The 139,338-nt window shown below is 51.8% G+C and overlaps 6 protein-coding genes across 12 annotated transcripts; 3 read left to right on the forward strand and 3 right to left on the reverse strand.

Moving 5' to 3' along the window:
* The first annotated feature begins 4,360 nt into the window (after positions 1–4,360).
* Psap (prosaposin) lies at positions 4,361–29,626 on the forward strand. Of its 5 annotated transcripts, none has more exons than XM_032888290.1 (15): positions 4,361–4,484; positions 18,530–18,663; positions 19,380–19,454; positions 20,404–20,529; positions 21,228–21,425; positions 21,600–21,743; positions 22,521–22,577; positions 24,024–24,032; positions 25,277–25,408; positions 26,578–26,673; positions 26,880–27,159; positions 27,250–27,407; positions 27,627–27,707; positions 27,888–27,995; positions 28,768–29,626. In XM_032888290.1, the coding sequence occupies exons 1-15, from the start codon at positions 4,445–4,447 to the stop codon at positions 28,801–28,803; spliced, it is 1,674 nt and encodes a 557-aa protein (XP_032744181.1). In that variant the 5' UTR covers positions 4,361–4,444; the 3' UTR covers positions 28,804–29,626. The 5 variants fall into 5 exon arrangements, with proteins under 5 accessions (XP_032744181.1, XP_032744183.1, XP_032744182.1 ...); XM_032888292.1 differs by having other exon boundaries at positions 26,581–26,673; XM_032888291.1 differs by having other exon boundaries at positions 24,027–24,032.
* A 141-nt stretch (positions 29,627–29,767) lies between these two features.
* On the reverse strand, positions 29,768–32,267 carry LOC116886925 (cadherin-23-like). 2 transcript variants are annotated; one of them, XM_032888404.1, is made up of 4 exons: positions 32,118–32,267; positions 31,877–31,999; positions 31,476–31,580; positions 29,768–30,717 (listed from the first exon to the last, which is right to left on the reverse strand). In XM_032888404.1, exons 1-4 carry the CDS (start codon positions 32,265–32,267, stop codon positions 30,391–30,393), a joined length of 705 nt encoding a protein of 234 aa, XP_032744295.1. In that variant the 3' UTR covers positions 29,768–30,390. The 2 variants fall into 2 exon arrangements, with proteins under 2 accessions (XP_032744295.1, XP_032744296.1); XM_032888405.1 differs by lacking the exon at positions 31,476–31,580.
* Positions 32,268–34,591: 2,324 nt separating this feature from the next.
* LOC116887658 (cadherin-23-like) lies at positions 34,592–48,263 on the reverse strand. Its single transcript, XM_032889258.1, has 14 exons — positions 48,233–48,263; positions 45,788–45,904; positions 44,103–44,327; positions 43,458–43,627; positions 43,085–43,222; positions 42,110–42,229; positions 41,394–41,571; positions 41,036–41,247; positions 39,512–39,703; positions 39,255–39,368; positions 38,284–38,413; positions 37,951–38,191; positions 37,702–37,863; positions 34,592–34,679 (listed from the first exon to the last, which is right to left on the reverse strand). The coding sequence occupies exons 1-13, from the start codon at positions 48,261–48,263 to the stop codon at positions 37,734–37,736; spliced, it is 1,998 nt and encodes a 665-aa protein (XP_032745149.1). The 3' UTR covers positions 34,592–34,679; positions 37,702–37,733.
* A 1,092-nt stretch (positions 48,264–49,355) lies between these two features.
* On the reverse strand, positions 49,356–51,646 carry LOC116887660 (cadherin-23-like). Its single transcript, XM_032889259.1, has 2 exons — positions 51,079–51,646; positions 49,356–49,843 (listed from the first exon to the last, which is right to left on the reverse strand). The coding sequence occupies exons 1-2, from the start codon at positions 51,518–51,520 to the stop codon at positions 49,356–49,358; spliced, it is 930 nt and encodes a 309-aa protein (XP_032745150.1). The 5' UTR covers positions 51,521–51,646.
* Positions 51,647–71,059: 19,413 nt separating this feature from the next.
* Vsir (V-set immunoregulatory receptor) lies at positions 71,060–93,164 on the forward strand. 2 transcript variants are annotated; one of them, XM_032888409.1, is made up of 7 exons: positions 71,060–71,251; positions 81,824–82,246; positions 82,786–82,842; positions 88,027–88,134; positions 91,158–91,185; positions 91,916–92,112; positions 92,273–93,164. In XM_032888409.1, exons 1-7 carry the CDS (start codon positions 71,170–71,172, stop codon positions 92,308–92,310), a joined length of 933 nt encoding a protein of 310 aa, XP_032744300.1. In that variant the 5' UTR covers positions 71,060–71,169; the 3' UTR covers positions 92,311–93,164. The 2 variants fall into 2 exon arrangements, with proteins under 2 accessions (XP_032744300.1, XP_032744299.1); XM_032888408.1 differs by having other exon boundaries at positions 91,919–92,112.
* Positions 93,165–122,967: 29,803 nt separating this feature from the next.
* C18H10orf105 (chromosome 18 C10orf105 homolog) lies at positions 122,968–126,559 on the forward strand. Its single transcript, XM_032888407.1, has 2 exons — positions 122,968–123,065; positions 125,452–126,559. Exon 2 carries the CDS (start codon positions 125,457–125,459, stop codon positions 125,841–125,843), a length of 387 nt encoding a protein of 128 aa, XP_032744298.1. The 5' UTR covers positions 122,968–123,065; positions 125,452–125,456; the 3' UTR covers positions 125,844–126,559.
* The last annotated feature ends 12,779 nt before the right edge of the window (positions 126,560–139,338 follow it).

A 139,338-nucleotide genomic window follows, 5' to 3' on the forward strand; every position in this document is an offset into this window, starting at 1 on the left:
AGGAGTTGCTTGCCCAGGGTTTGGTAGGATGACAAGTTCCAAGCTAGCCTGAACTACATAGGGAGACCGACCTATCTCAAACCCACAGACCAAAATCCAGCATTTCACAGAAAATACTACAGCATGGTCTCTCACTGTGAGGCTCTGGAGAGGCCACCTCTGTGGGCACCCTGGTTAGTCTGGGAGCGCTCGACTCTTAACAGAGAGCTTTGGGGCCCTGCTTTGCCTTGCAGGCTGGCTGCACACATCAGTCTTGCTATGTCTGCCTCTCCCCTGTAGACCATTTTTGTACATTGTTCTCACTAGCCCTAATTCCTTACCACCCCAGCACCCTTCGGCCATTGGGTCCCTTGCCTCTCATAGGGAGCCCTTTGTGAACACTTCCAATAAATGCTTCCCTGTGGTTTCTAGAATACTTTGACCAAGAAAAAGGCCTCAAGGACTTCACAGCTCTTAATGCCTATGCTCAGATCAAGAGAATTCTACATTCATTTACTTAACATTTCCAGGTTTAAATTTTCATTTTTTAATTATTGTGTATGTAGCACGGTGGGGAAAGGTTCATGCTATGTGTTTGGGGAGGTCAGAGGACAGTTTGATAGGGTCGGTCCACCACCACCTTCATGTGGTTTGGGGAACTGAGCTCTGGTTTGCTGGTATTGGTAAGCTATTACTCACTGAGTTGTCATATTGCTGTCCCTGTGGTTTTGTTTTGCCTTTTTTTTTTAAATTAAACTTAGAGAGAGAGAGAGAGAGAGAGAGAGAGAGAGAGAGAGAGAGAGAGAGAGAGAGAACGCTTAAATCCATGCTCCTCTGGAAGTCAGAACACAAGTTTTGAGAATTTTTTTTTCTTTCATCCCACTATTTGGGTCCCAAGAATTGAACTTAGGTTATCAAGCTTGGGGCAATCACTCATTAAGCCATTTCAAAACCTCTCCACCTCCTACCCTCCACTCTGAAATTACAAGGTCTTAACTCCCGCCTCTACCTCCCACGTACTACTGTGCTTAAAGACGGGCCACCATGATGTGTGGCTTTAAGAGCGATTTCACAGATGATTTAGGTACGCACTGATTTGGCAAAAAAAAAAAAAAAAATCATAACGATATACTTATTGTGTATGCAAACTGACATGTGAATTTTGACATGGTGTCTTCTGTATCCGAGGCTGGTCTCGAACTTGGTACGTGGCAGATGCTAATTGAACAGTCTGGCTGTCTTGCCTCTTTAGCTTGGAGCCATCGTGTTCTACAAGGGCACATCTCCCAGCTCTCTTCAGCCGCTCAGACATCCTGCTCAGCGCCCACTTCCCCACTTTGCTCCCCAGGGGAAGTGGGAACTGCTAGCAGGAACTGAAGAAGGAGAGTCTGAGGCCTGTGTGTCTATGAGGGGAGAGAGGGCTGCAAGAGTTTGGAATATGGCTGGGTTTCCCCTAAGTCAGGAGACTTGCTTCAGACAAGACTGTTGCCCAAGATGCTGCGTGATCTTTGATGATTGTCTCTTTTTCCCCAGGCCTTCCTTTTCCCATTGGTAAGAAGACAGTAGGGCCTGATAACCTCTAAGGGCTCGTGCCAATGTGCTGCAATGTGCTCATGTTGCCTGTGGGTTAGCTGGTACTGTTCTTGGGTGTGTGTGTCAGCCCCAGGGCCAGCTGCAGAGCACTGTGAGTGACTTTGCTGGGCCACTTGCCTTTCCTCACCTGGACTGGAATGTGTTCGGGAGGGTTGGGGAGGCAGAATCGAGGGTGAGGTGGATTCAGTGGGTTTCTCCAATTCTGGCTTACTTCCTCCTGTTCCCTTTTCTAGTGACTGTAACTTCCCCATCTTGTTCAGCTTTCGAAAAATTACATTTACCTATTATCTTATTGGTGAGTGTGTGTGTAGGCACATGCATCATGGTGGCAAGTGAGATCAGGAGATAACTTGTAGGAGTTGGTTTGCCTCATTTATCATGTGGGTACCAGGGATCGAACTTGTGTTTTCAGGCTTGGCAGCATGTGCCTTTATTCACTGAGCCACCTTGCCTGGCTCACCATTTAACAAAATGTGTAGACTACATTACTTATATACAACAATGGGTCTTATAACAACATCCCATGCTTATATAGACTGAATACATTTGATCATGGTCGCCCCCCCCCACTTACTTTGTCTTGTCCCCCTCGTGTTGAATGAATGGCTCTTCCCAGCCCCTCCTCCTTTCATGCCTTCGTGTGTACGTGACACACGGAGTTTCATGAAGAACATGGGTGAGCGTTAAGTTACAGGAGCATGGACACCTTCCCAGTGACTACTACTGAAGAAAATGTCTTCTGTCCCCAGCAGCTATTTCCCTAGAAAGGGTTGGACTCCTTCCTCTCTTAGGTTTTTGACTGAAGGGTCTCACGCTAGTTAGCGAAGGCTAACCTGAATTTATGACGATCTTATGATGATCCTAACATCAGCCTGGGGTCACAGCCTGAGACATCATGCTGCTTCCTCCTCCTCCTCTTCCTCCTCTCCTCCTTCTTCCTCCTTCACAGGATCTCAAAACTAGTAGCCCGGTTTGACCTGGAACTCTAGCTCTCCCTGCTTCAATCTCCCAAGTGCTGGGGTCACAGACAGCTTGGTAGTGATTTTTTGATTTTGAGACAGAGGCCCAACTGTGTAGCCCTGGCTGATCTAAAGCTTGCTTTGTAGTCCAGGGTGGTTTTGAACTCACAGAAATCTATCTGCCTTTGCCCCCCGAAAGCTGGGATTAAAGGCACATCCTTCCCAACCCAGCCTAATAATAATAATAATAATAATAATAATAATAATAATAATAATAATAATAATAATAATGTGTTTCATTGCTAGTTACATGTATGTGCCTGTGTGTGGGATGTGTACACCAGTGCAGGTGGACCAGGAGGCATCACATTTCTGGAGTCAGATTTGCAGGTGGTTGTGACAACCTCCCAATTAGTCCTCTGGAAGAGCATCAAGGGTTCTTAAGAGCTGAGAGATTCCTCCCACCACCCAGAACCTTTTTATAAAATGTTATTTTACTTTATTGTTGTTGTTGTTATTATTATTATTATTATTATTATTATTATTATTATTATTAGTAGTAGTAGTAGTAGTAGTAGTAGTAGTAGTAGTAGTAGTTTGAGACAGAGTCTTACTGTGTGGCTTAGGGGCCCTGGAGCTCCTCCTGCCTCAGCCTTCCCAGTGCTAGGACTCCAAGCACAGGCAAGTCTGCTTGTTTTTATCTTCCATTGGTCATGAGTCCGATATCTGTTCTTTCTCCAAGCAACACAAGATCCCTGAAAATACATTTTTATTGCTTTTTTTTTTACTGCTTTCACGATCAGACTTCCATTGCCCCTGCCTTCACTGACTCAGAGACCTCTCTGCAGTTCCTAAGATCACAAATAAATAAAGGCTTCTTTCTTTGCCGTTTGCTGAGTCTTCAGAAACTTCAGAAAGGTACGCTGTGGATTTGAATCTTGAGTGAAAGGATTTAGGCAAATCTGTAACCTGTTCGTTCTCATCTGTAAACACGGTAAGAGTCACAGTAAATGGGGGCTGGAGATGTCGTTCAGTTGGTAGAGTCCTTGCCTGCTTTCGTGAAGCCCTGGGTTTGGTTCCTAGAACCAAACAGAATATGTATGACGGCACAGGCAGGAGGATCAGGAGTTGGAAGTGAGGTCAGCCTGGGATACACTGACTCCTCAGCTACACAGCCAGTTGTAGGCCTCTTTGGGCTACACGAGACCCTGTCTCAAAAAACTGATCACCACTATACAAGGAAGGCTCAGGCAGAAGGCTTGCAGGTTCAGGGCCTTCCTGGGGAACTTGGTGATACTCTTTTTATAAAAATAAAGTAAGGAGTAGGCTGGGGGTGGGGGGAGAGGTGATGTGCAGCTCAGAGGTAGACACTTGGCTACCAAGTATTCTACCTCTGGGTTCAATACCAGAAACTGCAAACAAAATCACCCGCCCCCCGACATTCTCCGAGGGGTTGAAGCAGAAGGTTGTGAGAGTTCCAGGTCAGCTGGGCAACACTGAAATGTCAGCAAGCAAGGCGACAGTGACTCGGCATCTCAAAAACAAGACTTAAAAGATACTAGGGGGCACACAAGAAGCAGTTCAGGGCTTGGTACGGCCCTGGGCTAGATTCCTCACATTGCAAAGCGAAAGAGACCGTTCAGCGCCTGACCTTGATTGAAACACCAGATATGGCTTTCTTTTAGCACCACCCGCACCTCGCCCGCCACCTGGCCCAGCCAGAGAATTTCACCAAGTCCTCCTCGCACCCTCCCTCCCCGCAGGCGCGCTGCGCAGCGACGCTGAGTCAGGCTGCGCCCAGTTGGGCGGGGCCCGCGCCTGCGCACTGGCGTCTGCGGCGGGGTTGGGGCTAGATTTATATGCGCCTGGTCAGCTGACGATCTGCATTGCAGCCTGCGGAGTGAAGCGGCGCCATGTATGCTCTCGCTCTCCTCGCCAGCCTTCTGGTCACCGGTGAGCTTCAAAGGGTGCTTTGGTCTGAGAGAGAAGGACGCTGTTGCGTTCGCTGGATCCCAGGAACCCGGCAGTCCTCCCGCACCGGCCTCGCCCTCCGCTCGCTTCTCGGGGTGCGCTTGGCCTGGCCGCGCTGTGCGCAGGCGCAGATCGGGGCCGGTGCCTGAGGGGACCTGTGCGGGATTCTCTGAAAACCCGAGTGGGGACAACTGGGCGGGTGAGGGAGACGGCGTGTCCCGTGTGTGCAGGCCTTGTTTGTGCAAGGCCTTGCGGTTGACTACGCTTCTCCCTGGAATGGGGTTTGGGGGAGACGGGACTCGGTGACCTCTCCCGTCGCTGTGTTGTCCCTGTCCTGACGTAGGTGATAGACATGGCCTGGAGCCCCATCCTACAAGTCAGGTTGGCCCGTGACCTCTGCCCTAGACTGCACCGGTATAGGAGTTGCAGGAAGCGCTTGTGTGTCTGCCAGAACCGGGGGTGATCTTGGCATCTGTGTGAACTCAGCGTAGTGGGCCTTGGGGGCAGTTTTGTGCACTCCATTGCATGGGAACTCTAACCTTTTCTGTCTGACCTGGCAAAGCCATTGGCCAGCCTTTATTTTGTAGCAAGTGTTTATAAAATGATTCCGATAATTTTAGAAAGCACTGCGGGTTGCCGAGGCAGCGCCAGGGGACCCACTACATCACCTTGATTCTGGTTTGCTGTGGCGGGTCTGTCCTCATAAGTCTTCCCTTAGAGGGGCGCCTCTCAAGTTTGTTTTCAGGTCAAAGCCCACCAAAGGAAGTAGGCATCTTTAACTCTCAATTTCAGGGTCTGCTTATTTATAAGCCACTCAGTGTAGAAGGGGGCTCTCTCTAAGTCTGGCTAAGTACCCCTAAAGTGTTCTTAAACTCTTTTGTAGCCCATGCTAGCCTTGAACTTGCTACGCAGCTGGGAATGACCTTGAACTCCTGATCTTCTGCCTCCTAAGCGGGAGTTACAAGTGCTTAAAAGAAAAAGTTTTGATCCGGTTAGGGTAGTAAAACCTGTGATTTCAGCACTTGGAAGGCTGAGGAAGGAGGATCTTGAATTTGAGGTCAGCCTGGGTTACACAGAAAGAAAGCTCAAGGCTAGTCTGGACTATAGATTGAGATTCTGTTGCAAGAAAAATGAGAAGAAATGCACTTGGTCCTGCTAGTACTGTGTCATGCATAACTTGTGAGTTCTGACTCACCCACACCACCAAATCCAGACTTCTTTTTTTTTCTTTTTGGAGTGTGGGGCGTTGAACTTGGACCATAAATCCTAGTGTGGCAGATGAGCACTCTACCAAGTCACACTATAGCCCTTACCTGTTTCCTTTCGAAAAATTATTCCTAATGCATATGTAGTTCATTTGACCGGATTCTGGTTAACTGGGTCCCTTCTTCATTGAGTGCTTAGGTAGGTGGGAGGGTCCTATGATGGCCTTGGTCTAACTCCAGGCTCTTGGCTCCTTACGCCAAGGTCGCACTGATAACAGGAAGAAATGGTAGTTTGTCTTGACTCCACCATTGAGTTGTTGGTAAAGTGATGACTGTAGCCCACGTGTGCTCCCTGAGGCTGTCAGGGGTTATGGGCTCAAGGTGCCACTCAAACCCCAGAGAGTCCATAGCTTGCCTGCCTTTTATTGATGTTCTGGGTACTTAGAATGTTCCAGGTCCCATCCAGTCTTAACAGAGTCCTGGAGGTACAGACACTTGTTTTTGACTACTCTTCAGCCTTCCAGTTGGACTGCCTTTCCCACCCAGACGGAAAACAAAGGCATGCTAAAAGAATTAAAGGTCAATTTAACCTCTTCATAAGGAATGGGACAGGTGCCCGTTTCCAGGCCACACATGGTAGAAGAATGACTCGGATGGGTTTTTTGATCTGCAGAACACAAGTGCAGATGTGCGTGCCCCCTGCATCCAACACACACACAGAAACAAACTTATAAATATACTTATCTCCCCTGAAATCCTGTGCTGAGTGTTAATTTCATGCACACACTCTCCAGAGGCGGTGGCAGGCTAAGCCTGACCAGCACAGGGCATCATTTGTTGTCCGCAGGGCCAGCCCCCAACTCCACGGTGCATCTTGCCTGCTTGCAGGTAACAACTTTGCTCACCCAGTATCGGATCTTAGTGCAGTGCCAGGCCATGCAGTCGGGGGACTGCTCCAGTGGGAACAAGTGGGTCAGAGTTGACCAGCTGAGCATAGAGGTGGCATGGGGCAAATGCTCGCACCAAAGCTGAGGTGACCATGCTGTCTTTGAGGCCGTGGCTAACCTCTGACTAATGTCTGTGCGTTCTGAGGCAGTGTTCTCTGAGATGTTTTTGCACATGAGTTTGTAGCCTAGCTTGCTATAAGTAAGGAATAGCAACAGGAACCCCCAGTTTCACCTGCCAAGTTAATCCTGTTTAGCAAAGGTAGTGTGCTGGTTTTTTTTTTTTTTTTTTTTTTTTTTTAAAGACAGGTTCCTGCTTGTACCCCAGGCAGGCTGGCCTCTAACTTACCTTAGCCTTGAAGACAATCCTCCTGGTTTCACTCATGGGAGTGCTAGCATTACAGGCGTCAGCCATCGTTCCTATCTTCTGTTAGTTTTGTGTTTTGGCTGTCTGTGCAGTGTGGGGTATGCAGGCCAGAGGAGGCCATTAGGCCTACTCCATAATCCTTTTCTGTGTTCCCTTGGGATCATATCTCTCACTGAACCCAGGAGAGAGGCTGGTAGCCAGCAAGTCCCAGCCATCCTTCTACATCCCGCCCCCACAGTGCTGGCCAGGGTGTGGCCACTCCCTGTTTATGTGGGTGCTGGGCATCTGAACTCAGGCCCTGGGGCCTGTGCAGCAGAACCGAGCCATCTGCCCACCCTTCTTGTCAGGTTCTTGAAGTGTATTCGACAGGTGGTTTTGAAGTGTGTTGGATTTGAGTTAGATGGAATTGTCCAGGATAGAGGAGAACCTAACCCGTGTTTGTTTGTTTATGATGCTGTGAACTCAAAGGCCTTACATGTTCCTGGCAAGCACCCGAGGCTCTTAACTCCCATTTTCTCCTGTGAAACTGGATCATCCAGGCTCTTGGCAGGATCTGAAATGGACAGGAAGAGGAAGGGCAGGTTGTTACTCTATATAGGGTTGGGGATACTGCCTAATGACTGTTTCTGGGAAGTCCCTAAGGCCAAAGCCTGCCGCTTGGATAATGGCTGGCTGTTTTGCGAAGCAGGCTGTTGACAGGAATTCTGGAATACTGGCTTCTAGGCTCTAAGCCTTGTTTCCCAGCTGGCCACCAGGCAGGAAGTTAACAGATGTCCCACCTTGCCTGTTACTGGGGCTTGAACTCAGGGCTTCTTCTCACGAGCTAAGTAAGGAACAGCAATGGACTTCTGGATTTTCTGTACAAAGAACAGGCAAGAACACCAATTACATCGACCTGCTTGTTAGGTTTTGGTTTTGGTACCAGGCATTGAATTTAGGATTTTGTGTATACTAAGCTCTCCCATTGAGCCCCACCTCTAGCTCAGTCTTAATATTTATTTATTTATTTTTGAGACATGGTCCCAGTCACTATTGTTCTGGAACTCACTCTGTAGATCAGGCTGGTTATAAACTCCCAGAGATCCACCTGCCTCTGACTCCTGACTTCTGGGAATGAAGGTGAGTTTTATTGGGGGGGGGGCTCAAGGTCATCCTTGAACACAGATCCTCCTTTTTGGCCTGGATTACTTGCCGTACTACTTCAGTGCTGAGGCTATGGGTGTGTACTGTATCCCTGTCCCTAGTTTCAAATTACACTGTTTTATTTATTAATCTGTTTGATCGTAGTCCTGCAGATTGAAGCCAGGACCTTGAGAATGCTAAGTACTTTACTATGGACCTGGATTCCAGCAGCTTCCAGCTTTAAAATGTGGGTGCAGTTGGGCACAGTCTTGCAGGCTTTTAATCGAAGCACTTGGGAGGCATGGGTAGGTGAGTCTCTGAGTTTCAGGCCGGCGTGGTCTATGTAGAAGTCCAGGCCAGTCACTCTGCATAGAGAGACCCCTTTAATCCCAGCCTTCTGGAGCAGGGGCAGTTTCTTGAGTCCGTCCTGGTCTACATAGTAAAGATATATAGACCAAACCTGGGGGGTAGGTATAGTGGTTGGGTGGAGACCTCGGCAGTGTAAAAGCACTGCTTACTTCATTCATTGCCTTTTCCAAGCCCAGTGAGGGTTCAGACTAAAGTCCTATGGAGTCTAGGTTTTAAGACAGGGTTTGCCCTCTAGTCTTGGCTGGCCTGAAAGTCATTTGCACTCTTCCTGCCTCTGCCTTGTAAGTGGAGATTTGCAGGTGTGCAGAGCCACACTGAACTCTGAATCCAGGTTGGGTATGAAACAGTGGAGCAGAGCGGAATCTCATTGCCAACACTTCCTGCCAGGTACTTAACCTCCTGATTTCTTCATAAGTCACGGGTACGTTGGTACATTCTCACTTGCTGTCCTGAGAATTTCATCCATTATCTTGGCGAAGTACCGTTCCCTGTGCCACATCAATATTACCAGGTTCTCTGTTCTTGTCCCACCAGCAGAAGCACAGTGACCCTCTGCCCTTGGCTTGGTGATTTTCCCTGGCCTCTTTCATTTCAAAGGGTGCTGTAGATAAGCAATGAATTTAAATGACCTATTGATAATGTGTTTGTGGACATAATTACAGAGTTAGGAAAACAAGTTGTCAGCTAGCCACTAGGAAGTACCCTAGTTGAACCAGGTTTAACTACCAGGCTAGCCTTATGCCCCGTGGATCTCAACTGCTTTTAAGGTATCTAAACACTTGGATCTAATACCTGTTGTTATCAACTGGATCCTGGGGTTGGTCTGTTCAAGTCCCATGCCCTGCCTGATTCAGTGAACACTCCCTTTCTTCAGAATCTCACACACTGAGCTATACCCACAGACCCTCCAGAAATGGTGGCACAGGGCTGTTCTTGCTTCATGATTTTTTAGATGCAGAAAGGCGGTAGGAGAATTACAGTGAACCCCATGTACTCAGTGATCAGGTTGAGAAATTGGTTCTGAGAGTCGGTCTGCCAGTGACTCCTGCCTGGCCTGGGTGCTAACCGTGGACAACAGCGGCCCCTCAGCCCTGCTTGCTTGCTGTCTTTCTGATACCATCATTGAGAGCGCATCCACTCTGGCTGGCTTGTAGCTCACTGCGTTGCCCAGATTGCTCTGGAACCATTGGTAATCTTCCTGCGTCAACAGGAGTCACTCACACACTCCTCCTGCTCTCAATGCTTTTGATTTACAGAGGAGTTAGTTACAAAGACAGTATGGCCAGTCCCTGTAACCCCTCACCTAGCTAAATCTGTTTGTGTGCACTGCTTCCATTTTTGGCTTAAGCAACCTGGATTCATTCCTTCTAACTAAGGAGGCCGCTTGCTTCTTCCTGGAGGAGGAATCAGTTTGCTTTGTCATCACAGGATAGGCCGGCAGGGTGGGGCTTAGGGAAGACACTACTGACCAGATTGCAGACTTTGCAGGTTTTTACCAAATTACCCAGTAGTCTCATTTCCTGTTTTAGTATTCTTTTTTTTTTTTTCTTTTTTTCAGAGCTGGGGACCGAACCCAGGGCCTTGCGCTTGCTAGGCAAGCACTCTACCACTGAGCTAAATCCCCAACCCCCTGTTTTAGTATTCTTGTCTAGTTTTCATGTCACCTAGCTCTCTCTGTGTGTGTGTGTGTGTATGTGTGTGTGTGTGTCTGTCTGTCTGTCTGTCTGTCTGTGTGTAGTGGTCCTGGTGTTGATGTATTGGTAAGATGGCTCAGCATGTAAAAGTTCTTACCTCCAAGATTTGAGTCTGATATCACCCCAGGACTCACATAGTTGGGGGAGAGAACTGACTTGTAAATTTTCTGACCTCCACTTGCATGGACGCATGCCCACAGAGATTTTTATAAAAAGTGTGGGTGAGCTGAATCCTCCCTGGAGCATCGATGCGGGAACGCTGCTCTGAGCTAGCCCCACCTTGCCCCGAAGCCCTTGCAGCTTTGTCTTCCCCTGAGCTTAGTGGAAAGCCGCTCACTGTGTCTACAGCTTACACTGTCTATAGGCTCAGTCCCTGGGGCTCACAGGGTGAAAGGAAGAGAAACGATCCTCCCTCGGGTTGTCCTTTGACCTCCAATGCCTGCTGTAGTGAGAGTGTGTGCATGCACAAATAAATAAGAGACGTGATTAGGGGCGGGAGAGATATAGCCCAGTGGTTAGGAGCAAAGAGGACCAGAATTTGATGGCCAGTGTCTGCGTGGCCACTCACGGCTGGCTGTAGCTCTAGTTCCTGGGAAGTAGGTGCTGTTTCTTGGCCTCCACTGGCACTTCTCTGCTCACACAAACATATAAATAAAATACGTCTTTAAAAAATAGTGTCAGATCTCATTATCCTCGGAGCTTGGGATTGAGCTCAGGCTAGCAGAGTAGACTGAGACAGGGTGTTGTGTGGTTATGGCTGGCCTCGAACCAGTAGCAGCCTTACTCCCACTCTTCTAGTGTTGGAGTTAGAGCTGTTTGCCACCATACCTGGTCCGTCTGCTTCTCTGTCTTATTCTTCCTGCTCGTCCTGCTAGGCATTCAGTCACCTTACCACTGGGCTATATTCCCAGTTCTCTTATTTAAAGACAGGGTCTCAGTAAGTGTCAAAGGCTTGAGCCCTTGTCCTGTAGCCACGCAGGCCTTGAATTGGTTATCTTCCTGCCTCAGTCTGAATAGCTGAGATCATAGGCCAGTGTTCTCATGCTGGGCTCACCAAAGCTGTATTATCTGGATTAAATGTTCTGCTCTGAGGGTAACATTAAGACGTTCCTGGGAGTTGATGAATCCAGAGTGACTCTTTGGGCTGAGGTGAAATGCTAATTTTCATAGTCATTTGTGTTCAGGCCGGAGGGACGCCCCCTCCAGTGCCTGTGGGAGATAATTTTTCTGTAGGGTGTAGGACCCAGGAAGCGAGGTGAATCTGAAAAGGGAACCAGCATAATTTGGGGAAGTAATTTTCTCCACACTTCTAGAAATCAGCAGTTCTCTCTGGTTCTCAGTTTGGTTTCAGTGGGCGGTATGGGGGTGGGGGGGGCTTTGAGCAGACTGCAGTGATACATGAGAATGTCACCATGAACCCTGCCACTGTCCATGCTAGTGATAGAAAGAAACTAATTAGTTAAAGTTCCCGGGAAGGAGGAGAGGGTCCCTTTAGGACCCTTATGTGTAGAACTTAACTCAGGCTCCAGAGAGCTCTCGTTCTGTGGATGGATTGCTGCTGTCTGCATCACTCCTCTCGTCCCTCATGTGTGTGCATCAGCGATGCACACAGGTGGCTGTGTGTGGTTTGGGGGTGGGGGTGGAACCCAGTGTCTGTGCGTACTAGGCAAGCGCTTCACCACTGAGCCCTGTTTTCCTCCCCAAACCACTGGGCACAGCTGCTTCTGCGTTCAGTCGGTTAGACCACATGTCAGATGCTCCTGGAGAAGCAGTCGGTGTTATGAGGAGCCTACAGTATTCCTACCTCTCTTCCATTTCTCTGGGACCTGCTTTTGAGACTGTACCTTGAATAGCTTCTGGCCAGGGCCTGCAGCCAGAATATCTAGCCCTTTCCGAGGTGGCTCAAGTGCTTTCTACTCAAAGCAGGTTGGCTTAGTCCTCATGACAGCATGGGAGAGCCAAGCAACCAGCTTGAATGCGAGCCATTCTCGCAGCATGTTTTAGGTCAAGAGAGGACGGTTGAAACGTTAGGTTTCAGTTTTCAAACAAAGGAAGCCCAGAGTGACATTGTAGGTGGCACACTTGTGTCTGAGACCTTCACGGTGAGCAGCCCCACAACACAGATCAAGTTCAGATCTCAGCATTCCCCTCTTGGTGGGGTGTGTCGGGTGGGCCATCTTCAGAAGTGCCAGTGCCAGGGCTGTGTGGCTGGGTGTGCAGGGGTCCGTTCTGGTGGGCGGGGCTGACCGACTGAGTCTGTTTCTCAGCCTGCAACTTGCTGGCCCTGTCACGGAGCATTGGCGTGGGTGAGCAGCTCTCCTGAGGTTCCAGAGCCATGCCAAGGCTGTAGAACCATGCTGCTGTGTTCTGGCCCTTCCCTGTACTTTCTCACCCTGCTGGATCTTCCTTCAGGACTGGGCGTGCTCACGGCCAGGGCAGATTCAGTGTTATCTAAGTATATGGAAGTTCAGCTCATCACCTGATGTGTGGCCATTTGAAAAACATGCCTTGTCAGGACTTTTGTTTTGAGTTGGGCTCTTACAAAAGTCGGAACAGGCTGCACACAATTGAGGTTCTGTAAGCAGGACTCAGCAAGGAGACAAGTTGCAGTGCCAGTGAAGGCATCTGGAAGCCTGGCTGAGTGCAGAGACCGACACTGCTGTGTATCTATCCATTCCCCTGAGAAGTTTCTGCAAATGGGACTCAAGGCCACTCTGCCTCTCCTGTTTCTAGGCAACTCCGCTGTTGCCATGGTGATGCATTCCCCAGGCAGCAGATACAGTAGGCTGTGGAATGCCGTTGCTCAGGGAGGCTGAACATGTTCTCTTACTCCTTTGGTAATTAAATTCAATTTGTATTAGCACAGGTTACATAAAATTGTTAAAGGAGGAGGGCACAAGGATGCACGAGGACGGTCCAAGTTTAGTGGCTATTTGACGAATAGTGAGTGAGCAGGTGCATGCTCTAGACGGGTGGTGCCCTCAGTGGGGGCAAGCCTCATAAGATAAAGACTTGTGTGGAGATGTCGTGGTGAACAAACTGGTTGATTATGCATGCATATTATTAGTAGGATGTAGCTTCGACTGCAGAAACCAGGGATCTAGACTTAGAACTCCCGAAGTCGCATAAAATCGTCTAACATAGTCTCTCTGGAACCTGGTGGTCTAGAGACGCGGTCACACTTTGCATCCTTTCTTCCTTCTTATTTCAAGAGGGCTGATGAGCTTCCAGCCATTTCGTCTAAGTTTCACGTAAGATGATTAATGGCCTCTCATGAACAGACCCTGTTGCATAGACCCTACTGCAAAGTAGTCTTCTGTCCTGCCCTCGGGATGCTGGGAATGACTTGTCTTCTCTACAGAATAGTAGCTGTTGTAAGCAGTTGTAAGGCTTATTCTGATTTTAAAAGTGCCCCAGGAAAAACAGTTTTGTGCTGAAATGTAAATTCTAGAACATAAATTCTAGGATTCCCTTTGGGTTCCCACCCAGGCTCACAGTTTCCACTTGACCACGTAGATCTCAGAGCTCCCCAGGTACCAGAGGCCCTCATGCTTTTTGGTTTCGTGTCCACAGATGGTCTAGAGATGGTTCTTATTTTTGCAGATGATTGTGTGAGCAAGTTGTTAGTGTGCAGCCAGGCAGGGCGTTCGGTCCTGGTTGGTCTCAGCCTGCAGTCCTTATCCTTCCAGACAAGGAGAAGCTTCCGTGGTTTGGGGAAATGTCTGTACATGCAATGGCTTGCTGCACTGCAGTCCCCTGAGTAAGCACGAGGACCTAAGTTTGATCCCTAGAACCCGCAAGCCACCGACTGTGTCTAGTCTTAGCACGGAGGCAGAGACAAGTGGATCCTGGCTTTCTGGTCAGTCAAGGCAACAAGCTAAGACATGAGCCCCAGGCCCTAGTGAGAGAGAGGCCTTGTCTTACTCAAGATGAATGACTCCTGAGCAGTGACACACGTGATTGAACTTCACACATGCATGCACACTCGTGACATGCACACACGTGTGTATAAATAGGTTCCAGGAATGTTCCAAACATGGGAGTCGTCTGGTGTAGGGAGTTCCTCGAGGGTAATCAGCAGGTAGCTACTGCCCGGTGTTATGGTCACAATGGCAGTGTTTGTTTCTTGATGCCCCCTCCCCCCCATTCTGACTTGTGTGGAATTTGTTTAGCTCCTGGCAGGTGTCCTGGTCTCACTTCCCTTTCACTCTTGGGGATTGGGGTCCATGGCTAACAGTCACTGGGGTTGTTGGGTTGCAGTTGTTGGGTTACAGATCTCTGTGCTCCCGTGTCTGATAAAATACATGTCCAATTCTAGTCAGGAAAATGGGTCACCAGGGGGACCTGCTGCTGTCACAGCTGCAGATGACAGTGGCACTCACCGTGTGACTGATGTTTTACAGGTGTCAGGTAACGCTTGCAGATTCCTTGAAGCAGGTACTAGTAACACCTCATGTGCAGACTTAAGAGACTGAGGTCTCCAGGGCGTATGACTGGAAGTGAGTTCCACTCCGGTCAGGCTGGCATGGCATAGGGTGTCAGTTACAGTCCCCGAGAGATGAAGGGCTGGTGGTTGTGGTGAGCTCAGGCAGTTAAGTGTTTGTGTGTGATTAGATCATCTTGATTCTTCAGTCCTTTGACATCAGAAGGTGTGCACACACAAGCTTGGAAGAGCAGTGGCTCACTTAAGGCTGTTTGGATAGCAAGTGACAGAGCTAGAGTGGGAGGCAGGTCATGTCTCCTCTGTGTCACTAATTAGACATTGCTCAGTGGTGGTGATGGGTCTAAGTCTCAATCCTAAGCTTTAAGTCTTTCAAGATGGCTAAAGAGCGCCTGGACCACACAAAGTTCTGAGCAGTGCTAGCCTCCCAGGCTTCTGTTTTGTGTATGTGTGGGAGGGGTGGAGGGTGGTGGTGGGGTGTACATGCGCCATGGTGTGAGTGTGGGTGTTCTCCCGCCTTGTGAGTCCCAGGCATCTGACCCAGGCTGTCAGGCTTGGCAGTGTGCACACCTTAGACATTGATTCATTTTGTTTTGGAGACAGAATCTTGTTAAGAACCAGCTGGCTTCCATAATCCCCCTGCCTCAGTCTCCCAATTACTGGACTTTCAGGTCTAAACTCCTACACCTGACTTGTATGAATGAGTGTTTCTATGTATGACACTCATTCCACAGTGTGTAAGTTGTGAGAGTCCATTCTTTCCCCACACCCCACCCGTGATTCCTGGGGATTAAATTTAGGTCATCAGGCTTGGCAGTAAGCACCTCTTTGCCATCTTACCAGCTCTCTGGAGTGTTTTGAGTCTAGCTTCTGGGGCTGCTATGAAACCGCTCCTGGCAGCTATTTTTAATACTGTATAATTCTGTTGATACCTAGTTTTATGTTGGGTTATTTTGTTACTACGTTATTTGCCAGGACTGAGGATTGAACCTGGTTCCTACATGTGCTAGGCAAGTACTCTGTTTGCCACTGAGTTCTATCAACCTTCGTGAATAGCTTCTGTTTCGTTTGAGACAAGGTCTCACTGTGGTCCTGCCATTGCCTCCCAGTGCTGGGTGGGATTAAGGTTGTATCACCAAGCCCAGTCTTGGTTTTGAGTTTTTGAAACAAGGTTTTCTAGGAGTACTAGGCTAGTTTTGTACTTACTGCCCCAGGCTAGCCCCAGTAGTCCTTCCTCAGTCTTCAGTGCTGGGATTACAGGCTTGTGTCACCATTGTTATTTAGACAGGGTTTCATTCACTTGGTAGTCCTGGTTGGTCTGGGACCATGGTGTGTGTGAGTGAGTGTGTGTGTGTGTGTGTGTGTGTGTGTGTGTGTAGCGTGTTTATCCTTTGTTAGCCTCACAAGGGCTAGGAGTAAAGCTAAAGTCCGATATGGTGGCATACTTCTTCAGCTCAGCCTAAAGGAGGCTGAAGCAGGAGGATTTGAGTTTGAGGCCAGCCTGTGCTCTACATAGAGGCCTTGTCTCAGAAGACTGAAAGGGGAAGGGAGAACAACAGTGTCCACCCCACCCAGAAAACCGCTGCAGCCTGGCCTTTGGTTCCTGGGCCAGGCCCTTGAAGTGTAGAGTTTAACTTGTGTGCTGAGTGCTGTTCACATCTACAAGGACATGGAGAACAGCTGTTGAATCAGACCCCGCTAGGAGCTCAGGCAAACAGTCTAAGAACGTTCTTAGAGGTAGCTGGCCAACCGCTGGAGAAGGAGGTTAGTTTTAAGAATTGAATGTAGGAGGGGAGAATGGGGGCCAGAATGTGGCCTGGGAATATAACTCATCAAAAAGGGGTTTGGATTCATTTTTTGAAAAAGATTGTGTGTGTGTGTGTATGTGTGTGTGTGTGTGTGTGTGTGTGTGTGTGTGTGTATGTGTGTGTGTGTATGACTATGGGTGCCCATGGAGGTCAGAAGAGTTGGATCTTCCTGAAGTGAGTTAGAGGTATTCAAGTCTGCTGCAAGAACAGTGTGTGGTATCAGCTACTGAGCCATCTCTCCAGCCCTGGGTAATTATTTTATAGTTAGTGATAAATACCCCGGGGGTTGGATGTCAGTGCCTAGCAAGGCCACCCAGCTCTTTCCTTGGTATGTCCCTGGTTGGATTAAGGATGGTCCTCTGCTTTTAGTTAGTTGCACAGTGCTCTGGGGTCTAGGAACACGCAGAACAGCTCCATTCCTCTGTCTAGGCAGGGCAGCTTCCTCGCCTGTTTGAAAACCACCATGCGTGCCTCTGAGATCATTTCCCTGCTCTCCTATGGTGTGGATCCTGGCGCCTCAACTCGGACTGTCAGTCAGGCTTGCTGTCAAGCACCTTTATCCACGGACGCAGCCCCTTCCCCACATCTCTCTGCTTGTGAGATAAGAGGCTCACAGCTCAGACCACCACCCCGCCCCTACCCAGTGTATGGTTTATAGGCGTGCCACCACAACTCAGTGTTCCTATTTCGCTTTCTGAGGGGTGCTCTGCCATCTGGGTCTTCCCTTTTCTCCGCTGTAGCCTTAGGTCTTGTGGTTAAAGCGCAGATGTGAGCCTCTGTCTGTGCCCTCAGATCCCTAGCCACTGCTGGGATGTTGCCCATAGGGCGGCGGACATCTGTCTTAGGGACAGCTCACTGGCTAGTGTGCCGGGATTGAGTAAGATGCTGGGTCTGTATCCCGGTACTTTCAGACCTCAGTCACCAGGCCAAGCACATGGTTTCTGTGTCAAGTTCCTGGAAGGCAAAACAACCACAGGGTCTGCTGTGGCTCGGGCTTGTGAGAGCAGGCTATGTTCCCAGAGACCTGGTGGCTTGGTCATTATAGCACGTCCTTGGTGAACATGGAAGTAGGCGGTGTTAGCAGTCAGCGTGCTGCCTTCCTAGTCTGCTGGGGCTCGAGCCTGCTAGCCTCTGGGTCCTCATTTGCCTGACACTGGCCGCCATTTTCCCTCCCTGGCAGCACTGAGCCATGCATTTTGTGTTGGAACACGGCCCTGTAGCTCATTAGCTCTGAGGGACTTGGGGCCAAATGGCCCCACTATTCTTTTTCAGCCTGGTCGGCCTCTGGGAAGTTGAGCTTGAGAGCAAGATGCTTTTGTAAACTGGGATGTGCGTGTTGTGTGTGTGCTTGCACACGTACACATGTGCACATGTGGGTGTGCATGTTTGGTGGCCAGGAATGCTGGAGAAGATACAGGATGGGTGCTGATGTCTGAACAGGTGTGGCTGTCAGGCTTGTGAGCTGGGTCAGACTGCTGCGAGACCTTGAAGGAGCTCCAGCAACGGACATGTCATTCATTCCCTTAGTCTTTAGCAAGAGCCTGCTCATGGGTCCCTGTGCGGGGTACGTATTTGTGGGATGCAGGCGTGGACTCCCTGGGTATCCAAGGTGAGATAGTGTGACTGAGGGCCATAGGTTTTCCTGTTTGGTTGAAGCCATGTGCCTCTTGTTTCATCAGAGGTTGGTTGGTTCAGCGTCCTGATATCTGCCCGAGTTTGGTCCTCATGCTATCTCATCTTCCGTGTCTGATGAAATCCTGAGTAGCCCAGGCTGGTCTCAAACTCATCATCCCCTGCTTCAACCTCTTGAGTGCTAGGATTACTACAGTCAGATTTTGAGGACTCAAAACCTGACACTGTTTCTAAGAGCTACATAGGACACATGCCTCCTGTCAGTCCCACGACTAAGGACAGACTCTACCTTGCAGCCACTCTGTGATGCACTTTGCATTTCTTGGGCTAGTGAGGGCCCAGAGATGGCTCAGCCGGCAGGCAGAGCTAGTTCTTAACCTGCGTACTTATGTATTGGGCCTGTTGGAAAGGAGCCCCTTTTCATGTGCTTTTCTTTCTCCCTTAGCTCTGACCAGCCCTGTCCAGGACCCGAAGATCTGCTCTGGGGGCTCAGCAGTAGTGTGCAGAGATGTGAAGACGGCGGTGGACTGTAGGGCTGTGAAGCACTGCCAGCAGATGGTCTGGAGCAAGCCCACAGCAGTGAGTGCCAGCTCCATGCTGCCGGTTGCAGCCTCCCAGGGTCCACAGAGCTCTTTGTCCTGTTCTCCTTGGACACAGGACCTGCCCCCGACTGTGCTCAGCTTACTTTTCCCGCCCCATAGGCACCTTGTCTCTCGTGGCCTCACACTCCCTCCCCTGTGGGCCCTCAGAGTCTCATCTTCCTTGTCCTTCCCAGGCTGAGCACTGTCTGAGCCCTGAGAAGGCTGTCTGCCATTTTATTCCCAGCTGTGACCACACTGGGAAGATGTCTGCCTTTATGTTGATGGTGATGGATGGGACATGCTGTAGGGCTCTGAGGAGTGCAGGGAGATGGGTAGACTTCCCATGCATTCTTCTCTGTACCTCAGAGACTAAACAGAGAATGACAGGGCATTCTAGGACCCACGAGGGGGTTGCGGGGGAAGGGATGGCTTGAGTTTGCCTTGGTGGAGATTGGGTTCTGATAGTCCCAATTTTAGAAAGAGAAGAAAACTTGATTAAACATGGTCTAATTAATCACTCATTATCCTGTGGCCAAGACTATCTAATGTTTGCTTTCAGAAGGGGTTGAGTGTTGTTTTCTCAGTAAGTTTCCTGTGCATTGAGTGGGGGCCGCAGACTTCTGAGTCAGAAGCTGGGTAGTGATTAGAATAGCACCTGCGGGAGGCGGGGCCGGGGCAAAGCAGAACTTTCTCTGTCTCGCTCTTTCCTCTTAGAAATCCCTTCCTTGTGACATATGCAAAACAGTTGTCACCGAAGCTGGGAACTTGCTGAAAGATAATGCTACTGAGGTAAGAAGAGGGTGGGTGTGGGCTGTGATGGAGGCTGGGGGTCTCTGGTCCAGAGAGTAGTGTTGGCCGAGGGGTGGCACACACTGATGTCGGACTTACAGGACATACAGGCTTGGCGGTGCAAGTCTGTTTTGTTCATAAAGATTTCATTTTTTTTTTTTTTTGGTTCTTTTTTTTGGAGCTGGGGACTGAACCCAGGGCCTTGCGCTTCCTAGGCAAGCGCTCTACCACTGAGCTAAATCCCCAACCCCTCATTTTTAATTTTTAAAGATTTATATAAAATTCCTTTTTATGTGTATGAGTGTCTTGCCTGCATGTATACTTGTACCATCTGTGCGACTGGTGCTCAGGAAGCATAGAATTCCTTCCTCTTTTCCTACCTACTTTCCTCCCTCCCTCCTCCCCCCTCCCTCCCTCCCTCCCTCCCTCCTTCCTTTCTTCGAGGCAGGGTGTTTCTATCCCAGGCTGCCCTCAAACTCAGTTATGCCTGATTCTGCCTTCAGAGTGCTAGGATTAAGGCTCCAGCCCTGGCTGTTAACCAGAGTCTTGCTAGGTAGCCCAGGCCTTCCTTGAACTCGCTGCCTTTTTGGCCTTGGCCGTCCGAGTGCTGGAATTATGGGCCTGTGCCGCCACACCAGCTTACATACTGTCATCTGTGTGTATGCACTTGTGATGTGGGGTTTACTCATCCGTGTGTGGGCATGTGGAGGCTGAGGTTGACTCCTCCCTAAGCAGGGCCTTGCTGTTTCAGCTAGACCGACTGGCCAGCTACTGCTTTGGATCTGCCTGTTTTGATACACAAACTTAATTGCCCACCTCCCCCCAGCACTGGGGTTTGGGGTACACTTTGCCAGCCCTGGCTACTGTGTATATGGATGCTGAGGGTACAAACTTGGGCCTTCTTGATTGTTGCTGGAGTCACTTTTGCCTTGTGCGTGTCCTCTTGCAGGAGGAGATCCTCCATTACCTGGAGAAGACCTGTGCGTGGATTCATGACTCCAGCCTGTCAGCCTCTTGCAAGGAGGTGGTTGACTCTTACCTGCCGGTCATCCTGGACATGATTAAGGGGGAGATGGTAGGTGACTGGGCAAGGTCCTTTAAGGCACTTCTAGGGCCCAGACGGGAAGCTGTGCTTGTGTTCATGGCTTCAGGCTTCTCCTGTAGGTCTTCTTCGTAGGGCTCCTTGCACAGGCAGTGGGGCTAAGAGTGCCAAAGATGGGGCGGAGGGTTTGTGAGGAAGGTGTGCATGGGACCCCCAAAGCCTTCCGTGCCCCATGGAAGGACAGCTTGCTAGGAGGGGTGGTGGCGACAGATTCACATTGTGTTCTTCTGAAGGATAAATGGACTGGCCTTGGAGGGGGTACAGGAGCTTGAAGGACTGGGGACGTCTTCCGGGTCTCTGAGAAATGGGGAGTGGAGTCTCTTTGCCGAAATGGCCGTGCCAGGAAGCAGGTCGAGTGGGATAGAGTTGAGGTGGTCACAAGTGTGAGTCACAGTAGGAGATGAGGAGTTGTGAGCCGCATGGGAGATGAGTGCCTGAAATCAGGGGGGTGCATTAGGTTGTAGCTGTGCACTGGCCGTGACTCTTTACTCAGCTGACTGAGCAGCAGTGACATTGGGGCGCTGGGAGGCCTGCAGGTGACTGTCCTATTCTTCCTAGATACACCGAGTAGTGTAGCTTCTTTTTAATGGACACAGGGGAGGAGCTGACTGGATGGCGGCAGGCTGCTCTTGCCTGTGGGAAGGGCTCTCAGCCGTCTCCTTCCTTTCCAGAGCAACCCCGGGGAAGTGTGCTCTGCGCTCAACCTCTGCCAGTCCCTTCAGGAGTACTTGGCCGAGCAAAACCAGAGACAGCTGGAGTCCAACAAGATCCCGGAGGTGGACCTGGCCCGCGTGGTTGCCCCCTTCATGTCCAACATCCCTCTCCTGCTGTACCCTCAGGACCGTCCTCGCAGCCAGCCCCAGCCCAAGGTTAGCTGAAGGCGGGTGGGGTGGGGGTGAGTGTAGCAGAACCAGAGTGAGTTCAGGCAGCCGCTGAAGAGAGAGCCTGACTCTCAGGCACACCGAGCCTGTGCGGCTAGTGCTGTGGCCGCTCCCGAGGTGTGGCGGGCATTCTACCTGAGCTTGCTGCTGCTTTGCCTGCAGGCTAACGAGGACGTCTGCCAGGACTGTATGAAGTTGGTGACTGACATCCAGACTGCTGTGAGGACCAACTCCAGCTTTGTCCAGGGCTTGGTGGACCACGTCAAGGAGGATTGTGACCGCCTCGGGCCAGGCGTGTCTGACATAGTAAGCCTGGGTACCTCATGGTTTGGATAATGTTCTGAGCTGGGGTGGCAGCAGGTCATGACCTCCCAGTGGCTCTGAGGAAAGTGCATCAGGGTGCCCCTTTCCCTGGCTGCGTTCAGCGAGACCTAGATCTAGTTTTGGTTAGTTGAATCTGCAATGGAGGAAAATCACTTTGGTAAAGCTTTTTTTCCCCCCTCTGTCACCGTGTACACTAGAGACACCACTCACAGCACGTGTACGGCTGTCCGAGGACAACCGTGGGTCCTCGGGGATAAACCTCAGTTTGTCTGGATCCATGGCATCCCCTTTCCCTTAATGAAGGGCTGCGGTCTGTGAATGAGGCTCACTGTTGTCTCCCCAGGAAGTGGGTTGACCGATGAGCAGCTCGAGGGGCATTCAGCTCTGGTCTCAGAACTCCGTGCCCTGGGGGCCTGTGAATGGCTTTGGAAGATTCCTACCAGGGTTTTGCAACTATGTTCTCTATCTTGCTAATAATAATGGTCGCTCTGTGGCCTTGGGAGGTGTTTGGGCTGTCAGACACTGAGGACTGCTGGGTCTTTTGTTCTGACATTTCTACAATTTTATTTTTTTTCATAGGGGGTAGAATAACCAAATTGCTATATTATCTTAGAAAATCTTGCGGAGACACTTAGACCTATTCTGGGAACTTTCCTGTGTAGCCCAGGCTGGCCTCAGCCTCTAGTCATTGGGGTTATAGGCTCGTCCATGTCTGTCTGCAAGTCATCAGTGTGGTGAATTGAACCTTTCTCTCCGCAGTGCAAGAACTATGTTGACCAGTATTCTGAGGTCGCCGTCCAGATGATGATGCACATGGTAGGTGTTGAGGGCTTCTGCTCAGTGTCTGCATTGGATGACTCCATGCTCTGGGGTCCCCCTTTTCCACTTGACAGTCAGAGTAAACTCTGTTCAGCAAACTCCTCCTCATGATCCCAGCCCATTCTCCAACCACAAAGTCTTCCTTAGCTGCTCCTTAGCTGTGGTCCTGGACTGCCTGCGGTGGCTGTCCTGGTAGCCTGGGTCTGCTAGTCCGTGCATGCATGAGCTGGCTGTCAGATTGCTGAATTTTGGGATCTGTATAGGGGCAGCACCACTAAGCGGGTGGGAGATTTCAAAGGCAGTCTGTGTTCTGGGTCAGGAAGAAGGAGTCAGCTACTCGGTTCCCTAGCTCCTAAACTGGCATTTGATATTGTCCCGTGGTGGGGTGGGGCTCACTGCCTGTGCGAGGTGGGACACATGGAGCACAAGGGACAGCTAGAGTGTTGTCAGTGCCGGCAGAGCTGAGTGAGCGGGTGAGATGCCCGGTCTCCTGTCTCACGGACTGTCATGAGTCCTTACTCACACTTGAACCTGGGCCCTTTACTGACTGCTTCGTGTAAACCATCCAGCTGCTGGGCTAACCTGCTGCCCAAGCCGCCCATCTGGCCGGGTGGCTTGTTTGGGATCATTGCCCATGCCCCAAACATCTAAAGGCAGCTTGTAAAGACCTCCATGGTAAAGATGCCCTTTGATGTGAAGTGGCCTGGTAAGCTGCTTCCTTCAGGGTAACTATCGTTTCCATTATACTGGGGGAGGTGTTTTTAAAGCTTTTCTCTATCAAATTATTTGGGTTTTGAAAACAGACCAGTGAAATCATTTTATATGCCATCTGAGACAAATGCCTTTTTTATAAAAGGGGAAATACTTGCCTTTTCCCCTAAAAACATTGGTCTCATTTTCTAGTTTTTCCTGGTTGTGCCTGCCTGTACCCCCCAATGCTGGGATTAAACGACCACACCCAGCTGGTTATTACCCTTGCATGTGGCTACATATTAAGCCAAAATGTGGATAGAAGATATTTCATATGACCATTTTTATGACCTTTGTGACTGCCTTCGGGGTGACAGCATTCTTAGAGCCACCCTGTTTGTCACTTACGATAACTGAAGCTGGAATTCCCCAACCAAAGCCCGGCAGCTGTCCTGAGGCTGGAGTTTGCTCTGTGTAGCCCTTAGGAAGGCCAGAAAGCTCCGATCAGCTCTGGGTGTAGAGGCCCTTCACGAGGACAGTTTCCAGCAGCTACAGTGCATGCCTGTCCCTTCAGGGCTGGACTAGCTCTAGGCCCCATCCACATCTCACTGCCAGGCCAGGCTGTTGTCCTTAACTGAGATGACATCCCTGGGTCAGGTTAACTGCTTGATGGTTGTTTTAATTTCTCTTAACTGCTGTGTCCTTTCCTTTCTCTTATTGTCTCCTCCGATTTCCTGTTTTTTTGTTCAACAGCAGGATCAGGTATGTGACAGAATTCGCTTGTGGTAGTGGTCTGCTGCTTCTAGTTGTCGGCTCTTCCTCTTTTTTTTTTTTTTTTTGTTATTTTGTTTTTTGTTTTGTTTTTGCTTTTATTTTTTTATTTTTGGTCTGGTCTGGTGAGCTCTGACGGGTACCGGGAAGGGTCTCTCCATATGTCCTTTCCCTCAGGTTGAGCACTTCAGGTGTAGCTACCACATAGCACATCGCTTGTCACCAGGGTGGTGGTGGCGGGATCTTAGCTTCCTTGAGTGAAGGCCAGACCCCTGGCAGAACACCTTGTATCTCTCACAGTGCGTGGCATTGCATGACTTAGTGCTGTTCCCCTAACCCAGTGCTTCTGCATGAGCCAACTAGATGCAGACAGTGCCCTGGCCTACTGGACGGAGAGCCTTGTACATGGCCTCTCAGCTGTGGCTTCTACCTTTAGAGGATGGGCCTTGGGGCTCCTAGAGCCTCATGGATGGCATGCTGTGGGAATCAGTGTTCACACTGGCCGAGCCATTGCCCCTGCGGATCTGTTCTGAGTCCTGCATCCAGGCTCTCAGGCTTGAGTTCTAGATGCTGGGAGGCATTTGAATCTCACAGGGGCGGACTTAGATGGAAATGCCTGAATTTTCACTTATGCTGTGCTTCAGAGAGATAGGCCCCCTGAATCTTGGCACCCCCCCCCCCAAAAGAAAAAAAGGTTTTGTACCTTTATTCTCACTCTGACATCTATCTCCCAATCTTAAGATGCGTTAAAGACAGAGTTTAGGACATCTGCCCTCAGCTGTTCATGGTCTTGTTCTCAGCATCCCTGCTCCCGAGCTGGGTTCAGCTGAGGGCTGGCTGCAGTTGGTTCACACAGTACTCAGGTCTGTGGAAGGGGCTTGCTCTTGGCTTTCACAGTGAGATGGTCAGAAGAGGGGATCTGTGTGAAGCCCTCGTGATGAGGTGCCTCGTCAGCTCGGGTCCTGGGCTCTCACATGTGCTGTGTACAGTTGTGAACACAGAACATGACTTTAGGGAAAGCGGCCTTTCTTCCCCCTTAGTGTACCATTTTAAAACAGGGCTGTGTGTCCACGTGGTTTTGATTCTGACATGGTCACGTGGGCTTTCTGTGAGATCACAGGTCGTGTAGTCCCCATCCAGAGAGCTGACTTCTGACAGTGAGCCATGCTAGTCTGCTGCCCACAGGGTTTGAGGGCAGCACACAGGCTGTCTAACAGAGGCTGTGCTTTCCTCAGCAACCCAAGGAAATCTGTGTGATGGTTGGCTTCTGTGACGAGGTCAAGAGAGTGCCAATGAGGACTCTGGTCCCTGCCACTGAGGCCATCAAGAATATCCTCCCTGCCCTGGAGCTGACGGACCCCTCTGAGGTACCTTCTGTTGCTGTTCTCGGCTGACTGGAACTGATACCCTCCCCTTCCGCGTTGTCACGTCCTCTCTGGGCCCTGCCTGCCTTCGGAATGTATCTCAAGCTGAGACCTGGAGCAGTTCTGAGTGCCCATAATCTAGTTCCCAGCCCCATGCTTTTGGGGAACTCTTATTCTTCAACAGACCCTGCCAGCTCCAGGCTCCACATGTGCTTCCTGGGTCTTGTCTCTCAGAGCCACAGCACAGACTGGCGGCTCCCAGAACACATGCTGAGGCTGTGTACATATGCCTGTGTGGGTGTACATAGGCAGTACTGTGTCCTTAGAGCCTTCCTTGGCTAGGGTATACTACGTATTCCACAATGGATCTCCATTGAATGTACCTGGGTCAGGTAGTATTCTGGTATCCCTGTGTTCCTGGGATATAAGTGTCTGTTCAGGACCTGAAGCCTTCACACAAAGAAAGCTATGTGCATTCTTCTGGTTCAAGAACGCTCATGGTGTCTGGCCACCAGCTTTCTTCTGTTCCATCTCCTGGGCACACTGCTCTGGTTCTAGGACACCCGTGGCTTCTGGCCATCAGCCATCCTGTTCTGTCTCCCTTGTCCTCAATGCATAGCAGCATGAAAGGGTAAGGCTTCTGATGGAGTAAGAGAGTTCGTTCTCCCCGTGAACACCAGATGGGGAGAAGGCAGAGTCGTCAGGATTAGAGGTTCTGGTCTTTCTAAGACAGCAGAGACAGGAGACATAGGTATGGAGGTTTCCTCCAGAACCACATTGCTCGGGGTGGACTCCAAGCAATAGTTTCAGGTGGCAGTGAGATTTCAGGACTGAGTCCTCGAAAGGTAGATACACCGCCTGCCATCTACATGATCACAGGGTGGCAAAGTGAAATGCCCAGGGGACAGCTGTGTCAACACTTGATGCAGTATGGGACTAGGGTGGTTTTGGGTGTATAGGGACTGTAGAAGGTGAAGGAAAGGGGCGGGCTTCCCGCCATGTAGATCAGGGATTGCACCTTGGCACTGAGGAAGCTGCCCTCACCTTGCATTTACGAGGCAGTGGCGGTGGATGGAAGGCTCTTGGTCCTGTCCTTTTTGCTATTCTGTGATAAGAGCATGCCTGAGGGGTCAGGCCCCAGTCTTAAAACACTCTCATCTTGTCATTCACAGCAGGATGTGATCCAGGCCCAAAATGTGATTTTCTGCCAAGTTTGTCAGCTTGTGATGCGCAAGTTGTCTGAACTGATTATCAACAATGCCACTGAGGTATGCCACCTCCTTGTGTGGGGGAGGGGAGGCGTGCTCTGTACTGCAGTCAGAAGGTGCCCTGTGAGTCATCTCCTGGCAGATGCTCACCCCAGTACCCAGGAGGGAGGTCTCTAGGGGAGGGCTGTAGCACCTGAATCTTAACTAGCAGGTTTAGTATCTCCTCTTTCTGTCTAGCCCCATCTCATGAGCCTTCGCTGTTTTAGGAACTTCTAATTAAAGGTTTGAGTAAAGCCTGCTCCCTGCTCCCTGCTCCTGCTTCAACCAAGTGCCAGGAAGTGCTGGTAACATTCGGCCCCTCCCTGTTGGACGTCCTCATGCATGAGGTGAACCCGAACTTTCTGTGCGGTGTGATCAGCCTCTGTTCTGCCAGCCCGAATTTGGTGGGGACCCTTGAACAACCTGCAGCAGCCATTGTATCTGCACTGCCCAGAGAGCCTGCACCGCCAAAACAGCCCGAAGAGCCCAAGCAGTCTGCACTGCGCGGTAAGTCCAAGGCACGCCGTGCGAAGGAGGAGCCGCTGTTGGCTAAGAGGCACCTTGCCAGTGCTGAGCCCTTCGTCCTCTTTCCTGTAGCCCATGTGCCTCCTCAGAAGAACGGGGGGTTCTGCGAGGTGTGCAAGAAGCTGGTCATCTATTTGGAACATAACCTGGAGAAGAACAGCACCAAGGAGGAGATCCTGGCTGCACTTGAGAAGGGCTGCAGCTTCCTGCCAGACCCTTACCAGAAGCAGGTATGGGCATGACCGTTCACTGCTAATGTCCCAGTGTGCAGGGGGACCTCTGTGCTCTAGGCCTAGAGGCTGGGAGGCTGAGAGGCTCATGGAGCCGTGGAAGAAGGCCCTGGGGTAGTGATCAGCCTCTGGACCCTGGGCTCTGAAACATCAGGGTCTCTGATGGAATGTCCAGCTCCGTGGACAGCCAAGACTGACCCATGTCCCTTTCCTTGGCAGTGTGATGACTTTGTGGCTGAGTATGAGCCCTTACTGCTGGAAATCCTTGTGGAAGTGATGGATCCTTCCTTTGTGTGCTCGGTAAGCCCTGAGATGCCTGTGCCTTGTAGCTGCGTGGGTGTGGTCTAAGTGGGTGGAGTCTAGGTGGGTGGAGTGGGGCAGGGAGCTGAATGGGTGGCCTCTACCAGATGCTAAGAGTGCTTCAGTCTCAGATCTGAACGGGGCTTGGTATGTCAGCTCATTTCCCGTCTTGTCATACAGAAAATTGGAGTCTGCCCTTCTGCCTACAAGCTGCTGCTGGGAACCGAGAAGTGTGTCTGGGGCCCAGGCTACTGGTGTCAGAACATGGAGACTGCTGCCCGATGCAATGTGAGTGTCCTAGATGGCTTCTACAGAGTGGCTGGGCTCGCCTTATGCAAACAGAGTCACAGCTCTAACTGCTCTTGTCGGGGATGACACATGGGCATGTGTGACAACTTTAGGAGCTGGTTCTCTTCTCTCACCAGTGTTTGGTCCTGGGGACCGAGCTCAGAGTGTGAGGCTTGTGTGCTTCTTGTCCTTTGAGCCATCTCAGTGTCCCCTAGTATTTTCTCACTCATCAGCTTCATGCACAGCCACTAGGAATCGCATCAAACCTGTAGGGCCCATGGCCCCTGCCTCTGAACAAGTCCCCACGGGTCCCAGGGGATACTTCCTGGCCGAGGCTTAGCTCAAGCCTTAAGCCCTGATTCTGAGCAGCCCTAGAGGCCAGGCCTGCTTTCCCTAATGGGGTGTTGGCCTTGGCCTCTGGCGCAGAAAGCTTTGTCATTCCTTCTCATGCTGGCTGGACTGCACATCGTGGCCCATGTTTAGCATGGGGGCCCGAGGCTGCCCCTCTTGAGCTTTTCCTAGTTGGCTTTATTGCCACTGGGTAAGATTTTTCAGTCAAGCAGCGGGATCTGGGGGTCAGTGATTCTGGACCAGGGTTTTAAGATATCTCAAAGCTCAGAGCCACAGGTCCTGTTTTGATAGTATTCTAGGTTCTTAGCATCCGTGGCTTCAGTAAAACCAGGTCACTTCTTTGGACTGATGCTGACAAGGAGTGAACCATGAATGTCTGTCTTGTATGGCCTAACTAACCTGTCTCCTTTTCTCCTCCCAGGCTGTCGATCATTGCAAACGCCATGTGTGGAACTAGCTTTCCAGCTTGCAGAAGTCACCTACTTGTGGGTCTAGGGTAATGAACACATAGATCTATTTGACTTAATAAGTAGGAGCCCCCTTTTGTCTTCCCCCATCTCCTCTCCCTTACTATAGCATTTCTGTCACGTAAGAGGCGCTGACAGCCACTTCCGTGTCCCATTTCTGCTCCAAGGATGAGGACACCTTGGGCTTCAGCTCCCCGGCTGCCCTTTTCACCCACCTGCTGGAGGGGGGTGGTGAGCCAGAGGGCAGGAGCATGTGCTGAGCCCTTTCTCGGTGTGTAGGGGATCATGGCCATCTCCTAGTGTGAGGGAGCTGCGCAACTTCCTGTGGTACCAAGGAGTTTAATTTGGATGCTTAGAAGCACAGAGTGATCAGGCCTTTAGAGTGTGGGATGGCCATTGCCCCCGCACAGAGACTTGAGAAGCACCTGCTGCAGGTGGCTTGCTTGGGACGTTGCCGTCCCTGGTCAGCCTTCATTCTGCTTTCCCGTCTTCCCATCTGCCTTGTTGGGGATCTGTGGGGTAGGGTGGGGAGGGGGAACTTCTGAATGTAACTTGCCTGTGCCGTGTGACAGTCGTGGGCCTGATCTTTTGTTCGTGAGGCCCATAAATGGGGTCTCTGCCTGGCTGTTTGGGGTCCCATACGCCTTTCCTACCCGTAGCTCTTGTTGAACTGCTTGTTCACCTCATGGGTGTAAGAATCGTGGATCGTTCTGGTGAGGAGACAGCCAGCAGGATGGGCATGTGCAGTTGAATGGAGCTAGATTTTGTTTTGCACTAAAGTTTCTGTGACTTAATAAAATTCTGTTAACCAGATCTGGGCTTGTGTTTCTTTGACACCTCAGTCAGAAGAGAATGGGTTCTGGGCCTACCCCCCGCTTCAGCTCCTAGCAGCCTCTCCTGACCAAGAGGTTCCCTCCCTCCCCCAGAACCTTCATATGTCACCAAGGCAGTGTATTGCTGGTTCCATGTGAGTTGCTTTTCTTTTTAAACAGAGCATTCCAGAAACTTTGACTGAGTATCAGTTAAACAGAACCTGGAGGAAATCTTGAGGGGATAACTTAATTTAGAAAAGGGATACACACAAACACTCTATATTCAAAACCCAGGGGACATCAGTCATGTCAACTGGGCACCTCAAGACGATGAGGGGAGATGGGATGGACGCTTGGTTGCCTCATCCACGTGTGTGTGCAGGGGCAGGGAGCCGCCCGGATGTCCAGAGGCAGAAGTACAGTGGGGCTTGAACTGAGGCGGGGTGGGTCAGCTGGGTTGTCAGTTCTGTGCTGGACCCCTGTTCCTTGGAGGCATCGGGAAGAGCCGAGCTGGTCTTCAGTCTCTGGGGCTTCCCCAGCGCTCGTCCTTGCCTTGTCCTTAGACACTTAGCATTTTTAAAGTTTTCTTAAAAAAATAACCAATTTTATGAAGGTAGAGATCAGATGCTGAATCAGTTTCTGGCAGGATGCAATTCTGAGCAACTGTGCAGGCTGCCAGGGCCAGCCCAGGGTCACTCACAAAGGCTGCTGCACTGGGCGAAGGGCCAGCCATGGCCCTGCTTCAGCAGCAAGCCTTGCTGTCCGTCACAGTTCCGTGATTTCCAGGGGGCTCTCCATGATGACGTCTCGAAGCTTATGCAGAGGGGTGGACTTGGCCGACTCAGTGCGGGCATTGCGTTCAAAGGCAGTGGCTTCAGAGGCTGTCAGAGTCTCCAGTGATCGGTCCAGCCCCTTCTGGTCGTCCTCAGGCAAGCTGTTGAGATCAGTGGCCAGCAGTGTGCCCGTGCTACCGTGAACTATGTGGATTCCATCTGGCCCCTTGAGCTCCGTGGGTGGCTTGTGTCGGAAACGGAGGCTGCCCTGGCCTGGGCTGTGGTCGCCAGGCTCCTCCTCCAGGTCAGTGTGGATCAGCTGCAAAAAGAGGGACACCATCATGACTGAAACTACAGTGAGCTGAGGGCTATGCCTGGGATGTGAGCATGAGCAGGTCACCCCAGAACCACACTGGCTGTGATCCGCCGTGATCTAACAGGCCGGCCGGCCTTCTCAGATTGGATTTTAAAGGTTCACCGCCTGTCCTCAAGCACATGGGTATCAGTCTGGACACCACTGTGGTATCTATGTGGGTCTGTGACCAAGCTGACAGGAAAGCATGACTAGGTAGAATCTCTCTCGAGAAGTAGGAGGAGCACTTCCTGCTGCAGGCTTTCTGTCCCCTTCATAGCATACGCCGGGGTGGAAATGGGCATTTTGGGGAAGCCAGTAGTGTAACTCAATCTCTAGTGGCTGGAACAGTAGCCCAGGATAGGCAGGCCTGCCTGGCCCTCCTGACCTGTTTCTTAAAGTAAAGGCCCCTTAGAAGGTGGTTTGGGGTTAAGAACCACTGCTTTGAGGCCACCTCATTTCTAGGAAAGACCCCACAGGATCCAGACATCACAACCTCCTTTCTGACTTCCTGGAGCAGCTCTTGGGTTTGGCTGCTAGGATATCGAGAGAAGAGCAGACAACTCCCAGTAATGAGAGAGAGAGAGAGAGAGAGAGAGAGAGAGAGAGAGAGAGAGAGAGAGAGAGAGAGAGAGAGAGAGAGAGAGAAGAATATGAATGAACACACATCCCCAGGAATGGGGCACACCACACAAGTTTTCCCGCTCCCGAGGCTACCTCACTACCTCGGAGATGGAGGAATGGCAGGAGGAGGCTTTTTGTACCATCCGTTGTGCAAAGAGTTTTTTGAGCCGTAGGTAATCCTCCAGGACCACCTTCAGCAGCGAGCCCTGAGGGAGGGAGAAGGTTAACTCCCCACTTAGGCTGGTGCCTGCCCTGCCCCTTACATGCCCATGGCAGTCACGGTGGTGCAGGTGTCTGGTCCTAATGCAGAGAATGGGAAAAGCCTGGAAACCGAAGGCCTAGATCTAAAGACACCACAGGTTCCCGAGCCTGATAACCCTAGTGCCCAGACTCCTTCAGTCCTGAAAGAAGTCAGGTCCAGATAAACCAGCTCCTTACATCTTTGAGTAGGGATCAAATTCAGACAGGGCCTGGGTACTGGACCCAGCAGGACAGGGCTCACCTTAATAGGTCCTTCTCGAATGATCTGACCCAGCTTGGCTATGTTGTCATACTCCTGGATGGCTGCCCGCAGGTATCTGTCATCTTCGGGTTTGACTGCCACGGGCTCACGTCCAAAAGTTCCCTGGGGGAGAGGGGGCATTGGCTGGAGCAGAGAGGTTGACAATCATAGGCAGACGGGGTAGGGAACCACCCTCCAAAGCCCTGAGCTTGGCCACAGGCTGCTTGCTACCCTGGCTCACATGGGTGCGGGTGGGGCTGTTCCACAGGTCTGCGATCTCACTCAGGTTCTCAGGGAGGTCATCCTCGTGTTCAGCCTGTGCAGCCAGCTCCAGGTTCCGGCAGAAGGGGTCCAGCCACACAGGGTTGGCTCTGCAGTTGGGGAATGGCATAGGGTAGCCAAGAGGCCTTCATAGCCTTGCCTCTAACACTGCCCATTCCCTTGGCCCACCATAGTGCCTTCGGCAGGTCTACACAGGAATGCTGCCGTGGTACTTATGGCTACATCCTTCTGTCCTTCTGTAGGATCCTGTTAGAGCTAGGACTGCGTGCCAACCTGGGTCAGCTTTCTCAGGGAGGCATCAGCCCCTCCCTATGCTCCCTTGTAAGGGGGACCTGGACAACATTTCTGAGAGTGCAGAGAAGTGAAAAGACCACTAGGGGGAGCCCACATTCCATGTTTCAGCCAGTGTGGGGGCTGCTACAAGATACTTCTCACTAGCTGGGTCCTTCAGGGATCTCCAAAGGGGATCTGCAGACTTGAGTCCACGCACCCATCGAAGGAGTATTTGTTGGTATTGGGCATGTCCATGATGTCAATGAAGCCACGGTTCCCTGCAGGGAAAGAATTTGAGTGAGGAGGAAAAGGGTAGAGCCAAGGGGAGGACCAGGCTGCCTTACCCTGATCCCCACCAGCCTTCACTCACCAGTAGAACCAGCTACAATGGCCTTTAGCTTTCTCTTGTGTCTGGAGAGAGAGGGAAGGAGGAAGAGGGAGTGGGGAGGGAAAGAGTGTCAGTCAGCTCCACAGTGAAAGCTGACCTGTTATATCTGGTCCTTGGCCCTGCCTGCCTTGGTGCCCACTGTCCAGGGGACGTCGGCTATGCTGGTTCAGGCTGGAGGTGGGGACACTCACATGGTCCTGTAGTACCAGTTCATGAGGACAAAGAGCATGGCAGCCAAGAAGAGAAGGATGGCCAGGACAATGATGGCCATCTGTGGAGATAGCAGGCCGGCCATTAGCAGGTTGGTCCAGGGACACAACTCAGACAGCCGGGACTGACCCAAGAAGCGTACCTGCAGGGCAGACATGTCGTCCGGCAGCTGGACAGAGATGGCAGGCTGCACGTCCAGTACATTGTAGTTCCGGAAGAGGTTCCGAAGTTGTTCCTTGTTCTCATCAATCATCTGGATGACCCTGTACAGGGGCCACAGGCTCTGCTCTACCTTAGCCAGCCACTCCCTTCAGGAGCCACCCTCCATCCCAGGGCAGTGTGTTCTGCCCCCACATGAGCCCAAACGCTCACATGCTGCTCTGAAGCCCAGCAAGAGCAAAGCCACCTAGCTGGGAGAGCATGGTATCTTACAGGGCCCCCAGGTCTGCATCCAGGGTTCTCATGGACCCCAAACAAATGGACAGTTTCGTAGACATGGAGAATGTGGTGGTTTGAATAGGAATGGTCCCATGGGTTTGAATCCTTGGTCACCAGGGAGCAGCACTAGTAGGAGGTGTGGCTTTGTTGGAGGAAGTGTGTCTCTGGGGGATAGGCATTAAGGGTTCAGATGCTCAAGCCAAACCCAGAGTTTCAGTCTCTCTTCCTGCTGCCTATAGATCACCATGTCTGCCTGGGGTCACTGTGTCTGCCTGGATGCTGCCATGCTCCCACTATGATGATAATGGACTGAACCTCTGAACTGCAAGCCAGCTCCAATTAAATGTCCTCTATGAGAGTTGCTGTGGCCATGGTGTCTTCACAGAAATAGAAGCCTGACCAGTCTGTGAGGCCTGGAGGGATGATGTTCCTGCTACCTGGCTGTATTCTTCCCCAGCTCTGACCATGCAGTGAGGCTGATGGTAAAGTCTGGGCCTCCTTTGCGAGTTCCTCTTTCCATAACAGGTAGTCCACACATGACCCTCCCCCCACCTACCTGTCCACATCCAGGATGCGGTTCGTGTCGCGGTTGACCACGTGGATGAGCAGCTCTGTCTGTGCAAAGTTCACTCTTCCTTTCGTATCCACATGGAACTGGGCAGAAGGGAGTTGTGGGTGTGAAGGTGCGTGGCTGGCTGGGGATGAGACAGTACTGGCAGGCATCGTGCAGGAGCCCATCCCGAGCATCTGATGAGAACGATCCCTCCTGGATCTCCCTGACTTGGCCGCTAACTCCCACCCAGGGCTCACTCACTGTCAGCCTTTTTTACAGACAAGGGAAGGGAGGTCCACAGACCTGGGGCCGTCCCTCAAAGCCATGTGGCTATGACGTGACTAAGGAGGGGTCTCGTCTGTGCCATCTTCCCATCGCCCCAGTCCAAGGGCCCCAGGACACCTGCACGTCATCAGTGTTGACGATGGCGCCTGTGATGTTGGACAGCAGGCGAATGAACTCCTCCTCAAAGCCACGCACACGGTCTGGGATCTCGTTGATGACTATCTTAACGCGCTGGTCATCCCTCAGGATGTAGATGCCAATGATGGCCGTATCGTTGTGACCGGCCAGGTCTCGGGCCACGATGTCTACCACAAAGTAGCCAGGGCTGTAGGCCATGAAGAGGTCAAAGGTACGCAGGATGCCGTCCACACTCCCTGTCAAAGAGTCCAGGGGTGCATAGCTCAGAGGCCTCACACACTGGTGAGAAATCCTGCACCCACCACATCCTTGGGGGAAGTCATGGTTCTTTATGTACACGCACCCTAAGTGCTGGGATTATGAGCATAGGCTATCATGCCTGGCTGAAGTCTCCTGACTTGAATGGTTGCTCCAGCTTTATGTAAACACTGCACTTTATTTTTTTTTAATTTTTATTATTTATTTAATGTATATGAGTACACTGTAGCTGTCTTCAAATACACCAGAAGAGGGCATTGGATCCCTTTACAAATGATTGTGAGCCACCATGTGGTTGCTGGGATTTGAACTCAGGACTTCTGGAAGAACAGTCAGTGCTCTTAACCACCAAGCCATCTCTCCAACCCCAACACTGCATTTTAAATAGCTTCAGGCTCTCCTGCCTGAAGATGATGAGGGTGTGATGACTATTTCTGAGCTCTATAGGGTCTTTCCCATGCACTAGACCAGTGCTTCTCAACCTTCCAATGCTGTCTGTCACCCTTTAATACAGTTCCTCATGTTGAGGCGAACCCCAACCATGAAATTATTTCCGTCACTACTTCAAAACTGTAATTTTGCACTGTTATGAATCATAATGTAGATATCTGATATGCAGGTGATCTTAGGTGACCCCTATGAAAGGATCACTTGACCCCCAAGTGGGTTACAACCCACAGGTTGAGGAAGGCTGCTTGTAGACAATGAGTATTTCAGAACTCCATAAATACAACAGAGAGATGACTAGAGATGGCACAGGCTAGACCGGTGGTTCTCAGCCCATGGGTCACGACCCCTTTGGGAGGGGTCAAATTACCCCTTACAGGGGTCACCTAAGCATTGGAAATCACAGATGTTAAATCACGGTTCTTAACAGTAGCAGGATGACAGTTATGAAGTAGCAATGGCAATTTTACGGTTGAGGGCCACCACATCTGGGGAACTGTATTCAAAGAGTTGCAGCATTAGGAAGATTGAGAGCCACTGGCCTAAAATAGACAAGACCTGGGTTCAAAACCTGCCACTCTGCAACCCATGTGGTGAGTTCCACAGCTTCTCTGCAGTTGGTTTATTAAAGTAAGAGCAGTGGGGGCCGGGGTCGTAGCTTGGTGGCAGGGCGGCTTACACACCATGCCCAAGCCCTGGGTTTGGTTCCTAGCATCACATTTGAAAAAGCACAGTCAGGAGGTCTGGCTATCCGACTCAAGCAGGGGCGTCTGAACTTAATCCGGAAGGACAAGGCAGGCATCTCGGGAAAGAAGAAGGTTGGGCTGGCGTTAAGGAAGTGAAGGCGGATGGGTGGGTGACCTGGGGGGGAGCCTGTCTGAATACAGAACCAACACAGATGGTGGGAGGGGGATGTGAGGCCAGAAGCAAGGACCAGAAGGAAGGTGTGGGAGCCTTGGATATCAGGCCAAGACCTGGATGTCAAGACGGCGCATCCCATGTCAGATGGGGAGTAGTAGACACTTCATGGGCTCTGCCCCTGAGCGTCTTGCTCACTCACACAGAGGAAAACTCAAGCAGTGTGTGCACGACGGCTTGAATGCCAGCTCCCCAGTGCCTTGGCAAATGCGCCACACACAAGAGGACGGGCACAGATGTGGGAAGAGACAGGGAGGGGGGGATGACAGGGGGGGGTGGATGACAGGGGAGGGGGGTGGATGAAAGGGAGAGGGGTGGATGACAGGAGAGGGGGTGGATGCAGGGGGAGGGGGTGGATGACAGGGGAGGGGTGGATGACAGGGGAGAGGGGTGGATGACAGGGAGAGGGGTGGATGACAGGGGGAGGGTGGATGACAGGGGAGGGGTGGATGACAGGGGGGAGGGGTGGATGACAGGGGAGGGGTGGATGACAGGGGGAGGGGTGGATGACAGGGGAGGTGGATGACAGGGGGAGGGTGGGTGACAGGGAGGGGGGGTGGATGACAGGGGAGGGGTGGATGACAGGGAGAGGGGTGGATGACAGGGGGAGGGTGGATGACAGGGGGAGGGGTGGATGACAGGGGAGGGTGGATGACAGGGGGAGGGGTGGATGACAGGGGGAGGGGTGGATGCAGGGGAGGGGTGGATGACAGGGGAGGGTGGATGACAGGGGGAGGGGTGGATGACAGGGGAGGGGTGGATGACGGGGAGGGGTGGATGACAGGGAGAGGGGTGGATGACAGGGGGAGGGGTGGATGACAGGGAGGGGGGTGGATGACAGGGGTGGGGTGGATGACAGGGGGGGGTGGATGACAGGGGAGAGGGGGGAAACAAAGAGGCCTGGGCTGCAACTCGGTTGACAGAGGCCTTGTCCAGAATGCATGGTGCTCCGGGCTCCATTCCCAGCACCGGATAAACTCGGTGTAACAGCGTACGAGGGTGATCCCAGCACTCAGGAGGCGGAGGCAGGAGAACTGGGCACGCAAGATCCTTTTTCTTAACCGAGACAGGGTCACCCTAGATGGCCTTGGTTGTCCTGGAACTCAAAATGTAGACCAGGCTGGCCTCAAAGTCACGAACATCTGTCTGCCTCTGCCACCTGAGTGCCGGGGATTAAAGGCTTGCACTGCCATGCATGGCTGCGGATCGTTCTTGACTACAGAGAGCTTGAAGGTAGGCTACATGAACCCTGCTGTTTAACAAAATCAGTAAATCAAGGCCAGGGAGATGACTCAGTGGGTGGAGGCGCTCGCCACCAAGCCCGATGACCTGCTATTGATCTCTGGGGATTCACACAGTGAAGGGGAGAAACCAGTGGCTCCAAGTTGTCTCCTGAAACCTCTACACACGTTGTGTGGGTGTGCACTTCCCTCCTTTAAATGAATAAAAATGCATCCCCCCCCACACATAGAAGAACAAGCGTGTGTATAGAGGGAAATGAGGTGGTAAAGAATGAATAGAAGAGCAGAAACTGCACGGGTGAACAGAAGGGCTGACATGGATGGCCACCCAGGTCCTGCGCTCACACAGACTCCATCCCCGGACTGAAGTCCATGCAGTAACAGGGCCTCCTACCCATGGTGAAGACCTGACCCACATCCTCGGAGTCATTGGCCAGGGCCCGGAAGTAGTGGATAGCCAGAATGCCATAGAAGACCAGGCTGTTGTTGCCGATGTCCGCGTCCAGGGCCAGCACCTGGATCAACTCCGAGCCTACCTTGGCGTCGGTGGCCACTCCTGTGGGAACAGGCAGGCCACATAAATGTCAGGGAAGCAGCCACCCATGCCCTCAGGCCCTGGCTGGTCCCTGCACCTGCGGTATACTCAGCCTTGGTGAAGCGTGGCGGTTGGTCATTGATGTCCTCCAGCACAACGCGCACCTCCTGCAGGGTGAGATCGGTCAGCAGATCGAGGGCTGGGGAGGGTCCTCGGGGAGGGGTCCAGCTGCGATTGCTGGACGCCTTGACAATGAAGGAGAAGATGGCTTCCGTCTCCCGATCCAGGTCTCTAAGCACTAGCAGGCGTCCGTCAGGTTGAAGGTGGAAATTCTTGTCCTCGTTACCAGCTGAGGGCAGACAGGGCACAGGGTGAGTGCATGGCCACCCAGGGTCCTTCTCAAACCCAGGGCCGGTGGGGCACTGGCTCTGTGGACCCCACCTGCAATGAAGTAGTACACAATGGCATTGGGACCTTCATCTGCGTCCACCGCGCCTGTCACGTTGCCCACAAGGGTGCCTCGGGGGGAGTGTTCAGGCACCGTTAGCAGTTGGTACTGAGGGCTTCCCTTCTGTAAGAGAGGAGGTTGTTACAGGAGGTCCAAGCTTCAGCCCTGGCCAGAGGACCTTTGGTACCTACCCTGTGGGCGTGAGGCCTCTATCACCCAGAGAGCAAGCAGGACCATTGTAAGCTCCATGAGATCAGGGCTTAACCTTCTCTGATGTCTCCCCAGTATCTGAATGCATGTTCCTTCAGTGTCTGAACACTTATGTGCATGCACACAACCTCTATGAGATATCATTTATATATGTGTGCGCATGTATGTATATACATACATATACATATGTATACATATATGTGTATATATGTGTGTATGTATAATATACATATACGTATGTATACATGTGTGTATATATGTGTATGTATAATATACACACATACATATGTGTACATATGTGTTTATATGTGTGTATGTATAGATATACATATACACAATATACATGTGTATATATATATGTATATATACATACATATACATATGTGTGTGTGGATATATATGTATGGGGGCCACAACAGGGCCCTTCAGTCCCGCTATCCTTTGGGCTGAGTCTTGGCTCAAGACTCTGGAGCCAATTTTTAACCTCCAGAGCCAATTTATACGCTGTGTATGTACACACATATATGAACATGACTATATGCACACTCTATGTGCACACGTAGATTCTGGGCACTTTTGTCTGGTTTTTGGATCACTTGAGTGATACCTTGCAATAGTCCCATCTTTGAACGCCACAGCTGCCTGTGGGGAGTACAGTGCATGCTAACCCAACGTGTACCAGGGCAGAATATGTGGACTTGAGGTGGGAAGGCCCTGTGGGGATGTCACTGGTACAGGGGATGAGTGAGCTCACAGGAGGCCTCACAAAGAGGGGCTCATTGTCATCGATGTCCTCCAGGGCCACCTGCAATGGCTGCATCGTCTCGTATGGCACTGGCTGGCCCAGGTCGCTGGCCACCAAGATGAGCTAGAAATGAAGGAGCCCAGTCAGAGCAGAAAGATGGGGTTGGGTTGGTTTAGGGCCCTAGGGAAGCCCAATGGAACAAGTCCCCCAGAGGCAGTCTAGCAGAAATCCACATAGCCCACCTCCTCCCAGGCCTGCCCCCTTACACTGTACACTGCCTGCTTCTCACGGTCCAGGCGCTGCGCTGTCTGGATGAGGCCACTAATTGGGTCGATGGTGAAGTACTCCCAGTCACGGTTGCCTGTTGACTTCAGGAAGCTGTAGCGTACTGCCCCGTTGAGGCCTTCATCCTTGTCTGTAGCATAGACTTCATACACATTGGAACGTAGCGGGATCTCCTGGGGGAGTCATGGGGAGGGGACATGTGGGCATGGAAACTCCCAGAGCCAGGCTCTGATGAGCTCTTGCCTCAGCCAAGGCCCTCTCTTCTCCAAGCCTCAAGTAACTGCATTCCCTTGAGTTTGGTGTAGGACCCGGCAGAAGCCCAACTGTAGTCACACCCCAGCCCTGCCCTAAACACCCCCATCCGCTCCTCCCAACAAGAACATGCTCCTTGACTGTCAGAAACCTCAGCTCATCCAAAGCCTTCACTGTTTTCTCGTTATTCACGAGTAGAAGCCCAAGTGGCAGTGATAAAAGCAGGGTGACAGATAATTGTTTTATAAATGCTGGCTTTTCAGGAGACACAGATCTCCCCAAATACAGAAGGAGAGGGTCGTTGAAGGGAAAACTTAGCAAATGCAGTCTTTGGTGTGGAAAAGAATTAGATTGTAATTAATTTATGTCCCAATCCCTTTCACAGAAAAAGATTTGAAGCAGTTGACAAGAATACGTGAGTTGTAACAAGACTGAATAAGTTAAAAAGTTGGGGTACGGTTGGTACAAAATGGAAGCTTGAAGGCAAAGTACGTGTCCTAAGTCTCTGCAGGGTTGGGCCACTGTGAGCTCCCTGGTGGGCAAAGCAAAAAGGGCTGATGGATCACTGCAGTGTGACACCAGGCCTAGTGTTTCCGAGAGCTTAGTCTTGGGATCGTTCTCTTCTACAGGACCCCAAAAAGGAGACAGAATAAGAAGATGGTCCCAGCATGGCTGTTCTGAGCTGTGAGGCCTACTTGAGTTTATGAAGCAAAGGACAAGCTAGAGATATCCCAACTATTCCAAGGACACCGGGGCCAGGAAGAGCAGAAGACAGAGCATTTGCCCCCAACTGGATGGCCAAGGGAGCAAAGAATGAGACACTGAGCCAATCATTTTGGCATCACAGGGCTAGCAGACAGACGGAAGGGCCCTGTGTCTATTTTGCACTATGTCTGAGGGGAAGTGAGTGGCAGAGGACCAGATACTCCTTGTCTACGAGCAAGAGATGCTGTCTATGCTATTGTTAGCCCGCTCTCAAGAGGAAAACAAGAAGAGTTGCTTGCTCATGACCATTTGGCCGAAAGAGCTACACTTGAACCCAGATCTTTTCCTAGACTACAGACTTTCTAGACTGCCCACAGGATGAGTGAGTGCACAAGATCTTTCCCAGGTGGCACTGGGCAAGTCTGGCCTCAGTGTTCACATTCTTGCAATGGGCCTTCTACTCTGTCAGGCAGTGAATGCAGGCTGAGGCAGCAGAGTGGATGTGGGAACCACGCGTAGGTGGGCAGTGGGCCCAGGATCAGGGCTACCTCTTTGATGTGCAGAATGGTGCCATTGGGCGGGCGCACGAAGACGGGGCGGTTGTCATTGACATCGATGACTTCCACTAGGAGCATTGTGGTGCCCCAGAGTGGGGGCTCCCCACCATCTGTAGCCACTACAGTCAGGTTGAACCTCTCATAGGACTGTAGCGGCCGCTGCGTGGTCACCAGGCCCGAGTCCATGTCCACAGAGAAAGCCTCTGGCAGTGGGAGAGAACAAGTGAATGCCCTGGCTAAGGCAGCCTTCCGGTCCCCTCCTTCTCCTCCTCCCCTTGGGTGGGAGACATTGCAGCCTGCCCCTCCCCATCCTCTAAGCCCTCCTGGGCTGCCAAGGAAAGTCACATACCCATTCCGGGACCCTCGAGAGAGTAGGTCAGCTGGCCATTAGAGCCCTCGTCCTGGTCAGTGGCCAGCATGGTGATGACTGAGGTACCTGCTGGCTCATTCTCATACACACTCGTGCTGAACTGTGGCTTGGAGAACTGAGGCCGACAGTCATTGACATCAAGTACTCGGATCACCACCTGGGGAGATTGTAAGAGCCGAAAGGGGCTCCCTTAGGAAACCCCGCCCCATAGGGATAAGGTGGGGTAGAGGAGGGACAGGGTACCACTCCAGGTGAAAGGTCCTGTCATTTAACTAGTAAACTGATTTATGTTTTGAGACAGGGTCTTTCTGGACTACTCTAGAACTCTCTATGTAGACCAGGTTGGCCTTGAACTCACAGAGATCCTGTCTTTCCAGTGGCAGGATTTAAGGCATGTGCCATCACACCCATTTGCATTGTTTATTTTTTGAGACAGGGTCTTAGGCTGGGGGTGGGGCTAAGTTGATAGAGTGCTGGTCTCTGTAGCTGTCATGAATGAGGCTCTGGCTTGGTCTTCATCACTTCATATATGAGGCATGGTTGTACATGTTATAAAATCCTAGCACTTGGGAGGTAGAGGCAGGAGGATCAGGAGTTCAAGGTCTCCCTTAGCTACAAAAAGTTGAAGTGACCCTGGGATACTGGCACTGCAGCATGTCCAAGGCTGAGTTCTGGGCCCAGGTTGGTACCCTCACCTGCACCGAGTTCTCGCGACGGTTACTGGCCACATCGCCAGGGTTGTCTTTGGCCAAAGCAGTTAGGATGTAGTGATCCTTCTTCTCTCGGTCCAGAGAGGACAGCACATAGATGTCACCCTAGTTGGAGGAGGAAGGTTTCAGGGGATTCACCAAATTAACGTGTTTACTGAGCATCTACTATGGACAGAGTCTGTCTTAACGCTCCCAAGAGGAGCAGCAGTCTCTATGGCGTCTCCCTTCTGAGGAGTGACTAGCCCAGGCTCAAGCCAACTGCCTGACCAGGTGCTGGCATAGAGTATGTATTCGGGTAACAGTCACCGTAATGCCAGGCACCATGCCTGAAGGCTTGCAGGAGTAAAACCTCCTGGAGGGAAGTATGCAGTGGGGCACGGAGGGCAAAAACCCCAGTTCCAGGCACTGCAGAAGGCTCTGTTGACACTCCTGTCTGTCACAAAGCTGTCTCCTCACAGCAGCTTCTGGATTAACAAGCACAAACCTGAGTCACCAGCCTATCTTTCCCTCTGAATTTTTACTCTCACGAAAGGCTGAGACCTATGGGGACTTGTGGGTCCTACCCTTTGGGGTACCGTTCCTCGTTCCACATTGACTATAGGACTATGTATACAGCAGGTGCTCAAACACCACACCCAATTCCCACAGTGCTCCTCGGCTCTTACAACAGTCTCAAGAAGCAGTCCCCTGAACTTGTTTTGGAGCATGTCACCAAAGGGCCAGTTCCTAAAGCTGGTGGCCACACTTTCTTCAATCTGTGGGTCATTGTCTTTACAACCCCTGGGACTCTGAGGAGAGTTTAGCTTACTTAGCTAAAGAAGCCCGAACTCCACAGATGTGACAGAACCCAGAAACGGAGACACCTGGGATGTTTTGGGTGGTGTTTCAAACCAGGGCCCTCCCACTCCTTGAGTCAGGCTCTCCCACTCCGGGGGTCAGGCCCTCCCACTGTTGACTTACAGTGTTGGGGTTGATGGCAAATTTGCCCTCTCCATCCACCAGGCTGTACTCGATGAGAGCGAAGTTGCCTGAGTCAGCATCCGTAGCTGTAACCCTCAGGATGACCGTGTCCACAGCTACATCCTCAAAAACAGCCTCCTGGAGAGGGGGACAAAGGGTGGGGGACAAAGAAGAGGAGAGAGAAGACAGGGTCACCCTGGAGCCTATGCCCTGCCCAGGAATTCACCAGTGCAGCGAGGCCCCAGGACAACAAGCTACTCCTGTGGTTGGCATTCCAGGGGGGCTCAAGGGGGAGCAAGTGGGAGTGGAAGGCACACCAAAGACCCCAAGGAATTGGTACAGGTCCTGTCCCCGTGTTGGTCTGTCCACCTACCTGGTAGGAGAGCTGATCAAAGATGGGGTTGTTGTCATTAATGTCTACAATTTCCAGGTAGACAGGGATCTCAGCTGCCCGGGGTGGGGACCCATTGTCTGAGGCCCTCACGGTGAAGTTAAGCCAGTGCACCTCCTCGTAGTCCACCGTACAGTTGGCGATGACCTTCCCTGAGACACAGAGGCGCCCAAGGCTGAGTTGCGGCCACTCTCATCCTGGGCTCTCTGAGGAGGGGCGCTTTACCGGGAACGTGAGTAGGTAGCATACTGTCCATGACAGGACAGAGGCTGAGGAGGGACTGCCTGCCATCAGTTGTCCTCCTCAATGAAGGGAAGGGGTAAGAAGCTTCCTCTGCTTCTTATGAATATTAATGACCCCAAGGCATTCTGGGACACCTATGACCCTGCTCCCATGGGGATGTGCTCACAGGAGTTTAGGTGGTAGAAATGATGGTGGAGTCTGCTAAGTTCCCAACAGACATCTGCGGGCTTCTATCCCAGCCAGGACTAGAAAATTCTATCCTCCGCTGGGAGCATCGGAAATGACTGGCATGTCAACCATCTTGAATCACGCACAGGGCAGGGGTGGGGGGGGTGCATCCCAACTAGATGTTGGTAAGGATGTATGTGGAGATCTGCCACGTACCTGCTGAAGAGTCTTCGAGCTGGACATAGCCTGGGGGTATGAGGTCCAGCAAGGTGTAGGTGATCAGCCCGTTGAGGCCCTTGTCGGGATCAACGGCAGCCACAGCAATGAGCGTTGTGCCTGGGGTGGCCCCCTCCAGGACCCGCTCTGTGTAGTAGGTGATTCCAAAGGGCTTGAACTGCGGTGTGTTGTCATTGACATCCAGGATGTTGACTGTGAGCTTGGCTGGGGTGTGGGTGGGAGTTAATACCAGAGATGGACCCCAGTGTCCCACCCCAATGCCTATTGCACTAGTTCTTGATGGAGCCTGAGAGCCCAGGGGTTCCAAGCTCAGAGGACAGCAATACCTCACACTATTTTATTTTATGCGTGTGTGATGTTCATGTTCATGAGTGTGTGCACGTGTGTGTGTGTGTGTGTGTGTGTGTGTGTGTGTGTGTGTGTGCCTGTGTGGGGAGGGTAGAGGTCAACCTCAATCGATTTTCCTCAGCTCTGTCATTTGCCTGAAGTCACCAAGTAGGCTAAACTGACTGGTCACAAAAATCCGGAGATCTGCCTGTCTCCGCCTCCCCAGTCCTGGGGTTACTGGTGTTACTGTGCCTGGAATTTTTATGTGAGTTCTTAGGATCAAGCTCAGATCCTCATGCCTGCAAGACAAGCACTTTACTGACTGAGCTATCTCCCCCCCCACTGAGAATCTGTCCCAACTCTGAGACTGTAACCTGTGAGCTTTCCCTCTGATCTGATCATTGCTCTTCTGTAAGAGGCGAGACTTGTATTCTACCAATGGGCTGGGTGACTCTGTCGGAACCCTCGGTCCTTGGGGGGACACAGTTTCCTGACAGTCTTGGAGAGCTAGGGATGAGGGTGGCTTCACACCATTTCTTTGATCCAGCCTTCTCTATCCCCTAGGAGTGGTCCCCTCAGCATAAGCAGCCTGGGCCTGTGACCTTAAAATCTCAGGTCATGAGAGAGAAAAACAAGTATGCACTTCCCCCTGAAAACCTTGGGCTTTGGGCTGGGAAGCTAAGCAGCCAGGCCCAACAACTGTCCTTGTCTTACGTCAATAGCCACTTGAGAATACTCCATCTCTATACTCTCTCCTCTACCTGCTCTGCCTAGGCTTCCCAATCCAGTCCATAATATCCTAGAAGATATGGTGCTTGCCCTTCTCTATCATGAGCCTGGGCCACTGTGGTCCATGCACCTTGAGTTCCCTTCTTTGCTCTTGGCTTCCTGTCCCAACCCCAGGGTTTCCTATTGGATAATTATGGGGGGGGGGGAGAGCAGTTCCTGTCTCTGGTTCTGGCCACACCCTGGGTCCTGTCATTATTCTCTGTCACCCTGCCTCCTACTGGTCCCCTCTCAGTTCTAATTTTCCTCCCTCTTCGGAGTCTAAGGGTCAGAGTCTAAGGGTGCAGGGCCTACACATTTAGTCCACAGTCGCTGTCTTCAGACACACCAGAAGAGGGCATCCTATTACAGATGGTTGTGAGCCACCATGTGGTTGCTGGGAATTGAACTCAGGACCTCTGGAAGACCAGCCAGCGCTCCTAACCTCTGAGCCATCTCCCTAGCTCGGCTGTCACTTCTCTAAGGTGGGTCAGGCTTGTAGTAACTCTTAGCCCACCCAGCCCTTGAATGGCTCTGAGTGACCAAGAAGAGACACCATCAGGGAGTCTTACCGTTTGGCACACTGACAGAACGCTCTGGGAGGTCGCTGGCATTGTCGATTACTGAGAGCGTGACCTCATAGGTAGCAACCAGCTCGCGGTTCAGAGGGGACTTCACTATCACAGATCCTATGGGTGAGACCAAATCGGATTCAGACAGAGAGTAACCCTCTGGAATCTGGGCTCCTGCTGTTTCCTATCCCCACCCTGACAGCACTAGTCCTTGATGGAGCCTGAGATTTGAGGTTGGGATGGCTTATAGCCACAAATATAAGGTGGAACCCATCTCTCTGTCCTTCAGCCAAGGCTGGTGACCTTGGGCAAACTGTCAATCTTGTTCCCTGGGTTACAAAAAGGTGGGACTTATAACAACATTTCAGGGGCTCCAGGGAATCAGAAAAATTAAATGAGATTCCATCAGTGGAGCATTTATAACTTTGCCTGGCAGATACAGAGTGCTGTGTGATTTTAAAAGAAAATAAAAACAACAGCATGCTTGCATTCCACAACAGTGTGAACTTTCTCAGTACTACTGAAGAATACACTAAGAAAATGGCTGAGTTGAGCCAGGCCCAGAAGCACAGATCTTCTTCGGCTGTGGAGGCTGAGGCGGGAGGCTAGTAAGTTTGAAGCCAGCCTGGGCTACAAAGTAAGACCTTATCACAAAAAGTAAACCAAACTGAGCATGGTAGTAAAACACAGGACTGGAGAGGACTCTGCGGTTAAGAGCACTGCTCTTCCTTCAGTTTTATACCCAGCACATGCATACACGCGGTGGCTCATAACCATCTGTAACTCCAGTTCCAGGGGATTAAGCATGCTCTTCTGGCTGCCTTGGGTACTGTGTGCACACGGTACACAGACATACATGCAAACAAAACACCAGTACAATCAAATAAAAATAAAGACAAAAACAAATCGAGAAAATAAGTCATTAATTTTTAAAAATGTGACGCAGGAGGGTGATGAGTCCAAGACAACTTAAGTGACACTCTGTCTTAAAATAAAAAATAAATTTAGAGATGGGCTGGGAATACAGTGTGGTAATGGGACCCTGGGCTAGCATACATAGAGAAAGCCTTGCCAATACCCAGTACTAGAAATTAAGATGACATATTTAAGTTCTATGTCACAGTTTTACAAATGCTTATATCTAGGAAGATCTCATGGCAGTTGGAACCTTCTGAGGGGCAGACCCTGGAGGGACACTCTGGAGACCCAAGGTGTGGCCCTTCATCCTGACCAAGCAGGGTGTGGCATGGTTGTAGGACAGAAATATCCATCTATGTTGGACACAACAGTGTCCTTCTCTTCCCTGGTAACTCCCTGAGTCCTTGGCCGCTCCATAAACCAGAGAGGAAGTCTCTGGAAGTTGGAGTTGTGCCGGGCAGACCTACTGGCCAATCTGCTGGAGCCATTCTTCTTTCTGCCTGTGTGGTTCCTCATGGTATCCCCTTCATTGGCCCTCAACCAAGACCTCCTTCTCCCTCTTAGGTACCAGAGTCTTAGGAAATCCTTCCCCCTGGCAGAGCCCCTGCTGGGTTGCTGTCCTCCACAGGTCCCCAGCCATGGGTGGTCACTTACCCTGAGTGGCCGCCTCCTCCTCCTCTTCCTACTCTCGCTCCCCGTCCACCGGGCTGGGGAGCGAGGTTGGGGAGAGGGCAGCTGCGTTCAGTCTGCAAAGGCTGGGCAAGGCCTGAGCTGGCCCCCAGGGCAGGAAGGGTGGGGTGTGAGGCATGGAGGGAGGCAATGGGGTGAAGCAGAGAGGAGATGAGGTGTGGAGTGACAGAACAGAGCTCAAACCTGCGGGCCTGCCAGCCGTGAGGGAGAAAGAGAGGGTTAACATTGGTTAGTTCAGGGTGCAGCGAGGAGGGACAGGGTGGGACATTCATGGGTGGGGAGGTGGCTGTAGGACTCAGAGCTGGCCGGGGTAAGAGGGAGAAGGGGATGAGAACCCAGTTGCAATGGAGAGGGTTGGAGGATCTGGGAAAAAGGGGTAGGAAAACTGAGCAAGGGACCTGAGGGCCATGAGGAAGGTGAACAGAGTAGACACTGGAAAGAAAAACAGAGAGAAAGAGAGAAAAGAATCAGTAGGGAGGCAGCAGGGTAGCAAAGAAAGTTGGGGAGCCTCACTATCCAGGGAAGCAGGGCTGGGTAGCTCCCTGATGGTCCTGAGTATAGCTGGGACCCTCTTGGAGCTGGCCTAGGCTAGCACACAATTCTACCAGCTTCTCCCAGGGCTCATAGGCTATCTTTCTCTTGGGTCACAGATATGGGTGAGATTAATCCTACTCGGGCTCACTGCATGCTATGACTATTGGCATCCACCCCCTACTCCTTCATTCCTCTCCACTCTGGCAGAGCGCTCTCGTGGCATGCGTGTGCTGAGACTGAAGAGAGAGCTCAGTTGTGGAGTACTGGCTCGGCATGCAGGAGGCTCTGAGTTTGACCCCGCACCTCCACCCCCAGCTCTCTGTACAACAGGCATAATGGCGTGTGCCTGAAATCCCATCACTTGGGAGGCAGAGGGCCTTGGGAGGCTCAGAAGTTCAAGGGCCCTTTTGGCTGTGTTACAAGTTTGGGGCCAGGCTGGGCTGTGAGAGTCTGCATCTTAAAGATAAATAAGTCTTCCTGGGGACCATCTACTCCCTACAGTTATGTAAATGCCACTGTGGTGTGTATCCGGTTCCTGTTTCCCCACATTCCAGCCAGCACTTAGTCTGAACACATCCCTCCCTCCCAGGGCTGTGTGCCCAGCCAACAGCTCACTGATGCCATGGTGTGTGCCCGACACTTTTTACCCTCTATTTTTCTAGGTCCTGGGATCTAAATTGTACCCCGTGTTTGACTACTGTCTGCTGGGGACTCTGGTCAAGACTCTACAGTCATACAAGAATCCCACTGTCCCCACACTGTCCAGACAACAGAACATTGCTGTCTACTGTCGTCTGTGGAGCACCCCCACTGCCTCAGTCCATTTCTCTCAATTGTAATCACGTTTAGTCGCTGTCACGCTAACTTTTAAGACACTCTGTGGAAGACTCATGCACCTCCCTGACTCCTCAGAGGACCAAACCATTTAACTGCTGGACAAACAGCTAAGTGCCAAAATTACAGTCAGTGGGATAAACTGTGAGAGATAAAATAGTGGTTCTGCTTTTATGATGGTGGAAGAAGATTATAAGGACACAGATATAATTTACAGGAAGTTTAAATGCCAAGATGCACGATCAAAGGTGTTTCGCCAAGTGTCCTTTGGAAATGTATATGATAACGAGGTATTGTTGTTTTCCGTTCAAATTATAAACATCGAAACTCTGCGATGCCAGATGCCAGTGTGACTGTGACCGCTTCCACCACACTGCAGGTAAAGGAGCCAGGGAGAGCAGAGCAGCTTGTCAGGGGATGTGGATGGCAGGGGTGAGGGCCTGGCTGCAGAGGAACAAGGAAGGGAAGCAGGATGGAGACATCCGTAGAGGAAAAGACCACAAGAATACAAAGGGAGTGGCAGAGAAAGAGGAAGAAGGAGGGGAGGGTGGGGAGGAGAGAGGGAAGAGGGGGCAAGGACTCTGGGTTCGGGCTAGGAGAGGGTGGCAGCCACCTTCGTACCTGTATTGATATTCACAGCAAAGGCATCTTCCTGGTCAGGCACCAGGCGGTCGGTGTCGTCCTTGGCCACGATGCTAAGGATGTGATACTCCAGTTTGGGGTTGAGGTCGAGGTCGATGGCAGTGACGTTAGCAATGACAGTGCCTGGCTCTGTGGATTCCAGCACGCTCACTGTCTGGATAGGGTTGAGGAACTCGGGGCGGGAGTCATTGATGTCATCGATTAGGATGGTGACGGTGGCTGTGCCCGACAAGGGAACAGTGCCCCGGTCGGTGGCCACCACCGTCAGCCTGTAGGATTCCTGCTCTTCTCTGTCGATGGTGGCATTGCCAACACGGATGACTCCTGTGACTGGATGGATGAAGAAGCGGTCCTGAGCCCCGGCTTCTATTCGGTAGACCAGCTCCCCATTGAGGCCACTGTCCTCATCAGTGGCTGTGACCTGAAGGACTGAGAATCCTGTGGGAAGCAGGAATAAGGGAATGGGTGAGTATCTAGGCCTCTTCTAGAAAGATCTATCAGGACCGTCTCTTCATTGTGTGTGGTATATGTGCACCTCTGTGTGTGCAGATACACATGCCCATGCACACAGGGGCCAGAGAGGATGCCAGGCATCTTCTTTTATCCACTTTTGCCTTGTTTCTTAGAGACAGGGTCTCTCAGTGATCTTCCTGTCTCTGTCCCCCATGACATACGCACAGCCACACCAGCATTGTTTGTGGGTATGAGATTTGAACTCAGACCCCTGGAGCCATCTCTCACAGCCCAAAACCCTTTGTTGATGGTGTGAAAGAGACCTCTCCTCACCACAGTCTTGCCAGCCATCACCAGAGTGGCAACCTTGTGTTTCAGAATATTCTAACTCTTCTAGGCAACCTTTAGAATAAAACTGACCCGTCTCCCTCTGTAATATTGGATTATTAAGGAGAATGATTTTGAATCTACGGTAATTTAAAAAACAGTCAGGCTTAGATGGACAACACCACGTAATCCCACTTGCAATACCAGCACTCGAGAGGCTGAGGCAGGAGGACTACTGTGAGTTCAAGAGCCGCTTAGGCTACGTATTGAGTTTGAAGTTAGCCTGGGCTACATTTGAGGATATCCTGGGCTACAGTTTTGAGAACCCATCTCTAAGTAACAACAGTGATAATAAGTAGATGCCCCTCATAGGATGGTGTGGTGGTTTGTGTATGCTTGGCCCAGGGAGTGAGTGGCAATATGAGGAGGTGTGGCCTTGTTGGAGTAGGTGTGTTACTGTGGGTGTGGGCTTTAAGTCCCTCCGCCTAGCTGCCTGGAAGCCAGTCTTCTCCTGTTTGTCTTTGGAACAAGATGTAGAACTCTCAGCTCCTCCTGCCCCATGCCTGCCTGGATGCTGCCATGATCCCGCCTTGATGATAATGGACTGAACCTCTGAACCTGTGAGCCAGCCCCCATTAAATGTTGTCCTTTAGAAGAGCTGCCTTGGTCCTGGTGTCTGTTCACAGCAATGGAAACCTAGGACAGATGGAATGGACTCCATCATTACAGCACACCAAGGTTCTGAGAAAGAACGCCCAGTCTTTCGATGCTCTCTTCCTCAGTCCTCACTTTCTTGAAGAGAATTGTGTCCATCTGAGCCCCTCACCCCCGCCCTCTACCTGTCAGCTCCTGGTGGTGCAGCAGCAGTCGGGTCTGGGCCTGACCCTCGTTACCTGGTGGGCAGTTCTCCAGCAGGTGGACAGTGTAAGCAGGAGGACTGAAGGTGGGCCAGTTGTCATTGTCATCTAGGATAGTGATGAACAGGTGGGCCGTGCCATTGAGTTGTCCCACGTCCTCAGCCAACAGCAGCAACTCCAGGAATGGGGGCGAGAAGGCCTCCCGGTCGATGACGACCCCAGACCTCACAGTCACCACGCCTGGCACCCGGTGCCGCCAGCCAGGGAGATGAACAGGGAGAGGGATACGGTTAGCAAATGGAACAAGAGCCACCATAGCAGAGACAGGGAGGAAAGACACCCCATTTCCTGACAGCTCAGTTACCCCACAATCCAGAACACCCATGTTTGCCATGGTTGTCCCTCCGTGGTGGCTTCTGCAAGTCTCAGGGGTCCTGTCTGCTGAGAGTGACCAGAGCAGAGGACTGACCTGCTCCATGGGGGACACGCTTGCTAGGTGTCCCTGTTACCAGACTGGCCTCCTGTCCTGACCAAATTGCTTTGATGTGGCTGCTGAGGAGCTGCTGGGTCTGGTATGAGGACAGGAACATTACTTTTTTCTGGCTGATCGGGGAGTGTTTCTGGCCAGAACACAGGACATGCAGGGAGAGGATGGGGGCTGTTTGCTTGGGCTAAGAGTCTATGCAGCAAGACTCCTGCTTCTACCCTTCTTCGGGGGTCCTCCCATTGAGCCTCTGGGGGCCTAATCCAGTTACAATGTGGGCTGTGGGCTACGATCAGTGGAGGAACCCTGGAACAGTGGTTCTCAACCTTCCTAAATGTTGCAACCTAGTACAGATGCTCATGTTGTGATGACTCCCCCCACCATAAAATGACTTTCATTGCTGTTTCATAACTGTAATTTTGCTGTAGCTACAAATCATGATGCAAATATCTGATATGGCAGGATATCTGATATATGACCTCCATGAAAAGGTCAATTGCCCCCCAAAGGGGTCTCGACCCACAGGTTGAGAAGCACTGCTGTAGACTCAAGCCTGGACCAGCCCCACCATGGAGTTGGCTTGTAAGCTGCTGCATAGCCCTCACCCGTGCTGTTGTCAATAACAAACAGGTCGCTGTGGGTGCCCAGGAGTTGATACGTGACTACAGCGTACACATCTTCATCAGCATCCAGGGCCAGGATAGGTCCATTGAGCACGGTGAGAGGTGTCCCTGAGCCAGAGGAGAGGAGTCACCACGGGCCAGCCTGGTCCCCGCCCTCCCACCTCCCTGTCTGGTCCCCATGACCATGGCTGAGGATGAATGAGAGGGAAGGAGGGGAGGTGGGCAGGGAGCAGGTACAGAGGCCCTGGGGTGGGCCTGCGGCAGCCTTGGCAGACTGAACGCAGATGCCTGGGAGCGGCCTCAAAGCTCTGCTGGGGAGAAAAGACAAAGGCGGTGAGCAAGCCCCTCTGGCCTGCCTGGAGCTATGCCTGCTTCCCAGCAGCCTTTGAGGCTGGCCACTCCACTGGAGGATCTAGGGGGCTCCCTGGTATCCCTTCCATGTGTGTCTTGTCTGTCCTTACGCATGTAGACATTGCTCTATTGTAAGATCTGACCGTACATGGCTGTATCTACACTTGCCTATGTGTGTGGGCCTCTGAGAACGCATGGTAGTGATTGCATGCACACAGGTCCATTCAAGTTTAGGATGCTCCAGCTGTGCCCTTGTCTGTGTGTCTGTCTCTGTTGGCAAGTGCACTTGCCAGTGCAGGAAGAATATCATAGGGCCACACACATGCCTACATGTGTCTGTGCACACATGTAACTCCCACACAACTGCCTTGACGTGACAGTGGACCGGTGAATGCACCGATGTGCACACCAGCAGATTTCAAAGTCAAATCCACACAGAGGTGACACCCACCCAGGGACAGTACTTTCTGGGCTTATCTCTTAATGAGTCAACAATCAACATCTGGGCACTCTGGGCAGGGGTGGAGAAGGGTGTGAGGACCTCCTACAGGCATCACAGGGAGGCAAGGTTAATTAGTGTGGAGGGGCAATGGCTAGGTTGACTAACCGGGATCCTTGGTCCCCCTTCTAATGGCAGATTCCAGGATTTCTACCTTACGGGGCTGAGGGGCAGGGAAGATGGGTTCATCTTTGTCCTGGGCACTCTTTTTACCTTGAATTCCTCTCTTAAGGTTACAGTGGGGCTGCTTTCAGACCATCCCGGGTGATCAATATCAATGACTACTCTTATCTCTCCTGAACAGACCTGTGGCCTCTGCAGCAGCCCCAGCCCCCGAGCCTGGGAGCTGCACCCTCCCGTGTACCTGCTGGTTTCTATGTCCAGCTAAGCCACTAGGCACACAGCACATCCCCGACACCTGAGGCCCTGGTGCGTCTGCCCGTGTAACAGGAGCACCTACCAGCAGGAGAGTTCTCCATCACCTCGGCCTGGTACGTGCCCTCAGTGAAGAGGGGGTGGTTGTCATTTTCATCAGCCAGAGAGACCAGCAGTAAGTCAAAATCCTGTGGTAGGCAGAAGAGCGAGAAGGCTCTATGCTGTGCTCTCGAAGGGGACCATGCTCAGAGATGGGGCGTTGAAAGCAGGGATCGAGAGGTCCAGTGCCATCTCTGCTGGCTGCTCACTGGGTGATCTTTGCAAGATACCATCCCCAGGCTGGCCTCTCTCCACCTTCCTCTCTGACCAACAAGAATCTTAATTCTTTTATGGGAATGGGCTAGTGTGCGTCTCTCACGCACGTACTTAGTTGTACCACACTGCCGATGGATGGAGGATTTTAGATTGGAAGGTGAGTCCCGGCTTTCAGACCTGCATGTTTGATTGATGTTAACCCAAGTTCACCCATGCTCTCATACAAAGCTGCAGCTCAGACCATGTGTCCTCCTGGGGCCCCTGAATATGACTCTGCCTTACTCGGATGAGGACAGAGATAGTAACCTTTGCTTCAAAGCCCTGGACAGTACCACATCAGACAAGTGACTCATTGTATTTAGGGAAACGAAAGGAACAGGAATATTTTATCACTTTGCCAGCGGACTCTCCTGACCCCGAGGTCCACTTGTTCACTGTCCCAACCAAATCCCTCACCACAGCTGATACAATTGCCACCAGTGCCACAGAAATTGTGAACGTAGCAGCTCAACACTTCCGTGAAATTTACAGAAGTTACAGTAGGGTTCGTATAAGCAAGGGCTCCCCGTGCGGAGAACAACAAACTCCAGTACATTCTGATCGAACAGAGATGCAAAAATTCTCAACAAAATACTTGTGAGCCTAAGAAAGAGATCAGCACAATCAAGTTGGTTTCATTTCAGAGATGGTGGAGTGGTTCAATATACACCAACCAACAAATGCAACATAAATGCACCCAGAGCCAGAAATCGCACGGTCATCGAAACAGATAAGGACCTGACAAGATCGGCATCCCTTCGCAATAAAATCGAGCACTTCATCAAGAATATGAGGGGCTCACAAGGGACTGCAGGCGGAGGCAGGGTGGTTTTTCCTTCATTGGTATAGCCACTGAGAAGTTGCTTGTGTTTGTACAGAGTCCAGATGGGGAAACTGAGGTATTGAGAAAGCAGTGGGCCAACAGAGCCACTTAGCAGGTCGGGAGCAGCTCTGAGGTAACAGGCACAGGATCCTAGCCCGACACCAGGAGCAGTAAGAACAGACCAACTCCAACGGGAAAGGGACGGCCACGCAGCACCCACTCACTGCCTTTTAGTAAGGAGCATCTGCGTTTGACATTCGAAGGACGCTGTAGTTCTCCCTCCCACTTCAGGACCTCCAAGTGCGGGTCTGAGTCCTATGTGTGCACACAGGTCTGTGGTCTGGTGAAGAAAGTCATCTGGCATCCAGTGGGTGTTGGCCCTGGGCCAGGCTCAAGGGAGGCTGAGGAGAAAATGCTCAAGCACACACACCCTGAACAGGAGGACTGCACTTGCTAAGGCAGATGTGTGCTTCTAAGCCTGTGGCAGGCTACCACCTGTTCACCAGAGGAAGTGTGTGCATGCATGCGTGCGTGCGTGCATGCGTGTGTATGTGTATGTGCACACATGCTCGAGTGCCCATTCTCACTCTTACAACTCTCTCACACACACACTTACCTCCCTCCCCTCTTACCCTTCCCACCCACCCTCAGTCTCTTCAGCCTCACCTTCCTGGCTATGCGTGGGTTCTCTGGGTTGTCCTTTACAGAAACGGTCAGCCTGTATTCTGGGATGCGCTCTCGGTCCAGGGGCCGGTTGACAGTGACGATCCCTGTCTGGGATGTGCCTGGCTGGTTAGATGGGCAGGCACTCCCCATCCCACACACCCCAGGTACCCATGCTCTGACCACAGTTCCTGGGCAGCTGGAAGTACCTTCCCCTAAGTACCTAAGAGATATGGGTCAGAGGAGGGCACCAGGATCTTTCCGAGGTGACGGTAAGTCAGTGACAGCCAAGTTCTGGGCAAACCAAAGGAAGGGGCCTTAGAAGACCGACCGTGGTGTCAACAGTCCATAGACACTCCAAGAGGCCAGGAGAGACATTCAGGTGCACTTAAGTATGTATGGCTCAAGCCACCTTACAGTTCAGGGTCCATGTGTGCCCAGAAGAAGGCTTGGGGAGTGGGTTAAGGAGTGGATACCAGAACACAGCTGCTCAGCAAAACCGAAGGGGGCTAACTGACTTGGGACTGGGTTCCTGCACTGAGCACCACAATCCCCATCGGCAGCACTGGATCGGGGCAACGGTGCTAATAACTGCACCCATACCCAAATGACTGGTTTACCAGCGAAGCCAACTCAATTGTTTCTAACCCCTCCCTCTGTTGTTTAATTAAGGCAGATGGAGTTCTGCTGGCCAGAATTTCCACAGCCTGTCTGGCTCTAGGAGTTGACTTATTTGGAGCAGATTTGTCATTATACTTGGTGGTTTTCCTTTTTATAAGGACAGAGACTCTTATGGCACGGACTGACTTCAAACTATGAAGCCATGAGGACCCTGAACTCCTAGTCTTTCTGCTATCTCTCAAGGGCTGGGGTTATAGGATACAACCCTGCCTCCAGTTTACGCTTGTGTCTTTTAATTCGGGATTTGTAGGAATTCCAGGCTAGCTGTGAACTCAGCCATTCAGTCTTGCAAAGGCTGGCCAGGAGTTGGGTGTGTGCTACCACTCATGGACTCTGATCAACTTTAGAACTGCTGCTGCTTACGATCTGGGGTCCAGTTTCTTCTCTGCCACAAAGAAGTCCCTGTCCCAGTCTAGGACCCGGAGCTCCTCAGTGAGCCTCCAGTAGGAAATGCTGGGAACCCTGGGCAGATCTAACCTACCGTGGCATTGATGAAGAAGGCCCGCTCCCGGTTGCCAGCGGTGATGTTGAAGGTGAGCAGGGCGTTGCAGCCACTGTCAGCGTCGCTGGCCAGGACGTGGGCGACGAAGCTGGAGACGGGGCTGTTCTCACTGATGGTGACGTTCATGGGAAGATTCAACAGCACCGGGTCATTGTCATTGATGTCCAGCACTCGGATTCCCACCAGCATCTGGGGGAGGGAGAGCCGGGGGTGGATGTGACTGAGGAGGGGGACAGAGACAGAGCATAGATAGCAAAGACATTGAGAGAGGTTGTGGAAAAAGAGGACGATGAAGAGCGAAAAGAAGTCAAGAGGAAGGGGAGGGGAGTGACAGGTCGGAATCAGAGGTAGAGGTCGGAGGGAGAGACGGCCCCTTGAGGGGGTATTATGAGGAGAGTACCTGGAGAGCCAAGATTCCCCAAGGCTAAGTTCAGGAGGCACCTTTGGTTTCTCTGGGCTGAGAGACAGTGTTCACAGGTGTTGTGTGCACATCGAGGGATGCCCCGGAGCTAGGCCAGACTCACCGTGGAGCTGAGTGGCGGCACCCCCCTGTCTCGGGCACAGATGGTCAGATTGTAGAAGGCGATGGTCTCCCGATCCAGTTCTACATCCTTCCGGACCCTCAGCACACCCTCCACAGGAGAGATCACAAACTCCCCTGGAAGCCACCAGAACAGGTCTGAGTTAGCTGGTGGTGACTGAGAGCTCCCTCACCCGAGCCAGCCTTCCTCATGATATCCAGAGCAGCTGAGGCATGCGTCATCCTGGGCCCTTAATGGCATGAAGGGCGAGTGGCAGTTCCTGACCAGTCAGCCTCCCTTGTGGTCTCGAGTTGCCAGAGGATGATGCAGGTGTGTTGTGTTGTGTTACAAAGTAGGGGTGGGATAGCCTTGTTTCTGTCTGTTTTGGGGTAGAGTTTCATGTAGTCTAGGCTGACCCTGCATTCCTTACCCTTGGGCCTCCACGTCCCAAGTGTTGGGATTCCAGCACTATGCGGTTGTCCCTGGTTTACAGGCCACTCTTCCTGACCGTTTGTGGTCAGAAACTTACTAATGAAGGGATTAGGCACTTTGGAAAGTGTGTTCGAGACAGGTAGAAAAAGAGCTCAAGGTATCTGAGGGCCAAAGCAACCGTGGGGCCATGTCACAGCAGAGCGTCACGTGGCTGTCTATGCTGGCTGGCACCACTACAACCTAAGGAGAGCACTGTGGCCTGGTGTCCTTTGCTTTCTGAAAGCAACGTTATCAGCCTAGCATAGCTGGCTGCCTGCCTCTCCTTACAAGCTCACATTTCCTTTCGGGATGTGCTTTCCTTCCCTGATGGAACTTCCTCCTGCGGGGTAGGGACATGGCTGAGCACGAGAAGGAGGAGAAAGCGATGGTGCCACCATCGTAAGATGAGGACTAGAGTTTGGATCCCCAGAAACCCATGTAAAGGCCGGAACATCGTGTCCTCCCACCTGTTACTCTGGGGACACTCAGAAGACAGAGACAGATGATCAAGCTGGCTAGCCTATCAGCGAGTTCTGGGGACCCTGCCTCTATGAGTAAGACGGAGGAAGGTGAGGATGATTCCTGAGATTAACTGCAGGCCTCTAAGTGCATGTACAGGTGTGCACCCATGCACCCATTCACGCATGCACACACCCGTGCACAATGGAGAGGGGAAACCCCTCCCAACTGCTTTGTCTTATCTCTGAATTCTTCCTCTGGTAGAGATAAAAACCTGGAATCCTTGGGCAGACTAGATCTCAGCCAGCTGTCTCTAGGCTCCTCCGCGGGCATCGCTGGTAAATGTGACAGCCCAGGTAGGAAGTCTTGTGAGCAAAGACAGTGCCTTAGGGCCACCTCCGCCCTATGGGAGGGCCACTCCTGTGAGTACCCCGCAGTGGGTTAGCAGGATGAGAGAATCTGGTTGGGATCTGTGTGGAGGCCCAGCTAGAACATAGGGTGCGATCTTCTAGACCTGTGGTAATCTGATTTCTTTCCCCTGTGGCTCAGATCTCCTCTGGACCCTGCTGAGGGCTAACACAAATCTAACTCTGACACAAGTGCCAGTGTTTAAAGTAAGCACCTCAGGGTCACACACTCTGGTCTACCGAACATGAAGCTAGGATCCGGAGAGCAGAAGTCTCTGGGCTTCCAGTGTGTTAATGACAGAACGAAGTTTGAATCCCCAGGTGTTCAGAGACTTTCTAGTGCTGACGATGAAGAAGTGAGTGGGGGGGGGAAGAGAGAGAGAGAGAGAGAGAGAGAGAGAGAGAGAGAGAGAGAGAGAGAGAGAGAGAGATATGAAGGGAGCCGCAGGGGCTGGGGCTCTGGCGAGAAAGTTATCCTCATCTCTTCCCCTTTTCCTTGAGACAGGCTCTTGAGACATTCTCTCGAGCTACAGCCCAGGTTGGCCTAGAATTTTGGGGCAATCCTCCTGCCTCAGCCTCCTAAGTGTTGGGATACAAGTGATAACTTTTCTGTTCCTCTTGGTACTTGGGGCCTAGGCCCAGAGCGAGGCACACAGCACAGAAGCTTGGCAAAGATAGAGGCCCAGGCACCCTGGTGGCTTCTGTTGTCTGTCTCACATCCCAGGACACTAACTTGGGTACCCAGCTTTGGCCGCAACAGCTCCATGCCCACCCGCAGCTGGGACTTCCCACCAGCTCTTCCGCTCCCAGGCTCCCTGAGCACCTGGGCCCCTCCCTGCTTCGGGGTAAGGAAGTTGTAGAGGCAGGATTTCCTGCGCCCTCCGCTCCAAGGCTTCCAGAGCATGGGGATTCCCTTTCTTGGGGTTTCCCAGTCTTGTGGACACCCTGCTATGTGCTGGCAAATGGCTCCTCTCCACAAGCAATCCCAGGGACCAGGATGACCTGATTACAGTGGAAGGCTTATGGGAGCAGGCTTGGAGTGGTGGTGGGACCCTGGTGAGACCTGCCCCCACATTTACATATTAGTTACTTCAGTCATTTCCCCTGGCCAGAACTCTTGATACCCCCACCCCCATCCCCTACACTTAGAGACAGGTGAGCCTTCAGCCCAGTTGTGTCTGGCCTACAGCTGGATTCCTCCCAAGCCTTGCCTTGATTGTCCCATCTGTAAAATGGGCTCACAGGCAGGAATTCCCTTGGGTCAGGCTGGTCATAAACTAACTCTTGAAATGGGAAGGACATCCTATAAGAAGCTCAGATTTCCTCTAGGGGACCGAGAGCATGCAGAGAAGACATAGAGCTGGGAAGGGATCTCAGAATGGCTTAGCCAGAATGGGGTAGCTGGGAGGTCCTGAGAAGGAGGCGAGATTGGTGGGGATGGCGTGTTTCCCTGGCTTTCCTTTTCCCTCAGGAGTTGCTAGGGATGGCAGGTGCAAGGGTCCTGAGGTCTGAGCATCCGCCGTAGGCTTAAGGGGTTGCAGGAAGACTGTCTGGTGGGGATTTGAAGAAGAGAATGAGGCTGAAGAGATGATTTTTGGTCTGGCTGTGACAGACAAAAGGAGTCAGCATTTACTGAGTAAGGCAGCACCTCGGGGGCTTTGAGCATGGAAGAGACGTGACTTGACTGAGGTTTTATTGAGTTCGCTGCAGTTCCTGTGCTCGGGGCCTTTCGGATGAGGGACAGGAGGTCCCGGGAGAGCACAGCACAAACACGAGCTAGAGACTGTGTAGGTGACTGGGCCGGGGAGCAGGCCCTGCAGGCTCAGGCTGCTGTGACCTTTGTGCTGAGTGGCCTGGGTGTATCCCTTTATCTGCTGATAAGAAACCGGCTTGAGGTAGAGCCGGGATGAATCGAGGGGTGGGGCTGGGGTAGGAGTGAGAGAGAGTGTCAAGCTGAGTCAAGCCACCGTGCTCCAAGAACCATGGGCCCACCTCCCTCAGTAAGACCGAGGGCGGCACCATCGCTTTCTCCTCCTCTTGCTCAAGCTCACACCAGGCACAGGGCCTTTTTTCCCTACCAGGCTTGGACCCAGGACCTTGGTGCTTGCTGTTCTTCCTGGGTAACCTTCCCTGCCTGCTCATCTGGCTTGGGTCTCTTCCGCATCCCTTGGCCAGCACATAGTAGGTCCTCATGAGTAGTCACAGGATGATCAGTTAGAAAGCAGGATATTTTACAAATATTTGATGTATGCTATGCCTTGGTTCTTAGAAAATGGGGAGGCCCGGCACCCCAGAGTCCATGTGGGTGACCAGTGCTCCCACAGTCTGCTACTTCCCTATTGCAGTCTATTGAATCCCCCCACCCCACCCCACCCCACCCAGCTCGTGGGAGACTTTTGGTTGATTCTCTAAGTCCTTGAAACTCTGGCTCTAGCTGACGAAGTGTCTTGAGAGTGTGTTTTCTAGCCTCCAGCCTCTGAGCTAGGCCGGCAGCCATGTAGACTGTGTAGGCTTTTCGGGTTTTAAAGACAGCACCTCCCCGTGTAGCCTTGGCTGGCCTTGAACTCATAGAGACCCCACCTGCCTCTACCCTGAGTGCTGCAATTAAAGGCAATGGCCACCATGTCCCGCTGTGTAGGCTTTTGTTGGTGAGCACTGAGGCGCTCAGAGGAGCTCAGTGCTCCCCAAATGTGTACCCTAGGTTCTGGGGTCTTGGGGGTACAGGTAGTGGGGATGCTTGCTTTCCTTCAGCTGAAGATTTTCCCAAGTCCAAGATGGGTGCTTCCTGCCTATACCTAGAGAGAGCTATGGCCCTGTAAAGCCACCAGCCTATGTCCCAGATGTCACGGTGATAATAAAGGCATGTAGGATTGAGGCCCATCGAGGACAAGGTCACACCGTGGTGGATAGATTGAGTGAAGACCTCCCTCATCCCTGTCCTGAGCAGGTGAAGAGAGGTCCCCAGGCCATGCCCACCACAATGCCAGCAGAGGCCCCACTTACCCAGTGGGTCTCCATCCACAACACTGTACTCCACCTGCCCATTGGGACCAGAGTCCCGGTCATGGGCCAGGAATGTCCACACTCTGGGCCCTGGTTGGCCCTCAGTGACATCGAATGGTCCTTCATAGTCCCGAGGGAAAGTGGGCACATTGTCATTGATGTCATTCACGTTCACGAGCACCTGAGAAGTGAACAGTTTAGCCAGGATTGGCCCCAGATGCCTGGAGACACTCAGCCATTGCACCTTGTACTGGGTCTGGTGCTGGCACCAGGGGCTAAAGGGAACGCACAATGTCACGGGCAGGGGGGGGGGAGGGCATTTAACACCCTTGTGTTTGTGTGCTTTGGTATGTTTGTCTCTGTGTGTAGTTGTGTGTGTCTCTCTATGTGTGTCTCTGTGTGTATATGCAGTTGTATGTATATGTGTGTCTGTGTATGCAGTTGTGTGTGTCTATGTGTGTATGTGTGTTTAGTTGTGTGTATATGTGTCTCTGTGTGTTTCTGTTGTTGTGTGTGTATGTGTGTCTATGTGTATGTGTCTATATGTGTGTGTACTTGGTGCTGGGAATTGAACTTATGACCTTGCACATGAAGGTCACTTTACCACTGACCTTCACCCCATCTTTCCTCCTTCTCCCCACTTTGACACAGGTCTTCCTATATAGCTGAGCTGGTCTTGAACCTCTAATCCCCCCCTATCTCTACTTTCTGTGTGCCTTTATGGGCATAACTGACTAACAATACCACCATGGGTTAACTCATCCTTATATTCTGGTCATCCCATGTGGTCCCGTGTGCTGCTCCCATATCCTGAACTGTAGCTTTTACTCATGAGGAAACAGAAGTTCAGGGAGGTTAAGTGATTTGTCTAGAGTCACATAGCCAGGAAATGAAAGAGCTGGGATCTGAATCACTGCTAATTTGACCAGAAGGCATGCTTTTCCCATGAAAGGGAAGAAGGCAGGGGTTTTCACTCATCTGCTAGACACAGTCATAGAGAAGTTCAGCGACTACCTCAAAGTAACACAGCAAGTCTGGATGAGCTGCTGAGATAAACAGGAGCCCTTGCCTGCAGGCATTTCCTCCCAACGGGAGTTTCCCTTTCCCTTTCCCTTCCATCAGGGAGCCTCCTGGGTACTCTTTGTTCTCCTTCACCGCCACATTGCGGTTGTATTCCACTTACTGTGGTAGTAGAGGTGAGGCGGTGGGACAAGATAGGACACTGGTCCGTGGCAGTGACAATCAGGGTGTAGCGGCCATGACTGATCTCATAGTCTAGCTCCTTGGCAGCAGTAATGACACCCTGGGGACACAGAAAGTCCAAGGGGAGAGGATGATGATGTAACTCTATGGTTATACAAAATAAGGTTCTGACATCCTAGCCACAATTGCTGTGTCTATGCCCATGACAGACATCACTAATCAATCATAGCACCACTGAAGGCAGATAGGTCTTATCCATGAAAGCTTTCTGCCCCATCTCCCCCTGTCACTGGGCACTCCAGTTTCCTTCTAGGCTCTATGTTTGCTCCTTATGCCCTATGATATCACAAAGCTTCCCACCAAGCCCTGAAGAGGGGTTACCCCCTCCCTGCCCCTAGCTGCTGACCGTGCGCCTGTTGATTCGGAAGGTATTGATGATATTGCCTGCGACAATGGCATAGGTAACAGTGCCATTCGGGCCCTCATCCAGGTCCAGCGCCTGGACAGTGATGAGGCTGGTGTTGACTGTGTCCGGGCCTTCGTCCAGCACCACCTCATAATGTGGCTGCTGGAACACAGGAGCATTGTCATTCTCGTCCACGATAGTCACGTACACGTGGGTGGTGGCCTGGAGAGAAGAACATGGTCAGATGCCTTGGTCAGGAGGCCAGTAGGATCAAGGTGGATCCAGCTTGCTGTTTAACCAGAAGGTTAAACTCATTTAGTGTGATCCAATGCAGAATCCCATATAGAGAAGAAAAGAGGCAAGAATGGGTTGGGGAGGATGTCATAGGCTCGTAAGAAAACATGCAGAGGCTTTATTAAAATCAAGCCAGGTAACTCTTTAGGGCCAGGTTGGCACATGTATTACCATTTCTGTCTATACTCATGGCAGACATCGTCAATCAATCATAACACTGAAGACATCACCAATCAATCATAACACTGCTGAGGTTAGATACAAGCTTGAAATCTTTGTCAGCACAGTGACCCAATGATTAAAACTGGCATAAAGAGCTAGCCATGGTGCCAAAAAACCCCTATAATTCCAATACTTGGGAGGCAGAGGCAGGAGGATTGCTATCCACTCAAAGCCACTTTAGCCTACATAGTAAGACTGAGGCCAGTCACAATTACATAGTGAGACACAGTTTCAAAGATTAACTCCGCAAACCCTCCAGGCACATGGGATGGACCCCAGTAGGTTCCCCAACTCTGAGCATTTCCTGAGATCTTTCTGATAAGTTCACAAGAGGCAAGAACACGAAGTCCATAGCCCAACATATAAATAAAAAAGCAAAACACATTTATAGTACTAAAAAGAGGTAGGACATCAGGCTTGGGTGACTTCATGGTTAGAATCTGTTGACCTCTGAAAATTCAAATCTCTAGGACTTGACTTTACTGTAAGAAGTTTCTGTGTTCTGTGATTGACTATCTCTAGCTGAGACTTGGACCGTCAGACCATGAGTCATACTCAGCCAATCAGAACTCAGGAACATTTTGCCATGGCTGTCTGGCTCTACACAACCGTGTGTATGTGCATGTGTGTGTGTGTGTGTATGTGTGTGTGTATGTGTGTGTGTGTATGTGCATGTGTGTGTGCGTGTAAAGACAGCCTCCCCGTGTGCTGGTGTTCCTTGTTTTGCTCCTGTGGCCCATGCTGCCTGCGACCCTTGCTGTCTGCCTTCCAGAGTTGGTCAGTGGGGGTTCCTGGCAGAAGACCCCTCCATTCCTCACCACAGCCCTGTTCTGGTTCAAGGTCTTCTACTGGGGCCTCTCCGAACTCTAGCTCTTTCTGGGATCCAATGTGTCCCCTCCTTTGCGATGGCTAATACTGACCTTTGTCTTAGCTGAGTTTCTGTTGCTGCAATTAAACAACGCGGGGAGGAAAGGGTTACATTTGGCTTACATTTCCCCATCACAATCATGGAGGGAAGTTAGGGCAGGAGCTCAAGTGTGGTCATACATTTTTCTGAACACACTTCTTGCCTTTGAAGAGACTGAACTATTTTTTAAAGATTTTTTTTTATATGAGTACACTGTAGAAGAGACACACCAGAAGAAGGCATCAGATCCCATTACAGATGCTTGTGAGCCACCATGTGGTGGCTGGGAGCTGAACTCAGGACCTCTGGAAGAGCAGCCAGTACTCTTGACCTCTGTGTCATCTCACCAGCCCAAGACTTGAACTTTTGCTGGATCTTACAGCAAGTTAATAATATGCTTTGAGATCATTTAAGACTACATAGTTAGCCTTCTGCCCTCAGCTTAAGTTTGACCTACCTTTAGGAGAACAGCACAAACCAGTCTTCGTATGCCTTGGATTTCCCCCATGCAACCAGCCTTTCAACCTAAGCTAATGCACAGTTTCAATCTTAAGTTATATTCTCTTCCATGCCCCTGACGTGTGTGTGTGTGTGTGTGTGTGTGTGTGTGTGTGTGTGTGTGTGTGTGTGTGTGTGTTGTGGTAATTATTTGCTGAAAGCAGCCAACAGGTTAAAAGCAACTTTAAGCAACCAATACCCCACACATGTTGGAAGTCACATTTGTGTGGCTTGAGTGCTGTTCTGGGTCTCTTGAGTAATGTTTTCCCTCATAAAGCTCTATTAGAGAATCCATCATTTTTATATCATGATTTCTGTGTTCTTTAACAAATACAGAGCAAAGCCTTTGTTAGGGAGAGAGATACAGAGAAAGACACAGATCTCTCTGACTCTGTCTGTCTGCCTGCCTGCCTGCCTGCCTGCCTGCCTGCCTGTCTGTCTGTCTGTCTGTCTGTCTGTCTCTCTCTCTCTCTCTCTCTCTCTCTCTCACACACACACACACACACACACACACACACACACACATACACACACACACAGACAGAGACACAGAGAGTCAGACAAAGACAGAGCAGGTAATTACAGGCAGACAAAACACACAGGCATAATGGACAGGCAACAGGGACTGACCAGACAGACAAAAGAACCAACAACCACAACTACAAACAGACAAAAAACACAGAGAAGGGCTGGAGAGTTGGCTCAGTGGTTAAGAGCACTGACTGCTCTTCCAGAGGTCCTGAGTTCAATTCCCAGCAACCACATGGTGGCTCACAACCATCTGTAATGGAATCTGATGCCCTCTTCTGGTGTGTCTGAAGATAGCTACAGTGTACTCATATACATTAAACAAACATTTTAAGAAAGCACACAGAGAGAAAGTGGAAAATTCAAACTTGAGCTCTTTCTTGGTCATCTACTTCAAGAGCAAGATTCTTTCTCATCCCTTAATGCGAGATAGACACATTTGGATAGATATTCCTTCTGTGATGTCTTTAGTGTGTAACCCGTGCATTCGATCAGGAACCCAGAGTCAGGAACTGAAGCAGAGACCATGGCGGAACGCTGCTTACTGGCTTGATCAGTTTAGTTTCTTACACAGCGCAGACCCACCTACCGAGGAATGGTTCACCCACGGTGGGCTGGGCTCTTCCACCGTGATCAGTCATGGAGAAAAGGCCCCACAGACGTGCCACAGGCAATCCCTCAACTGAAGAGCCTCTTCCCAGAAGACTCTAGCTTGTGTCAAGCTGACAGGACAATTGTCAACTTGAAAGGGTCTAGAATCATCGAGGAGACAAGCTTCTGGTGTGTGTGTGAGAGTTTCCAAGCTGGGTTGAGATGGGAGAGCCCACACTACTGCGAGCCAGGCCAGTCCATGAGTTGCCCCCTCCCCCCTCCCTCTTCCCCCTCCCCCTTCCCCCCTCCTCCTCTCTGATTCTAGACTATGGATACAATATGACCAGCTGCCTTATTTCCTAGTGTCACAACATAACAATAACATACATAGAATAATAATAAAAACATTTTAAACACACCCTAGGCCCCTGCACGCATTTCCCGCTGCCTTAATCACTATTTAATCTCTTCCTTGCCATGAAGGGCTGAGTGTAAGCCAAAACAAACCCTTCCACCTTAAGTTCCTCATGTCAGACATTCTGTTACAGCGACAAGGACCGTCACTAACATCCCTCTTCCTCATGCATCATGATGGCTGCGTCTGCTGGTCTCTAGGCGCTTGGTTAGCCCCCTCTGAAGAGTTCCTCCATTAAACTTTCGAGTCAAGCCTTTTCTTCATATGGCACACCGCTCCTGCAGGGACCCTGGTCAAAGCAAGCCACTTGCTCTGGTTTGAATAGGAAACGTCTCCACAGGTTCGTACGTGGAAGGCTGTGTCCTCTGTTGAGCATGCACTTCTGAAGGTGATAGAATCTTTGGGAAGTGGGGCCAAGCTGGAAGGAGAGGGTTGTGTGTGTGTGTGGGGGGGGGCCCTGGATGATTATACCCGGTGCCCAGTCCATCCCTCTCTTGAGCTTGCTGCCCACTATGAGATGGGGAACCTACAACACATCTTCCTACCTCCATGATGTTCTGCTCAAGTGTGTGGGGGCCAAGCAACCACAGACAGAGCTTCTAAAACAGTAAGCAAGACACACTATTCTCCTTTAAGTTGTTCTCTCAGGTGGGGTGTGTGTGTGTGCGTGTGTGCGTGTGTGTGCACGCACGCACACATATACATGTTTCAAGAGTGTGTGGAGGGCAGAAGTCCCCAGTAATTATCTTAATTATATTTTAGCACTGAAGCAAAATATCAATTTATTTCACGAATTGGACCATGGATTCTGAACACTCTAAGCACATACCCTGCTATGGAGCTATGTCATCGGTCCCAAGAAACTTTTATTTTATTTCACATTTACAGGGGCCAGCAAGATGGCTCAGCAGATAAGGGCACTTGCTGTTAAGCTCTACTGACCCAGGTTCAATCCCTGGCATCCGCACGGTAGAAAAAGAACCAAGTCCTACAAGTTGTCCTCTTATCTCCATACATGCATTATGGTATGTGTGTTACTCTCCATATATATATCATATATGTAGAGAGATGGCTCAGTGGTTAAGAACACTGACTGCTCTTACAAAGGTCCTGAGTTCAATTCCTAGTAACCGCATGGTAGCTCTCGAAACCATCTATAATGGGATCCGATGCCCTCTTCTGGTGTGTCTGAAGACAGCTGCAGTGTACTTGTGTAAATAAATAAAATAAATAAATCTTTAAAAAAATTTAGAACACTTTGTTCTTAGTTCTGTTTGTCCCCGAAGCTAGCTTCACAGTGATGGAGACATGGAAAGACTTTAGACTTAAGAAGGGGGTCACTGCCCCGAGGAGGTGATGACTCTTAGGATAATAAATAGCTCTGTGTCTTGGGGACAGGGTCTTTGAAGACTGTTTCCAAAGTAGGCGGGGCCAGTAGCCTTGAGACTAGCCTGTGTAGCTTTGGGCAGTGGCAGTGTCATAGCCAAAGATGTTTATCTGAGAAGTAGCCTGTGTGACATTAAGTTGGCACTTCCTCTCTGGGCATTTACTGCGTGCGAATAACGGACCTGCCTTGACCTTGATATTCTTCCTAGTGCAGATGGTCTGGGGCTGTCTTACTGTTGGTAGCCCTGTGGACTGAACCCCACTGCTAAACACAAACTACTTGGATCTTAGAGTCCCTAAGGAGTCTTTAACGAGGCAGCAAAGATGGGGAAGGGGAACAGCGAGATGGCTCAATCGCTCTAAGCACTTGTCACCAAGCCTCACGACCTGACATCAATCCCTGGGTGGAAAGAGAAAAAACAACTTCTGCTATTGTCTTCTGTCCTTCAGGAGCTTGGCATGCAAGAACCTGCATCCGTATAAATACACACGCAGAGTAAATAAATAAATGTGTGTAAAGGATAGTAATCATTTGCTAACATTTCTCACTGGGGTGGAGAAACGCCTCACACTGAGGCTGAAATAGACCGGACACTAGAACAGCTTTCCCGTCCCTTCAAAATCTCTCCCATGCCCTCTGCAGTTCAGGTGGGTTTTTTATTTCTCTTCCTAATACATGGCACTATGTGACACCATAATGCTCACCAGGGAAGGCCTCACGCTCTCCTTGTGTTCTGCACGGTCGTGATTACAGTTATGAACGTTTGCCTCCCCCCACTTCAGCTTGAACCTTACCCTGCCCCAGTCTTTTCAGCCATTACTAAGAGACAAGAACAGGCTGGAGAACAGCCTTCTCATGGCCACTGTCCCATACCCCTTGACAGTCCCTGGAAGAGAGTCTGACACCACTCAGGCTGCTGGGGCTGGAGGGTGGGGGACTTGAACAGGATTGCCCCCTGCTGTGTCTTGTTCTGTGTCCCTTTCTGATTTCTTTGGCTTCTGAGCTGAGGAGGAAGTTGGACCCCCGTTGCCTGCCCTGATTTTCAGGAGGGTTTGAGGTTTGCTAGGCCAGGCCCACAGCTTGGGCAATGCCTGTGTCTTCCTGTGGTGCAACCCAAGGATGCTCAGTGCTGGGGGCAGGGGCTGTCAGGGGAGGAAGGGGCAGTGTGGGGGAGGTGTTCCGCTCTCTCCTGGAAGGGCCCTACTTCAGCTCTGCGGAGGATGGCTGGGGTGGGAAGAGGGTCTAGTGTCAACCTCATCTCTACTCATCTCTAGTGTCTTGGCTGCCCTCTGGCAAAATAGAATATTCGTTCTATGACCAAGAAGGACCCAACGCTGTCTCACCAGATGGGGTCCCAAGGTCAGGTTCACACTCAGGGACCTGACTTAGGTTTTGGCAGCTTCTGGGGATCTCATGCCAGGGCGTTTGCTAGCTTTAGGCTTATACCAAGCCTGCAGAAGGTCACTGAACAATAACAGGATACACTATCCTCCTTCTGAGGTAGCCTTCCTTACCTAGTAGCCTGAGTGGGCAGGCCCATAGAGCCTGTGAGGGGCCATCCACATCATCCACAATTTGTAGCTACCATTTGCCCATCCCAACCCCACCCCCAGCCTAATCCCTGACACTGTACTTGGTCTGTCCTCTGTCCTATAGCCAGGAGCCACTAAGAGTTCAACATTCTTGCTCCTCAACACAGTCACCCCTGCATTGGTCACCTCGGCCACTCTATCCAGACAGGGCTTACTCTCAGGTCTGTCCCTCAGGTGACAGTGCAGTTGACAGCCTTTTTACCTTCATCTTGTATAAGGGACTTGAACATAAGGGAGCCAGGGAGGCTGGGCCTGGTGGGACAGCTTTACAATCTCAGATACTTGAGAGGCCAGTGGTAGAAAGGCTGTGATAAATTCAAGACGCTCCTGGAAAACTTTCCCAGAAGTTAAGAGAAACAAAGAAAGAAACAAAGAAGCCAAGGAACAAAGGAAGATGGTGATACATTTTAGGAGCAGTGCAATTGTCTAGCTCGGATGAAGCTCCAGAACCAATGCCTAGCCTTAAAACAGAGTGAAAAAGAGAATTATTGAGGGTTGGGATCCTCCCCAACCCTGCCCCCACCCCTGTTGGCAGCCCAGAATGTATGTATCCCTGTGTCTGACTCAACTCTGGAGAAGCTGGGCATGATGGTGCCCACCTGTACTCCCAGCATTCAGGAAGCAGAGGCAGAAGAATTAGAAGTTCAAGATTACACGATTACACACACACACACACACACACACACACACACACACACACACACACACACACACACACACACACAGAGTGGTGGGAGACCATGGTCCTAAAAACCAGGTAGGTTTGGGAGAGCAGAAGAACTCAGGTAAGGAATTAACTGGCTGCTACCTCAGATCAGGTCTTGAAGGAAGCACTGACAGAAAGGGGTGGAGGAGGGGCTCCAAGTTCAGGCCAGGAAGGAACAGAGAGGAGCGAGCTCTAAGTGATCACGAGTACATGGATGACTGTAGAGATACCATGAGGGCCAGGAGGACAGCATGAGAATGAGTCTGTAGAGGGGCCATGAAGGTGCACTCTTGCAATCCTAGCATGCATTAGGCTGAGGTAGAAGAATCTTGAGGCCAGCCTGAGCTACATGGCAGCATCCTGTCTCAAAAAGCTAACATATTAAAAACCACAAACAAAACCCCACCCAAACAAAACAACACAAACCACGCAAAAACAAAACTCCAGGTAAGTTAAAAACAAAAGACCAACAAGACGGAATCAAAGGAACCCATGAAGAACTGCACAGCCGTGGGTAAAGCCCTGGGGGAGAGACGCTGAGAGGATCCTATGGGGCACACCAACAGATGCAGAAGTGCGTCCTGAGGTTGGGAAGTTCTGGGCTTGTGCATCCTCTGCCCGTGTTTCAGGTGTGTTGGCTGGTGGGTGTGATTGTGCCAGGGTGTATCAGCTGCAGGGCACACAGGCGCAGAATGGGCTAAACTCCCTCCCAATTGCTAAACTCCTTGCAGACATCAGATTACCCATTTACCCTGGGCTGCTAGAGCAGAGATCCAAAGTTCCTGCCTCCAGACTAGAAGAACTGCAAGGCAAACTGGGTAAGACTTGGATCCACTCTTCAGTATGCATGGCCATCATGATCTCAAAAAAGCACCGAGACTTATAGAGAGGGAAGTGGCTGGTTGGACACTAGCCACTTGTATCTGCAACTCCAGCCCTTCCCCACCCCCATCCCCGGGCCCTGGAGACGCTGTACCGCCCGCCGCCCCTCGGGGGCGCTGCTGGGCGGGGAGCTCGCTCAGCCACCCGCCTCGCAGTGGGCTCAGCATTCACTTTAGCAAGCGGTGTGTACAGCCGGCTGTCTCCCTGGGCTCTCGGAGCCCCGCTTGCTCCACGCGCGCCCCAGCAGTCTGTGTCTGCTCTTGCCCGGCTCGACGGCGACATGGGTGTCCCCACGGTCCCAGAGGCCAGTAGTCTGCGCTGGGGAACCCTGCTCCTCACTATTTTTCTGGCTGCATCCAGAGGTAAGATCCACAGGCGGTGGGATGCTAGGGAGAGCGCCAGGGAGTACAGCCCGGTAGGGTAGGGGGGGACTCAGGCAGGATGGGAGTGCCCTGAAATCCCCTCAGTCTGCGGTAACCTTCCACCCTACCGCTGCTCCGCTGGGACAGCCCAGCAGGGTGCAGTGGTGTCTCCATCCTACAACAGGCACATCTGTAATTGCTAACAGCTGCCAAAACAGCAGGCAAGGGTGTCCCTTGGGGACTGCCTGCCAGACGCTTCCCTGACCAGAGAGCCCAGAGCAGGGGTCATGAAGAGCTTCTGCAAGGCAGGAGAGGGACAGCATGAGAATCACCCTGGTCCTACGGCGGTGGCTGACTGGATTTTGACACCCGGGCATCTCCCTGCCTTTAGGCACCAGAGTCTGAGAGCACTTAGGGGGTGTGGTGCTGTGACCCAGTATCCTATCCCTTTTGACACTCATGGGTAAGTCTTGATGGACACTCCTATATCTGAGCATGTTTGTCACCTGCTCTGTACTGAAAGTCTGATGGCCCATTTGAGTGATCAGTGGCTTCCTGTCATTTAACCAGACTGCAGCTGAGTAGCCAATATGGATCAATAGGAACGTCACGGGACACTCCCTGGGCCCAGCAACCAGTTCTTGCTAGGGGCTTGGATAACCTCCACAGCACAGACACAGAAGCCCCACACAGGAAGATGTCACTTCCAAAGTCCAGACTCACAATCATATTGTCCCTGGACACAGCAGTTCCCCAGAGCTCAGTCCTTGTTTTGTGGGGCAGAAGACCTCAAAGAAAAAGGAGATACCCTAATAGTTATCCAAACATAGACAGGTGTGCCCCCTGACACTGCCTGCCTGACACTACCTTGCTCAGAACCCAGGGCGCAGGTAGCTTCTGCAAGGCAGGAGAGGAAGGGTCCAGGGACAGGGTCAGTCATGGAGGGAGTGGCCTCTGAGACGGAGGGCTCTGATGGAGCCAATGGCTGCCTCAGAAAAGAGGGAAGAGGGTTGAGGGAATGAAAGGGAGGAGAGACAGGGAACTCCTAATCAGCACTGGGAGGCTGGCCTGGACGTCTGATAAGAAGGAACGCACCCACACCCTACTGTCAGAACAACTGAAGCCCAGGCCTGCTTTTCCTTAGCACTGAAGGGAGAACCTGAGGCAGGGATGGGGTGGGGATACAGGTGGGGGGTGTCTCCCTGACAACACCAAGGCTCCCCTCAGGGCAGCAGACGGTAGGAAGGCCGGTATGGTATCTACCCCAAGCTACTCTCCTTCTCCCCAGTGACTCCACGAGGCCCCCTTTCTTACCTCTTCCCTACCCTTACTAGAATGGGTTGCTTTCTGGTCAGCAGCCTCAGTTTGGGAAACCAAGACCTAGAGCTTCAGAGCAGCTTACAGAACGTCCCCCAGCAGAGGAGCTTCGAATCCCATCCTACTGTCTCTGTACCCAGGAGATTGTACGACCCATTGTGTTTCCCTACTCAAACTGCTTGGTGAGCTGGAGGCCAGCTCCCTTCAGCTCAGGGAGACAATTAGGGATCCAGGAGGCTTTCAGGAAAGAAACCGAGGAACCTTTTAGCCTGGAGCTGCTCTGACCTCAGCACTGGCTATACTGTAAGTCATAACTCACTGCTTCCTTCTCTTTCCTGAATCAGACCTGGTCAGGAGGTCTGGGGGCTGAAAACCACTCCCCGCCCCCATCTGCGTTAGGACTGGGGTGATTTGGAAAGAACTGTGTTTGGGACAGGGTGAGATGTGGATCTGGGGGACTTCAAACAGCTTAGGAGGCACTTGGGGTGCAGGGAACACACTCCTTTCCCGTCCTGACATGGGCTGATGGGGGGAGGGGTTACCTTTGGAACCAGACCCCAAGGGGTGCAGAACCTCTTCCCCACAAGTGTCCCTAAGATTTGAGGAAGTTACCACCCTACCTGTCCTTAGTCTGACCCAGGAGCCCCATTCACGATGGAGGGCTGGTGTCCCAGAGAGGGGCGGCTATCTTCTTCCCCTTCACGGTAAACAAGCCTGCAAGGCCCTATTGAGTAAACTCAGTGCTGTAAGTCTGAAGCGGTAGTGGTCAGCTCTTAGGAAATCCCTAAGCCCTGCCCAGTAGGCCGAAGCTAGGGATGCCCAGAGGCCAGAAACAAGGAGGGCGGGGCTGGGAGGCTTCAAGGCAGCACTTCCCTGCTGTAGATCTAGGGAAGGGGAACCAAAGGGAAGCTAAAGGACTCGCCTCTTCTGTTCAGGATCTTAGGCCTAAACAGGAAAAACAGAGGGTTTGCATGCAGGGCCCCTGTGGCCTAGTGGTACTGGCAGAGCGTTGTGTATTTAACTTGAGGTCCTTGTTCAAAGGCAACTAATGCCTAGGACTAGTCTGGCCTTGCCAGAAATTAGTCCTGGCTTCTCATACCTATGGATTCTTTTAAAAAGTCTGGTTGGTCCATGGCCTTCCTGGTGTTTAAGCAAGGAATCTGGTGAATATCTGCATTCCCGGGCTTCCTCCACTCCAGCTCAACTGTTTCCTAGTTAGACCTGGATTCAGATCTTAGCTGTGATCTGGGCGAGCTTCTTAGCATCCTTGGTCAAGCCTCCATCTGTAATGTAGGGTGGCCATCTGTCTCCCCTTAGACACGGCTGTGTGCAGCTGATGGGCAAGACTTCCAGGGCCTGGTCCTTGTGGTGCTGGTAGTGTGTCATCTCCTGGTTTCTGGGGACTCCATGTTAGTGGCTTTCCATCTGAGCCTTTGCTGCCTACAGAGCCCTGATGAGTCCCCGGGACTTAGAAGCCACGAGAAATACCTCCAGGAATGAATTTTCCAGAGTCATAGCATCCGAAGGATACCCAGGCTGGTTCTAGCTACCCTTTCGGACTGAGAGTCTGAAATGGCCACAGGGGTGCCTAGAGGTTCTCCTTCTAAGTCTCCTTTGCAAGAGGCCATCACAGCCAGCCTGGCCTAGGGTGTGCTTGTTCGTGGGAGGTCCCTCAGATCCCATTTCTGTACTCGGACTAGTTATTGTTGACCACCTCCAGAGGGAAGCCAGGGATGAGATATGCTCCCAACCAGTCATTTGCTAATGGACTTGCTGCGTTCTGCTATTAAACAAGCCCTCCCTGTAGCTTTTGTGTACAGGGACTCAGCTTCCAAGGGGTCAGCTACTCCCTCATCATGGGGCTCCAAGCACACACTTCCCCCAGCTGAGCCGTGAGCAGGCTGAGTGAAGAGGTTGCAGCTAACTGTTGCTCTCTGGGAGGAGGAGGAGGAAGAAGAGGAAGAAGAGGAGAAGGGAGGAGGGGGAGGGGGAGCAGAAGGAAGAGGAGGAGGGTAATTCCCCGTACAGCATTCTGGGCTCATTTGCTCATCACCCTTACGTGGTATCTGCCAAATATCTACCTACTTATTTTTCCTTTAAATGTATACTTTTCTCTAAATTTTGTTAAAAGGAAATTTTAAGTCTGTGTCACAAGTGGAAAATTAGTGTCACTGGCCGTAAATAGAACATATAAAAGAACACCGTTGGCAAGCCAAATAAAGGAATTAAATGTTAGCTGGAAACTTAGCCCAGGCAAGGCTCATCGTGTAAAACCCGTTGCCGTCTCTTACAGAAATGAATGAAATAAAAATAAAAAGGGACATTTTGAAGACAGTGTCATCAACTAGGACTTTCTTTTTGACATAACCAGAGCTGGGGGAACACGGAAATGGGAACAACCACCTCTCTTTATGATTCAATGTTATTTAATGTAAAATCAAAAGCAAAACTACTTGAGTTAGTACAGCTGCCAGGCAAACTGAGCCCTCATTGGTTAGGTCAGCTGTCCATCTGTGGAAGGAGGTGGAGCTAGTCTCTGGTTACCTCTAGTCTCTGGAGAAAGCATCTGCTTCCCCCAGGCCTGGGTTTAAATTTTGTTCACAACTTATTCTCTGTGAGACGCTAGGCAGCTTTCTTATGTTCTTTGGCATCATAACCCAAGCACCTATTTCAGGGGCTTGGGAATTAATTAAATAAACAAGCCCATGTGTGTGTGTGTTAAGAACATTCCCACCAAGTGAGCCCCTTGCATGGATGCACTCAAATCTTAGGAAGTCTCCCTGGTCTGACCCCTGGGGACCCGTTTGTGGTGGCAATGGGGTTGGGTTCTCTTCATAGAGATCTTGAGTCTCAGTTAGAATCCTCCAGGGGAGCCTCTCCCAGCCAAGGCCCTGGCACACTGCCCAGGCCCTCCCCAAGAGGTACAGTGGCTAAGGGCTCTACTGGATGCCTGCTGGTTTCCCAAGACGCTGGAAGTGTGGCTTCCTCCCATAGAGCCCTGCTTCCCCTTCCCACCCTCCTTGGTCTATATGAATGGACACTTCCTGCTGGGGCAGGGATCAATAAACACATCTGAGATACCCTTTGTCCTCCCTAGCCCTGAAGCCTCCACACAGACCTGCTGGCTTCAGCCTGCAACCTTCACCCTGGGGGCACTTCCTCTGGGATTTGATTGGACCCTGCCTCTGTTTTCCCTCTGTATCTTACATCTTGATAAAGCTATAGGCCAGCTTTTCCCTTCTAGCACCTGGAGAGCATCCTAGGAAGTGGGGCTTGCGAGCTGGGCCCAGGTCCCATGCCTAGAAGGCCAGAGACCCATCTTCCTCTCTCTTTCATTAAGAGTGGGGCCAGTAAAGGCAGACAGTCAAATAATTGTTTACTTGGCAAGCTAGCAGCCAGCCAGACCTCAGCTGTCTGGGTGGGGCCTTCCTGGCCTAACCAATCAAGCTCGGACCCACCCCCAAAAACTGGGGTGTTGCCTTGGTGACTGTGGGTAAAGCTAGCATGTCTGTCAAGGAAAACAATACTAAAGCCCTCCACACCCACACACGTACCCCTCCCCCTCCCCCCATGCCCATAGCACCTGATGTGTGGCAAAAAGTGACTGTTTCAAAAACAAGACCAGAGAGGATGCCAAGTAAGAGTTCCTTTGAAACTTTGCCCAGAAGTTGTACCCTACCTGTGGCCTGCACCCTGACTGGATGATGCCCTCAGGGAGCTCTGAGCTCCATAGCCTCTGCCAGGAGCTAAATATCTGTGGAGTGAAAGAGTGTTTTGGTTTGGGTTTTAGGAGCAGAAAAGATAGGTGCTCTCTGCGTAGGGGTCAGCTCAGGGTCAACTCCTCTCCTAAGAGCTGAAAGATGAAATGTTAGCTCCGCCCCCTAGGGGAGCAGGGCTGGAGGGAGAGCTCTTCCTGTCTGCCTGCTGGTTGGAAGTGTGGGTCTCCACTCAGCTACGGGGTAGGTGGTGGGTGTGGGTGGGGATGTGACCTCAACCAAGTCACTATTTCTCCAGTCAGTTTTATCTTTAAAATGAGGATGAGGCATAGCATGGCACATCCACCTATAATCCCAGTGCTGGTGTCTCAGAAGCAGAAGGATCACAAATTCAAGACCAGCCTGGGTTTCAGCCCTGGGGCACTTCCTCTGGGTTTTAAACCAGTCGGAGTTTCACAGCAAAAGGCTCAAAAACAAAAACCAATCAACCCCTAAGACCCAATGCCAAATAAGAAACCTCGCAAAAGTAGTAGTAGTAGTAGTAGTAGTAGTAGTAGTAGTAGTAGTAGTAATAATAATTATAATTTAAAAACAAAAGTATATGGAATGGGGGATTATACTCACATCAGGATAAAGTGCCTAACATCTCAGGAATGAATACGAGGGGCCTGGATAGATGACTTGGAGTTAAGAGCACTTGTTGCTTTTCCAGAGGACCCGGTGTCCTCCATGTCAGATGGCTCACAACTGTCTGTATTCCAGCCCCAGGAGATCTCGGGCCTCTGTGGGCCCCTGCATTCACATACCTGAGCATGGAGCTCAAGGGCTTCAGGACATGGGGCTCTCTTAACTGCAGACAAAGAGTAAAACAGTCCAGAGAAAATGTCATCTGCGTAGGTTTGTGTAGTTCAGGTCCAGCGTAGGAGGGCCCGGGGCTTAGGACGGAGTTATGACAGTTCCCAGAGCTGGGATTTTCCTAGCTCCCAGCTTCCCCCCAGCAGGTGTAGGGTGGTCCTACTCAGTGGCAAGTCAGGCCAGGTGGAAGCAGGGGACCTGTGCTCTTCACTGGGACATGCTCTGGCCAGGACTTGCCGTGCTTTCCTGTCCCATGTAAACTTGGCTACCCTAGAGCCAGGTGCCTTCCTCCCCACCCACTTTCCTGGCCTCCTGGACAATAACCCAGGTGGCCTAAGAGATCAGCAGCTGACAATGGTCTACACCCTCCCGCCAAGTAATTATAATTCCAGCCAGGCTGCATGCTGCCCAACACTGTGTGTGTGTGTGTGTGTGTGTGTGTGTGTGTGTGTGTTCTGCATGCCTGTGTGCCTGCCCTAGAGTGTCTTCCCAGGGACAGGCTGCTCTGAGCTTCAGCCATAACGGATGCTCCTGGCCCTCCTGTTCCCCTTGAGGACAAACCTGGTGCCTTTCCTGCCCACTCTAGGCCTCTGAGCCTAAACTCTGACATTCCAACCCTACCCTGATCCAATCCAAGGACAGCTTCCCCTTCCCTCTAACCCAGGAAGGGAAGTGAGTGTGGGCAGTTGGAATGGAGTCACACCCCCAGCCACACCCCTTCTCCTGCTCTCTCTGAACCCTGCTCTCTTCCATGGTCCCTTGCCAGTGAAATGGGACTGGATCCCTTCCCCCAGCTCCCCTGCAGACCTGAGCTTGAAACACTATTGCTTGGGTTCTGAGGGCTCTCAGCTTGGCACCCCCCCAACCCCCCAGTTCAGGAGACACTCATGCTACAAGTGAGTCCTACCCCGTTCCTGCCTTTGACTGTAAGCATCTCGGTCCCTTGTCCTGTCGCCCTTACCCACAGCAGGCCTGTAGCCCTGGCCTCTGCGTTGCCTGCCCTCCTGACAGCCCCCAGGGCCTGTGTGCTGGGCAAATGCTGAGGGAACTAAATTTGGCTGCAAGGGCTCTCAGGCAGGGGCTACTGAACAGAGGACAGGGGGCTGGGAGAGCTGCCGAATGGCTGCAGGGAGAGGGCAGGGATATTGCTACTCTTTGTGGGTTGGTTCCTTTTGTGGATGTCTGGGAAGCCCCTTTCTTTCCCTGGTAGCCCCCTCCTGTCTCTGGCGGAGCCATAGTTTAGTGACCACACCCAGTCCATACAGGTCCGTAAGGCAACCTTCAGGCTGGTGTGGACAAAGCCAGCTACTTGCTGTCTCCAAGAGAAACTGGGAGTCAAGCTTTCCTGCATCAAATCCCTGCTTTAAAATTATTTTACGTGTATGGAAGTTTTGCCAGAGTACATGTCTGTGCACCGTGTGCAAACCTCATGTCTGAGGAGGCCAGAGGCGGGGCATCTCGGATCCCTTGGAACCGGAGTTAGAGACAGCTGTGAGCCACCACATGGGTGCTGGGAATTCAACCCAGGTCCTCTGGAAGAGCAGCCAGTGCTTTTAATCATTGAGCCAACTCTCCCGAGTCACAAATCCATACTATTTCGAGTCAGCAACCCCCACAAAACAAAGGAAAAACCCTACATTAAGGGTTAGATGCAAGATCTAAAGGTTAGAGGGACTCTGGGGGCTTCCAGCTCGGCAATGGTACACATGCCTGGGTTGAAGTCAGACTCCCGTGGTCCCTTGCTGTAGGATGGTGAACAAGCAAACTGCTTTACTCTGTCTATGGACGTGGTCAACCCTGCTCTCTCTGGCTGTCAGATGCACCACATACGCCTGGGCATCCTTGCATCTCACGGTTTTCTGGGAAGCCTGTTTTTCTTGAGGTTACTATGGTTCAGGTCCGGACTCCAGACCCACTGCCATTCAGCCAAACCATTTTCCCTTCCTGGGCCTGTCACTGCCTGAAAAGGAGATCATATCTCACCAAAGATGGTCTGAAATCTCCGCTCACCTCGGTAACAACATTCCAGAAATCTCTTTTGTATGTAAGCAGAGCTGGGGGGGCTGGCTCTGGAATGTCTGTCTTCCTCACTTTGTAGGCTTAAAACTCCGCTCCTCTGGGCATTCTTTGGGGCCAGTGGTCCCCTTCCTACTCTACCTTAGACACTCGAGCCCTCTAGCACTAGATCATCAGCCTTTACTAGTCATTCGTATTTCTGTGACAAAGAGTTTGAAGCTAGCTTCTTCATTCCACTGGATTTGGGTGTTTCTTGAATTGCAGAGAGAATACTTTTAGGACAGTTGTGTGGAGAATTTCTGCCCTGGCTGTAACACCCACTGGCCTCTGTTGATGTTTTTATTTTTGTCTTTGAATGAGTCTGAGGCGAGGTTCCGCCTAGTGACTCAGTGTCACTGGACTCCAGTGCTGCCTACTCCAACTCCAAAAGCCCCAGCAGGCTGCTGCTCTTTCTGCTGGACCATCAGGGCTGTAGGGGTTCCTGGCCTGCCCCAAGGGTCCTGGTTCCGAGGGCAGGGAGAAAGCATCAGAGGAGGGGGTCCAGGTCCTCTGGATGGAGCAGTCAAGAGTGCATGGACAATACACGTAGGGTATGTGTGTGTGTGCGTGGGTAGGTGGGTGCGTGTGCGTGTGCGTGTGCGTGTGCGTGTGTGAGACGCACACATGCAGAGTCATGCGTATGGAAGTCAGAGGACAACCTCAGCTGTCATTGTTCGACTTTTAAAATATTTATGTATTTGTCTTATGTGTGGGTGCATGTACATGTTTAATTCATGGCATATGTGCAGAGGCAAACTTGTAGGAATTGGTTCTCTCCTTCCATCATGTGGATTGGACTGAAGCCATTAGGCCTGGTGGCATGTGCCCCGCTTACGTTTTCAGACAGGGTTTCATTCGGGTGGCAGGTGTCCTGTCTACCTTTTCAGACAGGGTGATGGTTTGTACGTGCTTGGCCCAGAGAGTGGCCCTGTTGGAACAGGTGTGTCACTGTGGGTGTGGGCTTTAAGACACTCACCCTAGCTGTCTGAAAATCAGTCTTCTGCTAGCAGCCTTCAGATGAAGATGTAGGACTCTCAGCTCTCCCTGCACCATGCCTGCCTGGATGCTGCCATGCTCCTGCCTTGATGATAATGGACTGAACCTCTGAACCTGTCAGCCAGCCCCAGTTAAATGTTGTCCTAGTAAGAGTTGGCTTGGTCATGGTGTCTGACAAACAGGGTCTCTCATTCGTTTGGAATTTCGCCAAGTCTATCTAGCTGGCCAGCGTGTTCTAGGCCTCTATCTGCTTCTCCCTCACAACTCACCGTTTCTGGACTTACAGGCCTGACCTAACATGCCCAGAATTTTACCTGGGTTCTAGGGACCCAAACTTGGGTCCTCACGGTTTTGAGGCAAGCATCTTTCTGACTGAGCCGTGACCCCAACCCTCCATTTGTTATCTCTCTTTCTATTCTAAACCTTTCCCGTTCCTGTCAGACCTCCTGTAGCCCCTGCAATGTAAGTGAAAGTCAAAGCCATGCTGAGATGTGGTGACCAGAGCCTTGGGTATTCCCACCTTTTCTGCCCTCCCACCCTGTGCTGCTGTGAATGTCTTTCTTCTTACTGGGGAGAAAACAGGTTCCCACGGTTAGAGGAACGGGTGTCCAGCTCATATCCCAGTCTGGGAATATGGCTCAGCTGGCAGAGTGTTTCTTCAGCAGGCACAGAGCCCTGGGTGTGAGACTCCATGCCTTTTAAACTGGGTCGATGACCCATGTTGATAGTCTCAGCTCTTGAGGGGTAGGGAAGGGAGATTGGTTCAGCTACATGGTATGTTTGGGGCTAACTATCAGGTTAAGTAGTAGAGGAGTGGGAACTGAGATTATGGTGGACAAGAGGGTTTCTTTACCTCCTTAGGGCAGAGGACTGCATTCGGGTGGGCAGCAGGTGCGGGGAACGCGAGGACCTGTCATGCATTCCTCATCCCTGTCCCTCATAGGCTTTGACTTTCCTACCTTCATGCCTAAGTTGAAATGCTAGCTTTGAAATTCTCATTCAAAGTCCAAAGACCCAGAGGGATCATGCCCATCCCTAGAAGGGCATTTTTTCTCCTCCCAGGTCTCTGAAAACTGGGCATGGGTTTGCCTCAGCCCACAGGGTCTTTAATGCAGGCTTCAGCTGGTTCACTGGCTGTCAGGCTGAGGTAGGGTACCAGGCACTGGCCCTCCCCATGCAGGCGTTCGATTAGTGCTCAACGAAGAAGTGATGGAAGAAGGCACTGCCTGGATGAGGAGTGGGGGTGGGTAGAAGGTGCTGGCACTCCTCAGAAGCAAGGCCAAAGACTGAGGCCTTCTATTCTCCTCGTATCTCCATGTGCAGGACAGAGTCGCCCAGTGTGGGGACCATTGCCTGCAGTGGAGCTGGATGCATGCTGTACTTGGGAGAAGGTTGCGTGTTGGCTGGCCAGTCTTGTTTGGCTTCCCTCCCACATGGGAGTCCTGGAGGCTCCTCGTATGTGGGTCGAGATGGAATGTTTACTAAGCAAGAGGCCACAGCGCAGGAGATCAGCTGGCTTGCCCAGGGTCTGGCTTGCCAGGGAGAGGCTGAAGTCAAGCTTTCTCATCCTGAGGGTAGCGAGGAGTGGCACTCACTCAGGCAGGTGACCGGGGTTCTCCTCTCTCTTGAGCAGGTCTGGTAGCAGCCATCAAGGTCACCACTCCATATTCTCTGTATGTGTGTCCCGAGGGGCAGAATGTCACCCTCACCTGCAGGATTCTGGACTCCGTATCCAAAGGGCACGATGCGAACTTCTTAAAGACGTGGTTCCTCAGCTCTCGAGGCGAGGTTCAAGTGTGCAAAGAACACAGGCCCATACGTAACTTCATATCACACCATCAACACCACAGAAGTCACCCGGCAGTCAATGCCAGCCATGACCAGCCCCAGAAACATGGGCTGGAGATAGCTTATGACAACCACGGTAACTTCTCTATCACCCTGCACAATGTGACCCTAAGCGACAGCGGCCTCTACTGCTGTCTGGTGATAGAAGTCAAACACCACCACCCAGAACGGCGGCTCTACGGGTACATGGAGCTGCAGGTACAGACAGGTGAGCTATTCTGCACAGACAGCCATGGATGGGAGTCCGGGCAGGTGGGTGGGTGGGTGTGGGGAGGCCGGGCAGGTGGGTGGGTGGGTGGGTGGGTGGGTGTGGGGAGGCATCTGCAATCTGCCACATGACTATGTAGTTTTGTGTAAGTTTTGTGCATGGGTGTGGGCATGTGATGATCTTGTGTGTATATCTCTATTTGTGACAGAGTGACCTTTTTTCATGTAAGAGGGTGTGTGTATCTGAACCTAGAGTGTTAACTAATGCTCATGAGAAAATGCATCAGGGGACTGAATGTGTCCTGAGTTTCAGTTGATCGTGGCCAAATGGCTGTGAGGCAAGTGTGCATGTCTGTCTGTCTGTCCCTTTGAGAATGTAAGACACACGTGCACGTGTATAGACTCCCCTGGGCGAGCGCTGCCATACAGGTATTAGCATGCATTCCTATGACGGAAGAGAGAGAAGTCACTAGCCTGGACTAACCCCTGCATCGTCAGGGGCCTCACGCTCACCTAACAGACCTCTCTTTGTTCCTACAGGCAAAGGCTCAGCATCTACATGCACAGCGTACCCGCCTAATGAGCAGGACAGTGACAGTAAGGACTCTCACTTCAGATCCCCATCCCCTCTCTGCTGCTTCACTCTCCTGTCCCTTCTTAACTGTGGCCCCAGAAGCCTCTGCTCCCTTCACTGCTCACTCTGTGAAGCAGGCGTCACCAGCCACAGTCTACAGAGGGGGTGCATATTCACTGCTCAGTGGTACGGCAGGGACTGGATGGTAGCCTTCCTGGCTCCGTTCATCTCCCCTGCTTGTGGGAGGGAACTGGGCAGACAGAGCAGAGAGTGACTGTCAGCCCTTGTGCTGGCCCAGAGTTAGAGGGCTTTACTCTCAGAAGGCTGAAGTCCTTTTTTTGAGAATGCCCTGTGGCATATAGAGTAGACCAGAGGATATGTCTTACAGTGCCCCACACGTCTATGAAAAGAGGGCTGTGGCTCATAGGTTTGTCAGGCATCCAGTGTAAGCCAGAGCTCTTGCTTAAGCCCTGGAGAGGCAGAAGAAAAATCGTGATCCTGACCTTGAGTTTAGACAAACATGAGGGTTTGAGCCAGAATGCAGACAACTGAGCTACAGCCTCGACTCAAGCCCCAACTCAATGACTAAGGTGACCTTCTATTCAAACTACTTGTATTTTCAAAACAACCGACTGCCCCACCATTACTTGTTGAATTGAATGAGAGCCACTGCAGTGTGGGGGTGAGGCCTTTGGTTCAATACCCTGCTGGGTACAAGGCATGGGCACACTCACTTCCCCATAGCACCTTCACTCTGAGCAATCATCCCAGTCTTCCTCCTACTGCTCCTGCTGCTGCTGCTGCTGCTGCTGCTCCTTCTTCTTCTTCTTCTTCTTCTTCTTCTTCTTCTTCTTCTTCTTCTTCTTCTTCTTCTTCTTCTTCTTCTTCTTCTCCTCCTTCTCCTCCTCCTTCTTCTTCTTCTTCCTCCTCTTCTTCCTCTCCCTCTCTTCCCCCTCCTCCTCCTTCTCCTTCTCCTCCTCCTCCTCCTTCTTCCTCTTCCTCCTCCCCCAACTCCCCCTCCCCCCTCCTCCTCCTCCCCTTCCTCTTCCTCTTCCTCCTCCTCCTCTTCCTCCTCCTCCTCCTCTTCCTCCTCCTCCTAGAATTTGTCTTTGCAAACCGCTGCTTCTGCTACTGCCTGCATGTCATGGGCAGGGAAATGAGGCTCAGGGAGAGCCTGTCTAGCCTGGAACTTGCCATGTAGACCAGGCTAGCCTCAGATTTGCAGCAGCCCTCCTGCCTCTGCCTCCCAACTTCTAGGATCCCAGTTATGAACCACCACATCCAGCTTCAGCAGAACCTTTTGAAAAGAAGCCATATGCTTTCAGTCTTGAGGACAGAGACAAGATGGTAGAGTGTTCAGGCTGAGGAGGTTGGGGACTTTTCTGCTCCTGAGACTAAGGGTGGGGCAGAAGCCTTGAACTTGACCTCCAAGGTGAATAGTCTTTCTTCTCCATGTACCTCTGTCCTTGGGTTTTGATGTTTAAATTCTCACCAATTCTTGGAGCTGGGAAATCTCTTTCTGGTTCCTGTTTCCTTGAGCTATTGTGCAGCAAACTGGCTTGTTGAGGTCCAAGAGAACATGCCTGCTTGAGGGCAGTGGATAGCTCTGATGCGATGACCTCTGATATTCCCTTCCATATTCCTGGCTCTAGTAGAATAATATTAAAAATATTGTATATTTCTAATATATATTAGATGTTATAAATATCTAATATATATATATTCCAGTAGTCTAGACACTAGGCAGGCATATATATATTTATATATATATACACATATGTATATGTATGTATACATATATATGATGTATTTTTACATATGTGTGCTATATTCTAGGGTGTACTTTTGGGAGAATCTAGGTAGTTCTGTTACTTTCTGCATCACTTCTCCATTGAGAAATGAGAATAACTATGTCCCTTTAACAGGGAAGCAAGTACTACCTAAGCCCATGCCCCAGGGATAAGAAACATGCTGTGTCTCAGGCCTAGGAAGCTGGGGAACAAAATAGCAAGAAGAGGTGAAGACTGTGGTGAACCCTCGGCCACCAGTCTGCCAGAACAGTGCCAGCACCTTGGAGGCATGGTTTCTATTTCCTCCCGAGGTCCATGAGGCCTGAGGTCTCAGGGCAACTCATCCACTCCTGCGCCAAGGCAGGATGAGGACTGAGAGCAGACATGGAGGGGTTTCTTAACGTATTTAGCAGTGGCCATCCATGCTAAACAGGCCTCATGGCCAGCTGCTGAGAACTATTCTACCCGCTCATTAACTTTGGAAGGTCCCAACCTCGACTCTGTCTCATACACGCATGCTCAACCCCAGCATTCCCTGGGGCTGTTAATGACGCTTCCAGCTAAGATCTGTGGGTTCTCCTTTTCCGATCCCAGTCTGAGTGGCTAGATGTTATTCTAGGGAAGGTTAGCTACATTAAACGAGGTAAAAGTCCAAGTGGGTTTCAGGTAAGAGGCCGTGTAGCTAAGGATAGCTAAGGGAAGGAGGCTGCCAAAGGTGTGGGCTGGCATTGCCAATCATTGCCCCTGAGATCAGGACAGGACCGTGCAGCCGGGCTCTGTACCCCTCCTACCCCTAATGTGGCAGGATATGCCAGACCCTTTCCTTAGACTCTTTGCACACACCCACAGGGTAGCTGGCAGGCCCTGGTCATAGACTGAGCAAACTGAGGCTTCTCCGCCTGCCTGCTCTGAAAGGGCGCTTGCCATGGGGTGGTTTGGGCAACTGCTTAAACCAGTGCCTCATCACCTTCCCATGAAGAGCCTGGCTCTAGATGGAAACTAAGCTTTCTCTGTAAATGGGTGCCTCCTTGGAATAAGGGGAACTGAAGTCAGACTGGCTTTAGAAAGGTTTCCTAAGCCTCTGAGGGCAGACGGGCCCACGGATATTCCTCCAGAGCTTGTCCTACCATAGCCTGGACAGTAACTGCAGCTGTAAGGAAACAGGCTCTGTGAGTGAAAGCAAACAGGCCATAGAGGGCAGGATTGCCACTTGCAGACCAGAGGGTTGGGCAGGGAGGCTCTGGCCAAAGCCCTAAGTCAGCTTGTGAACACCTGCCTAACCGTACCACACGTTGCTTAGTAACCACGGGATGGGAGACAAGTGCTTCGCAGCCAACTTCTCGGATTGCCCGCAGTGAGGTCCTAGGATGGAATTTAGCCACACTGAACAGTGTGAATTACGGGATGTTCTTCCTTTCAATATCCCACATTCAGGCACAGCCACATTAAAACCTGCAGGGAATCTGCTTTACTGTGGATTGCAACCTCCTGTGCCATCCGCCCAGCGATCGGTACCGTTTCCGTACCAATGGGTACTTCTCAAATGCTTGCCCAGGGTCTGCTCGGTTCCACGTAGCTCACTGTGAGCCTATTTATGTGTCCAGATTGCTTAGCGCACAGTGCGATAAAAATGGCCTTTGTTCCCAAGTAAAGTGCACAGGCAGCGTACAGACCAAGGCATATCTGGCTCCCAGAGCTCTCTAGAGGTAAACCCGATCCTATGACAAGAGAGCCTACCCATGTTTTGGCAGAGAGAAAGGTTCAAATTGGGAAGGAAATGAGCTTACGCTAGTTGTGGTTCCAAGGGCTCGTCTGTTCCCAGCTAAACTCCTGGAGTCAGCAGATGGACTGAAATAAACCAACCCCCCATGACACGGGGCTCGTGCAGTGGCATGGCCCTTTCCGAGACAGTTTTACAACAGCCTAGGAGAAAACACGCATGCAGTGCTCTCTGGCTCAGTGCTGTGGCGCTAAGTGGTTAGGTCCAGATGTCCTGTCCCGGTGAGCAGAAATCTGAGCCTAAGGGCTTCCTGCTGCAGAAAAAGGGTTGTTGAAAATGGAAGTAAACAATGTTTCCACCAGACAGAGATGTCTCCATCAATTTTGGGAAAGCTGTGTATAACAGGACCCTGGGAAGAATGAAGTTCTCTGTGTACCACAGAGATGTCCAAACTGTGCTTGGGTGTTGGGGCAAGGTTCGCCCGTGACCCCGTAAGACAAGACCAGATCTAGATGGTTAGGACTGTGTGAGGAGACCCAGGCTGAGCAGGGGGCTTTTGAATTTTGTTTATGTGTGTACATTTCCGTGTGTGCATGTACGTATGGGTACACAGTTACATGAGGCTGCACCTAGCTTTTTAGAAGGGTTCTGGAGAGTCGAATGCAGGGCCTGATCCTTGCGCAGCAAGCGCTTTGCAGACTAAGCCATTTCTCTAGTTGCTTGAGTATTTTTAAGCTCATGGCTATTTAAAGACACAAGACAAAAATGACATTTCTCTAGTCTTCCCCTTGCCTCCCTAGCCTAGTTCTCTAGTTGCAAATTTTATCTGCTGTCGTGTGTGTGTGTGTGTGTGTGTGTGTGTGTGTGTGTGTGTGTGTGTGTGTGTGTGTAGAGGAGCACTTCCAGGGCCTCACCCTAGACAGCCCAAGGATCCCTCAAAGGATGGACTGAGGTTTGTTTTATTTTTTAGACAGGTCTATGTGTAGTCCTAGCTGTCCTAGAACTCACTATACAGACCAGGCTGGCCTTGAACTCAGAGAGGTCCGCCGCCTGCCTTTGCCTCTCTGCCTCTGCTTCTGACGTGCTGGGATTAAAGCCGTGTGCCATCGTGTCCGGTGAGGCTGGAGTATTTTGTGCTCAGTGCAGTAAAGCACTCATCTTTGTCAGTGGCCTGTAAGGAGCCCCGTCCTCGCAGTCGTGCAATGCTGTGACGCTAAATTGTTTTCGTTGCTCAGGCTCCTTCTGATCTTGAGCCCTGGCGTTCGGTGTGAAGGGCCTTGTGGTGGACACTGTGAAGTCCAGGGTGGCCTAGCTCTCCCTTGCAGGCAGGATGGGGGCACTGCTCTCTCCTCTTTGGAGCCACCTCTGTCATGGGCAACAGGCGACCCCACGGGGTCAGGGACATAGGGCTGTCTCCAAAAGGAGGTCACTAGACCTCCCTGGCTTCTTCAAGACACTAAGGTTATGGGACCCTGCTGCCTGGGTCTCTCATCCTCCCTGCTCTGCTATGCCACGGGGTGCTTACACCTTCCCAGGTGGTAACCTCACTTTCTCTGCAATGGGTGCCTCCTTGGAGTAAGGGGAACTGGTCAGACTGGCTTTAGAAAGGTTTCCTAAGCTTCATGCTGTGTCTCAGTTTCTCTTTAGAAGAAGCGGCAGGAAGGGGACCCTCATGTCAGGTGCTTTTGTCCTTCCAGGCATCACAGCTGCGGCTCTGGCCACGGGTGCCTGCATTGTCGGAATTCTCTGCCTTCCCCTTATCCTGTTGCTGGTCTATAAGCAGAGGCAGGCGGCCTCTCACCGCCGTAAGTACCTTCCTGTGGGATGGTGATGGGGTCGTGGCTGGGAGGCCAGTGAAGGCTTGGGACCCGAGGACTGCATAGTCCTTCACTCTTCCTGCCAGGAGCTGGCTCTGGCCGAGAGAGAAGGGCCTACGTGCGCCTTTCTCTGGGCCTGATGTCTGCCAGCTGCTTTGGTACCCAGACAGGGCTGGCTTGGCACCCTCCATGTGAATCAATGGGTAACCACAGAGAAGGGTGGGTTAACTCAAACTAAAGATGAGTCTGTTTAGCGATCTCCTGGAGACTGGCTTGGCTAAAGGGTGGGTTTGTTTTGTAATGGGCAACAGAAGCCCAGGCTAGGCAATTTGACTAACTGAATGCCACAGGACACTGTGAGTGCAGAGCTGAGGTGGCCCCCAGCTGGTGGGACTACCCTGCCAGAAACTGTGTCATGTTATTACACACTCACCATAGGAACTCAAATAGGGGACATTGCTATCCCCACTTTATAGATGGATAAACTGAGGCTAAGGAAGGTTTCCTAACTTGCCTAATGAAACACACTGTAAGTAAACAGTAGATCCAAGTTTCAGGTTCATGGCCTCAAATACCCATCATATCCCTTTGCTGGGTGACTGTGCCTCTTGTCTGCCCTGGCTTCTCCTGTGAGCCTTGTTCAGTCTGCATTCTCTGAGGGGTGGGGTCTGGATGGGGGAAGTCCTCTGTTCTTACAATCCCTCCCCAGCCTCTTCCTAGCTGCAGTGGGTAATTGAGGGAAGGGGCGTTGTCACCAGGTCGCACCAGATTTCCTCTGGCCTCCCCTTCACCTCCCAATCGGCCTGCCATCCCCCCTTCCCCTCTTTCCTGGAGGCCCAGCCTGGAGCCCTGCAGGGCTGTGGTCACCTCACCCTTCCTCTCAGACTGTTCCATCCATTACAGCCTGCCGGTGGGCGTCTCTAATGGGGCAGCATGGAGCACGAGACAGGTCAGAGTGAAGGCGGAACTCAGAACTCTGCAGGGGGAAGGAATGGCTTGAAAAAAACCACCTAGTCCCTCTTCCTAGAGGCAGGGAGGCCAGGCTCTGGAAGGATTCCAAGGTGCTTTCTGTTCCCTTTGCCCCCACCACAGCACTGCCTGGTCATGTTGTCAGATCAGGGAGCAAGAATGGGAAAGCAGGCCTTTCTGGTGGAGCATGCAAACGTGGATAGGGGCTTCACCCAGTCTTTTGGTGGGTCTGGCCTTTCTTGCAAGGCCTCTGCAGACTTCCTATTCTGCTCATGGGATCTAGTGGGATTGAGACGGCTGGAGGAAAGAAAACTGAAGTGTATGTGTGTGAGTGTGTATATGTGTGTGTGTGTGTGAGTATGTGTATGTGAGTGTGTGTGTGGGTATGTACATGTGAGTGTGTATATGAGTGTATGTATGTACATGTGTGTGTATGTATGTGTGTGTATGAGTGTATATGGGCATATATGGGTGTCTGTGCATGTGTGCAGTGTATATGAGTGTATATGGGCATATATGAGTGTCTGTGCACGTGTGTGAGTGTGTGTGTGTGAGTGTGTGTGAGTGTGTGGTGTGTGTGTGTTTTACCAAACCAGAATGCCATTCATGTGGGGTTCTACAGACAGATCCCAGATTCCATACACCCTCACTTGAACCACTGGCTGCAAACTTTCCTCTGTCCCAGGAAGACACATGACCTGGACTTAGAGAAGAGCCCTGTGGTGACAACGGGCTAGGATAGGGGATACCTCATGCCATTGAGTGTAGAAAAAAGCCTTGTCTTGTCCCAGAGTAAGAATGTTCCATATACAGTAACAGGAAAGGAACAAAAATCTATCTTCTAGTGCATGCCTTTAATCCCAGCATTCATAAGGCAGAGGCAGGAGGATCACTGTAAGTTCAGGGCTAGCCTGGTCTACATGGTAAGTTCCAGGGCAGCCAAAGCTAGTAAGACTCTGTCTCAAAAACAAAACAAAACAAAAAAACCCAACCAAAAAACAAAACAAAACAAAACAAAATTGTCTTCTAAAGCAAATATTTTCTAGTTATTACTCTGCCTCCAAATGAAAGTCCCCCAATCTATCCCATGATTCAGACTCAGTGACAGAAATCTAAGATGTCAGAAGGTGTTAGTGCTTAGAAGGACAAAGTGCCAAAGGATGGGCACACGCACTTGGGGAGTCACTGATCCACTCTGACCCCAGAGTAGCAACCAAAAGCAGCCAGCAGGCTCACAGCAGGTTAGCTCATGGTGCTTGGCCTGTACTCACTGAGGGCTGGGCTGGGCACTGGGTGGTTGCCTAGGAATGAGCATTCTCAGGACAAAAGAAAAGAGAAGGCAGCTCAGTGACCCCGGCTCTAAAGCAGAGGTCACCATCTTTACCCCAGAGCGAAGTGGTAAGGGATGATGGGCTTGGCCCACGCAGCCTGACGCAGAGCCACCCTGTCAGCAGAAGTGAACTAGATTTCAGGAACTCTACGCAACTTCCCTGTGTTCATCTTGCAGATGCCCCCCTCCCCCGCCCCCAGGCCATTTCCCCATGTAAACCTCCCCCCTACAAGAAGGATCTGTGGGAGGGTGTGGGGAGCTGCAAGGAAGAGGGAAGTTGGTGTCGCTGCATCTGGACGATGGCCAGTTTTAGGGGGACCCTAAGGATGGGTTGAGGTGGTAATGACCTGTAGGGGAGAAAGTGGGTAGAGAGGCTGGGTGGGTAGGGACACTGAGGGAAGAAAGAGCCTTCTAATTCTAAGACCTGACTTTGAACTATCCACCCAATAAGTTGTGGCTAAAGACCAGAGAGGCAACTTCCTGATAGAAGCCATAGTTAGTGCATGCTGGGGCCTGGGTTTCCATTGAAACTTAGATTCTCAAGGTCTGACAGAGGATACATTTCACTTGTGCCCGAAGGTGGCTATGCCGTGGGTCCACCTGCTGGACAGATACCTGGAACTCAGTTCTCCTCAGGGAACAGTATAGGGTCCTGAGGGTGCAGCCTACATAAGGCTTCCTTCCTGTGACCAGCTTTTCTGTCTATCTCTAGGTGCCCAGGAGCTGGTGAGGATGGACAGGTAAGTCCCACGGTGACTTTGAGCAACTTCCTGGGACAAGGTGTCAGGAAAGGGATGCTTCTATGTGATGTGGGGCCCCTGCTCAGCACAAGACACAGCCAGTTAGAGCTGCGTCTGGCACATGTGGCTGGCGGGCTGCTCTGGGTACCACCTTCTCTCCTGCCATGCCCTGATTCTTCTTGGACATGCTTTTCCGGGTCTCAGTAACCACCTTGGCTTAGGATGGGAAAGAGTGGAAGCTGCTGGCTGGACCAGACATTGCAACATGCAAAGGAAGTTCATGGCCCAGGCCTGGCCCTGTTCATGGTTGGGGCTTAGCTGTACCAGGCACTCCAAGAGGAAGCTGTCTGGTTGAACATGAAGGAACAAGCCAATGGCTGCTCTGGGCAGGAGTGGGGTTAGGGGGGTTGCATCAGAGATGGGCAGGCAGGACAACGTTATCTGTGCTTGGCCATGGGCTGGCTTAGATGGGCTCAGAAATTAGCCACCTCCAGAAGCTTGGTTCCTGTCTTACAAAGTGTGTTCAGTGGAGACAACTTCTCAGATAGGTCAAAGAAAGCTCGACCTGTGATCCCACTAGGACCTCTGAGCTGGACAGCTTTCACAAGCTTGTCCTTGTCTAAGCCAGGGAGAAAAAAAAAGAAAGGGGTTGGGAGAGGCAGGGAGGATAGAGTGCTTGGGGTGGCACTGATCACCCCCCCCAATTCTGTTTCAATTCTGTTGTTTTTAGCAGCAACACCCAAGGAATCGAAAACCCAGGTTATGAGACTACTCCAACCTTCCAGGGGATGCCGGAGGCCAAGACTAGGCCTCCACTGTCCTATGTGGCCCAGCGGCAACCTTCCGAGTCGGGACGGCACCTGCTGTCTGACCCCAGCACACCTCTGTCCCCTCCAGGCCCTGGGGACGTCTTCTTCCCATCCCTGGGTGAGTGGCATCTGGTTTTACAGCACTCCGCTAAGTGTTAGGATCTAGGCTCTACGGCCCCGCCCCCCATCATTGGGGAATCTTCACGATGCAGAGTTGGACAAGGGGACACAGACCCCCTTCCCTTCCATCATTCACTTCTTTATCTCTTCTTTTACAGATCCAGTCCCTGACTCTCCTAACTCTGAAGCCATCTAAACCAGCTGGGGGACCGTGCCTGGTGCCTGGGTCAGGGACGGATGTACTTGATCGATGACAGGCCCTTGGACAGATCTTTAGGCACTGATTCCAGTTCCTTGCTCCTGCTCTGAGCCTAGACTCTGCTTTACGAGATGCACGGACCCTCCTCTGTCACTTTGAGATGTTACTTGGGGGCGGGAGGGGCAGGGAGAAGATGCTGGATTGCCCATAGCTGTTCTCAAGGTCCTGGGGTGCGGAGTTCTCCCTAGAGACTTGGTCTCGCCAGCCACAGATGTCAAACGACCTGAATCGTACGAGCATCAGCTTGGTAACAGCCTTTCTTCATGGAAACCAGCAGCCCGGATGGGATGAGGTAGGCACCTTGCCACCCTCCCAGGTGAGAGGCACAAGGTGTGAGAGACTCCTGCACGCTGTGGGGGTGTGGCTGGTCTGCCTGCTTGCCTGAGGATGCTCCTCTGTTGGCCTGACTCTAACCCCTGGATTCTGGAGTGTGCTTTCCACCAGCAACCTGAGGGTCTGTCAGTGTTTTAAGTGACTCTGGGCTCTCATTGCCTGTATAGCTGTCCATAGGGCGCAGTGGCCAGAGGCTCTGAAATAGCAAGTGCCTGTTAGGTTCAGGAGCTCATTAGTGTCTCGAGCAATGTGAGGCCTGGACCACCGGACACGGAGGGTGATGAGGGCACGATGGGGATGGTGAGGGGAGACAAGCCTCCTCCCTGTCCTCAACATCCAATCACTCCCACTGCTCAGCGTGGAGCGACGGCAAAGGTGATCTCTACAATGTCCTAATGATGCTGGGCTACTTCTAAGTGTGAAAGAGATGCTATTAAAAAGAAATACGTGAACAGCTATGAGTGGATTGGAGGCACTAGCTTTAAGGCCCCGGGGACAGGACCTGGTATGTGGTTGGGTTTGCACTAAGGGCCTAGGGGTCACTCTGCTTCTGATCGCTGTTCTTCTGAGTCTTACTTCAGGGTGACCTTCGGGCACACAGAAGAGCTTGTCCCTGGTCTGATGCTACTCTTGGCTCCCATCTCCAGGGTCTGGCATGACCTGGGCACATAGGAGAGTCTTCATAAAGGATTTTTTTTTCTTTTTTTCGGAGCTGGGGACCGAACCCAGGGCCTTGTGCTTGCTAGGCAAGCGCTCTACCACTGAGCTAAATCCCCAACCCCCTTCATAAAGGATTTTAAAGCATGAAGAGAAAGGGTAGTTCCTTTGAGGTAGAGATAGGGCAGCTGATGTTTGAGAGTGAGGAGGGATAAGGCTGGGCAAATCACCCTCCCGTCTCCAGAGGGACAGTAGCCCCAACACTGGGAGAGCAGCAGCCCAATGGTACCATTTGTCTAACTGCAGCTTCCACTGGCTGGGCTGAACTGGGCCTGGGTAGAAAAGCTCACACGCTGGGCCTGCAGACAGGGAGAAACCCATTCATTCCCTGAGGACAGATGGGCGGGGAGAGGAGAGAGTTTCAGGCTGGGAATAAGCTACCTGCTGGGAACCCAGGCACACTGTCTGATAAGATCCAAGAGCATAGGCTCCTGTGGGATGCCAGCTAGGTCTGGGGCCTGGGGATCTTAGAGGCTTTTGTATCATCATCATAGGAGTGTCGGGGTGGCCAGGACCCCTGTTTTATCCCAGGGCCCCCTCTTCTGCTCCATCCGTTGCCATTGACTCTATGCAGTTCCTGTAGACAGGATGTGTTGCTCTTTTGGCTTTGGGGATTATGGGCTGGAGAAGTACCAGCTGTTTTGTGGCAGGGCTATGGGGCCAGTCAAACAATGAGACCCAGAGACCAGCTGTATGCCGAGTATCCCCTGGGGACCCTGACCTGTCCCCAGCCCTGAGCTTCAGACCTCAACACCCAGATGACTTCTAAGAATTTGACTGTGGGGACCCCTGCATGGCTGCAGCTCTGTGGAAAGGAGAGGAAGCCCCCAGCAGAGCAGCCACCAACTTCCTGCCCAGCTTCCTCCTGTCGGGCTCTAGTCTCTTCTTCTCGGGACCCTGCAAGCAAAGGCATGTCAGCTTGGTGGTTTCCTGTTTTGGGTGAAGTTTCGTGCGGTCTGGGCTCTGTAGATCCATGAACTTGGGTGCTACCACCTTGCTGCTGCTGTGCAGACAGCAGCAGGGGCTTGGGGTGGAAAATGGAAGCGCCCTTGGGTGCTAGCCCTGGGGGCAAAAGATGGGGTGGTGGTGAGACACAGTAGGGAACTGAGGAGGAAGAGGAGGAAGGAGTCCTACAGCCTGATGGGCCATATTGGGTTCCTGGTACTAGCAGAAGACTACAGAGGGAAGTCTGTATTTTGAGGAGGTAATTCATCCTTAGGAAATCAATCAGAAATTTGGAGAGGGTGCTTTATCTATGTCTGGAGGGTCTCTACCTATCTCCGATGACGCTCTCCCCGGGACTCCCTGGGACCAGTAGGAAAGGTTTCTGATACAGCAGGGGCTTCTTGACAACTGGTAGCTGTTGTTGGACCAAGACGGCCCTGCAGGAGTACTGGAGTGTGCCTTGGACCAGCTTCTCAAAAGAGCAGTCCTGGGGCTACCCTACTTCTGCTTGGAAGAGACAGAGAGAGAGGCCGGGAAGGGGCTCCTTCGAGAACTGCTCCCTGGAGAAAGGGCCTGGAGGAGGCAGCTAGGCTAAGGGTGCTGAGGGCGCGTTGTCTCTCCTAACCTGGGCACTGTTAGGAAAAGGCTTTCCCGGGTGTGAGCTGCAGCACTGCCCCAGCGCTGAACCTGACATGGTGGGAGCTGAACTAAAAATTTCTCAGGGAACTAAATTAGGCAAAAGAGGAACTGGGGGAGGGGGTACCAAGCAGGATGGGGGATGGGGTGCAAAGGCTCCTGAAAACAGAAAGCCCAGCTGAGTTCCAGTCCCAGACCACAGAGGATATGGGCCATCTGGCTTGTGCCCTGCATGTTCACTGCTTTGCCCTGGCATTTTCCTTCCTCACAATGAATGTGAGTCCTGGGAGGGTGAGGACTAATGCCAGCCTGGGGAGCTGATAGTTGACACAGTCCTTGGGTAACTGGGTTGAACCAGGACCTCAGGATTCCACTCTGGGGATTTAGCTTTGTGTGGGTCTTTGAGGATCTCCATATTGGCATTATTGTCAAAGGATAAACATTTCACTGGGCTTTACCGTTCTGATCTGTTGGGTGTGGCTTCCTGGAAAATACAGTGAGAGGAATTCTGATAAGGATACAGCTGATAAGGAAGTGCTGAGATTGATTAATAATGCCTGCCTTGGACTTGGGAAGAGGAAGTGGCCGTATGGATGCCATATCTTAATCTTGTTAAAATATGCTGCCCAGAAGATTTCCACATGTGTATGAAGTATGCACGTGTATATGTTTTAGTGTGTGCCTATGGAAACCAGATATCACCACTGGGTGTCTTCCTCATTTCCTTTGCAATGTCTTTTTTTTTAAGGATTTATTTACTTCATGAATGTTTTGCCCGAATGCACGTGTAAGTGTCATGTGCGTGCCAGTTGGAAGGCCTGGAACTGGAGTCATAGGTGGTTATGAGCTACCATTTGAGTGCCGGGAATCAAACCCAGGTCTTCTGCAAGAGCAACAGATTAAAAGATAGCTCTTAGCTGCTCGACTTTCCAGCCCCACCATCGAGCATTCTTAGCGTTTAAAATCTCACGCGCATGTTTTTGCTTGTTTGTTCGATTTTGCCTGCATGTCTCTGAGCGTCCGCACGTGAGTGCCTGGCACTGTGGAGGCCGAGGGGGGCACTGAGTCATGTGGGAATGGAGGTATAGATTGTTGTGAGCTGGCATGTGGACGGAGTCAACGTGGATCCTCTGGGAGTCGAGCAAGAGCTCCCAACTGCTGGGCTGTCTCGTTAGTGTTCCACTTTATTTTTGGCAGACCCTGCAGTGAATCTGGAGCTCAGCACTAGGCTGAGCCTTGAGCTCCGGGGATCTGCCTGTCTCTGCCCCACCCCACCCCCAGCTGCTGGGGTTATCGACTGCATCCAGCCTGTGGATGCTGAGAATCTGAACACAGGTCTTCACGCATGTGTGGTGAGCACTGTATCTTCCGAGCCACGCCCACCCCTAAACAAGAGTCTTTACCGTTCCCATGTAATGCAGAAAGAAATGATGGTTCTGAAAGGCTCATGCTTTGTGACTGGTGGGACTGTATGTTGCCTCTCCTGCCTCTCAGGCTTAGCCCCTTTCCCGTCAATGAACCAAACAGCCTTCTCATCCATTGATCTGCCATTGCCTTCAACTTGTACACGCCGGGCCGCAGAGAGATGAACTTGACCTCACAAGTTTGCAATTCCAGTTCACTCCACACCAGGAATAAACTCTTATTTATGCTCACTCTGTCTTCTCTGGCCTTCTCATGGATGAGAGGACCTGTGCTAGTGTGTAGGCTCCTTCCACACAGTTCTTGTTACTCCTTCCTGCCTGGGAACTTCTGGTAGATGCAGTAGTTCCCGCACTCTACCTGTTTCCATCAGGGGAGGGTAAAGGAATCTTTCTCTGACCACTGAACCCCAGAAGCTCAGCCAGATGTGTCAGCATCTGGGAAGTGGCAGTGTCTAACAACAAGCATGGGTTGCAGCTGCTGCTTCAACGACTGACCGTCCTGTTGTTCACCTGAAGCATATTTGATTTAAAAACACAAGTCAATACAAAAGGCCAGCGACTGGGTTACTCTTGCTGGCCTGGGACAGGTTGGCCTGCCTGATGTGAACACACAGAAATGGTTAGGGTAGGGGGTGGGGAGTGGGCAGAGCCAGAGCCTGGGAAGTCAGGGTCCTGGCTGCAGGGGTTCACTTTAGAGAATGTGAGGAACTGATGGGGTGGTGTCCCTAGCTCACAGCCCACCTTAGAGCCACTGCCAGGGCCTGCAGACAGGGTAGGTACAGATTTTTTCCCCGGTAACCAGGAAGTCAGGGTTATCTGGGACTGTATATCCTGCTGCTGCCTGTCATTCCTATGTCAAAGAGGACACCCTCTTTCCTATGTATCCTGCCAAGGTGCCTTAGGGCCAGGGCTCGACCCTTGATCTCTTTATTGCCTTTCGTCCTTCCTCTCTGGACCCAGCCCTTCCTCCTGCAGGGCCCCTTGATGGCCACTTCGGCCTTGCCATAGTTCTGTCCTTCCTGCTTGTGACTCGGAGCTAACAGAGGTCCCAAGCAATACAATGGTTTCCTCTGGCTGTGTCATTGTGTGGCAGGTCTGAGGCTGGCCCAGCTGGTCCTGGCAGGCCAGCTGTCCTGGCCTGGATGATTCGGGCTAAAGGCTGTGGATAGGAATGTCCGCCTTTGGGAGGCGAGGGGGTGTTACCCAGAGAAGAAAGAAGGGGAGGGGTTTGGACACAGGGGTTCCTCTGGGATACTGGGAACTTCTTGGCAGCTGATTCCTAAGTCCTGTGCTACAAACAACACCCCGAGGGCTAATGAGATGACTCAGTTGGTAAAGACGCTTGTAAACAAGTCAGATGACCTGAGTTTAAATTTCCACGCGGTGGAAGGAAAGAACCAATTTTGGTAAATTGTCCTATGGTCTTCAGGAGCATTCTGTGACGGTACACACATGTGTCCACACACATGCCCCTCTACCCACAGAAGAGACAAACAGTAAATATATAATGCATTTCAGTAATGATACAGCCCAGAAATCCTTCCTTGTCCCTGGCTCTGAGCTCCCAGCACTGGTCACATCACGCACAGAGGATCAATTTTATCTTATGTCTTTTTCCTACAGGACTGGGACTGTCTGTCTATAGTTTCCTAGCCTATGGTAATGGTCTCGCTGCTGCTGGCTAAAAGGGTGGATAGCTCTGCTAGTGAAAACAGCTAAGGAGGGTGCACGGTTAGAGGCTGAACACTGCCTGGAGCTGGGCTGCAGCCTGAGACCCACCTCTTGCCTCTGTGTGGGCTAATGCTCAGACCATATCATGGCTATACTTGACTAGTCCACGGGACTGACCAGCAGAGGCAGGAACAGTGCCTCATCTCCAGGTGGAGGTGAAGCGCTCTGAGCTTGTCTCTCAGGTCAGTCCAGTTCTTCACTGTGTGACACTCGTGATTTCAAGTCCCAGAGCTGGGGATATGGCTCAGCTGGTGGACTTCCCCCCATAGCATCTCTGTACTCACAAGTCCTGGGTTCAGTCCCAGTACTGTGTAAACCAGGCATGGCCATAGACACTTACAAACCCAGCTTTTGGAAGTGGAGGGTGGAGGATCAGACCTTCAAGGTCATTCTCAGCCACAGAGTGAGCTTAGAGCAGCGGAGGTTACATGAAAACATCTCAAAAAGAAAAGAAAAGAACAGAGCTCTTCTATGCTGAGAAACAAGGACACTCCAAAGAATGGATTTTCCCCACTTTGTTTTTTTTATTTTCCTTCTGTTTTTCTTTTACTTAGTGTCAGCTTTTTTTTGAAACTAAGAAGTCCAAGAAGCAGCAACTGTTACTGAGCACAAAGTCAATCTTTGTAATTATGGAGAGTGCACTTGAAAGAATGCGAGCTGACTTAGGACTCTAGCTACATGTAGCCAAGTATCTCTCTGAAGATGATTAAAACTTCATCCTTCCACGTCATCACACAAAAATCCAACTGCCTCCCCACCTCCATTCAGTTGCCCATGTCCTAATTAGCCCGCTGGCTGAGCTCGAAAAGACACTGAATTGCCCTGGGAATGAGGGAGCTCGTTAGGAGGCAGGGCAGCGGGGGTCTTGTTTCCCATTTCGAAATGTGATGTGCATTCCTGGGACTGTCGGCCCAGTTCCTACCCCTTTGTCAGCATTTCTCCAGATGAATGCCAGCCTGGACCTGCTCATCCTGTAGGGCCACTGACACAGCTGATCTCTAAAAGACATCCCTTGAGGGCAGAGAGCAACTAAGCAGAAATGTATCTAATCTTTACCTTCATTGAGGGTACACCCTATTGAGAATGGCTTATGACTTGCTTTGGCCAAGAGAAAGGCACAGAAGAGACCCTGTGCTAGCCCAAGCCTGGCCACCACTGGGCCTTGTGTGTATCTCATGCGCTCTCCCTTCTCGCATCTTGTGAAGAGGCAGGCATAGGCTTGCTAGTTGGAGGAGCGGTCCCTATCAACTTGGATGGATGCCAGCCAATTGCCAGAAGGGCAGCCTGCCCAGCTGATGTGACAGCAGCGGTGTACAGGATGGGAGCCCCAGATGAGACCATAACTGGCTGGCGGAGCTCAGTCTACATCACCTGCTTGCAGATCAAAGCCTTGCTTCACACCACGCTGGGTTTAATCTGCCTCACTGTGGAACTGTTGCGATAGATACAGATGTGATTCTCCCCATCTTCCCTGGTTACCAAGCCCGTGTGCCAACCTGAGCCAATCCAATTCCCCAAATACCATCTTGCCTACCTTTTATGGGCATCAAAGGTGAGGTTCTGGCAGGTTCTGATTGGCCAGCTTTCAAGGTTCCAAATCATAGACCACTCCTCTTTGCTTGCACCGGCTCTACCCGGTCTGGCAAGCCACACCTCCTTCCCCAATTCGCATAACCATGGGCATCACACAACCATGGGATATGGCTGTGTTCACCATGCGTACATGGGATACATGCATACCCACACAGGACTCACAGGGCAGGTATGGACTCATAGCCATCAGCCCCTCCTACCCCCAGTGTTGTGACAGTGTCTTGCCAACATGGTGCAGGGAGAGGGCCAGAGGACCGCATTGCTTTATGGTTGAGTGTGGCCCTGGAGTGCACAGTTTGGTTATAAGTCCCACTTTACCTACTCCTTGTCCAAGGCTCAGATGATAGCATCAGTTAGTGAGACCACAGGATATTCAGAGAGACTCAGAACAGTGTCACCAGTCCCCCGCTTGGCACATACCTGCCCTGTGAGGCTCTTGGCCTGTGAACTTAAGGCATGCAACCTAGGAAGTATCAATGGTTTGAGGGCTATGAGGAGCTTCAGCCCACAGGAGGCTTCCCACACACAGGAGGCAGAGCCGTCCCACCCACCACCATTGCTCACCGATAGTGTGGGGGTGCCCTCGTCTTCCACGGTGACCACCAGGTGGTAGAAGTTCTGGCGCTCACGGTCGGGTGGAGCAGGCCGTGTAGCAATCTCACCGCTGATGCGGTCCATACGGAAAGTCATGTCCTCATTGCCCTCCGTGATATAATAGGACAGGACGCTGTTGATCCCGATGTCACGGTCGGTGGCTCTCACCTGGACCACTGAGGTGCCTCCACCCACATTCTAGAAGGAAAGCGGGAAGTGGTTATCCTAGGCCCACAGTCAGGGAAAATCCTACTTCTGCTCCTGGTGCCCCAGATGTTGGTGGACAATGTGCTTTGGATATTTCCTATACAACAGGTCCTGTGCGAGTCCCTTGATTCTGATGCAAACCTGTAAGCGCAGATGGGACGCTCACACTCACATACGGAAACTTCAGGTGCAGGAGAAGGATACATGCATACCCACACTGCCAATCAGAAGCGATTGTGGGGATCTCCCTTGCGGGCAGGGCTTCACCCTGAAACACCTGACTTCATAAGCAGCCCAGGACACTATGCCCTGGTGAGGCTCAGAAAAGATTTCATGAAGTCGTCCAGCCTTAGCTCTGGGGTACAAATAACGTCTGTTTTAAAAAGAAGGTGTCCCAGGGGCTCTGTTTTTAACCACAGAAATAGACTACCAGGCTGGGTACTGGGGCTGTATCTATTCAGGATCTCGATTCTGAGGACTGAGGGGACCGGTGGGCTAGGAAGACATTTGAATGGCTTTCTCATGGTCAGCTTCTGTCCATGGTCCACTCTGGGTGGTCAACTGTTGGCCATCTGGACTATTTACCTCATTCACACTGACGTTGTACCCAAAGGGGCTCTCAATCACTGGAGGGTTGTCATTGACATCCAGAATGGTCACCTGTAAGATGTGGTCTTTCTTCCGTGGAGGAGTGCCACGGTCAGAAGCTACAATCTGGGAGGAGGGGAGGAGGAGGAGGAGGAGGAAGAGGAGGGGGAAAAGGAGAAAGTTTGCCATCAGGATCAATTATGGTGTCCAGAGGCTGTCCCCTTGATAGGGAGAACCTTGGAGAGCCAAGAGACTCACTGATCCATCTTGGTTCTGTGTTCACCACCAAGCTCTCCCCTTCGGCCCATGCTATAGACAATCCTTGTCTAAGTCTTGACAGATTCTCTTGACTTCAGTGTGTAAAGTCATCATTTTCCTAACCTGCCTATATCAGTCCTTCCTTCACCTTGACCTTGGGTCCGAGATACGATTCAAGCCTTTGGGTCTCTGGTAAGCAGAGAGAGGTTCTGGAATATTCTTTTGCAGCCCTCTGGAGTCATGGCGACACACTGAGCCGGTTTGTGGAGCTCAGTGTTGCCTTGGTGGCCTCTAGGCTCTCGGCCTCTGCAGAGTAGTATGGGCTGCTTGGAAGCTCATGGTGTGTAGGCCAGGCCCAGGACCTCAGCAGCCACTGCTGTCAGCGTGCTGCTTCACTCTGCAGCAGAAGCAGGCCAGGTGGGGTTAGCCATTGTATATATGGGGAAACTGAGGCCCAGACAGAAGAAATGATTTGCCCAAGGTCCTGCTGTGTTCCTGACAGGATCAGTGTCTCAAGCTCCACTAGGCATTCTACTGGCTGTTTTTTGTTTTATTTATTTACTTTTTGAGAGAGGGTCTCATGTAGCTCAGGGTGGTCTCAAATTTAAGATATAGTTGAGAATGACCCTGAATTTCAGCCTCAGCCTTCCTCCTGAGTCTCTGAACTATAGGCATGTACACGTACCACCATGCCTGGCTCTTCTGACTCTTAAGACAGGCATAGGCACTTCAGATGCTTCTGTCCCAGGTCACCCACTCCCCATCAGCCTTACTGTGTTTATCCCTCACGTGCCATATATCACTTGGTGACAGCAAGGAAACTGACCACCAGGGTATTCTGTGAGGTGGGCTCCCTCCTGAATGGCCATGAGTAGTCCAGGTGGTGCCAGTGGGTACTCACCTTGAGGATGTAGTGGTCCAGTTCCTCCCTGTCCAGGGGCTTAGCCACAAACACTTCACCAATGGAGTCATTGCTGGTGATAATCTCAAAGGCCCCAGCAATGTTACCGGAGGCCAGGGAGAAGACCACCTGTGGAAAGAGAGGGTTCAGGGATCAGATTCATGGGGCTGCCTTGCCTCCATGCCCACGATGGATCTCACCATGTAAATGCCCACTCCTGCTTGCTGACACGAAGCTTGCTGGCTCAGATGGCCCCTGAGGAATATGAAACGCCCTACAACCTGGGTCAACCTGGCTTGATGCCTACCTGACCGTTGCTGCCAGCATCAGGGTCCCGGGCCTTGACAGTGGCTACTCGTTGGCCCACAGGGCAGTCCTCAGGCACACTGATGGCCGAATCAGAGGTGAAGTCAAAGCGTGGGCTGTTATCATTTTCATCCAGAACAGTGACGTAGACCTGGGGGCAGACACACTCAGCCACCTCCTGCCTCTTCCCCCAAGATATCCTTAGACCATGAGGTCAGTGGGGGCCTTGAACAAACCTCTAAGCCCTAAGACTCATCCCAGTTTCTCTGAGCAATATCCGTCTGTCCGTCCGCCCATCTGTGTGTGTGTGTGTGTGTGTGTGCGTGTGCGTGTGCGTGTGCGTGTGTGTGTGTGTGTGCACTTATCACAGGGCCAGATCAGCAAAGAGAGGGGCCAGTGAAGACTGAGGTGGGACAGGGTGAGACGGCTGGGTTCCAGCTCATGGGAATGAAGAACTAGAATATCCCCTGGCACTAGCTGGCATCACTTCCTGTTTTTCAGGAAGATTGAGGAGTTCAGAGTCTTATTTGAAATAAGCCAGTGAATCACAGGAATGAAAATCCTGGGTAGGCTGTTTGAGACACAGCTGCTGGCCAGATTCCGGCCTTCTCACCCACAGTTCTGCAATGAAGAGAAAGGAGGCTACTGTGTGACCCAGTGGGGAAAGAAACTCTGTGAAAATTGCGTTTTCTTTCAGGTCCAAGGTCTGGATCTCGGGTGGAGAAGGCCAACAGGAACAGGAAGAGAGAAGGGTCACTGTGGGTATAACCACTAGTCCTAGGAAGATCACAGGCCACAGAGACTACAGACACAGACAGCTACGTTCACTGCCAGGCACAGGTTGGGAGGTAGCCTGGGTTTTAAGAACCACTTCAAGCTGCTCCACCCACCCCAGGCCAGTCCTCACCATTCTTTTTAGGGCTGGGATTTCTGGATCCCATAGCTGACTGCCTTTGGTATGCACAGTGCTCATGGTCCTCGCTTGGATCCTTTCCAACGTACAGAAGAAAGTCACCGAGTCCCACCCCCACCTGAATCAGGCTGCCTTTCCTGGTTTCAGTCCACGCCCGCCCCCCAGGCATCAGGCTGCTGTCAGAAGCCAGGGGGTGGGTCAACTCCTCCACTGCTGGCTGTGTGACTTTGCACAAGTTACTCGACCTCTCTGGTTTTCCATTTTCTCAGCGGAAAACTTCTAAGGCAAGAAGATGCCCCGAACTGCATGTAGGAAACAGGAAATGAGCAAGCACAGGTACAGGTGATGTACAGTAATCTCCACTGTCCCTCCTCTTCCTGTCTGATGGACACTCGGCTTTTCCCAGGAAGCCTGCACTTGGCCACCAGGGAGTAGTGTGAATCTGCTAAGCAAGCAAGTCACTAGGGAGATGGAGAGAGTGATGGCCAGCACCCCATGCTCAGAGCAAAACCAGGCACAGGGAGCCGCCGTGTGTGCACACGTAACTGGCCCTTCAAATTCTTGCCCAGGCAGGGTCCTCACAGGACCTATGTGCACCCTGTTCCCTGCGTCAGAAAACCCTTGTTGGCTGCAATAACCCCTGCTCAGTTTGAGCGCCCTTAGGCAAGCCCACCCCAGTGTTCCCTGACATCTTACAAGCACACACTATGTCGCTATGAGATAGGGTCCCCTCCCCACCTCAATCTAGTTCACGCTGTGCAGGCTGGGTTAAATCTGCTTTGGGTTTCTGCTGCATCAGGAGCCCAGCCAGCACAGGCTGTTGGTCAATAGCACAGTTAGTCAACAGCCATGCTGTGGCTGCTACTCAATGCTGGTGATGGGGGTGTGGGGGAGCCAGCTTTGGTAGGTGAGGAGAGGACACCTCTAGCTCCCAGTCTCAGAACCTCGCCTTCCTGCCCATCCCCCCAGTACCCAAGTATGCCGCTCAGGAGCTCCTATAGCTGACTTCCTTCCGGCCTTTCCCCCTTCACCCCTCCTCCCCATTGCCGAGGCAGGAAGGAGTCAGGTGGAGGTGAGCTGTGGTTTGGCTCCTGGCCTCCGAGAGGAAGTTGTACCACCTTTAAAGGCTTTCTGTACGTACACCCTAGCATCTCAAAACAGCCAGGGGCCAACTGGGCTGTGTATCTGGGGCACGAGAACAGGTCTTGCTTCTTGGAAGAGAGCAGACAGCTGAGTAGGAAAGAGAGTCCGAAGTTCTTGCCATCCACATCAGCACGAGGGTTGCCCGGATGCCGGAATGGCACCACACTCTCACGGGATACCCGGCAGCCACTGAGGGCTGAGGGGCAGCTGGGCCCACGATACTGAGAAGATGCTAAGCCCCTACCTATACCCTCTAAGTATCGCACTGGGAGATTTAGGACATGGGGTACCTGCCTGCTGCCCCAGGAGCTGAAGAGAGCCAGGGTATGTGGGTCAAAGCCCCATTCACACCCCTATCTCTGTCCCGCCTCACCCCCAGCCCGTTGAACTCCACTTCAGGCCTAGCCCTGCTGGGGCTCTGTCTGACACTCCTGACACTGCTCAGCACACAGTCCTGGTAATGAGGCTCTCCCTGTGGACACAGCTACCATCCCAGGGATTCCCTGGGCTCTGGTCCTGAGCCCTCTCTTTCACATGTCCCTTCCTGAGATCTGCCACCCCTTCTGAGGAGGGCACGGTTGCTGGCAGGATTCTCCCTTAAGGAGGGAAGCGAAGCACAGAGAAGTTAAGCAGCTTTGCTCTGTCACACAGCCACAGAGGAGCCCTCAGGCCTCTTCCTGGGTGTCTTCCAGGCATTTTCTTTGGTTTTGTTTGTTACCACACTTCCCTCTCATGATTCCTTAGGAACTAGACAGGCAGCAGAGGACAAAGATTGGGAGAGGACAGTGGATGGGCTACAGAGGTTCTTCAGGGTCTGAGAGGAAGGCCTGCTGTAAATGGTTACGTGTCTCCCCTCTTTTTACAACGTTGATTGGTTCAGTGTGTGTTGGCGTGGTTGGGTGAATGTGGAGAGGTAAGCACCAAAGCGGTATGTGGCGTCTTGTGGAAGTCATAGGATGATGACTTAGAGTCGGTTCTCTCCTTCTATCCTGTAGGTCCCAGGGACCAAACTCACGTCATCAGGCTTGGTTGCAACCACCTTTCGTCTCTGAGCCGTCTTGACAGCCCTCTGCCCCGTGGGCCCTATCTCCAGGGAAAGTCTGTACACCACCGGTGGTATGAGGCAGTGCATGGGCTAACTCACCTTCTGTGAACACCGCAGGAGCAGGAGCAGGAGCAGGAGCAGGAAGGGAGAGAGAGCAGATAGAGAGGGTTACTGGCTGGCCTGGTACTTTCCGTCCGCTGCCCATGAGGTCTTAGCCCAGGTATCCGGCCACATGGTGGTCCCAAGACTGCCCTTGCCTCAGCCGTGGGTCAGGTGCTGGGGAGTACTGGGTGTGGGAGGGGCTGTCACTCAGGATCCACTTACCACAGTAGAGTCCACCTTGGGGCCACCATCATCTGCCACGACCGTCAATGTGTAGAAGTCGCCCTTCTCCCTGTCGACCAAGCCTTTGACTGTGATCACGCCCTGTGGGGGTGGGGGTGGAGGACATCAAACATCACCAGGCAGCAGTTCTGTGCTCCGGTTGGAGCACACCATCCCTCCCACCCCACTCTGCCAGCCACCGCCACTCCATCATCCTGACACAACTTTCCAACGAGTCTACATTGCTCTTATGTCCCATCTTGACTCCAGCCATCTCTTCTGATGGGTCTCCTACCTTCCTCAAGCCTGTCCTCCCAGGGGTACCCACCACCTCCCCCCACACCAGGACACTGTTCCCACATCTTTTCTGGGTGCTCTGACTCAAAGCTTTTATGCTCACTTCTGTTCCCAGCCCAAGAGCTCTTGGTCTGCCCGGGTTCCCGGTCTCCCAAGGGACAAGGCCTGGTCCTCTGCAGGCATTTTGAATGGCTCTCATCCACCTTGGCCAGGGCAAGCAGCACACGGGCAGGCCATCATATCAGATCCACACTACTTGGCTCAAAAGGTGGGATCTGCATGTGGCGGTGGCTGGCCTGACTCTGCTGGAAGCCTGTGCACAGCAAGACTGTCTTCCAGGAGGCCTGGGGGGTCGCCAATACCGCCTTCTGCACTGTGGTTTGTCTCGGCTGTCAAATGCTGCCCTTCGGTCAGATTGGCCAGCAGGGATTTCTACCTTGACTATCATCAAAGAAGGGATTCTAGAGGAAGACCCACTAAATCGAGGGAGGGTGGGTAAGGAGCGGTTGTTCCAGATGCCTAGCTTCTGAAGAGATGGGTTAAAAGCTAGATCTGAGTTTCCTAACAAAGTCAAAAGGGAGGTAAGATAACTTGAATAATGGTAGGCTAGACTAGAAAATATGACAGAATACACGATTCCTTAGAATTTCCTGGTAATAGAAAAGGAAAGTAGACTGAGTATAACAGACCGTGTCTTCATGCTGGAGCCTCCATAAACCCCGCCCCCCCCCAACCTGTGTGGTTGGGAGAACATCTGGACTAACAATGACTATATGGAGGTCACTTTATTTTATTTTATTCTATTTTTTAGAGACAAGGTCTTGGCATGTAGCCTAGGCTGGTCAGAAAATCTAGATCCTCCTGCCTCAGCCTCCTGAGAACCGGGATTACAGATGTTCTTGAGGGGACTGGGTTGTGTGGAGGGGGCGTGGAAGCATCCGAGTTTGCCTCACGAATGCCTTCATCTTCTCATCTGAATCATTTGAGGTAGCCTCGGAATTGGTCACAGTAAGCAAGCAAAGTGTTTCTGAAGCGGCTGAAACCAGCTACCTGAAGCTCAGGAGAGGCCCTTACTGCAGGCTTATTGGAAACACAGTAAACAGCTCGAGACCTGCACCTGAGGCAGGGCAGGCTAGAGGCCATTCCTGACCCTACAGATCCCACCCACGGAGCCATTCAGACTTCACCCAACCCTCTCAGTGGACAGCAAGAACCGAGAGAAGCAGCCTATGGCAGTGTGAATTTAGAAAGGAAAGTGTTACATGTAGATCTGGTCAAATGCTTGTATTATGTTAATTGGGTTCCCAAAATTGCACGAGAATCTGCATGAAAGATGCTATGTCCCTACCCCAAGTTGGCGTTGACTGGTAAATTTAAGTTGCCAGTGGCCAATGGCTGGGCAGGGAGACAGAGGCGAGGCAAGGAGAAAGACCAGGCGTGAGAAGTGTAGGACAGAGAGACAGTCAACATGTAGGAGTCAGGGACCATGGCCCCTGGAGGGCTGTAGGCCTGGGTCCGGGGTGGACAAGATAGGTTTAAGAAAGTAATAATTTAGGAATATCAGAGGGGAATGTGCTAGCGACATGGAGGTTTGGAAGTGCCAAGCCATTGAACTGTTTAAAGCAATAAAAAAATATAATAAAATAGAAGGTTCTGTGTGTGTGTGTGTGTGTGTGTGTGTGTGTGTGTGTGTGTGTGTGTGTGTGTGTGTGTGTCTTTTATTTGGGAACACAGAATATTGGGGCATGCAGTGAGGAGCACGTGCGGCCGCCGCCGCCGCCGCCACCACCACTGGGTCGATCTGGATTAATTTGTTACTACACCAGGAAAATGTTTGGCTTTTCCTATTATAGCTTCCATCGTCTGATACCAAGGACACCAGACTGGCTGGCTTTCAGTGTAACACCAGAAGGACATGTATCTTAAGGGATACTGTACATCAGGAAGGAGCTCAGTGAATACATGCTACGCTGGGAGAGCCCCTTACCGTGATGGCATCTATCTTGAAGAGGGCTTTGGCCTGGGCACTGGTATAGGCGTCAAAGCGGTAGGTGATTTGATTGAGGTTATCGATGGAATAGGCTTGCACCCGCACGATCTCGGTCCCCAGAGCCAGATTCTCCATGATGACGGCCTCATAGGAGGCGTTGGAGAACTGAACAGCCTCATCCAGCTCGTTGAGAAGCGTCACGTAGACGCTGCAGAAGCCCTGGTTGAAGGGGGGCGCGCCGTCTGTGGCTGACACGTTCATCAGATAGCTGGTCTTGGTCTCGTAGTCCAGATAGTCAACCGTCACGATGAGCCCTGTGCTCTCGTCAACCTCAAACTTGCCCTCTGCGCCCGACAGGATGCGGTAGTTCACCAGGCCACCGTCCCCTTCGAGAGGACGCAAACTATGTAATCCCATGTGGAGGTGGGGATGCCCTGTGGCTTCTTCAGTGCCTTATACCTGGGACTGCTCCTGAGAGGCCTTGGCTGTTCCCTCCTCCCACCCCAAGCATACACTATCCCCAAAAGATGTAGCAGAGGTCAAGGTGGGTGGCAAGGCCCAGAACCCACTCTGGAGCTTGGTATCTGGCAGAGGGGAGCTGGTTCTTCTCCTGGAGCCTCAAAATTTACATGTGAACACCTGTCTTGGCTACTTGGATAAGCAGGTACCTTGTGGTGGTGATTTAACCTAGAAAATCTAGGGCTCTCAGAGCTGCCAAGCCTTCGTTCAGGTCCTGGTGGAAGAGAATCTCAGGGCCATTCCCTCTACACACCACTGCTCAAACATGAGGCAGGCAGGTTGGGAGGGTAGGAAAGGAGACAGTCGCAGGCCCACTTGGCTTGGCGAAGGCATCCACGACCTTCACCAGCCTTTCAAAGGGTTACCTATGTCACAGGAGGCCTTGGCAATACACTGCCCCAACCCTGTGCTGACAGGCCATTTAGAGAATGAACCAGCTGTGAATCCTAAAATCTCTGTCTCGGTCACATCATGGGAGGTAGGTAGTAATCTCTGACGCTGAGGGCACATGGGGACTATCTGGGTAGCTGACAAGAGGCTTGGGCTGCAGCCAGGGCAGCAGAGGTCAAAGAGTTTGGGAGTCTCTTTGAGAGTAGTGTGGTGTAGTAGGAATATTTTAATAAATCCCAGCATGGACGAGGAAGAATAGGAGAGACAGATGGTGTCATGGAAGGGTAAGATCACATAGGTGGGAGAGCCGCCATGGCAGAAGGGGAACGAGCAGGAGGGAGGAGGAGAGATGCCATGTAAAAGGGCCAAGAGAACGCGGCCCATTGGGTCAACAGCAGCCCAAACAGAACACAGAAATTAGTAAGTGGTAAATCAGGGTTATCGGTAGGAAAGTGGATTCTAACAGCATGGAGGGTAGGTAACTGTCCAGCTACTGTGCTGGCTTATTAATATATAAAGGCTGTGTGTCTTTCATCTGGGAACATAAACCATTGAAGCAGGTGTCTGGATTTATTAAAATATTCCTCCTACTGTGTGGTAGGAAAGAGCTCTCTCCTAACTGGGCGCAGGCTCAGTAGAGAAGGCTGTGACCTCCTGGAATCCTACCCCCTTCACTGATCACTGTGGCTGTGGGGATCCCTGCCAGGTTGGGGCTGCCTTCCAAGCCTATCACCTCCCTACAGGAGGGATGAGTTGTGAGGAGGCTTGCAAGTACCAAGCTCTGTGGGTCCCCTGTGCAGTAGAAGGTGGCAGCTGAATAGAGGCTTAGGTCTAGGCTAGCTTTATGACATGGTTTCATTACTTTTCCCCAGCCCTTTCTGGGACCTTGCAGAAGGCTAGCATTGTGCTGCCAGGTCCTGGGGTGACTAATCTGGGTGTGCAAACATTTCCACTCTCTTCTGGCCATCAGAGGTTGGATGACTTCCCTGACTAATCCTCTGGGGCCTGGGCATCTGTATGGAGTGAATAGCATCCAAGGAGCCCCTCCTGAGCCTGGCTGGGTGTTGGCTGCATGGAAGGTCTAAGGATGGTAGGGTCTCTGGCAACAGGAGGGTCACTCTGAGAAATGGCATCCCTGGCTCCCCCTGCCTGCTTTACCAGTGTCTCTGTCGGTGGCTCGGACAACGATGACTGAGGTGCCGATGCCTGCTGTCTCTCGAAGGCCCAGGCGGTTGTACTGCTGCTGTGTGAACACTGGGGCCTCATCGTTGACATCTTCCACATACACGATCACCTGCAAGGACGTGCCAGGGCTCAGTACAGGAAACATGGAGACTGGCAACCCAGGGTATGGCCTCTGCTCCCTCTGGAGGACCTAGTCCCACCTTATCTCCCACTGAACCTGTCCTGGCCCCTTACACAGGACATGGCTTGCGGCTGCTGTTCAGACACCTTTTGGTTCTGCACTGACCTGTAGGAACCAGTGACTACCAGTGGCACTTTTGAGGTGGTCAAGTTTCTTCAGCATGAAATAGTAATACCACTCATGGTTCGTGCCACACTGCTCCTGAGGTGTTTAGGAAGACAAAATATGCCAGGCTCATGGAAGAGCTTGCTACATGATGTGTGTGGTGGTTTGAATGATAGTAGCCCCCATAGGCTCCTATGTTTGAATGCTCGGTCTCTGGTAGGTGGAATTGTTTGGGAAGGATTAGGAGGTGTGGCCTTGTTGGAGGAGATGTGTTACTGGGGGTGGGCTTCTAGTTCGTCTCTCTCTCTCTCTCTCTCTCTCTCTCTCTCTCTCTCTCTCTTTTTCTCTCTGATCAGATGTAAGCTCTCAGCTAATGTTCTAGTGCTATGCCTGCCCGCTGCCAGGCTCCCTGCCATGACAGTCAAAAACTCCAGCCCTTTGGAATTGTTGTGAATCTTACTGTCAAAAATAATAAAAATGGGGCTGGAGAGATGGCTCAGTGGTTAAAGCACTGACTGCTCTTCCAGAGGTCCTGAGTTCAATTCCTAGCAACAACATGGTGACTCACAACCATCTGTAATGGATCTGATGCTCTCTTCTGGTGTGTCTGAAGACAGCTACAGTGTACTTATATATAATAAATAAATAAATCTTTTAAAAAAAATGAACTGAAAATTTAAAAAAAGAGGTGTTTATGGAGAGCCGCATCGTCTGCAAACAGGGAGAGCCCCCTCCTCTTCTCCCCATATCTGGGAATACCCAGGGGGTTTACTGCAGACCTGAATCTTGTTGTCTGGAAGACCAGAGAAGAGGGAGGGGAAATCAGAGGGCAGATACACACAAGCTACCACAAGTCCCAGGCTCTGCAGCCTCCTTTAAGAGATTGGGGAAAGAGCCCCAGAAAAGAGAAGTAATGTTCCTAAGATCTCTCACAGGCACATGGAGGGCTGACATCTCCTGGCTCCCTATCTGTCAATGCTCAGGCTCCAGCTGGGGAGGAGCCGGCCCCAGTGTAAGACAAGCAAGGCCTTCTCCTGGCTGCCTGGAGAGGGGAGCGCTACCATGAAGCAGGATGGAGAAGGGAGGAAGTGACGTGGGGTAGCCAGTGTGGTCAGCACAGGTCACAGTCGTCAAAGGGGGAGGAGGGCAAGATAGCCTCAGAGAACCTGCCTTTGGCACTTTGCCTATGTTGATAGCTGCCTCTGGGGTTAACTCAGCACGCGCACGCACACACACACACACACACACACACACACACACACACACACACCCCTCTAGAGTAACAGGGAATTTACTGGATGACTCAGGGTGGCAAAGCCAGCAAAGCCAGAGGAGAAGATGGATGTGGTGGCTAGAGAGGCCCACGGAGGGCTCGCTACTCCATTGCCCCAGGCTCCGCAGCCCTGCCACAGCACCTTCCATGTCCAGACTTCAAGAATCCACTATGCAAGCGACGGGGTCCACCTCAGACCACAGCTGTACTGGAGAATCTTCTAAATTTGGCTTCGCCCACAACTTGTTGCAGAAGATCCTGGGTGTGGCAGTGGTGAGGGGAATTGGCGTGGGTGAATTTCGGGAACTCTATGTAAACAGAAATGAACTATCCATCTTTCAAAACGGCAAGCCCTCCCTTTCCGGAGTCTGCTTGCTCTGATGACCCTGCCTTCTGGGGCGGTGGGGAAGAAACTGTCAGTCTGGCTGTGTGAGAGGAACAGGAGAGAGGCGGAGCAGCGTGGCTCGGCCACAATGTGGCCAGGCTTTCAATACTTCTGGCTGCCTTCGGCAGTAGAGATAGGAGGAGAGGTGGTGCGGTTTGTGAACCTGAGAGACACAGCTGAACAGGAAGTACAGGCCAGCTGAACTCTTGCTAATCAGGAGGACACCGTCAGGTGCCTCGGAGCCGGCTGCTTCCAGTCTGGAGTGGGTGCACAGGGTTGCCAGACCCTCCAAAGAGACAAGCGGGCAGGCGTGTGATACACTTGTGCATACACTTGTGCATACACTTGTACATGTGGGCACGTACACACACAGGACAGTTTCCCTCCTGACTTCCTGGCCCTCGTGGGGTCTGTTGCTAGCTCCTAAAGTGAGAATTACAGCTTGCGTGGCAAAGCTAGAGGCCTCGCGTTGCTCTCAGAAAGCGCCCCAGCTCTCCTCACTCTCTTAGAAGCTGTAAACTGTAGGGGTCATCAAATGTCCATGCCAGAGGACAACACCTGAATTCTAAAAGTTACTCTTTGGGGATGTAGTGCTTGTCAGCGCTCTGAGAAGCCTTCTTGGGCACTGTGGTCCAGGAATCATGTAGTGTAGAAATAAAAGAATAGTCTGAGCCATCTGCCTGGGGGTGAAGCCTGGCTCTACCCATCCCATAATGGGACCCTAACCAAGTTGGTTGATTCCTTTCTGCCTCAGTCTCCTCATCTGTAAAATGGGTGTAATGCAGGGCCTTCCTCAGAATTGGGTCAATTTCTTTTTCTTCAGGGTCTTCAGAAGCATATAAAGGGGCCCAAGGCTGTAGGTGGGGTGCCCCACCTCACAGTAGCACACAGTCTACCTTTGATCTGTTTTACACCCTGGGATGTTTCAAAGAATTTGGTTTAACAAGGTTGGTGGCTAAAAATGGCATGTAGCAGCCACAGTGTCAGGCTCTTGAGAAACAGGTGGGTGGGGGAGGAGAGGGGACGACGCAGAGAGGGCTGTGGTTAGGAAACTTGAAGTCCAGGGGTCCAGCCTGAACCTCACTGATACCAGCTACTCTCATGAGTCTGCAGAGGGAAGATACTGGGCTGACCATGCTCATTAGCATGTGAATAAGAGACTGTGACACAGGGAACCTGCTATAGTGACTTCTTGGCTTATACTTGTCATCTCTGTCAATCAACATGCTCTTAAGGATCCGAGGGGCCCGATCTCTCTGCCATATCCACCTGGACAGGTATTCATTTGCTCTTTAAGGGATGTGGGGGGTGGGGGTAGCTTGTCAGGAGCCAACTTTCTCTCCCACCTCCACGGGGATAAGAGGAAAGAGCTGGGAATTCAGAGCTGACTCAGCCCCGACAGATGTGCACGGGGCCAGGAATCTGGTTGGAGACATCCACCGTTCACATGTGGGGAAGTATCCCGGAGTGACTTGGGTGACCACTGACCAGGTAGATCCTACTCGGTGTTTCCAGTCCAGAAAACAGTGGTGATGGGGTGATAAGTTCAGCTGACTCAGCCACACTCAGTCCTGGGTCCATCTCTACCAGCTGAATTCCCACCTTCCTCTAGGATAGGGACCTCTGGACTCTGACCCACTTCCTGTGGCTTTAGGGGCAAGGGGCCTATGGGCTGCTACGTGTGTATAGAGACTGAGGAGGGATGTGTGTAAACGGCAGACCTCTGTGTGTGTGACCATTAGAGAAGGTTCTTTGGCTTCGGCTGCCTAGTGAGGCCGTGTGTGAAGAACGCATTTGATAGGGCAGCTGGGAACGGGAGAATCCTCGGAACGGTTTCAAGAGAAACAGCATTGGACTTGGACCCAAAATGCATAGTCTCGAGTCTGTCCTGCCTTTGGACACTTCTCTATGACTCTATTTCTTCGTCTGCAAAACAGCAGTGCTCTCTACTCCTGCAAGCCTGTGTCTGGGAGGGTTCCTCGATGCGCTTCGGAGAACCGGATGGCTCTAAAGGATAGAGCGGTCTTTCCTCCCTTAGGACAGACATGAGTATCCCCTTCCTCAGCTGAAGAAACCGTGGCGTGGAACAAAAGGTCAAATCCAAGATCCCTGGTTGGCCCTTGGTCTCCTCACCGAATTTCTTGCGCTGCTCGTCAGTCAGTGCGGAACCTGCCCCACCGGCCCCATGTGTGCTCTCACCCTGACCGAGCTCCGCATGGGCCCCAGGTCGTGGTTGTAGGCTTCTGCCATCAGCACATGGGACGAGTTCCGCTCCCTGTCCAGGGGCCTTGGGCCTCGCACCAGGAGCCCGCTGCTGACGTGGAGCCGGAAGTTGTTGCCATGGTTACCTGTGGAGGGACACAAGAGATGTATGGGCTGGACTGGGTGGAAGATGCCCAGGAGACAGAAGGCGGTGAGTTCCAGGACCTATGGCGTGCTGGTCCTGCCCACAGGACTTGGGTGTCGAATTAATTGTTAATTAACAAACCCCAGTTCGGGATTGCTACCCGCCTCGATGGCTTATGAGTGAAAGACACAGACATAGCCTTTATATTTTAATAAGCCTTAAGCGGCACAGTAGCTGGGCACCTGCCTAGCCTCCATACTACTAGAATCTACCTCCCACCAATAATTCTGAGTAACTACTTACTAAATTCTACGTTCTGCCTTGGCTGCCCTGGACTCAGTGCTTTGGCTCTCCCGGCTCTGGCACGTGGCAGCCATGCCTCTCTGTCCTACACTCTTCACAGGCTCGGTGTCTCTCCTCTCCTTCACACTTTCTTAGCATGGCGGATTTCCTCCTTCCCTTCTTGTTCCTGGTCCCAAGTCTGGGAAAAATCTCAAACCCCAGCTCTGTCTGTTCTCCTCAGCTATTGGCTGTTGGCATTTTTATTTACCAATGAGAACCAACTGGGGACAGGTTCCCAAAAGCAAATGGTTTTTTGAGGGATACAAATTAGCATTAGAATACAAGCAGCTACATTTCCTCCTTTTTGTCCAATTAAAAAGGTTCTTTTCTCTCAGATACACATTGAACATAATTAAAACAATTATGTAAATTGTAAGGTCTGATAGACATAACATTTAGTCTATCATATTTGGCAATGTAGATAAAGTATTCTATCATCTACCCCAACGTAAAGAGTTTATAATTCTGTACCTCAAATACATTTGATTTTAACTTGTATTACCAGCTGAAAACCATCCCTTCACTTGGGAATTTGGTTCAAGTCCACAATGGCCTAATAGAGGGGGTCACGGAACTGAAGGCCACCTACCTCTTCCTTATGTGAAGTCTGGGATCTAACCCTTATCTCCACACCTCCACTTCTTTTTTTTTTTTTTTTTTTTTTTTCGAGCTGGGGATCAAACCCAGGGCCTTGCGCTTGCTAGGCAAGCGCTCCACTGAGCTAAATCCCCAACCCCCACACCTCCACTTCTATTGGGGACATGGAAGCTTTTCTAAGGGGTCTTGGACCCAAACCCTACTGTTGGTAGGTGAGTGATGTAGTGGACCTGACTGGGCCGGGTTGGTACCTATGGGCTTTATTTCTCTCCAGGGACACACTTATCCATACTTGGTCCCTGGAGTTCATGCAGGGTGGCTGCACTCCTGATCCTGGAAGCCAACAGGTGAGTGGTGTTTCATGCTCTGGCTGTGGTGAACAGCTCAGAGAGGGCTCGTGTTTCTAGGAGGACCCAGGAGAGTGACTCGCCAATGACCTTCCAGGGGCTGCCCTGACTTCCAAGGTCTTCTCTGTCAGCTTTGAGAACACTGTAGCATGTGGAGCCCTTAGGTACAAGGTCAGCATACTGACCAACCGACCGACCAACCGACCAACTGACCGACCGACCGTTCTTTGCTCAGTGTAAACTTCAGTGTAAACCATCAGGAACCCACGTTCTTCTGAGCTGCAGCTTGTGTATGTGGTGCTTCAGCCTCTGCTCTGCTCAGCCAAAAGGAAGTGCTGTCTCCGAAGGGCAGCGGCCATCCCTCCCAGCCCACTTACCATGGAGGATTCGGTACCAGACGCGTCCAAACTCGCCCTCGTCTGCATCTGTGGCTTTCAGCTGAAGGAGAAGAGACAGTGGAATTATTCCCGACCCCAAGGCAGGGAAGGGAGCTGTCCTTAACAGAGTCCCCCCATACTTGACCCCAGGCATTTGTGTGAGTCCTGTTTATTGTCCACACGGACACCCTGCCATCGGTGGTCTATGTCACCCCATCCAGGACCACCCACCCCTGCCCTTTCTCATGAGGGACGGGGCTGGGGGGCCATGTGAGACATTCTGTCATTACTCTCTGGCCCAGGCTGAAAGAGGCCACTCCATACCTCTATGACCCCCTACCAGTGAGGCTCTTGGTGTCTTAGGACCATCATGAGAGTGACTCTGAAACAGCTGCTGCATCATTGAAAAGCCCACCCTAGCATGGGTGAAGATGCTTAAAAGTTGTGTCCCTGGAGCTTCCCTGAGCAACTTGTGGGCGGTTCCACTGAAGAGTTTCTCATGATCCGTAAGTAACCTGTGCTCCTATAGACTTATTGGTTCACCAAAGGAGCACTGGGTGGAATCATTTGTTTTTATCATGAGTGCCCTATGTGGGGTGAGGAGATGTTGGTAGACACCACCCTGGGGAAGCTTTGCAGAATTGGTTACCTATTGTGATTTCAATGTGGAATGCTCCCCTGTCACCTTACTAATTAAGGTTGAAGTTTACCATTGACAGCCTTCTGGGGCTCAGCTGTCTACAAAATGAAGGACTCCCTTCATGGGCAGGGCTTCCCCTTCCCTGACCCCCCATTACCTCTACCTGAAGAATATCATGTAACTTTAGTTAGATTACAGGTTCAACTTACTTTCTCCTGATCAGAAACTATTCTGTTAGCACCTGAGATTCCCAAAATGCTTCCCCATGCTAATGAGGCATTTTGGTACCCTAAGCCCTCAGCCAATGACCTTTGCCCATCCTGGATATTTCTACCGCTGATTCCCCAAAACTACATAAGCCTTGAATCACCCCAAGTAGAGTTTATCTGACTCCCTGCAGGTGGTCCCGGTGTGTCTTATATACTCTATGTACTCACAGGGATTAGTCCTCAGATAGTGACACTGTTTGGGGTGGTGGAACCTTTAGGAGACAGTGCCTCACCATGAAAGAAGTGGGTCACTGGGGACTGGACTTAGCCTCATAGCCTGCCTCTACTTCCCATTCACTCTGCTTCTGTGGCCTGGGATCTGGAGGAAGCCGGAGGTAAGAACAGTCAGGAGTGGGGGAGACCTCAGGCAACCAGTGAACACTATGAGAAACAGTTAACTTTGGAAGTAGGCTTCATTGAGCAGCCTGTTTAATTGTGGAGAATAAAGGGTATTTAAACCTCCGGAGAGTGGGTAGAGGCTTTCATGGGCTGTGGCTAAGGTGCTGGGAACGCGTTATTTGCATAGGGAGCTGCTCCTGGGCCTGACCTTTTAAGGAGAGAGGAAGATTAACCTTGCTGCAACTACAGGACCTCCTCTGGTTAGCCTTGGACATGCCGGCCTGTGGTAGGGGAAAGAGTGGTCCTTACTCCTATGGCTCTCAAGACAAGATTTATGGAGTTGGACACCACTCCAGTTCTGGATCAGCTCCTCCTGGTTCCACGGTACCCCCGCCCCACACTTCCCCACCTACTTCGGGCACCACGTCCTTCCTGACCACAGCCCTTCCTGACCACAGCCACGAGGGACTGGTATCTCTCTGAAACTGTAAACCAAAATATGCCCGTTACCCTTAAGATGCTTTAGTTAGGGCGTTTATTACGGCAATAGGAAAGTAACTAAGACGAACGGGATCAGCGGAATGCATCTGCCATGGGTGATACGATGTATTTCTGAGGCTGTCCCCTCTGAGGCGTGACCTAGACATAGTCACTCCAGCAGTTGCACGGCCTCTGCCGTGGGTGATGACGAGCAACTGAGGCTCAGCAATCCAGACAGAACTGTCCTGTGCAAGAGAAGAATTACTACAGGAGAGTGGCGCACGGACGGCATCCTTCAAGACAGCCTTTGGTTTGGCAGGAGAAATGCTGAAAACAAAGACGAGATGGGGGTGCTATCCCGCTGCTTCCTATAGCTGACCGGATGCCAGGGAGGGAGCACGAAAGTTAGAGCGGAGATGAATCGGTTTCCATGGCTTTGGAACCAACGGAAAGAAGGGAAGGGGAAGGAGGAGTGGTGTGGAAGTGAGAGGAACGCTCCTCACCACAATCTTTAATACAGAGAAGACGGGGGAATCTATGGTCCAGGATGCAGGCAGAGACCTTAACTGTGGCCCAGGACAATAAACAACCACAATCAGGGACTCCTCAGCCTCTGAACTGATGGAGTTGGGAAAGATATATTATTATTTTTGCACATATGTGTGTAGGTATGGCGTGAGTATGTGGGTACCAGCAGAGACCAGAAGAGGGTGTTGGATCTCTGGGGACGACTATATAGGGGCGCTAGGGCCACTGGAAGAGAGGACAGTGCTCTTAACCACCCTGCCATCTCTCAAGCCTCAGGGACTTTTAAACAAGGAATAAAAGAATAAAAGAGGCCCTCTAAGGGTGTGTGTGAGGTCATGGGACAGAGAAGGATGGGCGCAGTCTGGGCGGGGCGGGATTAAGAAACCAGTAACATAGCTGCCATTCCTCCTTGAGCTGAGTCTATTGGCTTAAGCTGACCAATGGGAGAGAAACAAGTCCTCATGGACTGGCTCCTATAAGCCAATAGGGACACTGGGGTGTGTCTGACTAAGGTCTTCGTGGCTAGGAGGGACAGGGAGGCTGAAGAGGAGTGACAAGCATTGCCATGGGAACTGGGTGTGTGGAAGGTGGTGACTAATGGCCAGTCTGTGGCTTTGAATACTATGTTTACCAGAGAGTTGCAAAAGAAGTTGATTTATCTAGGGATGGTTGTGGGGTTTGAGTTGCTCTGCTGAGCTCCCTGGTGGGACATGACCTTTACAAAGTAGGAAAGGCTCTGGAGAATCCGAAGGCAACCTTCCTAATGCTGCGACCCTTTAAGAAAGTTCCTCAGGTTGTGGTGACCTCCAACCATAAAATTACGTTGGTTGCTGCTTCATGACTGCAATTGGTACTGTCATGACCATCATCATGCAGAAACCTATGTTTTCTGATGGTCTTAGGCGACCCCTGTGAAAGGGTCGTTAACTCCCCCCCCCAAAGGGTCATGACCCACAGGTTAAGAACCACTGATTTAGACCAACATGTAAACTGTTTTTATAAGGTGTTAAAGCCAAGATGAGGGGATGAGACGGGGGCGGGGGGGGAGGGAGACAAAGTAAAAGCACTGTCCGGGTCACCAACAAACAAATGTGGTAAGATTCATGTTGAGTCAAATGCACTAGGGGAAATATCAACAAAGGGTGGGCAACAATCCTTTCAGAATTAGCTGTCCCCATTTTCCCCTTCAAGAAGAGACACCAGGCTGGAGCGGGGTGGCATATGCCTGTGATCTCCGAGTCATAGCATGCACCATCAGGAGGACTGTCACAGTTTTAAAGCTAGGATGGTCTACATGGTCTAGCCTCGACTACCAAATGAGATTCTGTATAAAAAACTTCACCTGGATGGGGGCTTTTTCAGTAACCAGTTATGGTGGATGGCTAATGACCTTGGAACCGGTACAGAAGCTATCAGAGCCAGAGAGTCTGTCCTTTAGTGTAGACAATGACAACATGACGCCACCCACCCTTAACTACCAGTTCAGTCAAGAGTCATAAAGGCCATCCTGGGTGGGAAAACACAGGACAGACCCATGGCGGTGCCCCAGGATGAGGACATAGGGTGGTTTATGGAGAATGACTGTGCATTCTGGGGGAGGGTCAGATGGGGTAGAGCCCCCAACCACGATGTGGTACCCAATACTGCTTTTGGTTTTTGTTGTTGTTGATGTTTGTTTGTTTGTTTGTTTTGAGGACATCAGTGACACCGTGACAAGACGTTTCCATGCATCACTGGATCTTGCTAATTCTTTTGGTGTCCCCTAGCTGCTGAACCACACGAACACTGGCACTTGTTTGTGGCAGTGCCACATTCAGAATAAGTTCCACTGTATAAAGCCAATGCCTAGTTTCTTACAGATTTGGAAAAGCATCTGGAATAACAGTAACAAGAGAAAGGCATACTGTGTAGGTGAAAAGGCCATGCCCAGAGCCATACGATTATTGACTAACCATCCCGGTGCCGGATAGGCTGCTGGCCAGGGAGGCCCTGTGGGACCCTCGCATCAAACAGGCCATTGTGACTGGTATTGGTTGCTTGCCAACATTCGACGGTAAGTCTAAGGACTTATTGTTGAAGGTGCCACACACTTTCATTGAAGAGAGCAAGCTAGAACTGAGCAGGGAGCTCCGTCCTTGTTGGCTGGCTTTTAGAGAACTAGAAGACACAGTGCAGGCTATTAAGAGAGAGGTGTCACAATCTTATTCTGTTACAGACTCTATATGGACTACATACCAGGCAAAAACATGCTCTCTGGTGTAACAGTGGACTGTATGTATATCTACGTACATACATAGATCTTGCAAAATGTGACAAAACTCTGGTACAGTAGTGGCATAGCTGTTAAAGGTGCTTTTCTGTTGGATTTAAGGCCCACACCACAGGGCAGAACTCATATTTGGTGCTATAAATCAGGACAAAACTGTGGCTGTGGAAGTCATAGTCCCCAGCTGCAAGGCCATGGTGGCTGTTCTGTTTATCAGATGTGACGTTCCTGTCAAATAACCTCCCATGCATGTATATAACACACATACATTATTGCTGCTGTTAGCGCTGGCTGTCAGCGCTGGGCAGGAAAACTTTTTTTTTTTTTGGCAGCGGACAGTAATTACTGAAAAGACTCTTGGGTGGAGCTGCTCGAAAATTAGGCAGGAAACTACATCTTCTGTAATCATTGCCCATGCTGGGGCGAGCCTTTGGATGACGCAAATGTTTTTGAGTTATTTATTTTCGAGACCTGTAAGTGACTCTAATAAAGTCATTGGCTCGCCATGATAAGTTTGGGTAAATCGCTTCTTTGGTTCGTTGCCATTATTCTGCCTTGAGCGAATTATATTTGTTCTTGTCTCCCTCTGTTGATCCCGTAAAAGAGGAAGGGCTCTGCGCACTGCCATGTTACTACCCTCTGGTACACAGTAGGGCTGTTTGCTTTTGTGTTGTTGTATTGAGATTAGAGTTCAAATAGTCCAAGCTGGACTTGAACTCTGGATCTTCCTGCCTCTAGTTCCCAAGTGTTGGATTACAGGACTGCATCATCACCACACTGGGCTTCTTGTGCACTTGCCGAATGGGGGTGTAAGAATGGGGGTGTAACTGGCTGAGCGGCCAGTCTCTGGGGAGAGACACCGAGCTGACTCAGCAGGGACAGATGAAAGACACATGCTACATACAGCAGTGATACGCTCAGATCCCTGGTCCCCGATCTTCTGCAAGCCCAGCTGTGTCCCCGTTTTATTTTCCCTTGATCCTGTGGGTCATTCCAGGATCGCTCTGGCACTGGTCTCTCTCTTTGCCAGGGTGATCAAATCAGGTTTTCATGAGGTGCCACTCAAAGTCCTAATACAAATTTCCTTATCTTCGCTTACTGGACACACTTGGGGCAAAAGTCAGAAGGAGGATCCTGACTACAAAGGTCAAGTGATCAGACAGACTGCCCTGCCCCCTCTTGTCTAAGGCAAGACCTTGTTCTTTAAGTAGAGAAACACCGGGTTCCTACCCAGCACTAACTTGTGGGATAACTCTGGGCAGCCTGTGTCTGCCTGGAACACAGCCTTGTCACCTGTTGGGAAGGACGGTGCTGGGTCACCAAGGTTCCCTCCATGTTTAACAGTGAGTGGGAAAGTTTTGTCCACTCCAGGGTTGGTGGCTTTATTTTGTGGTGAAGGGCCATAGGCCTTAGGCGTGGTGTGACTATTACCATGTTGCATTCTGAGACCACAGGGTCCACCGAGAGGCAGGCTGCACAATATTTAGGCTCCTAAGCAGGCAGCTGGTTGCCAGGGGAGTTTGGTATACTGGGAAGGAGGGGGGGTTGTGGGTGAGGGTTGGAGGGAACCTGGTACCTCACTCAGACTGTGAATGACCTGTCCTTGGCTGTCCCTCAGTCTGAGGCATGTTGAAATTTGAGAAATGGCACTCACTTCTGCAGCCAGATAAGGGACATTTTCTGAAGATCCAGGAAAAACAGGGCCTAGGGAACCCTGCAGGGGAGGCCTTGGGGCTTCAGGGCCCATTACCCGTGTCTCTCTGCTTATAGACCCTCTCCCTGGTAACCTGAGGGCTGGCAGGCACTGAATAGTCGACCATACCATTCAAATTTCCAAGGGGGATGATGGGAGCCCCAGGCCAAGAGGCAGTTAAACCCACTCCTGCTCTGACCAGTGTTTCCCCACATAAGAGGGTTCCAAGGAGACAGGCTGGAGTGAGCCAGGCCAACACCTCCCTCTCTTTCTTCCTGGTCAGTTGCTACCTCTATGCTCCCAGATGTCCCCTCCCCCAGGCAGGCCAGGGCTCTCCCAACAAAACCAGGCCCAGGAGGAAAAGCAGGGGGAAGCCAGTCTGCTGCAGGCTCTACAGCATAACATAGGGAGGGTCACAGACCACTCGCTTGGATCTCCTGGGACAGCTGAGAGACCTGACCACTGAGGATACAGACCTCCGAGGGTAGGCCTTGAGGTCAGTGCTGAGAAGGCCAATGTAAGAAGTCGGGGAGACCCGTATTGGAAACTTGGGAGGTCATGACAGGTGTGCTCAGGTTTAGGGAGTCCTTTTGTTACTCTGGGAACAGAAATAAGGCCCAGTAAAGGGGAACGGCTAAGCCAAGGCTACACTTTCTCTGTGAGACTCCAAGGAAGTAAGGATGTCTTAGTTTGTAGAGAGATACCTTCAGAGGAGGCCTCCAGTAGGAAGGGGGCTCCTTGCTTGGGCTTCAGGAGAACTCACTCTGGAACCAGCCATTCTTGATGACTGGCAGCCAGGAATTGGGTAGGCAGCTGGGCTTGCCTCAAGCTCTCCAGTGTCACAGACTGCCACTAGAGTGTCTCAGGTCTCTGTGCAGAAGTGGCCCTGGGGCCTGTAGCCTCACAGCTTCTCTGGGTTCTGAGCTAGTAGGATGCAGGCCTTAGCCAGGACTACCCGAGTGTTGAGAGCCAAGAGGGCAGCTACTTTCTCTCTACCGGGGATGGCAGTGGGTATACCCATCCCTGCTCCAGCTCAGATGCCAGGAAGGGCTGATCCGTGGATGCGTCTGCTCAGAGCGTTTTCCAGGCTCAAGGCCTGGAGGGTGGAGGCCCTCAGCAGTCAGACGAGCATCAGAATTTCCAGCCTGGAGCAGCTGCAAGGCCTGGGAGGGGTAGGGACATGGGCTGGGTGGCAGGTGGGTGGACAGCACTGGATGCCCTCAGTCAGCTGTGCCCAGGAGCCAGGACTTAGGTCCCGGAGTTGCTGGTGAGTGCCCAGGTGGGACAAGGGTTCCAGTGGCTAATGGGGCTGGGTGGCCATGCTCCCTGATTTCCCCTAGCTGCAGGCAGGGCCTTGTTGGGACAGAGTCTCTCCCATGGCCTGGCTCTGTTGCTAGAACCTGAGGGAGATACAAGTAAGCTGGGAAAGTGGAAGCTGTTCTCCTGCCTCAGGTCCAGTATTTGAAAATTCATTTCAAAATTTTTGGAATCAAGTTTATCTGGCATTTTGTAATACCTGCTTCTTCTCTGTGCTTCAAACAATGAAACTTGCTTGCCTCCTTGCCTCAGTGAAGAAGCTTGAAGGATCTGGACAAAACTACTCCCCAAGGGCTATCAGCCTAGGCTGTGGGGGAGCCAGGGCCCTCTCGGAGCTGCCCATCATGCACGAAGCACACAGAGGCTTGGCTACTAGTTGTCCAGTTTGGCTTGGTCCTCTCTCTCCAAGGACCATCTGCAGCACTCCCCATGCAGGATGGGTTCTCTGCAGGGGTAGTGGAAATGTCCAGCAGGCAAACAATGTTATAGGACAGGCTTCTGCTTCACTTTTGTCAACTCCTTATGGGTTTTATTCCCAGGTGTCTGAGTCACTCCCTGGGCTCAGAGAGGGTTGAAGGCTGGAAGGGGGCAGGTAGGGCCAGGAGTCAGGACACCTGGTCTTGTCCTTCGCTAGTCCGTGTGGCTTGGGTTTGGTCTCTTGTGCCGGTTCTCTGTTTCCCTGGGGACAGGCTAGACTGCATCAGGAAGGATCCAGGCAGGTGAAATAGGTTATGTGGTAGACCTGGGGAAGTGTGGCCAGCAGGGGTCAGTGCCCTGTGTAAAGGGGATATCAGAGAAGTCAATAATTGAAACTGACATGCCAAGAGAAGCCAGGCACGCAGATATCTGGAAGTCTGTCTGTCTGTCTGTCTGTCTGTAAGTCTGTCCACTGGTCCATCTATCCGTCTATATCCACCTAACTCTCGAGTCTCATGTAGTACACACACACACACACACACACACACACACACACACACACACACCCATCATCCATCCATCCATCCATCCATCCATCCATCCATCCATCCACCCACCCACCCATCCATCCAAGTCTCACGTAGCTCAGCCTGGTCTCAAATGCCTTGAATGCTTATTCTGTCCTGCCCCGAGTGCTGAGATTGCCAGCAGGCATCACTACACATGGTTCAGAAATCTCATTTTGACTTTAGGCTACTGCTGGGGGCCCTGCCAGCCACCCACCATAGCATCTCACACTCTGACTTGTGCCTGATTCATTTAGTGGCTTTCTGACTCTTACGGCTTTTAGGTTTTAAGACTGGATGGCAATTGCTGAGAACTGATTATAAAATGCCAGAAAGCTTTCTATATCCCGTGTTCTTCACAGTGGAGGGGGATAGCAGAGAGAAGCCTCAGGTACAGACCCAGCTCTGTCACTAATCAGATGTATACAATGCCTCACTATGCTAACCTGTGACACGCTATCAAGGGAGCATGACTAACTGCTCAGCCCCCATTGGCTTTCCAGGTAAGTCTCACTTGTCCCTGTCTGGGATGCCGGTGCTCTGCTCTGATTCTCTGTCCTGCCCCTGTAGGCACCATGAACACAGAGGGCTCCAGCCTCCCCATCTCTCCAACATTCCTTACGACTCCTGCCACTTCTGGGACTTACTCCCAGGCTGCCGACCCTGTACCGATTCTCCTTGCCCTGGCCTGCATTTTTCTACTACTGGCCTCTTGCCTGCTGTTCATGATGCTGTGCAAGCCAACTGCCCTGGACCCCGGCCGCCAAGGGGCCCGGGAATGCATGCCACATCACCCAGTGAGCCCCAGTGAGCCCAGACTCCGGCTCTGGAAGCGCCTGGGCTCGCTGAGACGCTCTCTGCACAGCTTCCGACGAGGCAGGCCTACTATCCAGCAGTGTCCTCTGCCAGGCCTTGAGGATCACCGAGGTGACTGTGACTGGACTGAAGCCACCAAGATGTGACATGGTGCCCATCCACACACAGGCTCACCCAAGACTATCCTGCCTCTGATGGACCCTGGCACCACAGGCCACAGGGCAGTGGTACGGACACTCTGAACTCCTCTGGACTCCTCCTCCTGAGGCACCCTAGTATTTCCCTTTGTGTCTCCCAGGAGACTCTGAAGGCCCCTGCTTCTGCTTGTTAACAGACCTTTGGATCAAAAGATGAATACCCAAAGGTCTCTACACATGTGCTCTGGGGCTCTGAGGTATAACTTAAGGGCACCGGAGCACCCATTTTGGAAGCTAGGTATCTACTAATCCTAGGAATAGCACCCTTTGGCCCGCCAGAAGCCTTGTTTATTTTCTGAAGGTCCAGCTTAAACCAGCTGCTGAAACATCCAGATAACTCAACTAAGAGGGATGTTGGCATCCCTGCATCTGGGCTAGCCAGGGAAAGGGACCCAGGCATTTCTTCTTGACCTTTCTGTCCGTGCTTGTGGGTCTTGTTCATTGCCAGCTAGGGCACTGGTAAGGGTCAAATCATGAGCACCCTTTAGTGGCACCTGTCAGGACAGCTTGGGAAGACCTGAGGATGGATCGAGATGCTTCCTGTACGCTGAGTGTGGAAGTTCACACTTGTAATCCCAGCATGCAACGGGCCGAGGTAGGAGGATTGTCTGAGGCAGCCTGAGCTGAGCATGGAATCACAATTCAAATAAAATCACAATAAATCAGACAAACAAAAAACCAGGCTGTGTTGTCCAAGGCTAGGTGGAGGATGTATCACTGCTGTAGGAGGCTGGCCACGGTCAGCGGCAGAGGCAATGCCACCTGGACTCAGAGGATGTATGGCAGTGGTAGCGTGTCTCTCTGGGAAAGAGGTGGCTTCCTCTCTGATAGCGTGGACCAGACCTTCCAGGACAGCTGGAGGATCAAGGCTGGATGGCACTAGTTGTGCTCTCTGTGCTGTGGCAAGGACTTCATCAAGCGACAGGCTAAAGCAGACTCTCTCTCACCCTCTCCGGCCAAGGCCGGCATCTTAGGCTTGAAGACGGGACAGAGGGAACCTGAGGTGCTTAGCCCCTGTCTCAGAGTCAAATGATCCAGGAGCCCATCACGGAGTTGCCTGCCCCACCCATAGTACAGCCACCCAAGTCTTCCCGAGGACTAATCTCTGGTTTTGCTGTTACCTGATCCAGAGCCTTCACTGTCTCCCGTGTCCACGGATAAACCCACTCCGTGGTGTGCAGCAGGATCCGGCACTAGCTGTAATTTATATTTTGAGCCTCATCCTGACCAGACACCAGGCAAATGAATGATTCTGTCCTGTCCTCCCTGTTCATGGTTTATGCTTTACTGGTACGAAGCCTTCTTTGTTTTCCAATAGAACTGCCCTCCCTCCTGGGTTGCTCTTGTGTCTCCTCTGCATCGGGGAGACCAGCAGCAGGCACGGTCTTGTCTGTTCTTTCCTATAACCCTGAGAGCACAGGGAGCCAGATCTTGTCCCAGCACTCACTGTACCCCACTCACCGAGGCAGCAGGTATCGGGTGTGAACTTGACCCACACTGATTTCCTAGTGTCCCTGGTGGCAGCCCTAAAGGAAGGTGGCTCTCCAAGCATACTATGCAGATAAGGTCACCGTGCCTTGCTTCTACATCCTTGTGACCTCAGAGAGGGAGGGGGCATCTTTTCAGAGCACCTATAGGGCCTGGGAGAAAGTGTCCTGAGACTCTGAATGTCTGAGAAGTGAGGAGAGTGGGGAAGCCTCATGTCACCCAGGGACTCCAGGATATGGACCCAAGTGTTACATACATAGAAACCAGCATTTCAGGGCCGGGAAGAAAACCAGCTTCCTCCCCGAACCATCTTTGAACAACCCCATCCTCCCTTGCTTCAACTCCCTGAAACATCTTAGGCTAAAATGTAGCAATGAGGCTCCCTCGTGACCTGCTATGATGCCCTTATTTTGGGTGGTCTACGGTTTCTGGGGTGCCTATCCGTGAGCTGAGGGAGGAAGGTACTAAGCAAGGATGGGGCCCTACTGCCCCATGGTGGTGGTGGGGGCTCTAACTCTTTCATAGCTGAGGTCAGAGGAAGGGACCCATTTCCTCCCTCCCTCTGCAAACAGCTGCTGGACTCGTGCATGCCACTGGCCTTCCTGGACTCTAGTCTGCTTTCTGAGCCTCTCCTGACAATTCACAGTGCCTCACACAGGGAGGCAGACGCACTCTCCTTCCTACTCTTCCTTCTCTTCCCCCTCCTGAGCTAGGAAACAGACCACAGTGGCAGGCCCATCTTTTGCTGAGTTCACTCACCCTTGGAGTGAGTCGAAACATTGAAGCTGGTGAAAAAGGCCATTCATTCCTGTCTTCCTGCCTAGCAACTGAGAGCCCCCCTCCTCTGTGTGTGTGTGTGTGTGTGTGTGTGTGTGTGTGTGTGTGTGTGTGTGTGTGTGTGTGTGTGTGTGTGTGTGCGCGTGCTTTTGTTTTTGTTTTCAGGGTCCTCCTCCCTCTGGGCCTTTTAGCTGTGGCTCCTACGCTGGGCCAAGGAGCCCTTTCTTCTGCCTGCTTTCTTCCAAGAGGGAAGCCTAGCCAAGAAGCCGTGAAAGCCGCTCTGTTCTGGCCTTGCTGAGCCCTGGCTCTCCCTCTCCTTGATTCCTTTCCAGGAAAGACTTACTTCTCTCCCCACTGCTTTGAAAGGCTCTGGAGGAGAGCAAGGTGAGCCAGGGCTCTGTCCTCAGCTAACACAGACTGGGGCCCACTCTTCCCAAAAGGGGGAAAGGGTCATTTTTCTTGATGCGCAAGCCACTTCCAGCCCACCTTGGACCCCTGCTGCCCCCACCACTTATGTGGTGAAGCTACTGAGCCAGTGCCCTCAGGGCTGAGCGGAGCCCTGTCTGGTGCTAGCCTGCCACCTACCTGCACAATGCTGTGGCCCTCGGGGATGTCCTCTGGGACACTGGCCTCATAGCTGCTTTGCAGGAAGATGGGCCGGTTGTCGTTCACATCCAGAACTGTGACAAACACGGTGGCCGTACCTGTGCGCCGCTTGCCTACAGGGCCATTGTCTGTGGGAGGGGAGGGAGAACAGGCATTAGAAGCTATGTCCTCCAGGCCATCAGTCAGAGTTACACTGTCCTACACCAGCCTCAAGGGATGGCGGCTCACTGCCCTTCGAGATCAACACTAAGGACACCCCAGGGCTGACATCATGCCACCTCTCGGCAGCGACTTGTCTGGTTCATTCAGCCCTCACAACAACCTAGGGAAGCAGGCAGGATTCTCCTTCCCAACACACAGCTGAGCTAACCAAGGCCCTAAAGAAGGCGGGGTGAGCGGTTGAATCTTCAGAGCTTATGCGCACGATTCATTTCATAAAAGGGGCTTTGGAGACACAATTAAGTCCAAGATCTTGAAGGGAGGTCAGCCCTCCTACCCATTTAACCAGTGATTAAGTGACTTAGAAGAAGACACTGTACTCGGATCACAGCGTGTGCCTCATGGGAAGCTAAGGCAGGAGGATTATTAGAAACCAGTTATCTGAGTGCCGTCTGTCTCAAAAAACAACCGCCAATGAAGAGAAGGTCAGGTGAGGTGGGGCCGTGAGCCACCGGACGTGGAGGAGCAAGGAAGGGTTCTTTCCTGAGGCTGTGGAGGAAATGGCTCTGCTAATACCCAGAACCAGAGGTGCCACATCTGTGCTTTTTTATGCCATACCCCCCAAAGGCAGTGACTTCTGCAGAGCAGGACAGAGCCAGTCGGGCACGGCTGAGCTGGGAGGGGCAGTTGGTATCTCTGGTTCTAGAGAAGGCTCTTTAATGCCACCAAAGTTGCCTTAACTTGTCCCAGCGAGCCCAGGATCCACACAGGTGATGAGATACGACATAGCCTGCTGTCAGAACCAGGATGCTGGGAGAGTTGAAGGACACAGGTAAGGCACCTGGGTCAGCCACCTCAAGGGCAGGTGTTTGCTGCTCCAGTCACAAGTGATGGACCAAATGTGGGCCCAGGGACACCTCGTGTCTCATTTCTCAAGAGACTGAACATCTGAATTTCAGAATTATGGTTTTAAAAACTGTTCCTCACTAAGTACTATACTGTTCCTTATTAAGCACTGGGCTGGGGTTCAGCATGCCTCCAGGACGGACTTGGCCTCCAAACCTAAGGCATGCTGGGGCTCTGCGGAGCCAGTCCGGGTGGACACAGGAACCACAGCCCCTCCTGGGCAAGCTTCTAAAGTCCTCCCCAGAAGATGACACTCTTGCTCACTTTTGTGTGTCCCAGCCCTGGACACTCCCAGGGAGGAGAGGGGCAGTTGGGTTAGCTGGGAACCAATAGTGACTTGGTTTTCATTCCCAGTTGAGCATATGTTGGGGTGCAGATCACTCACCCCAGGGTAGCCCGTTTCCTAGGCTCCTCTCTGTAGTGGTTTGAATAGGTTTGGCCACCAAAGATCCATACGTTTCGATGCTTGGTCATAGGGAGTGACACTATTAGGAGGTGTGGCCTTACTGCAGTAGGCGGGGCCTTGTTGGAGGAAATGCAGAACTAGACAGGTAGGCTTTGAGGCCGCCTGTACTCAAGCTATGCCCAGTGCATGGAATCCTGTCTCCTCCTGTCTGCCTTCAGATCAAGAGGTAGAACTCCTGGCTTCTCCAACACCAAGTCTGCCTGGATGTTGCCATGTTTCCCACCATGGTGTTCATGGACTGAACCTCTGAAACTGTAAGCCAGCCCCAATTAAATGTTTGCCTTTATGAGAGTTGCTTTGGTCATGGTGTCTCTTCACAGCAATAAAACCCTAACTAAGATACTCCCTCTCACCCAAGGGCCCTGCCTCAGCTGAGCTGGGAGACCTTCATACAGGATGGGACCAAAGCTGGCTCTAGCTGGGTGATGGCTCCCCAAAGGCAGTGCCTTCCCAGCCTGCACTCAGGATGGCAGAGAGCTGAGCAGGACAGAGCCAGCCAGGCATGGCTGAGCTGGGAGGGGCTGGATGGGTATCATAGCTCATTCCTGCTTACCCGCCAATCACCACAAACACCTGAGAGAGGGCTCCTGGGAGGAGGAGGAGCCACTGGGGGGTGGGAGCACTGACCTCACAACACCATTCTTCCCTCCAGTGAAGCATCCCAGGGACTTCCTACTCCTTGGAAGCTTCAGACTAAGCTTAGACCGAGCTTTAAGATTTAAATCTCCACGTCCTTTCTTATTTGACTCTAGCTTGTGCTTCTAGAGCTATACCTTAGGCTAGTGGCCAGTGTTACTAGGAAACACACACACACACACACACACACACACACACACACACACACACCCCATACCTTTCTTGCCTGCCCATCAGCACGTCCTGCCCTTTCCTGGAAAGACCACACCCAACCTCTGCCCCCATGCTGAGGCTTAGAATTTCCAGTCTGTGGGATACTGTCTTAGTCAGGGTCTCCATTGGTGTGAATAGACACCATGACCACGGTAACTCTTATAAGGACAACATTTAATTGGGGCTGGCTTACAGGTTCAGAGGTTCAGTCCATTATCATCAAGGCAGGAGTATGGCAGCTTCCAGGCAGATGTGGGGCTGGAGAAGGAGCTGAGAGTTCTACGTCTTCATCCAAAGGCAGACAGGAGAAGACTGGCTTCCAGGCAGCTAGGATGAGGGTCTTAAAGCCCATGCCCACAGTGACATGCTCCCTCCAACAAGGCCACACGTCCTGATAGTGCCCCTTTCTGGGCCAAGCATATTCAAACCACCGCAGTACCCTCACCCTCACCCCAACACCCTCCCAGTAGCTCTAGAGATGAACGACTTGCAGACACACCTGAGCACGCCTCACTTCCCTCGCCATGATGAAGAGCCAAGGCACTAGCACAGGCCGGATGGAACTGACCACGGCTTGTTTAAGGGCTTCTACCAGTGAGGCTGGAGAAGAGGGCCGGCTGGTGCTGCCCTCTTTACTGCTATACTCGAACCTGGGAGGATGCTGAACTGAGGTGGCTGTAAAGAATGGCCACCGTGGTCCAGGGAATGATACAATCAATGCCCAGGGACAGAGCAACCAAAAGCAGGAAGACCAAAGTCCAACAGTGTCCCCCAGCCCTGACCATCACTGCCCATTTATTTTAATTTTTGATGTTTTAATAAAGAGTCTCATGTAGCCCAGGCTGGACCCAAGTTCACTTCGAGGTTAGGGATGGTTTTGGAGTCTTGATCCTTCTTCCGTCCCTATTTCCCCAGTGTTAGGACCTTCGCAGTTGGAGCGTGGGAGAGTAGCCACCCACCCCACACTGCCCCACAGTGTGGTGGGCCTCTCTTCACTAGCCTCAGGGCAGAGGTTTGGCTCTAAGCCTGGCTCCCCAGTGTGGACTCTGCCTGGAACAGCCATGCAGGCAGTGCAGAGGGCAGCTAGTACCTACCGATGGCCTCCAGCACCAGTGTGTACGCAGCTGTGGTCTCACGGTCCAGGCCGACCACGGTTCTCACCACGGCATCACGGTAGCCCACACTAAACTTGCCGTCCACATTTCCCGCTGCGGGCAGAAGGGAAGGAAAACTTAGGTTGTTCGGCAAAGCTCTACAAAGAGACGCAGCGTGCCTCTCCTCCTAAGTGGGAACCTGCATAGGATCCCTCAGAGGACGCTCTCACAGGTGGAGGGTGCAGCCTGTATGAGCACCGACTGTGGACCAGGCACTCTAATTATGGACAGTTCGTTTAACCTCCGCTTGATCTGAGGTTCTGTGCCCTGTCCCGGGCTCCTCCTGTATGTTGACTCTGGAGCGTGGGTCCTGCCCGAATTGCCCCAGCATCTCCTTCAGAGGAGGCTGGGCAGCTGACTCGGGTAAGGGACTTTTTACATTTGGCTAAGGACTGACAGGGGTAGAGGGTGTGACTTTCCCAGAACCCTCATCTTTGGGGATAGTGAGAGGCTACAGCTCTCTGGGTGGGAATTCATGGAGGACTGGAATGGAATAGAGGTGCATGTAGACAGGAGACAAGAGGGCTTGATGTCCCTGGATGGCAGTCCCCTTGGGTGGAGCCAGGGAAGGTATGGAGACCAGTGAGGGAGAGCAAGCTGCAGTACAGCACTCTAGACAGCAGGGGGAGCCACTGTACTGCGCTTGGAACAGTTGAGGCAGAGCGTCTGGTTAGTTACAGAGACTGACAAATCTAGAAGGGCTTAAGGCAGGTGAGCAGGAACTTTTCAGGTGCTCTTTCCATGGTTTGCCCCTGAGGGAAAGACCTAGAAGACAACTTCCAGGCCCTCACAGTTTAGTGTATCTTCTGCAAGAGACAGAGTCCAGCTCTACACGGGGCAGGGAGGAAATAAAGACAATTAAGTGTTATCGGCTGAAGGCTGATGTGACGTGGGTGTCTCACCAACTGTGGCTTCCTGGGTTGGTCTTTGGGCTAGGAGGTGGGCGTGAAGAGGAAAGGAGGGGTAGCCTGGGAAGGAGAGTCTGAGGGCTGAAAAGCCACTGTGGCCAATGGAGCCATCAATGACGCATGAGCATGAATCCCTTGCTGCTGGGGAGGCGTGAGGGAGGTGCATGTGTGTATAGGTATGCACGTGTACATGTAGTATACATGCGACAGGGCTCCAGACGGCTGATGGGCAGAAAGAAGGTGGTTATGGGAGGGTGGAGGGATGTGTGTCTGTCAGGGATAGTGGGATAGAAGGATAGTGTCTGTCAGGTGGGTTAGGCATTTCCACAGCGGTGTCTACCACTATGACGGGTTCCCTTTCTGCAGAGAGACTGGATGGGGCCTTGTCAGCTTTAGTGACAACTCTATTGAACCTGTTCTGCCCAAACCACTCCATTTAGGGGTTTGCAAGCTCTGCCTCTCAACCAATAGGAGTTTTCCTGAGTCCCAGAGGAAGGGGTGAAGTCATGTTCCTACAGTGACTGCTTTCTGAAGTGGGGTGAAGGGACACCCCAGTCAGCACTCTGTCCCCTCTGCCTACACCCAGTACACCTTCAGCCTCGAAGCTCCCTGGAACCAGGAGCAAGCCCTCGGGGAGGTAAGGAGGCAGAGGCTGATGTCCCCTTCCATGCTTCTGTCTCTGCCCCGTCCAGGTCCCTGTCGGGTAGCAGGGCAGGCGGTACCTGTGATGAAGTAGCTGAGTTCCGCATTGAGACCGACGTCATTGTCTGTGCAGTTCAGCCAGACCACACGGAACTCACGGGGAACGTCCTCAGACACGGACACGTTGTACACGGCAGGGAAGAAGGTGGGCGTCTCATCGTTCACATCCAACACTGAAAGACAAAGGGACATGCTGGCCTAGGCCCCGTATTGCTGTAGATGATGGAGCCATGCTGCAAGGGTTTCCAAGGGGGTCGTGGGCTCCAGGTGGCCTATGTGTCAGTGCTGCCCTGTTACAAATCCAGCAGAACTGGATGGTGGCTGAGCCATCCAGGTTCAAGCCGACCAGAGCTAGCACTCCCCAACTATCCTTCACTGTCGGATGTAGAGAAGCAAAGAGATCCCCACCCCAAGCATGCACTTAACCAAAACAGTAGCAAAGAGAATGACAATGACAATGACACTGTGGTTTTCTCACAGTCCACAGCCACGCCCCTCCTCCCAGCAGCGTTCTGAGGTGGGCATTACCAGTCACACTGTCGGTGGGAGGAGAGAAGCCCAGATCAGTTGAATGACTCATCTGTAGACACACAGTGATGCAGTGGGGGCAGGGGGTCGTGGATTTAGGGAGCTCTATCACAGTTTGCCAGAGGGATCGCGGGGATCCCAGGAAGCTACCTCCGAAATTTATCCTTTCTAAAAAATTAATTTCCATTAAATATTTGTGTATCCCGCCTTTCACAGCAGGCCCCTCTCCCTTGGGCATACAGGGCTTAGGGTAAACCTTACAAGTGAGATGGCCTCCCTGCGCTCTGCAGTGTCACTGGGAGAGGTGACTAGCCATTGCTATCATCTATGGTTTTTGCTGAGCTTGGAAGAGGAGGCACACCTCTGACTGATTATTTGGTGAAGAAGTGGGTCCCCAAACTCGTTCCTGGCATCTACAAGGGAGTCTTGTATCCATAGGAGAGAGGACAGCTGAGTTGGTTCTGAGACCTTCGCTATCCCAGGTTACAACTGAGGAGGGCCAGGCTGTGTGTCTGTCAGGCTCACCTTGCGCCTGTTCGTCCTTAGGCTCATTCCTGCCTCCAGCTATACATTGTCAATCTCTCCGTCCTTCTCAGAGCTAAAACCTTTACAGGTGGGAAACTGTATTTCATCATACAGGGTGGGAACAATGGCATTTGGCCCCAACGGGTGATGAGTCTGGGAGTGGATGCTCCTAGCTACCTTCTTCCTATCACAGCCACACCTTTCTGTGAGAAGCCCCAGGGTTCCACACCCATAGAGCAGTCTTACTTACATCTAAGAAAGCCCCACCTTCCTAAAATGGCAGTCCTGCTTAGAACCCTGGGGTCCCAGTGGCAGCTTTCACCCTCTTTGCGGCTCCTTCGATGGGAGATTAGGAGGGGTCAGAGCCTCAGTGGGGGCTCTGGGCTCCAAAGCAGTGCTCAAGTGTGGAAAGCATTTTGAACACAGTAGGGACAGTCAGGACAGGACTGTTGGCTTCCTACTGGTGAGGGAGCTCAAAGACCAGTGTATGGCTGGTCAGTGAAGGTCCCACCCCAGACCCAGTTCCTAGCAGGAGTCACCCCTCACCGCGGATGGTGAGGGTGCTGGTGGAGCTCTTGGTAGGTGTGCCCGCATCGCTGGCCACCACCCGCAGCTGGTACTCGGCGATGCGCTCCCGGTCCAACTCAGCTGTGGTGGTGACCACGCCACTGGTGCTGTTGATGACAAAGTCCATGCGGGGCATGCCCACTTGCATGCGATAGGACACCAGTCCATTCAGGCCCTCATCCAGGTCGATGGCCACCACCTGGGGAAAAGCAGAGGCTGCATGAGGGGGTGGATGTCGGGATGGGCACTTTTTTCCTGGGAGTGACCTCTCCCTTCCTGCTAACCAGAGCTTGGTGCATTGGACACACCTGCTGCTCCCCTTTGAGCCCCAGGCCTGGCCATTGTTCCCAGGGCAGCAGGGTGTCAGAGCTTGAAGCTTCTCAGATGATCTCCAATCCAAATGGACTGAGTGAGACCAGGGTGAGGAGGACTTACTAGGACCAGGTCCAGGCCCCCACGTTTGCCCTTCAATTCCTTTTAGAAAACTCTTACAGCTTCCAGTAGGCCCTAGGTTCCTATATTTTGCTGTAGCCTCATTCTCCAGCTCTTAGGATGCTGGCTGGGAGTACCACTCAGCCTAAAGTCCCTTTCATCTCCTGGGCCGTGGCTTTGCAGCCTGCAAAAACCAATTCCCCTCTCTGCTTTATGAAATAAAATAGAGACATGTGCAAAAAGATACCCGTGCTATTCTTTAATGCCACATGAAGATTTATTTCCTTTGGGATAAAGTCAGATAAAGCTCCTCCCCAGGACCCACAATTCCAGCCCTGGTCAGAAGCTCCCCAGCACAGGACCCAGTACACGGGCTCACACACCTGAGAACTTGGAGAAAGGTGCATGGCCACAGCAAGGACAAGAGTGTTGTGGTTTAAGCAAGGCTTTTGCCATTGGAAGGCAATGACCACATTTAAGTGCAGAGACTGGACACGCTTTCTCCATGCTTCTCAGAGGCCTTCCAGGGCTGCAGCTCAGCACTTTGGCTTAATTTGCACCCTAATCCCCGAAGACAGTTCTTAGATGTGTCCCCCAGAGATCTCTCTTGGTTGAAGTTCTGAATGGGGCTTGGGGGCAGGGAGCTGAAGTTGGAAACTCTTCCTGTTTCGTATTCCCAGTTCTTGTAGCCCTTCCTTGCAGTACTGAGCGACTTCTGTAAACTCTGCCCTAGGCCTCTCTTTCCCTCCTGTCTCTGAGGTCCCCAGAGATAGGTTACTCTGCTCCCACATCCTTTGGGAATTTCTCCATGGTCGAGGTGGGGGCTCCACCTGCTGGGGGCTCAGGAGAATGTCCCCAATTTTCAGGGGTCAACCTTACAGAAAAGAAGCTGGCTCAGTGAGCCGGGGGAGAGTGGGGAGGGTGGGGTGGGGGTGGTGGGTGGTGGTGGTGGGGTGGGGTGGTGGGTAGTGGTGGCACCAAGGTCACGCACTCTGGCGTCCTGAGAAACAGCCCTGTATTCTTGGAGCAGGGACAAGTGATCCCACTGCCTCACGTAAAAAGCAAGCCATGCACAGCAAACTCCACAGCGACCGCGTGCTCCCTGCTGTCATCTGGCTCTGTGTCCTCAGCTCAGCCAGGCAGCCACTATGGCTAGTGCCAGTTCTCAAGTGAGGAAGCCGAGGCTCAGAGAGGTTAAGGAGTGCACTCTGGGTCACACAGCAAGAGTGACAGAATTGGGATGTACACGCATATTGGTTGGACTCCAATGCTTCTCTTTCGAGGTGGTGGGGATTGGAATTCAGGGCCGTAGTCAAGCAAGAAAAATAATTTTTGCAATGCTCTCCCACCTGGCTATACCCTAGCTCAAAAACCCATAATCTCAACCTTGAGAGTCTCCCAGAGTTCCTAAGATGCTCCTGGCAGGACATTACATTCTCCGAATCAGCACCTTCAGGCCTCCCACTATAGAAGGGTGATGGGCACAGAGAGAGAGGCCCTGCCTCTTCTGGGCAATGGGGGAGTTTGGAAGTCTCTTCAAAGCTTTCTTCTGAATGGGAAGGGTCTTATTTCTGTGCACAGTTGCTTGAGGGCTCACAGGAATAAATGGGGTTCTTATATTGGGGTGCTTAGTCACAGGTGTCTGACGTTTTGTTCTAAAACCATCTACAGCTTCCAGGTTTGGTGGCTTGGGCCAGGCCCCAAGAGGATGGGGGAACTTCCTGAGTTAGCTTCCCAGAATTCTGTACTGTTTCTATTCTTTGCCTTGGCCTCCATCTTTCCAAATCTGCCAGTTTTTCCAGCCTTGGCTCGAGGCTCTGTCCCTAGGGGCCTCCCAGACTTCCTCAGCCACTGCGACTCTCTCAGCGCCCAGGCTACTTGGCTTACACACTGTGGGGGTCTTGACTGGCATCCCTAGTGTGGGACCCTGAAAGGCAGCCTGGTTCCCGGTTGAGGAGGCTTGAACCCCAGTGACCCTGAAGGGACGGTAGGCGCTTCGCCCGACGCCCAGGAAACCAGGCCGGTCACTAGTCACAGTCCTGCATAGATTTGTGGCCATCGGTCACGTAAGGGCAGTGCCCCAAGCCCCTCCACAGGTAGAGGACCTGACCACAGGTCATGTAGGCTCAAGACAGATCTCCATTATAATGAGGTACCCAAAAGCTTGGAGGCTTAGCCAATCACCTTTTCTTCCCAGACACCCCTCCACACAAAAGGTATGTAATCTCAGGCCCACTCTGAGCAGTGGGGATGGTTTCATCACTTTCCGCCATGACAATAAATGTCTTGAAACCACAGACTTTCTTTTCATCAGGATCCACTGTGGGGAGCCACAGAGAGGGCCTTGGCCTACAGAGCTGAAGAAAGTCTCCCTGTCCTCCCTGTCACCACCACCACGCCTGCTGCCATCCAGACGAAGTCTCTCCTCCATGGGACCAGCCAGAGTTCCCCTTTTCCCCCTTGGCCCCAGGCTGGATGCAGCCCTTGGGCTCCCATCGTGTTCTCAGCTCTTCCGAGGCATCCAGCAGTGCCTGAACGCCCAAGAGCCTGAGAACCAGATGGCCGGGGCCTCCTTGCAGGCCTGGGGACTCTGAGGCAGCTCCGGCTGTCCCATGCTCAGACTGTGCAGTGTCCCACGGCTTCCCACATCCCGACACCTGGGCAGCAGCGTGGAGTAAGCGCGGCCAACTTCCCGCATCCTGCCTCCCAAGTGGCCCAAGCCCTGTGGTGGAGCGGACGCAGGACCCCACAATAACCCTACAACTGGCGTCAGTTATAACCTACACCCTAGCCCTCATGAAAATGCTTAGCATGAAGCACACGGCGACCCCTGTGCTCCACAGGGGGCCACACTTACTTGGTAGACAGAGACCCCTGCAGGGGTGCCCTCAAGAACCTCAGCCACAAAAGGCAGGTTCTGGAAGGTGGGGTCGTTGTCATTGAGATCCAAGAGGTTCACAAAGACCGTGGCACTGCTGGTGGCCTTCAGGGGGGGTCTACCGCCTGAAAGGACAAGGAAGAAGGGGGCGGAGACGGGAGAATGCGTGTAAGAGAACAATGCTGGAGAAAGGGAAGCATATACCAACCCCCATCCCACTCCCCTGGTGTCCTGTGAGGAGCCATGGGTCTCTTCCCAGTTCCCCCCTTCCATTGGGTGCCCTGGGGGCGGTCACATTTGGGACAGAGACACCAATCTATTCTTAGATAAGACAGCCCTCCTAAGTGGGCTCCGGGACCCTAAGGACCACCCATGGGGGCATCCCCAAAGGTCGAGAGCCTCTGCTTATGTGGGAGCCCAGGGATGGGGTGCAGGAGTCCGTACAGTCTGTGACAGAGACAATGATCTTGCGCATGAGCTCCGCCTCCACGGGGTCAGG

Source organism: Rattus rattus, chromosome 18, assembly GCF_011064425.1.
Source record: "Rattus rattus isolate New Zealand chromosome 18, Rrattus_CSIRO_v1, whole genome shotgun sequence".
Lineage (NCBI taxonomy): Eukaryota > Metazoa > Chordata > Mammalia > Rodentia > Muridae > Rattus > Rattus rattus.

Excerpts from the sequence above, each read along its gene's own strand:
- LOC116887658 (XM_032889258.1), bottom strand. The coding sequence starts at position 48,263 with ATGCCTGTTGTACAGAGAGCTGGGGGTGGAG. Across the intron at positions 45,905-48,232 it reads ACAGAGAGCTGGGGGTGGAG|GATCTGTGATAGTGAAGTCC; the intron begins GTGCGGGGTCAA and ends TCTCACCCATAG. Across the intron at positions 39,704-41,035 it reads CCATTCTGCACATCAAAGAG|GAGATCCCGCTACGTTCCAA; the intron begins GTAGCCCTGATC and ends TGACTCCCCCAG.
- C18H10orf105 (XM_032888407.1), top strand. The coding sequence starts at position 125,457 with ATGAACACAGAGGGCTCCAGCCTCCCCATCTCTCCAACATTCCTTACG.
- Vsir (XM_032888409.1), top strand. The coding sequence starts at position 71,170 with ATGGGTGTCCCCACGGTCCCAGAGGCCAGTAGTCTGCGCTGGGGAACC. Across the intron at positions 82,247-82,785 it reads GGAGCTGCAGGTACAGACAG|GCAAAGGCTCAGCATCTACA; the intron begins GTGAGCTATTCT and ends TTGTTCCTACAG. Across the intron at positions 92,113-92,272 it reads CGTCTTCTTCCCATCCCTGG|ATCCAGTCCCTGACTCTCCT; the intron begins GTGAGTGGCATC and ends CTTCTTTTACAG.
- LOC116887660 (XM_032889259.1), bottom strand. The coding sequence starts at position 51,520 with ATGGAGCAGGTCAGTCCTCTGCTCTGGTCACTCTCAGCAGACAGGACC. Across the intron at positions 49,844-51,078 it reads GCTGGAGAACTGCCCACCAG|GATTCTCAGTCCTTCAGGTC; the intron begins GTAACGAGGGTC and ends TGCTTCCCACAG.
- Psap (XM_032888290.1), top strand. The coding sequence starts at position 4,445 with ATGTATGCTCTCGCTCTCCTCGCCAGCCTTCTGGTCACCG. Across the intron at positions 21,744-22,520 it reads GGCCAGGCGTGTCTGACATA|TGCAAGAACTATGTTGACCA; the intron begins GTAAGCCTGGGT and ends TTCTCTCCGCAG. Across the intron at positions 27,996-28,767 it reads AGACTGCTGCCCGATGCAAT|GCTGTCGATCATTGCAAACG; the intron begins GTGAGTGTCCTA and ends TTCTCCTCCCAG.
- LOC116886925 (XM_032888404.1), bottom strand. The coding sequence starts at position 32,267 with ATGCCATTCCCCAACTGCAGAGCCAACCCTGTGTGGCTGGACCCCTTC. Across the intron at positions 31,581-31,876 it reads TTCGAGAAGGACCTATTAAG|GGCTCGCTGCTGAAGGTGGT; the intron begins GTGAGCCCTGTC and ends TCCCTCCCTCAG. Across the intron at positions 30,718-31,475 it reads GCCATTCCTCCATCTCCGAG|CTGATCCACACTGACCTGGA; the intron begins GTAGTGAGGTAG and ends CTCTTTTTGCAG.